Raw genomic sequence first — 144,179 nt, 5'->3', positions numbered from 1 at the left:
GGCTTACAAACTCACCCACCATCAACTGACCTAGCCCTCCGCCACTAATTTGCATCTTTGTCCGATGCTGCCAATGCCCGCTTCCTTGCCCGCTCATCATATTGTGATATATTGTACATTTTTATATAAAAAATAATAATAATTTGTGTTTGGGACTGGGAAGGGAGTGGGAGGAGGACATGAATGCAATTTTGTTGTCCATGGCTTCCATTAGCTTAATGGAGAATTTCTGAATGGATTAAAAAAAAAAAGTGTGTGAGGTCCCACCTCCTAAGTATAACCAGCCTCGGGCTCTTTGAGCCGGTCCTGGTTGTTTAAATACTGGGAAAAAAATTGGACAGGGGTTCCCCGTATTTAGACAACCAGCACCGGGCTCTTAGTCCGGTCCTGGTTCCAAAAATACGGGGGACAAAAGATTTAGGGGTCCCCTGTATTTTTAAAACCAGCACCGGGCTCCACTAGCCAGGGACATAATGCCACAGCCGGGGGACACATTTATGTAGGTCCCTGCGGCCGTGGCATTACCCCCCCCCCCAACTAGTCACCCCTGGCCGGGGTTCTTTGGAGGAGTGGGGACCCCTTAAATCAAGGCCCCCCCCCCCTCCAGGCACCCAAGGGCCAGGGGTGAAGCCCGAGGCTGTCCCCAGCACCCCTGGGCGGTGGGTGCCGGGCTGATAGCCATAAGTGTGTAAATAAAAAAGGAATATTGTTTTTTGTTGTGGAACTACAAGGCCCAGCAAGCCTCCCCCGCTTGCTGGTACTTGGAGAACCTCAAGTACCAGCATGCGGGGAAATAATGGGCCCGCTGGTACCTGTAGTTCTACAACAACAAAAAATACCCAAATAAAAACACAAACACACACACCGTGAAAGTACAAATTTATTAAAACACACTTACACACTCACACATACTTACCTACATCCCATGCCGGTCACGTCCACTTGTCCACGTAGAATCCAATAGGGGTACCTGTAAAAATGAAAATTATACTTACAAACAAAAAATCCACAGGAGGAGAGAGAGAGAGAGAGAGAGAGAGAAATTAATGAATATTATGCACTCACTGATGCGGGAGGACGTTAGCACATTCAGGGGGGAGTGTTTCTGCTGGCTGGGAGGACGGAGCAGGTGCCGGGGGAGGAACGAGAGGGAAGGGGGGATTCCTACCCAGCCACCGCACACATGTGCCCCCCCCCCCGGAGGCGAAATGAGGGGGTAGCAGTGCCCCGAGCAGTTGTGACCCCGGTCACTGTGCCCCTTGTAGCTTTGCCCCCAGTAGCTGTGCCCCTACACTGCACAAGATAACTGTGTACTTCAAGCCTCTGTGGAGGCTGGCCACACTCCTATGTATGGTCCCCTATCACTGCATTCCCCAGGTGGGCCCTTCATGCCCCAGTCCGACACTGGCAGTAGGTACACAAACATAATAGAACCAGTACAGTATTTTCTAAGCACACATTCTCCCACCTCATGGTAAGGCTCCTGCCTCTTCTTCCTGGTAGCTACTCTCTGGTCCAGTGCATTTATTGAGGACTCAGATCCACACACACAGCCAGTGGTGTAACTAGGGGCCCGCAGCCCCTGCGAGCAATTGGAGGCGCGCAGAGCTGTGGGGCGCCCTAGCCGCCACCACTGATTTCTGCTGGGAAGGAGGGACTTGGAGGGCACAGCGCGCGCCTCTCCTGTGTGTCCCTCCTGGGTCTCCAGCGGCAGTGGCGTGTCTGTTAAATGAAGTGACACGCAGCTGCCACCAGAGATGCAGGAGGGACACACAGGAGAGGCACGCGCTGTGCCCTCCGTGTCCCTCCTTCTCGAAACGCACAGCAGCGGGGGAGCCCGTGGGAGGGGGGGTGTACCTGGCACTGGGGGTGCATATTTAGCACTGGGGGGGCATATTTGGCACTGGGGATGGGCATATTTGGCACTGGCGGAGCATGTTTGGTACTGGGGGGTATATGTGCACCTGGCACGGGGGGGGATATTTAACACTGGGGGTATATGTGTACCTGGCACTGGGGGGCATATTTGGTACTGGGGGCATATGTGTACCTGGCACTGTGTGGGAATATCTGGCACTGGGGTCATATGTGGCCCTGGGAGCACAGCCCTAGCAACACGCATTACCCCCTGGTTACAAGCACAACACCCAGCTCATGAAATCCCTGGCAACAAGCATTACCCGCTAGCAACGAGCATGACACCCAGTGCATGAAACCCCTGGCAACGAATATTATCCCCTAGCAACAAGCTTGAAACCCTGCACATGATACCTCTGGCAACAAGCATAACACCTACTGCATGAAACCCCTGGCAACGAGCATGACACCCTGAGCATGAAAACCCCTGGTACCGTGCGTGGAACCAAGAGCATGAAACCCCTGGCAACGAGCAGGTAATTTAAAAGTAATTAGAATCCTTACTGTAGGACTTAATATGTAATGGGCATTGCGGTGTGTGGCATAATGTATCACGGACATTGCGGTGTGTGTCATAATGTATCACGGACATTGCAGTGTGTTTCATAATGTGTCACGGACATTGCGGTATGTGGCATAATGTATCACGGACATTGCGGTGTGTGTCATAATGTGTCACAGGCATTACGGTGTGTGGCATACTATATCACGGGCATTGTGGTATGTGGTATAATGTCTCAGGAGCATTGCAGTGTGTGGCATAATGTATAACGGGCATTGCAGTGTGTGGCATAGGGTATAATGGGCATTGCGGTATGTGTCACAGGCATTACGGTGTGTGGTATACTATATCACGGGCATTGTGGTATAATGTCTCAGGGGCATTGCAGTGTGTGGCATAATGTATAACGGGCATTGTGGTGTGTGGCATAGGGAATAACGGGCATTGCGGTATGTGTCACAGGCATTACGGTGTGTGGTATACTATATCACGCGCATTGTGGTATGTGGTATAATGTCTCAGGGTCATTGCAGTGTGTGGCATAATGTATCACGGACATTGCAGTGTGTGGCATAATGTATCACGGACATTGCAGTGTGCGTCATAATGTGTCACAGACATTGTATGTGCTATAATGTATCGGGCATTGCGGTGTGTAGCATAATGTATAACGGGCATTGCGATTCCTGCCATAATGTGTCACAGGTATCACGGACATTGCGATGTGTGTCTTAATGTATCACGGACATTGCGGTGTGTGTCATAATGTGTCACAGGCATTACGGTGTGTGGCATACTATATCACGGGCATTGTGGTATGTGGTATAATGTCTCAGGAGCATTGCAGTATGTGGCATAATGTATAGCGGGCATTGCAGTGTGTGCCATAGGGTATAATGGGCATTGCGGTATGTGTCACAGGCATTACGGTGTGTGGTATATCACGAGCATTGTGGTATAATGTCTCAGGGGCATTGCAGTGTGTGGCATAATGTAGAACGGGCATTGTGGTGTGTGGCATAGGGAATAACGGGCATTGCGGTATGTGTCACAGGCATTACGGTGTGTGGTATACTATATCACGCGCATTGTGGTATGTGGTATAATGTCTCAGGGTCATTGCAGTGTGTGGCATAATGTATCACGGACATTGCAGTGTGTGGCATAATGTATCACGGACATTGCAGTGTGTGGCATAATGTATCACGGACATTGCGGTGTGTGTCATAATGTGTCACAGACATTGTATGTGCTATAATGTATCAGGGGCATTGCAGTGTGTAGCATAATGTATAACGGGCATAGCGATTCCTGTCATAATGTGTCACAGGCATTACGGTGTGTGGCATAATGTGTCACAGGCATTACGGTGTGTGGCATAATGTGTCGGGGGCATTATGGTGTGTGGCATAATGTCTAAGGGCCATTGCAGTATATGGCATAATGTATACTGGGCATTACTATAAGGAGGAAAAATGACAAATAATGTAAGGGGCATGAATCAGGATTATTTTTTTCCCTATGGTGGGCAACGTCTGGGTGTGCAGGTTGCAAAACTGGGGTATAAGGTTGTCTTTTCCCGCAATGCCACGCCCCTTTATGTGAAGCCACACCCATTTCAGTAAGGTCACGCCCCTTTTGCGCCTAGCGCCTCTGGCGCGCACAGATTCATCGCTTTGCTAGTGCCAATTATGGGGGGGGGGGGGGGGGGGGGCGCCGGAGAATTTTTTGGCTTGGGGGAGAAAAATTCTAGTTACGCCACTGCACACAGCACACTTGGTAGAATAAGCTGCTACCACTGGCCATGTGCAGCATCTCTAGCTTGCCCCTTAAATTGCATGATGTGGCGTCAGCTCTAGTAATCGTATTATGGGGGTCATTCCGAGTTGTTCGCTCGCTAGCAGGTTTTAGCAGCATTGCACACGCTAGGCCGCCGCCCTCTGGGAGTGTATAGCAGAATTGCGAACGAAAGATTAGCAGAATTGTGAATAGAAAATTCTTAGCAGTTTCTGAGTAGCTCGAGACTTACTCCTACACTGCGATCAGCTCAGCCCGTTTCGTTCCTAGTTTGACGTCACAAACACGCCCTGCGTTCGGCCAGCCACTCCCCCGTTTCTCCAGACACTCCCGCGTTTTATCCTGGCACGCCTGCATTTTTACGCACACTCCCAGAAAACGGACAGTTTCCGCCCAGAAACACCCACTTCCTGTCAATCACACGCCGATCACTTCAACAATGGAAATTCTTCGGTCGAACGTGAGTAAATCTACTAAGTTTTGAGCTAAAATAAAAGTACCATGCGCATGCGCATTTTCGCCTTAATCGCTCCGTTGCGAAAATCGGCAACGAGCGAACAACTCGGAATGACCCCCTATATACCATTGCTATTGTTGTTAGAATTTGAGCAACTTGCCGGAAACCCCCCTGCATTTGCTTATGGGACCGATGCTTATTATGTTCCTTATTCCACCTTCTTACTTGGGAGAGGATCCAATTTGCAATAATTTGGTATCCTATTAGTGGTGATAAATTATTGCCGATAAGTCTCCATAGGGTTTATATTAGATTTCTCTTCACCATCTCTGAACTGGTAATAAGTAGTGCAAAATCCCTATTTTAAAAATGCCGGGATTTAGTTCTGAACCTCTGGGACACCCCTCTGAATGACTAATTAGGCACTTACAAATTTTAAATTATTTTTAATTAGGCAATAATTACATATCATTTTTGGAGACAAAAAAATGCAAACTGATGGAAATTGGGGTACAAGGTATGGGACAGGTATATTGGGGTGCTTTATGAGTGGGATAAATGTTTTCAGGCTTGCAGGTGGGAGTAATCCATCTGTTTCCACTGTCCCCTAAAATGACTAAGGGGTCTATTTATTAACATTATTTTTACTAAAATAATGTGAAAAAGGGTGTTTACACACCCGTTTCACATTATTTTTGTATCACCTGAATGTATTAAAGGACATTTAGAGCAGTTTTCATGAAAAACTGCTCCAAACCCTTTAATTAACTTTTTTTTAGTAACCCACATCGCATTCCCCATACTTATAATGGGAAATGTGATGTGGCCAATTTTACAAAAAAAAAAAAAAAAAGTGAAAAAATTTGAAAAAAATACAGCAGTGTGCCCTGTGATAATCTCGCCAGCTCAGGCTAACAAGTTCACAGGGCAGCACTGCGATGTGCACCCTTTCGCCCAGCTTTTGAAAGCTGAGCGGGGACCCGGCAGAGTGATCAGCTATGTGTGTCCGATGGACACACAAGCTGATCACAGTGTAAAAAAAACAACAAAACATACTCACCTGTCCAGGGAGCAGTGTGTCCGCTGCTCCAGTGAGCGCTGCCGGACGCAGGGTCCACTATATGCTGCACTGTGACCCCGGTGCAGTATAGTGATGCTGCAAAACAGCAGCGCAGTTTACAGCACCGGGGATCACAGGAGAAGGACCCGGTGCCCGGTAGCCTCCTGAAGCAGTGCGGACCGGCTCCCTGGACAGGTGAGTATATTAATCTTCTGGGATGGGGTCCGCAGCGCGCGGGGGTAGTCACGATAGGGGGGGGGCAACCGGGCGGCGGCGACGATGTCGGCCGGGGAGGCGCATGCGCAGCAGGACATCGTGGTACTTTTTAAGAAAAATACCCCAATGATGCTGCGAAGGGGCATCGCAGGGACAGAGCTTGACCGCAAGCGCTGTTCCTGCATGCGATAATTGATACATCCCTGCGATGTTATCAATTATCGCAGTGCAAGTTGGGGCGATTGTATCACCTGTCATACGCATCCTGGATGCGGATGGTGATAAATAGGCCCCTAAAATAGAAACTTATACCCATTTTTATGTATCCCAAATTTAATGAGAACACTTATTTTGCTGAAAAAATGTTCTCTATTATTTTTCCACATTTAAAAACAAACAAACCTGTATGTAACAACCATTTGACCCAATTTAATGACACCAAATAGCTGTATTATGGCCACAAATAGACTTCTATAATGCTTTCCTATGTTAGTTTGGCTATTTGGGGGGTACAGGGAGATTTCCCCACTTTCTTCTTTACTTATCTCTGCTTTTGCCAGCTAGCATTATCGCGCAAATCCCATTATCGTCGTTTTGGAATAGGATAGGTGCGATAAACCGGAGCACACAGGCTGCAATAACCTGATTTTTCCGGAGAAAGGTGCAACAACATTAGCTGCGATCACAGAACGTGTTAGTGCAGCTAATTGGATACTCCCCTCTTCCTTACTACAAATTATCAGTGCTCAACACAGTCAAAGCAGATATTTAATACATGACATTATGGAGAGGTCTTCTACTCATATTCAGGCATAGATTTATATTTTGTGATACCTTAGACCACAGGTTCTCAAACTCGGTCCTCAGGACCCCACACGGTGCATGTTTTGCAGGTCTCCTCACAGAATCGCAAGTGAAATAATTAGCTCCACCTGTGGACCTTTTAAAATGTGTCAGTGAATAATGAATACATCTGTGCACCTGCTGGGTAACCTGCAAAACATGCACTGTGTGGGGTCCTGAGGACCGAGTTTGAGAACCACTGCCTTAGACCATAGGTCTGCAAACTCAGTCCTCATTACCCCACACAGTGCATGTTTTGCAGGTAACCCAGCAGGTGCACATGTGTATTAATTACTCAAAGACCCATTTTAAAAGGTCCACAGGTGGAGTTAATTATTTCACTTGCGATTCTGTGAGGAGACCTACAAAACATGCACTGTGTGGGGTAATGAGGACATTTCAAATGTCAGTATTCTGACTTTGTCAGAATTTCGAACATGTTGGCATAATGGATGTCAGTATTTTGACTGTAGGTCAATGGCTGTCGGTATTGTGTCCGTCGGTAAATCATACTGAGCCCATTTTTATGGCACTGCATGGATTGTGGGTGTTGCAGAGAATCTTTAGTAGGAGATGAAGTTAAAATACCAGCTGTCAGTATCATGACATTGAGGGGACCGACACAGGAATCCTAACAGCCGGTGAAATACCGACGGACAGAATTCCGACCACCACAGGTTACTCCCACTCGGTTGGTGGGTCCATGCCACTAACCGAGTGACAATATAACTTGTGGTGAGCAAAATGAGCCACCAGGCCCGAAGCGTGGCATGCGCAGTGAGCCCTTCACAGGACTCGATGCCAGGATTCTGACAGACGAGATGCCGTTGTTGGTATACTGACAGCCGGCGTCCCATCTGCTGGTAAAACATGAAGATCCCTTTTAGTAGTATGTGTATGAAGAGAGAGAGAGGGAGGGAGAGAAATCTAATGCAAGGCACATCTCCATCACTGTCACTCATATTCTGACAATGACACAGTCTGCACCACTTTGTTGAACTATTGTCTCTGGTTGAAGTTGGTGTTTGCATTCACAAAAAAATTCTCCTGGAACCTGTACTTCATGAACTGCTGATCTCGGGTCTTTGACTGTTATTGGAAAGTTAAGTCAGGCCAGCTGCGTAGAGAGCCACACCAGGCCTTGGTAAAGGGGTGGGGGCGTGGCTTAATAAAGTAGACATGACTACGCCCCTTTGATATAAAAATATTTTAATAACAAAATAATTTTGGCTGCGGCAACCGCCGGCTTCACAAGGGGGCCATGTGGGAAAGAGCACTAGCTTCCTACCTTATTTGGTCTGGAAGTCAGTCCCCCCTTCCTGGCCAGCGCCATCTTCCCAGTGATATTTGGGAAGATGACGCTGGCAACTAGAGAGTAAAGACTCTGGCCGAAGACATCACTGTGAAGATGGAGTCTCCACCGCCGGCCACAGCAAAGGTATACTCAGTTTGGGGGGCGGGGGGGGTTTAGTGGGCCCCTTCAGCAGTCAAGGCCCTGGTAATTTGTACTGCCCCCCTCCTTCTTGGCGCCACTGAGTCAGGCCTCCAGGGTCTTTGAAAATGCCTAATTTTCCTTGCTAGCGCAATGGCGATATAAATAGATAGCTGCCTGCACAAGATAATACGTCCCCTTTTTAGGCGCAGGGAAAACATGCCTAGTGACCAAGTGAAAAATAACACATTAAGCAGACAATGAGTAGAATAGACAGATAGAGACTCTAAAGTGGGTAGTTTTATTGCTTGTTAATGATCTGTAATTATAATCGGCATCCAATCTTGTAATAACAAAGAATAAACTTTTATGATATCTGGAGCTTGAGTATATCTTCTGTTGTGTGCAATTACCTGATAACACAGATGGTACTGTATGACCCATAATATGGGTAGAAAGAAAAGAAAAAGGGGGGTCGCACAGACCTATATATGTATAAGGCAATGATTATTCAGTTAGTCACATACGGTCCTTTCCCATATATTAAATCTTTATTGATCACTTATATTCTGTGGGAGGTGCTCCTGGGAATAAGTTATACACATGTAGGAACCAGAAGAAGGAAGTATTCCCTATTATGGGCACACTCGGACTTTGTGACACTATACTTAAAGTCAACTATCTGAATGATATTTGACCACTAATGTTAAAATATAACTTTTATTTATTATCTTAAAACATCTGCGAAAATATTGTGCAAGTGAAAACAAGTGCAAAAATAATAAACAAAATGTGAAATGATGCTAAAAATTCAGTCACTGCTGCCTTTAATTTTTCACTCTCTCAAGTGTTTAGAATGTATCCATTTTTGTTACAAAAATCATTTCTTTACCATCCTATTGGAAACAAATGTATCCTTTGTAAGTGCAACTGTGAGAGCTGTAAAGGACTAGATTGCCATTCTTAGTTGACAATCTCTTATTCTTGGGAGTGTGCGCACCACTCTTTTCCAAGTTTTATAATCAGGCACTCATGTCCTGTGTAATACCTGTAATAAGCCCTTTATTATAGCTGTCTGTTTTACAGAATAATCCTTTATAGCCCCCTATTATTCAGTTTCTATTTCTTAATAATATATTCCACTGTATTAGACTTTACTTATAGTTCGATTAAACGTTTCAATACAGATGGAATATTAATGTGATGAAACTGAAGATAGTCGTACCATATGACACTACTAAGTTGACAGACTACACATGCTATTTTTGCCTGCCTATATTATTGATCTTAGATCATATTAAATAAATTCAAAGGACAATTGTGTTCCCTGCCAATTGTTCAGGAATATTGCCAGTTTATTTTCTATAACAATCACTATGCTAATAGATGATTGGTGCCCCCCGATTGTGGCTTATACTTCCACATCCAAATTAAGGTGTATAACCGTGTTGGCACCTAGATTTTATACCTCGCCCACTGGAAAGGTATGGTAATGGTATGTTATAAATGCACTATATCGTATAGTATTTGGACAGAGCTAATATATTGTCCTTCTCTTACATACCCCAGCTAATACCTGCTGGCCGTGGCGATGATATATTATAGGTAGTGTGTTATATCATATACTGTTTAAGGTAAAGCTACAATATTATCCTACTGTTACATGACCCAGCTTATACCTGCTGGTCGTAGCTTATACCTCCAGTTCCACACATATGGTCAGGGGTCCACATAGCATTCCCTATCAGGGTAATATCACTATGTCCCACACGATTATTAGTGTTTGTTAATCAGGTTAAGTTCCTAGTATAGACAGGTGTGTTAGATAATGCAGAGGTGTAGCGGCTACCTGTCAATAATACCTATCACATCTCCCATTTAAAAATCTTGTTAGACAGTGCTAATATGATAAAATGGGTGGATATATCTTTATATGGAGATGTACAAATGTGGAGGATGTAAAGCGTGTGATTATATGACAAAGACAACGGAATTTGAAGATAAATATCACAAAATACATAAGATCAGGGACTACATAAACTGTGTGACATCTGGAGTTGTATACTGTCTCGTCTGCACATGTGGGAAAAGATATATTGGTATGACAACTAGACCATTGAAACAGAGGGTTCTGGAGCACGTTGGTTCGATCAGAAATTGCCAAAAGGATTATAATAAATTCAAACCACTGACAACGGTTGCAAAACATTTCCATGAAAAACATGCCGGAAAAGCAACAGACCTTAAGGCATTTGGAATAGAACGAGTACACTTGGGAATAAGAGGAGGCAGCATAACACAAGAGCTGCTGAGAAAGGAAAGTCGATGGACTTTCCTACTAGATGGTGTACAACCGTGCACCAATAAAACAAAACGTGAGGGGCTTAGCTGCGTGTACATACACTCTATTTACCATGATGTGGTCAATTGCTCTGACCAATCCCATATTTTCAAACATGGATTCTTTAATTATTGCATTTTGAGGGAAAGTTCATCCAGTTAGAAATGGTGAAAAATTAATATGTTCATTCATACCGTTTGGTTGTAAGCCATCTAGTAGGAAAGTCCATCGACTTTCCTTTCTCAGCAGCTCTTGTGTTATGCTGCCTCCTCTTATTCCCAAGTGTACTCGTTCTATTCCAAATGCCTTAAGGTCTGTTGCTTTTCCGGCATGTTTTTCATGGAAATGTTTTGCAACCGTTGTCAGTGGTTTGAATTTATTATAATCCTTTTGGCAATTTCTGATCGAACCAACGTGCTCCAGAACCCTCTGTTTCAATGGTCTAGTTGTCATACCAATATATCTTTTCCCACATGTGCAGACGAGACAGTATACAACTCCAGATGTCACACAGTTTATGTAGTCCCTGATCTTATGTATTTTGTGATATTTATCTTCAAATTCCGTTGTCTTTGTCATATAATCACACGCTTTACATCCTCCACATTTGTACATCTCCATATAAAGATATATCCACCCATTTTATCATATTAGCACTGTCTAACAAGATTTTTAAATGGGAGATGTGATAGGTATTATTGACAGGTAGCCGCTACACCTCTGCATTATCTAACACACCTGTCTATACTAGGAACTTAACCTGATTAACAAACACTAATAATCGTGTGGGACATAGTGATATTACCCTGATAGGGAATGCTATGTGGACCCCTGACCATATGTGTGGAACTGGAGGTATAAGCTACGACCAGCAGGTATAAGCTGGGTCATGTAACAGTAGGATAATATTGTAGCTTTACCTTAAACAGTATATGATATAACACACTACCTATAATATATCATCGCCACGGCCAGCAGGTATTAGCTGGGGTATGTAAGAGAAGGACAATATATTAGGTCTGTCCAAATACTATACGATATAGTGCATTTATAACATACCATTACCATACCTTTCCAGTGGGCGAGGTATAAAATCTAGGTGCCAACACGGTTATACACCTTAATTTGGATGTGGAAGTATAAGCCACAATCGGGGGGCACCAATCATCTATTAGCATAGTGATTGTTATAGAAAATAAACTGGCAATATTCCTGAACAATTGGCAGGGAACACAATTGTCCTTTGAATTTATTTAAAATGATCTAAGATCAATAATATAGGCAGGCAAAAATAGCATGTGTAGTCTGTCAACTTAGTAGTGTCATATGGTACGACTATCTTCAGTTTCATCACATTAATATTCCATCTGTATTGAAACGTTTAATCGAACTATAAGTAAAGTCTAATACAGTGGAATATATTATTAAGAAATAGAAACTGAATAATAGGGGGCTATGAAGGATTATTCTGTAAAACAGACAGCTATAATAAAGGGCTTATTACAGGTATTACACAGGACATGAGTGCCTGATTATAAAACTTGGAAAAGAGTGGTGCGCACACTCCCAAGAATAAGAGATTGTCAACTAAGAATGGCAATCTAGTCCTTTACAGCTCTCACAGTTGCACTTACAAAGGATACATTTGTTTCCAATAGGATGGTAAAGAAATGATTTTTGTAACAAAAATGGATACATTCTAAACACTTGAGAGAGTGAAAAATTAAAGGCAGCAGTGACTGAATTTTTAGCATCATTTCACATTTTGTTTATTATTTTTGCACTTGTTTTCACTTGCACAATATTTTCGCAGATGTTTTAAGATAATAAATAAAAGTTATATTTTAACATTAGTGGTCAAATATCATTCAGATAGTTGACTTTAAGTATAGTGTCACAAAGTCCGAGTGTGCCCATAATAGGGAATACTTCCTTCTTCTGGTTGCTACATGACCCATAATATGGACAAGCTTATGAAGCAATCTGACTAATGTGTAAGCTAACAAACAATGCTTCTGATAAACAGTGATAATAAAACACAGAGTACTGCTGTCGGTATTTCAACTGCCGAAATCCTGACCGGATCCCTAAATTATATATGGGTTTAAAAATAATATGGTGTTGTACATATTATAAGCAATTAAACAAGGCTATAGTTGGTCCAAGAGTGACCGAAAATAGAAACATATCTGGTTCTAGCTCATTAAACTAAAGTGGTGGAAAATGTGATTATTCTGACGCAGGCTTGGGTTACCTGTGACTCTTTAGCAGCTGTGGAACAACAAGTCCCATTTTACCCTGGAAGCCAGAGACTGGGAATTGTAAGTCAGCACCAGCTGGATAGAAACAGGCTGCAACCCTCTGTTATAGCGGGTGGTCTTCAGTATGCCGAATGTCGGGATCCCGGCGCACAGTTTACCGGCGCCGGAATCCCGACACCCGGCATACCGACAGGTATTCTCCCTCGTGGGTGTCCACGACCCCCCTGGAGGGAGAATAAAATAGCGTGACGGTGCCCGCAGCACGGCGAGCCCGCAAGGGGCTCATTTGCGCTCGCCACACTGGCGGTATGCCGGCGGTCGGGCTCCCGTGCCGGTATGCTGGTCACCGGGAGCCCAGCCGCCGGCATACCATACTACACCCGTTATAGCACCATAAGGATCATCCCATTTATATAACATCCCAGCTGATGCAAATCACTATTCAAGAAGATGCACATACTGTATAAACACATCTGCTTACATTAGTGTCGGTATCACATGGTGTGCAGGGAGTGCGGTGGAGGGGACCCTATTATGCTGGGGATCCTGCCCCTGGGAGGCCCCCTCCCCCTGAGGCTCCTGCCCTGCTCGTCTGGGGCAAGGACTGCACCATTAAGCCCTTACACAAATTTTGCTTTTGGGCCTGATCTCAGACTGTTCCGACAATGTAAGATTTAGGAGTATAGTATAACTTAAAAATATATAATACAGGTTGAGTATCCCTTATCCAACATGCTTGGGACCAGAGGTATTTTGGATATGGGATTTTTCCGTATTTTGGAATAATTGCATACCATAATGAGATATCATGGTGATGGGACCTAAATCTAAGCACAGAATGCATTTATGTTACATATACACCTTATACACACAGCCTGAATGTAATTTTAGCCAATATTTTTTATAACTTTGTGCATTAAACAAAGTGTGTGTACATTCACACAATTCATTTTTGTTTCATATACACCTTATACACACAGCCTGAAGGTCATTTAATACAATATTTTTAATAACATTGTGTATTAAACAAAGTTTGTGTACAGTGAGCCATCAAAAAACAAAGGTTTCACTATCTCACTCTCACTCAAAAAAGTCAGTATTTCGGAATATTTGGATATGGGATACTCAACCTGTACTAAAATATAATACATAACACTGTCAAAAAGCGTATTTCAAAATAAAAGAAAATCTGAGAAATGCTTTGTAGTTAAAATACTAATTTGTTGGTAGAGCAGAGACATATTCTATTATTTTCCTTGAAATTTAGACATTGGCGCTGATTCAGCCCCAAAAGCAGTCCTGATCTGGTCGCAACTGACGATGTTTTCAGGACTGCACAGTGCCCTGTTAGTCGCAGCCTGATTGACAGACTGACGGAATTTTGTGGCATCGACTGGGAACGTTCTAGACAGTGGCTGTGTCCTCAGACAGTTACACTGGCCATGGCAGCAAAGTTTTGCCGGACATCCTGAGTAATCTGAGGGTTACTTAGTGATCCGTCTGCAGAAGCAGCGCAGTGGATTAGACAACCTCCTGCAGCTTTTGCACAGCGGTGACATCATTTGCATCCACCTCTGAATCAGGCCCATTGTTACGATAGAGTTGAAAGGGTATCCGGACTCCAGGTCGACAGCACAAAGGTCGACGCCAATTGGTCGACACACCTTAGGTCGACATGGACAAAAGGTCGACAGGAACAAGGTCGACATGGAAAAAGGTCGACATGAGTTTTTCACTATTTTTTTCTTTTTTTGAACCTTTTCATACTTAACGATCCACGTGGACTACGATTGGAACGGTAAAGTGTGCCGAGCAAAGCGGTAGCGAAGCGAGCCATGCGAGGGGACGCGGTGCACTAATTGGAGTTCCCGGTCACTCTACGAAGAAAACGACACCAAAAAAACCATAAAAAAACTAATGTCGACCTTTTTCCATGTCGACCTTGTTCCTGTCGACTTTTTGTCCATGTCGACATTTTGTCCATGGCGACCTAAGGTGTGTCGACCAATTGGCGTCGACCTAAGGTGTGTCGACCTTTGTGCTGTCGACCCTCAGTCCCAGACCCAGTTGAAAGTGAGAGGGATTATGTTCCCTCTGCACAGTAACTTACACCAATTCTGCATTACCGTATATTTGTAGGAAAAAAATTAATGGACATATTTGTGTAAGTGATTGTTCTTATATACAGTAGCTCAGCTGTGTCTGTGTTTAACATAGGGCAGAGAGGCCAGAGCAGGGCAGCATGGAGGATTGGATACGATTCACATAGTTCTACTTGTTGGGGGAGAGGGGCTGGAGAGCAACATTAATTTGTGTCTGTACAGCACATACATTTGGTTCATTTGCTCTTTAGTTGCTTGCATAACTATCTTTTTTTGGTCCTGTTATTAATGTGGAGCTTGCGGCAGTTCCCTTATATTGAGTACATCTGAATGGATAGATAGTTAGGATAAGTGCGCTTAAAAATAGCATCCAAGTATCTCAGTAGTATATGCATACCTCCCAACATGACCCTCTCCAGGAGGGACACAATGCTCTGCTTCTGGACTTTTCTCTTAATTTGTGATTGCCGGCACCTGTATTGAACAGGTTAATGGATAAGAAAGGTGTTTCAGCACAGGTGATGGCAACCATAAATTAAGAGGGAAGCCCAGGAGTAGAGCATTCTGTCCCTCCTGGAGAGGGTCATGTTGGGAGGTATGGTATATGTAATCCATAGCATGATAACATAAGCTTAACATGCCAAATGAGTGGGTTCATTGCAAGATTGCACTGTAAAGATGTTTATGATACAATTCATATGCAATAATCATTACAGCTACACTATCCAATAAAAACTATCTGATATTAATTCCATCTGAAGCCAATACACATTTTAAAGTTGTGAACCTTCCAACACTTTTCATTGATTTCTCACTCATTTGACAGCTGTTAAATGCCGGAGGGTTTTCTTTTAGAATTACAATCTTGCCATCTAGTGGCCAATAAGTAGTTCACAAACAGAGGAAGTACAGTACAAAACGTAGTTGTTTCCTCTCCACAGCCGCATTATTTTTGTAATGATTACCTTCTTTACTGATAAAGGCATATTTATTACGAAAGCGTTAACATTAAAAAACAGCGCAAACAGAACTAGCAGCCTATACATGTACAATCAAAAGCGTCACCTTGCGTTTCCAGTGCGTAACCACAGTTTTGTCAAATCTGGGCACTTTTTCATGTGTGTGTAGAATCAGTCCACCCATTCACTTGGGTGAAACAATTCTGCAGATATATTGCACTATGTTGAATTTTGGGGGTCATTCCGAGTTGATCATAGCCCTGCAAAATTTTGCAGGGCTACGATCATGTCCACAGACATGCGGGGGGACGCCCAGCACAGGGCTATCCCGCCCCGCATGTGAGTGCCGGCCCCCCAGAAGAAGTGCAAAAGCATCGCACAGCGGTGATGCTTTTGCACTTTAGGAGTAGCTCCCGGCCAGCGCAGCTTTAGCGTGCTGGCCGGGAGCTACTAGTCGCTCCCCATCACGCAGCGGCTGTGGCCCACCCCCCCGCTTGGTCCAGCCATGCCTGCGCTGGCCAGACCGTGCCCACGAAATGGTGGTCAAATGCCGCCGTTTCACCCCCCCCCGCCAAGCAGCCGCCTCTGTTTGTCAATCAGGCAGAGGCGATCGTACTGCAGCGACGCCTTCGGCTGTCTGGCATGCACCGGCGTAGTGGGGCGCCGGCGCATGCGCAGTTCTGACCCGATCGCACCGCTGTGATAAACTGCAGCGTGCGATTGGGTCAGAATGACCCCCTTTGTGCATTAATTACAGACACGTGTGTGCTGTCTCGTTCTCTGGAAGAATAGAATAGAATAGAACAGACAGAATAGATAGAATAGATACTCCACAGAGAGAACTCAGGAAATGATGGCCACACTTAAAAAACTTCAGAGATCTTTCAGTGCCCATGAAAAAGTACTCTGGTTACAAAGATGGATTTCTCAGGCTTAGGGCCAGATTCAGAAACTACTACTTGACGCTGCAGTAGTGTGAAAAAATATGTTAAGGCAGAAGAAAGCACCGGCATGCTGCCATTGCAGATCCGTGTGCTGTATCCTAAGACTGAGCATTGGATCATCTGTGAGACCTTCGGTCACCTGAGTAACCCTAAAGCCGGGTACACACTGGGCGATTTCAGCCTAAAAAAATAAATGATAACGACTTATATCTTCCAGTATGTATGGGATAATATTGGTGAGCTATGCGCACTCCCGCATGTCATTCAGCGTTCACCAATATTGAGCTGACATGCAGCACAACCTGTCAATGTCAGGCTGAGCTGCATGTCCAGGAAACCGGCGGTGACGTCACTGATAGTTATCGTTGAACGATAACGTTCAGTGTGTACTAGTTATATCGTTCTACGATACAGTCATTCATCGCCGGCATTTCATTATCGCCCAGTGTGTACCCAGCTTAAGGTTACTCAGATTGGGGCTCTCTACTCTTTAGCTGAGGTTAGGAGGTCGGAAGATGCAGACCCTGACTTTGGCACTCCTAGAAAATGGGGCATCAAACTTCCATTTTCAGTAGCGCTGCCCAGCTCGGCCCACTTCCCACCCCAAATGGCTGAAGCCTGTCAATGAGGCTGCGGCCCGGAAGGCACTCCGTGCAACAATGCAGGACCCATTCTGCACACGAGCAGGCCCCCAAAATGAAATCCAAGGAGAACTGACATGTTGCTAATTTATTTTGTTTTGTTTCATGATTATTATTATTTTTACATAAAGCATATATATCAAACTAATTATCATTACCTACATTCGCTGGGGGTTAGTATTGTTCTTTTAAGTGACATATCTAGTTATTTATAATATAATATTAACTAGTGCAGTTTCACCCATTGCCTGCAGGAGATCTCTTTTATGGAGTATTGCTGATCTTCAGAAAATCTGGGAACAATATTAACACACAAAATCACATTGCAGGATGTAATTACAAAGGCCAGATATACGAATGTGCACACACAGGGACAGGGGCTGTAAAAGGAGCCCATCCATGGGATGTGTTCACTACAGTGCAGGGACTCATGTGCATGCGTGGTCTGCTGACCCCACATTTGTGTCTGCCATTGCCAGGGAGGGTTCCAAGCCACAATCTCCTGGTGCTTTCTGCAAATTGTAGCTGTGTTAGCTGTGGGGACCTATCTTTGGACCTGGTAATTTTGACAGCATTGCATCCTCCATAGAAACCTAGGGGGGCTGTAGCTGCTGTCAGAAATGGAGGGATCACATCAGATATCGGAGCTATCTGTTGCAGTCCACCTCCTTCATACATGCGGGTGATACTAAATATTTGCAAATGTGCCACAAATATTTGATAAATATGCCCCAAAATTGTAAAAAAAAAAAAAAAAAAAAAAGAATTAGGCCATTTCTGCTGTCTATACATCTTATAAATGAAAGTCTGTCTGTTTGTTTATACGATTGTGATAAACTCCAAAACCACAAAATCAATTGTGATGGGGTTATCACCATTGCATAGGTAATTTTCCCAGGCAGGTTCCAGGCTAAGTATCATCACGATCAGGGTGCTGTGAGTAGGGACCATATATAAAGGTCTGTTAGAATGACAGAAATCCCACTAACATGATTGGACACACCAAATCGCATAAGCATGCATTTTTTCACACACCTGAACTACTTCCAACTGTCACCAAAACCCCATCACAAAGCCACAGCTGTATCACTCACAACTGTAAACAAAAACATAATTCACAGAGACACTATTCACAGAAAAGAAGCGCATCCATGCCTCACTGACAGAGGCACATCCCTGCAGCATGACAGCAGCATCTCTCCAACTCACTGACAGCAGCACATCCCCACCTCACTGAGAGCAGCACCTCCCCGCCTCACTGAGAGCAGCACCTCCCCGCCTCACTGACAGCAGCACACCCCTGCCTCACTGACAGCAGCAATTCCCGCCTCACTGACAGCAGCAATTCCCGCCTCACTGACAGCAGCACACCCCTGCCTCACTGACAGCAACACACCCCTGCCTCACTGACAGCAGCACACCCCTGCCTCACTGACAGCAGCACACCCCTGCCTCACTGACAGACATATACATTTCCGACAGAAAAATGATACGCATTTGGGTGGTTGAACACACTAGGCCTTCTGGCATCATATATGGTTGAGCATGAATAATACTCACACTTATTCAAAGAATTGGTGTTTGCACTATAAACACAATGGTTTATTGCATCTAATCTTAACACACGAATATTAAGGATAATGGATTGTGGGCCTAATTCAGACCTGAACGCTCCTCTGCGAATTTGCAAAGGTTTGCTATCAGATAGTTGCTGCCCAGACGGAGTGAATACCCACCACCGTGCAAGCTGCGTACGCCATGCGAAAAGCTTTGCAAACACTGGTCAGCTGCAAATCCGTTCGCAACTCACTCATCATCAAATCGTTTTTCCAGTCTGTGCATAGCCCAGGACCTACTCCTACAGTGCGATAGAAATAGGCAGTTTGGGACTGCAGCTGACGTCACACGCCCTCCCTGTAAACACTTGGGAACACCTGCGTTTTTACGGTCACTCCCAGAAAAGGGCCAGTTACAACCCCCACCAAACGTCCGCTTCCTGTCAATCATCTTGCATATGCCTAGGGATTAAAAAAAAAAAGACGCTGGATTCTTTCGCCGCTTGGCCTCGCGCGTGCACACTACAATCCGTATGCATGCCGTTGATCGATAATCGTCCGCCTTGAAAATTCACACAACAGCGATCAGGTCTGAATTAGGCCCTGTAGTAGATGGACTTAATGGTTTTTTTTTATTATTTAGTTATATTTTGAGTCACTGACTGGACACTTTCTATGTGGAGCAGAGAACTGCAACTAGTAATATATAAGGGATAATAGTCCCCTTTTTCTTTTTATGCTCTATGGGGGTAATTCCAAGTTGATTGCAGCAGGAATTTTGTTGGAAGTTGGGCAAAACCATGTGCACTGCAGGGGAGGCAGATATAACATTTGCAGAGAGAGTTAGATTTGGGTGGGTTATTTTGTTTCTGTGCAGGGTAAATACTGGCTGCTTTATTTTTACACTGCAAATTAGATTGCAGATTGAACACACCACACCCAAATCTAACTCTCTCTGAACATGTTAAATCTGCCTCCCTTGCAGTGCACATGGGCCCTCATTCCGAGTTGTTCGCTAAGTTTTTCGTTCGCACAGCCTATTAGTAAAGTTGCGTTAATGTAGTAAATTTGCGAACATCCGCCCCCAACGTATTTTAGCACATTCGCACGCATTATTACACAAAGTGGGCGTACGGCAAATGACATCGCAACAATGCGAAATCCTCGCAGCAATGCGAACCCATCGCATAAACACATACTTCTTCGTACAAATACTAAGTTGTAGTATATTTACACATTTTTCAGTTAAAGTGATCACTTTTGCTGAAAAACGCACCACAATTTGTTTTTATACTATTAAGTGGACTAACACCTTCCAAATCAAAGTCCACAAGCCCTCCTCAATAACAAATCCAATTAGTGAATTAATTGAAATGGTCATGATCAATTAAGTATTTGTTGAAATCCCAGAAAAACACTTTGTAGCCATAAAATAACCTCCTTTTATTTACATGTTTAATATAAATATAGATGTTTGCAATGTGCTTGGTCTAATGTGTTTTTAGAATTTATTAAAGTAGAGTTTTTGTATGTGAATGAAGGTGTATGCATGTTTAAAAAGCCAATAACATGTTTTAGTTGTTGATTTAAAATAACTTACGTTAGATGTTTGAAATGTTTAAGGTAAGAAATGTTTGTTCTGCAATCTGCTGTTCCTTTATTGCATGACTAAATAATAAAGAGCCGCTGAAGTTTTTAAATTTATTAGTTTATTTTTTTTTAAAAGTGGAATACTGATATTATCATTTTTTATAATATTTTTAATTATAATCATAAAATTAACAAAATTTTTGCATGGCGTCCAAAAGCCCCACCAAGGCCTGGAGATGGCGCCTCATACTGCAAACTATATCCTGCAAGGATGTTGGATCTCCAACGGCAACATCTGTAATTAAGAGATAACAAACATTACTAACTTACTCACATTGCTTATTAGCCTAGCAAGGCACAAAGCACACTTTAATGCATGCAGGTCCAAACTGCATTCCTCCTGCTTGTGTGAAACTACATATACCAGCAGTCGTTGACTCAGTTTTGGTGCCAGGGAATGAAAAACCTGTGTAAGGGCATGCTGGGATGTGTAGTTTTTCTACAGTTGCAGTTGCGCAGTTTGGACAGGCCTGCTTAATGGCAAAGTTGATACATCATGACTGTTTTAGGGTTCAATCATTAGCCTTAAAAAAAGCCAGCATGCTCAGTTTTTTTGTGCGACTTATTCCAATTGTAAAGAGCATGGCCTACATTTGCTCCTATGTGATTTCATTGTAAGATGTAGCGTTGGCCATAGCAAACAAGGCTAAATAAATTTAATAACTTGTAGAAGTTGTTCCCCAATAGTCAAGATTAATTGTATTGTTTGTTCTGGGCAACATCCCATGTTAAAGTTATGGTGGTAATTCCAAGTTGATTGCAGCTTTAAAAATTTAAGTAGTTGCTCCAAACCATTTGCACTGCAGGGGAGGCAGATATAACATGTGCAGAGAGAGTTAGATTTGGGTGGGATGTGTTCAATCTTCTATCTAATTAGCACATTAAAAATAAAGCAGCCAGTATTTACCCTGCACAGAATCAAAATTACCCAATCACATCTAACTCTCTCTGCACATGTTATATCTGCCTCCCCTGCAGTGCACATGGTTTGGCCCAACTGCTAAAATTTGTCCGGCATGCAAACATCTTGGATTTTAACCCCTATGTTCCATCTTCAACACTGTTACACCATGTTGCCATTCATTCACATCCTTTATTTGTGGCATTATTTAAAAGGGGTTTGGTCCTGCCTCCTCACACTGCATATCAATATCTTCCGAAGGCCACCATATCATAGCATTCCCACACTCCCTGAAAGCTGCCCTTACTAAATAAGTGCAAACAGGGTTTATTTGAATGTTTTTTCATTTTGTGAATGTAACTTTCCCACCACAAATCAGTGTGTCATTAGTCTACATAACAAAGTGAAGCATGTGTTTTGTAAGTTAAAATTTTCTGACTACACAGGCCCAAGTGTAAATCGACAACAACATACTAAACTCCACTCAGGTCTAACTGTTGGCCTTCAAAACTAACACATATAAACCCTGTTGTCCTGCCAACCCTGGCTACCTAATGAGTGTCAACCTAGAGTGGACACACAAAATATTGCACACATACACACTGTACATATAATGACACTCACAAATATGTAAAGGCAACATGTACACCATGATGAAAATATCCAAATTTTGTCCTGGGGACAAGAATTCAAACAGTACAACCCTGCATGTTTTGGCATTGTAAGTGTAAGTGGGTAATCATTTCGACACCAAAACAAAACTTACTTTCCACGGCAACATCCTGACTCCCGGAATGTTCGTCAGGGGCTTCCTGTGCCCATTCACTGGGTGGTGAGCTTGGCATGATCGGTGAAGCCGGCTGAGGGATGGTGAAAGGAGGAGGGATTGGGGAAGGAGGAGGGATTGGGGAAGGAGGATGGATTGGGGAAGGAGGAGGGATTGGGGAAGGAGGAGGGATTGGGGAAGGAGGCTGGATTGGAGCAACAATTTCAGAGGGGGGGTCTGATTGCGAGGGCGAGGGGGGTGGAGAGAAATGTAAGGCAATAGAGGGTGAGGGGGGTTCAGATGGGGATGACGAAGATGAAGGAGAAGGGGTATGGGAAGGAGGAGAAGGGGTCCCAGAAAGAGATGGAGAGGTGTGGTGAGAAGGGGAATGGAAAGTGGAGTGGGCCAGGGAAGATGAGGGGGCCTTGGAAGATGAGGTGGACTGGGAAGATGATGGGGACTGGGAAGCTGAGGGGGACTGTGAAGGGGAGGGGGAGTGAGAAGGGGAGGGGGACTGTGAAGGGGAGGGGGAGTGAGAAGGGGAGGGGGAATGAGAAGGGGAGGGGGAGTGAGAAGGGGAGGGTGAGTGGGAAGGGGAAGGGGGTGGGGAGTTGTGCCGTTGTTGTTGTCCTAGAATGTTAATATTGTAAACATTGTTAAATTATGCAAAATTACATAGTATTCATTTGTTCATATCAATGTTCTGTTACATATTTTTTTTTTAATATATTTTATTTTGAAACTCAAACATGTTAAGATCCTCTTCATGTTGGCCACAGCAAATAAAATGTTTCCAAACGTGAACTTTGAAGCTCATTCCTTAATCTAGTCCATTGAGTCATAGTGATTGGTCTAGGCACCATCACCAGATTAGTATTCAAGGCACCTTATTATATAGCCAGCACTGATCCAGTATTTTGGACCAGTTTCCAGGCTGCTTCTTATTTCTTGAAAACATGCACTTGTTTCGTGTCACTTTACTACAGTCAGTACTGTTTTCCCTAACCACACACACTGTCCTAATTTCCAAAAAAATACACTGAAGGATGCAATTAGCCTACCACTTACTGTAAAATCTTGGTAATTCCAAGGGGATTACAGCAGGAATTTATTTAGCATTTGGCCAAAAGCATGTGCTCTGCAGGGGTTGCATATATAACATGTGCAGAGAGAGTTAGATTTGGGTGTGTTTAGAAATTATGGGCATGGAAAATCCAGCCTGTTTTATTTTAACACTGCAAATTTAAAAAATGCTTTAACACACACCACCACAATCTTACACACTCTGCACATGTTACATATGCTTCCCCTGCAGTGCACATGGTTTTGCACAATGGTTTTCAACAATGCGTCGGAAACAAAGAAAAACAAGCAAACATTAGCACATTTTAAGCTAAAAATCGTATGTAATGTAACTTACTTCGTGTATGGAGAGCACGGATTTGCTGGCGGATCTCCGCCAACAGATCTGGAGTCCGCCTGCGGAGATCACTCCAGCGCCTCTCCAGCTGGATGATTGTCCGCCTGCTGCGGACGCGAGTCCGCAGCAGGCGGCGGACCTCCGCGTAGGCCTCGCGCTTCACCCGATTGGGGATGAAGCGCCCAACGCGGCCTACGCGGCGGTCCATCACCGCCACCAGCACGCGGAGCTCCCGCCTGGAGAACGGTGCTGCACGCATCATGGCAATGGCGTTTTCCTTATTTGGGCATATATTTATAGTGTCTGGTAGCATGTGATTGGCCAAAAATATGTCATTTCTAATAACTTTATTGATCTTTGCAATGCTGTGAAGAGCAGAGTGTTATTTTGCACGAGCGGAAATTCGCATTAGCAGAAGCGAAAATGTTTGTTAGAAACAATTAGATAAAACACACAGAGACAGACTTTACTGAAAATTACTAAACATATCTGTGTACTCACCACAGGTCGTGTGATCATTCAGCTGGACAGTCACAAAGTGTCAAACATTGAGTATCATTTGTTTGTGTGTTTGTTTACATAATCAGGATTTGAGGATATAAAATAAATAAGGACACTATTTATTAACATTACAGTATTTAAATTATTACATAAACATTGTCAGCTTAACGTGTTTTTGTTTTTTATGTTTAAAAAGAAAAAACCATTCAAACACAACAACAGCATTCCCCAATCACTTTACAAGAACATACTAAATGCAATCATGTTTAAAAATACATAAGCATACTGGGTTGTATTATTTGTGCAAATATAAATGGGAAAAACACTATACCTGAAATGTTCTGCTACGATTCTTGCCCTCACTTGGCTCCCCCTCCGTGTCACACTCCCCCCACCGAAGCGTGGCACAACCCCTGGCTCCTCATCAGGCAATTCCTCTGCCTGAGGAAGCTCAACACTACTCCTTACCGCGATATTATGGAGTATTGCGCACAGGACCACTATTTTACTTGCCATCTCCGGCGAATACATGATGTCGCCACCCGTGCGGTGGAGCACACGAAAGCGCCCTTTCAGGACACCAATTGTGCGCTCCACCAGCTGCCTAGTGGCAGTAAGCGCGGAGTTAAATGCCATCTGTGGTCCTGGCCTGGGATTACGGTAAGGAGTCATGAGCCAGGGGGTGCAAGGATATCCACGGTCTCCTGTTGGAATAAGAGCCACATTTTAGATCTCAAATTTCATATATTGTTGTTACTTTTTAACTAAAAAATTTGAGCAACAACTCACCCAATAACCACATGTCTGGTCGTTGACTTGATCTTAATCTCTGCCATATCCCTGATTGTCTAATGACATACGCATCATGGGAACTTCCTGTAAACTTTGCGTTCAGGGAAAGGATCTGGAGGGATGGCCCACAAACAACCATTACATTCAGAGAATGAAACAGTTTCCTGTTTCTATAAATTTCTTCATTATGTCTTGGTGGCTGAATAGCAACATGTGTGCCATCCACAACCCCAATAACATGTGGGAAGCGACTACCACCTTCCGCAAATTGCCGCTTCACCACATCTAGGGCACCAACATCCAAAGGCATAGCAATAAATTGCTTAACACGCTTGATGAAAGCCTGGCAGACACGTCGCAGGACCTTACTGAACTGGCCCTGCGACATGCCAACCAGGTCTCCAACAACATGCTGGAATGATCCTGTGGCCAAAAAATGTAACACTGCAAGGAATTGTGTCAATGGTGGTATTGCTGTAGGATACCGAATTTCAGACTCCAGATCACTCTCTATTATGGAGAGAGTGTCTAGGATTAGATGTGGTGGCAGCCGGTATCTACGCACCACCACATCATCTGGCATCCCAAAAAGTATGACACGGGTTCTGAAAATTGGTGGCCTAGCACGCCTCCGTTGCCTTGGTTGATGAGGAGCCGGCTGTGGTTGTGGGGCTGGCGGTTGGGGTGGGAGTGCTGGCGTGGGTTGGGGAGGTAGGGCTTCTGCCGCAATATGTATTGACATCACACACTTTTTGGAGAGAATGTTAAGAAATGTCAATTAAAAAAAAAACAAAGTTTTCCAAAATTTTACACAATAACTGTTTTTACAATTGTGGTGTCAACTTACTGCAGGAGCGTACATTTTTTCTGTGTTGAATTCATGTCAAAAATGCAAAAATAAAAAGCAAATAAAACTAAATTTAATATTTGGATATAAAAAACATATATTAATGCAAAAAATCTTTTGAAAAAAAAAAAAAAATAAGAAATTTAGTACCTAGTCCAGGAAAGACAAACACTACTTTGCAGATCAATCCTGGAAACCCCAAACACTTTGTTTAGCAAACTTTACACAAAAAATTATTAAAAATAAAAAAAAAAAACAAGCACCAACACAGGCCAACGACACTTACCTGCTCCTAAAGAAATAAAGTCTTGTTTTTGTGGACCACACCCAAAAATAAAGACAAAATTGGTTTTTCTCACCAAAAAAACAAAACCTACAAGAGAACACAAATGACAGTCAAAAACAGCATACAGACACTTCCAACAAACAAACTCCAACACAGGCCAACGACACTTACCTGCTCCTAAAGAAATAAAGTCTTGTTTTTGTGGACCACACCCAAAAATAAAGACAAAATTGGTTTTTCTCACCAAAAAGTAGATTCCTAGAAGAGAACACTAATGACAGTCAAAACAAAGAAGCACGGGAATATTTTCACAAATGGACTTGCAAAATATATATGTGTTATAAAAATTAAAACATTAAAATGTATTACAAAAACTTGCAAACACAAAAATTTTTTACAAAAAACAGAATACTCACAAACGAAAATACACACAAAAAATGACTGCCTATATTCAAAACGCAAAGAAAAGGACAAAGGTATGCTTGACAATTACTCACTCTGCCAATTCCACTATCACCTTCCCGCACAAGCCAACAACTCAAACGCCAAACTACCAACACTTACAGCATGCACAGTAGGCCCTTAAATAAGCAGTGCAATCATTCAACAGAATAACAGTGTACACCTGTGTGAATTAACGAGTCGCACGTAGGTATATAAGCGCACACACCTCGGCGTACACACGTCATCACAAACATGGCTTCTCGTGAGCAAATCGCAGCAGAGATAGACCGCATTGCAGAGCAGCAGATGGCATTGCAGAAACAACGGATAGAGTGTCAAAGGCGCTTGTTAGAATACGCCTCTGCGGAGGTTAATGCAGGACCTAGTACTCTGCAAATTTCTGCTTCTGAACCTCAAGAATTGAGTGTGGATACCCTGCCACACACACATAGTGAGCAAACTGAGGGAGAATTGACTTTAGCCACACAAACACAGCAGACAGAAGCTGCTAGTGAGGAGGAAGATGGAGATGACCAACCTGAAGAAACCTCACAGGCTACCTCCAGACGGAAAAAAAGACAGCCTGCATTCACTAAGAGGGAGTTGCGTGTCTTGGTCACGCAGGCCATGTCCAAAATACATAGGGGCCCCAAAAACATGGGGGCTGCTTCCAAAGAACGCATCTGGAGAGACATCACAAAATCTGTGAATGAAGTTGGCTCTGTCGTCAGAACATCACAGGAAGTGAGACGACGGTAAGTGCATCTTGACAATCCTTTTTCTGTGCTAAGTTGCCTAAAAAATGTAGTTACATGTCATGTTATGTCTAGCAAACACAAGCAGAACATGTGTGCTAGATATTTACTTTGAACAATAAGAAGACTCAACTTTTTCCCTCTTTCACAATATTTATGTAGGTGGGCCGACTTCAAATCCCGCCTGAAGGCAAAGAGGGCTGCGGAGTGGAATGCCTCAAGGGCAACAGGGGGGGGGACCACCTGTCGCTGTGGAGTATACTGACTTGGAGGAGATGGCGATGGCCTGTGTGAGTTCTGAGGAGGGCCAAGGGGTGTCTCATATGGACACGGACCTGCCTGAGATTGTGACGGGACATGACTTGGAAGGTAAGTTTACACATGTATTTGTCTGAAATTTGAACTGTATTAATAATCTTAAACTAATTTTGACTCCAACTTTTCCCCCACACATTCTTCTATTTGCTTGCCACAAAACACAGCACAGGGGGGTGAACAGTTTGAGTCACAGGCCGGTTATGTGGTTGAGGCTGAGGTGGAGGGACCTAGTGGGTCTGCCAGTGTGGGCCAACAAAACCCACCTATGCAGGTTCCTACTGGCCCCCCCACCCAACCCTCTGCTATCCCGGAGATCCTGCTTGAAATTGCTAGGTATGGTGAGAGCCTAAACACATTTCAAGACGGGGTCATCCGGGAGGTAAGCCAGATAACTGTCCGGCTCACTGAGATCCGAACCTGTGTTGAGCAAGGTGTTGCTCAACTCTGCCAAAGTCTGGCAGAGATCAGGCAGGCCCAAGAACAACTGGCCTCCTCAAACCAAAGCCTTGCAACTAACATCTTGCAAGGGCTCCAGGCCATCGCTGTCTCCCTTGCCCACAGTGGCAGAGAGCCAACCACATCGGCTCCCTCCCCTGCCCCTGCCCAGGAAGAACAGGACACTGGGCAGGCCCAACGAAGGTCACTCCGCAGACCAAGCAAAGAAGATCAGCCTCAGGCGGGGCCAAAAAGAAGAAAGTGATGTCTCTCCAGATGGGCAGCACCCATGTTTTTGTAGTTGCCTCTATGTTATTTTGGACTTGGCTTGTGTGGCCAGAATGGATCACTCCCTCTTAGTGAAATGTCTTTTTTTCTGTTTGGAGGAATTGTAGCCTGTGAGTTTCTTTTAAAAAACAACAGAGCCATCTTCCTCTCACTAGTGTGCTGTGTATTGTTGTGTTTGTGTGGTGGATACTAATTATTTCTCAGTTTGTGTCACATTTTTGTGTGGCAGGGTGTGAAATATGTTGAATTTATAAGATACTTTTGTCAGAAGCAGAAATTTGCAGAGTACTGAGTTCTGCAATATAATTTTTGTCAGTGCCATCTGCTTGGTGCTTGGTCTATCTCTGCCTGTGAGACTCATGTGGAGCCATGTTTAAATGTTGGATCATATTATTTCTGAAATAAAAAATATAATTTCAAAATGTGTGCAATTTCTTGAAGGTAATGCATTAGCAAAATCTTACTTACAAAAATATTATGTCAACATATAGACACTTGGTGACCAATCTGCTAATTCTCCTTCAAATTTTTAAAAAAAAAAAAAAAAAAGGTATGTTTTGCACCACACTTTAATGTCCATATTAATAAAACAGACACGACAACTTGATAAAATATCTTTGGACAACATGACATCATTGAAAACATTGACAGATGTTAAAAACCTATATTATTGTGACTTTGAAAAATAAATCAGTGTATGCGGCATTATGTGGGTGCTGGTTAATTGATCAGAATGTTGCAGAATTATCTAACTTTAAATAAAAATGTAACTTGTTTGTATTTAGTAGTCTAACACACATTCAAACATTTCTGCACAATGCTTACACACCAAGTTAAACACAAATAACAACCTTATTTAACAGTGTGTGAGATTAATATGTGAGTAGAATAAACATGTAATGTGTGTTCAGTCAATTGCTGGTTGGTAACTTTCATGGGCTCAGTAATTAACAAGTAATTGAACATCAGATGAATGTGCTCTCCAATTAACTGCTAATTACTGCATACACACTTGTACCAGTACTTCGCAAATGTAGAGTAACTGCAGACCTACTCTGCTGCTGCGTGAATGTTGCTACGGTTTCCTATGTTAGTTTTAACAGCGACAAAGTTTATGTGCGAAAAACACGCCCATTGCAAGTTGCATACTCCCACACAGTACGCCCACTTTCACGCCCATGTCGGAGCATTGCGAAGTCTCGCCTCCGCCACGCCCACGCCACTCCTTGTTTTCGTTTGGCAGTTACGGCTTTTTTTGTCCAAAGTAATTTTGCACAGTTGTCGTACGTATGTCTTCGCGCATGCGTAATCACGCATTTGCGCATGCGCAGATACTTACATTTCGGACATTTGCGATGCGATGACTCTTAGCGATCAACTCGGAATGAGGGCCCTGGTTTTGCCCAACTGCTAAAAAAATTCCTGCTGCGATCAACTTGGAATTACCCCCTATATGTGTTACAAAGCATACAGTATTATTTATTATGGTATAAAAAGTGTAATGACCAGCGTACCAAACAATCACAAACATCTTAGAAGTCCAGGCAGCTGCAAGTTAAAGTAAGCAGATTTAATATAAGCAATTAAAATGAATAGAAACATATTTGTTTCCAGCTCCACCTTACTTTCCTTTGGAAAGAGTAATGAGTACACATAAATATAGAGAACTGCATCTATGCACCTGATGCTCAATCCTTGACCTGACCTCAGCTATGACCTTCGATCTCAAAGTGTGATATTGATTGACTGTTGTGGTAAAGTAAGAGTCATATTATTTATCATTGTTTGTTTTATTCTCAATAATACATTTTAAAAGAAATACAAAAGAAAATGTTACTTAAGAATCAAACTATGGCCCTCATTCCGAGTCGTTCGCTCGGTATTTTTCATCGCATCGCAATGAAAATCTGCTTAGTACGCATGCGCAATATTCGCACTGCGACTGCGCCAAGTAATTTAACAATGAAGATAGTATTTTTACTCACGGCTTTTTCATCGCTCCGGCGATCGTAATGTGATTGACAGGAAATGGGTGTTACTGGGCGGAAACACAGCGTTTTATGGGCGTGTGGATGAAAACGCTACCGTTTCCGGAAAAAACGCAGGAGTGGCTGGAGAAACGGGGGAGTGTCTGAGCGAACGCTGGGTGTGTTTGTGACGTCAAACCAGGAACGACAAACACTGAACTGATCGCACAGGCAGAGTAAGGTTGAAGTTACTCAGAAACTGCAAAGTAGTTTGTAATCGCAATATTGCGAATACATCGGTCGCAATTTTAAGAAGCTAAGATACACTCCCAGTAGGCGTAGGCTTAGCGTGTGTAACTCTGCTAAATTCGCCTTGCGACCGATCAACTCGGAATGAGGGCCTATGTTCAATATGTTGTGTAAGAAACTATGAAAAAGTAATTTAATTACAAATAATTGATGTTTGTCCCCAATCCTTTATTTATACGAGTTAAATATAAACAGAAACACTAGAACCATTACTACAGAACATTGACAATTAGACATTAAAATAAAAGCAAAAAATTAGATTTTACTCACCGGTAAATCTATTTCTCGAACTCCGTAAGGACCATGGGGAATAGCGGCTCCGCAGGAGACTGGGCACAACTAAAGAAAGCTTTAGGTCACCTGGTGTGCACTGGCTCCTCCCACTATGACCCTCCTCCAAGCCTCAGTTAGGACACTGTGCCCGGACGAGCTGACATAATCAGGAAGGATTTTGAATCCCGGGTAAGACTCATACCAGCCACACCAATCACACCGTATAACTCGTGATACTATACCCAGTTAACAGTATGAATATAACTGAGCCTCTCAACAGATGGCTCAACAATAACCCTTTAGTTAGGCAATAACTATATACAAGTATTGCAGACAATCCGCACTTGGGATGGGCGCCCAGCATCCACTACGGACTACGAGAAATAGATTTACCGGTGAGTAAAATCTTATTTTCTCTGACGTCCTAGTGGATGCTGGGAACTCCGTAAGGACCATGGGGATTATACCAAAGCTCCCAAACGGGCGGGAGAGTGCGGATGACTCTGCAGCACCGAATGAGAACCCTCAGCCAGGGTATCAATTTTGTAGAATTTAGCAAACGTGTTTGCCCCTGATCAAGTTGCAGCTCGGCAAAGTTGGAAAGCCTAGACCCCTCGGGCAGCTGCCCAAGATGAGCCCACCTTCCTTGTGGAATGGGCTTTTACAGATTTTGGCTGCGGTAGTCCTGCCGCAGAATGCGCCAGCTGAATTGTGCTACAAATCCAGCGAGCAATAGTCTGCTTAGAAGCAGGAGCACCCAGTTTGTTGGGTGCATACAGGATAAACAGCGAGTCAGTTCTCCTGACTCTAGCCGTCCTGGAAACATAATTTTTTTAAGGCCCTGACTACGTCCAGTAACTTGGAATCCTCCAAGTCCCTAGTAGCCGCAGGCACTACAATAGGTTGGTTCAAGTGAAAAGCTGATACCACCTTAGGGAGAAACTGGGGACGAGTCCTCAATTCTGCCCTATCCATATGGAAAATCAGATAAGGACTTTTATATGACAAAGCCGCCAATTCTGATACACGCCTGGCCGAAGCCAAGGCCAATAACATGACCACTTTCCGCGTGAGATATTTTAGATCCACGGTTTTTAGTGGCTCACACCAATGTGATTTTAAGAAACTCAACACCACGTTGAGAACCCAAGGTGCCACTGGAGGCACAACCGGGGGCTGAATATGCAGCACTCCTTTTACAATGTCTGAACTTCAGGTACTGAAGCTAGTTCTTTCTGGAAGAAAATCGACAGAGCCGAGATCTGTATCTTAATGGAGCCTAATTTTAGGCCCATAGACACTCCTGCTTGTAGGAAATGCAGAAATCGACCTAGTTGAAATTCCTCTGTTGGGGCCTTTTTTGGCCTCACACCAAGCAACATATTTCCGCCATATGCGGTGATAATGTTTTGCAGTTACATCTTTCCTGGCTTGAATCAGCGTAGGAATGACTTCCTCCGGAATGCCCTTTTCCTTTAGGATCCGGCGTTCAACCGCCATGCCGTCAAAACGTAGCCGCGGTAAGTCTTGGAACAGACAGGGCCCCTGCTGCCGCAGGTCCTGTCTGAGCGGCAGAGGCCATGGGTCCTCTGATATAATTTCTTGAAGTTCTGGGTACCAAGCTCTTCTTGGCCAATCCGGAACCACGAGTATCGTTCTTACTCCTCGCCTTCCTATTATTCTCAGTACCTTTTGTATGAGAGGCAGAGGGGGGAACACATAAACCGACTGGTACACCCACGGTGTTACCAGAGCGTCCACAGCTATCGCCTGAGGGTCCCTTGACCTGGCGCAATATCTTTTATAGCTTTTTGTTGAGGCGGGACGCCATCATGTCCACCTGTGGCCTTTCCCAATGGTGTACAATCCTTTGGAAGACTTCTGGATGAAATCCCCACTCTCCCGGGTGGAGGTCGTGTCTGCTGAGAAGATCTGCTTCCCAGTCGTCCACTCCGGGAATGAACACTGCTGACAGTGCTAACACATGATTTTCCGCCCATCGGAGAATCCTTGTGGCTTCTGCCATCGCCATCCTGCTTCTTGTGCCGCCCCGTTGGTTTACATGGGCGACTGCCGTGATGTTGTCTGATTGGATCAGTACCGGCTGGTTTTGAAGCAGAGGCCTTGCCTGACTCAGGGCATTGTAAATGGCCCTCAGTTCCAGAATATTTATGTGTAGGGAAGTCACCTGACTTGACCAAAGTCCCTGGAAGTTTCTTCCCTGTGTGACTGCCCCCCAGCCTCAAAGGCTGGCATCCATGGTCACTAGGACCTAGTCCTGTATGCCGAACCTGCGGCCCTCTTGAAGATGGGCACTCTGCAGCCACCACAGTAGAGATACCCTGGTCCTTGAAGACAGGGTTATCAGCCGATGCATCTGAAGATGTGATCCGGACCACTTGTCCAACAGGTCCCACTGAAAAGTTCTTGCATGGAACCTGCCGAATGGGATTGCTTCGTAGGAAGCTACCATTTTTCCCAGGACTCGCGTGCAATGATGCACCGATACCTGTTTTGGCTTCAGGAGGTCTCTGACTAGAGATGACAGCTCCTTGGCTTTCTCCTCCGGGAGAAACACTTATTTCTGTTCTGTGTCCAGAACCATCCCCAGGAACAGTAGACGTGTCGTAGGAACCAGCTGTGACTTTGGACTGTTTAGAATCCAACCGTGCTGTTGTAGCACTTTCCAAAATAGTGCTACCCCAACTAGCAACTGCTCCTTGGACCTTGCCCTTATAAGGAGATTGTCCAAGTACGGGATAATTAAAACTCCCTTTTTTCGAAGGAGTATCATCATTTCGGCCATTACCTTGGTAAACACCCTCGTGCCATGTACAGTCCAAACGGCAGTGTCTGGACTTGGTAATGGTAATCCTGTACCACAAATCTGAGGTACTCCTGGCGAGGATGGTAAATGGGGACATGCAGGTAAGCATCCTTGATGTCCCGGGATCCCATGTAATCCCCCTCGTCCAGGCTTGCAATAACCGCCCTGAGCGATTCCATCTTGAACTTGAATTTTTTTATGTATGTGTTCAAGGATTTTAAATATAAAATGGGTCACACCGAACCATGCGGTTTTGGTACCCCAAACCGTGTGGAATAGTAACCCCGTCCTTGTTGAAGTAGGGGCACCTTGAGTATTACCTGCTGGGAATACAGCTTATTAATTGCCTCTAACGCAGCCTCCCTGCCTGAGGGAGTTGTCAGCAAGGCATATTTGAGAAAACGGCGGGGGGGGGGGGGGGGGAGACATCTCGAATTCCAGCTTGTACCCCTGAAATACTACTTGAATGAAACAGGGATCCACCTGTGAGCGAGCCCACTGATCGCTGAAATTTTTGAGACGGCCCCCCACCGTACCTGGCTACACCTGTGGAGCCCCCGCGTCATGCGGTGGACTCAGAGGAAGCGGGGGAAGAATTTTGATTCTGGGAACAGGCTGACTGGTGTAGCTTTTTCCCTCTTCCCATGTCTCTGTACAGAAAGGAAGCGCCTTTGACCCGCTTGCTTTTCTGAAGCCGAAAGGACTGTACCTGATAATACAGTGCTTTCTTAGTCTGTGAGGAAACCTGAGGTAAAAATATTTCTTCCCAGCTGTTGCTGTGGATACGAGGTCCCAGAGACCATCCCCAAATAATTCCTCACCCTTATAAGGCAGAATCTCTATGCGCCTTTTAAAGTCAGCATCACCTGTCCAGTGACAGGTCTCTAATACCCTCCTGACAGAATGGACATTACATTCATTTTGGATGCCAGCCGGCAAAATATCCCTCTGTGCATCCCTCATATATAAGACGACGTCTTTAATATGTTCTCATGTTTGACAGGGTCACCGACCACGCTGCAGCAGCACGATCTACAGGTCTCAGTCTAGTACCTGAGTGTGTAAATACAGACTTCAGGATAGCCTCCTGCTTTTTATCAACAGGTACCTTCAAAGTGGCCGTTCCTAAAACGGCAGTGCCACCTTTTTTGACAACCGTGTGAGCGCCTTATCCACCCTAGGGGATATCTCCCACCGTAACTTATCCTCAGGCGGGAAAGGGTACGCCATCAGTAACTTTTTAGAAATTACCAGTTTCTTATCGGGGGGAACCCACGCTTTTCACACACTTCATTCATTCATCTGATGGGGGAACAAAACACTGCCTGCTTTTTCTCCCCAACATAAAAACCCATTTTTAGAGGGTTAATGTCAGAATTGTGTAACACATTTTTTTTATTGCCGGGATCAAGTCACGGATGTTCCTAGTGGATTGTGTATATGTCTCAACCTTGTCGACACTGGAGTCAGACTCCGTGTCGACATCTGTGTCTGCCATCTGAGTGAGCGGGCGTTTTTGAGCCCCTGATGGCCTTTGAGACGCCTGGGCAGGCGCGGACTGAGAAGCCGGCTGTCCCACAGCTGTTACATCATCCACCCTTTTATGTAAGGAGTTGACACTGTCGGTTAATACCTTTCACCTAACCATCCACTTTGGTGTCGGCCCCACAGGGGGCGACATCACATTTATCGGCATCTGCTCCGTCACCATATAAGCCTCCTCATTAAACATGTCGACACAGCCGTACCGACACACCGCACACACACAGGGAATGCTCTGACTGAGGACAGGACCCCACAAAGCCCTTTGGGGAGACAGAGAGAGAGTATGCCAGCACACACCAGAGCGCTATATAATGTGGGGATTAACACTATAACTGAGTGAAATTTCCCCAATAGCTGCTTGTACATATAATATTGCGCCTAAATTTAGTGCCCCCCCTCTCTTTTTAACCCTTTGAGCCTGAAAACTACAGGGGAGAGCCTGGGGAGCTTTCTTCCAGCTGCACTGTGAAGAGAAAATGGCGCCAGTGTGTCTGAGGGAGATAGCTCCGCCCCTTTTTCGCGGACTTTTCTCTGGATTCTGGCAGGGGTATTTACCACATATATATAGCCTCTGGGGCTATATATTGTGGTATTTTTGCCAGCCAAGGTGTTTTTATTGCTGCTCAGGGCGCCCCCCCCCAAGCGCCCTGCACCCTCAGTGACCGGAGTGTGAAGTGTGTATGAGGAGCAATGGCGCACAGCTGCAGTGCTGTGCGCTACCTTGGTGAAGACTGATGTCTTCTGCCGCCGATTTTCCGGACCTCTTCTTGCTTCTGGCTCTGTAAGGGGGACGGCGGCGCGGCTCCGGGACCGAACACCAAGGCTGGGCCTGCGGTCGATCCCTCTGGAGCTAATGGTGTCCAGTAGCCTAAGAAGCCCAAGCTGGCTGCAAGCAGGCAGGTTCGCTTCTTCTCCCCTTAGTCCCTCGCTGCAGTGAGCCTGTTGCCAGCAGGTCTCACTGAAAATAAAAAACCTAATTCTATACTTTCTTTCTAGAAGCTCAGGAGAGCCCCCCTAGTGTGCATCCAACCTCGGCCGGGCACAAAATCTAACTGAGGCTTGGAGGAGGGTCATAGTGGGAGGAGCCAGTGCACACCAGGTGACCTAAAGCTTTCTTTAGTTGTGCCCAGTCTCCTGCGGAGCCGCTATTCCCCATGGTCCTTACGGAGTTCCCAGCATCCACTAGGACGTCAGAGAAACACATACATTTATCAAAATTATTTTTACGAAAATAATGAGAATAAGGGTCTTTTCACACCCTTTTTACATAATTCTAGTATCACCTGAATGTATTAAAAGGAATTTGGAGCAGTTTTCGTGAAAAACTGCTCCATGCTCTTTAATTTTAATGTTTTAAGTAAGCTGATCACGAACAAAAAAACAAAACAAAAAACACTTACCTGCCCCAGTGGTCTGGTGATTGGGGAGCGCTCTCCTCCGGTCAGTTGGTTGCCGGGCTCCTCCTGTGACCCTGGTCAGCTGTGTTGTAAACCAGCATCTTATATATTGTAAAGTGACAACACAGCTGACCAGGGTCACAGATCAGGAGCCGGGCAACCAGCTGACCGGGGAGAAGAGCTCATCAATCACCGGGTAAGTGTAAGTAGAGTGACAAGGAGGGGTGGGGCGGTAGCCTAGCCGGTTGCGGCACATGCACAATACAATTTCAGATGAAAAATACCCTGAGAATTCCGGTAAGCAGATTCGCGGGGACAGAGATTTCTTGCAAGCTCTGTCCCAGCATGAGATAATTGATACACCCCTGCAATGTACTCAATTGTTGCATTGCTTATTGGGGTGAATTTATCACATCACATCCGCATCTGAGATGCAGATTGTGAGAATTATGCCCCAATGAGAGGACTACAATCTGAGAACATATGACCAGGTCTCTAGGAGAAATAGGGGGGTATCCAATTAAAGGTGAAACAACATTGAGTTTTTCGCACTTTTTTCCGATGTTTCACGTTGGCAAATTGGATATCCCCCATCGTGAACAAGTTATAAGGTGGAGGAAAGTGACTTCAAACCACAAACAGGCAATTGTGGCTTTTTTGTTGTTGTTACCAATTAAAGAAAAATACAAAAAGGGGTATGGGGGCAGTAAGGGGGGGGGGGGTTGACGTGGACTTCATCTTCTGAACTGTATAGTAACAGAAATACAATACTTTTATAAATTGAAATGGCCAGGACTTGAGAATTAGATTGTAAATAACCTGCTATAATGACTTTGTTGAATGAATAGTAGGTGTCCCAAGTCTGGCCCTTGAGAAGGCGGTAACTGTATTTCATAGATACAATGTACCAAATTCTGTTAATAGCTACTGTACATTAACAGCTTGTTGCACTTTTTTTTTTTTTTAACAGACTTTGGCTATTTTCAACTTGGCTGCAAAGCAAATACGTCGAGTTAGTCGGTCCATAGGCAACGTCCAAAAGACTACCAAATCTTGGGTGGCTCTCCCAGATGTCTTGAATAGTGGGCAAGGGGACCAGAGGAACATCATTGTGGTCTCAACCCATGCTTCACAATACAGGTCATTGGGGCATTGTACACAGATGGGTGGGACGAGGATGCAGTGGTGCAATTACCGGCTCCAACAGCAATTATCAGTCTGCCAGGCATGAAAAGTCTTCCAGCATGCCCGACAGATGCGATCATTTGTGTTTGGATATCTCACCAACTGACAAACAGAACAGCTATCTGACCTCTGTATGGCAAGGATATTATATGTTTTCAGTGGGGCAGATTAAAGTAGCCGTGGGTTTTACTGTGCAGCTCTAGCACCCAGGTTAAGTTGGGGCAGTCACCTAGGGCCTCCCCACACACTGGGGGGGAGGCACATAAATAGCTATCTCCTCAGCATCAGGGCACTGTGTGAACTGGGGCCATTATGATGTGTTAATCATTTTGGGCGAACTTCAAATGTTATCACACTGATCGCCACTAGAGTGCACCCAAACAGAGATATTCAATTGTAGCTCCGTTTTGGCGCAAAAGGTGCCGGAGTTTGCATTTTAGCTCGCACCCCCTGGGGGTGGCGAGCTGAAATGCACAAAAAGTGACCCGTTTGGGCACCCAAATGGCACTTTTCACGATCGCACCCAGTACTTTGGTTGAGTTTAGCTGCTTTACACATTGAGAAACAAAAAAACAATTGAATTGCGCCACATGTTCTCCCGCCATTTTAGAGGGGAGAGCGAGCGCGCTAAACAATTGAATACTTCCCTTATAGTGCTGGTAGTATTTATTTTACACATTGTATTTTTTTATAATTTCACCAGCATATTTTACTGACAATTTTATTGGTAAGGGCCCCCACAAGTTAGTTGCTCTTTGCACCCCCCCCCCCTCAAAACCTTAATCCATTTCTGTGAGGGAACCATGTACCAACTGGCATAATTTCTGTATTATTTTCTATTATGGGCATGCAGCTTGAGGATTGTAGATTGTCATCTTCCTATATCCAAAAAGTCCTTGGACATTTTAAAAGTTTTTTTGTAGGATGGGTTTTAGCGGAAATAATCTTACTATATAAAAGGGATATGGCTCAAACACTTGCAGGGGTATTTAAGAACATTTCAAACTTTTAATAGTTTTCATTTTATTAGTACTTTAATATCAGGACTGGCGTAAGGTCTCTCTGTGCCCTAAACAATGGTGAACTGATTCCAGTAGCAGCTGAAAGGTTTCTGTGGGGTAGGAGAGAGAAGGGATGTTGGGGACAGTATCAAAAGGTCTGCATGGTTCACATTTGCATGAACATACTTTCACTGACCCAGTTCCACCTCTTTAGTTGTAAGAGTCAGCGAGTCCAAAATACATATAGTTCTGCTCAGCCACATTTTCATGCGATCATTTTTAAAACATGCGCACTGTAAATTCACGCTAGACAACAGGGACACCTTCAGCACAGCACCAGCCCCATTGTTCATACTGAACACTAGATGGACCATGAAGTTATATAGTCCATCCACTGTTCTATACACTGACTGTAGTTCTTGTAAATGTGGCTTGCCAGAAGTTGCAACATGCCAACCACCACAGGTCCAGGAAGTGTGCTGGTGGCCATCTTGTTTGGAGTGTTTTGTGAGTAAAAGACACATTCTGCAGCACTCCAACGTACTGTTGTGCATTCTGCACACTCAAATCTACAGTTCCATTAATCTACATGATGTGTATGTCTCCCCAGAATCCTTCACAGACATCCTTCTTTTTATGCTACCTAATGGTAGCACCTGCCCTGACTACAGTAATACTGTACTTCTCTTTGTTAAGTTGTTGTACGTGTAGAGCTTCAAAATCTTGTGTTATATGTAAAAGCACAACATGATATTGTGTCACCTTTTTTCTCTATACCATACACAGTAAGGGACTATAAAAAAAAAAGTGTAATTTATTCTTTAACTTATACAAAATCTGTAGTCCAAATACATATCTAAGAACAAGACTAGAGAAAGCCCTGTCACAAGCACCAAGTGCAGGCCTCCAAGCACGTGTGAAACTACAAGTTCCAGTATGCTCTGCCATCCATGTGACGCTCCACAGAATATTAAGCAGAGATACATTATTTGCTGACAATGTTTGAGACAAATATTTGCCAAATGCCAACAGAAAAGTCATTCTGTATACACCACCCAAAGTCTTTAAATCTGTAAGGCTAAATAAACGTATTTACAGAGCAATTTTAAAGGTCAATTAAGGTAATCCAAATGCTTATAATATAATCCAGTTACTGTACATAATCTTTAAACACTGTGCACTGATCACCTTTGCACATGACCAAATGGATAAATGAACTGAGAAGAAATGACAGACAGGAAGCACTGTAAAGGGGGGTACACACGGAGCGATAATCTAAGCAATCTGACTAGATTGCTTAGATTTTCAGCAAGATCGCACCGTGTGTAGCCCTGATAGCGATGCGCAGCCCCGCGCATCGCTATCGCTGGTGCTAGATTGGCCTGCCATGCAGGCCAATCTAGCAGGTCGCTCACTTCACACGCTGGGTGAAGTGAGCGGCCCCCCCGTCTCCCCCTGCACGCTCAGTACAGATCGCGCTGTGCTGAGCGGCGGGAGAGATGTGTGCTGAGCGGTTCGCTCAGCACACATCTCTCCTGCATCGGCCCGTCTATATGGGCCTTTACTGTTTGGGGAAAAACAAACCTAAAAAACTAGTATTATAAATTAGAACTTGCCATTGTCTAGAAGAAACATATTAATGTCCTAGGGGGGGAATTACATTGTAGCCCATTGTTTTTGTGCGAAAACACATTATTATTATTATCATCATCCTTTATTTATATGGCGACACATGGGATCCGCAGCGCCCAATTACAGAGTACACAAATAAGCAAAACATGAAGACAGTGACTTACAGCTCAATACAATATAGGACAAGTACAGGGTATATAAACATAGCTGCGTCAGTAAACAGCACTGAAATAAGTATCAGGGCGGCAGAAAACCAAAGCATTTGGTGCCATCAAAGGGAGTATTGAAAAGAAGATAAGTTAAGTACATGGATCCAGGATAAGTACCCAGATCCATATGTTTTCACAGCCATGAAAACAGGTCAGTTATTGTGGGGGGTTTTCACCTGCTTCTGGGCAGATATAAAAAAAAAAAAAAAAAAAAAAAAAAAAAAAAAAACCCTGACAGTGACGGCTTTCGGGGCTAATTGGATAGAACCCAGTGGATCAATTATCGAAGGTAATTTATCACGGCTAATTGAACTTCCTATTAAACTCACTGGTGTTTTATTTACACTAAAAACAAATAGAAGTTGAAACCCCCCCTAGAAAAGGAGAATTTACAGCAATCGTTTTGTTGCAATCCAGTGTTTTTATTTGCCTTCAGGAGGTCAGTGCAGTCACTCCACTGACCTCAATGTATTTAACATGCATCGAGTGCATTGCATGGAGCAATAAATGTTTGTAAAACTGCAATGCATTAGTGCGGCACACTAATTGGGGGTCCATGTGCTAAAAGTTATAAACAAACAGACACCCCAGAAACCTCATGTTGACCTTTTTCTGTGTCGACTATTTTTATGTTAACCTTTTACCTCATTTCATACAAATAATACAGCAGGGATTCCATTTTATATATACAGTATCTGTTCTAAATTAAAAACATCCTCTTGTTGAGGCAAATAACTGTTTTTTGTTTCCCCAGCCCAGTCAGCACCCCCCTAATGCTTATGTGGCTCCAATCTCATGCCCTTTCTTAAACGTTGCAAGTTCATTGCCTCTGCAGTGCCCAGTGATCTGATAAGAGTGTGGATCTAGGTTGACAGTCAGTCACTAGGTCGACCACTATTGGACAACATGCACTAGGTCAACACAGGAAAAAATGTCGACATGGACTGAAGTTCAACATGAAAAATGTCAACACAGGTAAACATCAACATGAGTTTTTTTGTTTTTTTTTTACTTTTTTTGGAGTCGTTTATCCATAAAATCAGTGGGAAATCCAATTAGTGCACCACATCGCTCGCCATGCTTCGGGCAAGGTGCCTCGCTGGTCTCGGCCCAGGTTACTATTGTTGTCCACAAGGATCGTAAAGTATTGGAAAAAAAAAAAAAGTACCCACAAATGGAACATTTGTTGAAAAATTCATGTTGACCTTTACCTGTGTCAACCTGCCATGTCAACCTATTGTCAATGTCAAAATGTGGTTGACCTAACAACCGCATACCTAATCTGTATCCTTGGAAATAATAATAATTTTATTTATTTAGTGCTGTTTCTCCAAACAGGACTCAAGGCACTTTACAGTACATCAAAAACAATGCACATAATACAGAAGAGTAATACAGCAATACACAAGCCACACAGACAGAAAAATTAAAACCTAGAATGCACATAGTAAGCATAATGCATGATTTGTGTAGACATTTTGGGTAATAATTTCAATGGGTTGTGTATTCAACCCTCACTAGGTACCAAGTGAGGCAGCCATCTTGGGCACACTGCATAGGATTACCCTGGGTGGAATAGTCTACCTGTAGAAGAGATTACACAAAATGGGTGTGGTTGCAGCATCCCAACACACAGTAGTGTCCCAACAAAACTATCAGGTCCATGTATTTTTATTTATTTATTTTTTTTCATCCCATCCACAAGATGAGGCAGCCATGCTGGGTACGTTAAGAAGGTTACACTGTGGGAGGTGAGCCATACAGCACCCAATGCATATATGGGAAAACTAACACTTGTGTAGTGGTATGATATAACCTGTATGGAAAGATCCATGTGAAGAACATCCTGCCCGCGGAAGAACCATCTGAGGCACCCATCTAGGATGCACTACGTAGGTTGCTGCTGGCAGGATGTGTAATCAGTGGAGGTACACATTACAGGAAAATCATATGATAGGGTGAAAGTATGCACTAAGAAAAAAAATAAAGAATTTACTTACCGATAATTCTATTTCTCATAGTCCGTAGTGGATGCTGGGAACTCCGTAAGGACCATGGGGAATAGCGGCTCCGCAGGAGACTGGGCACAAAAGTAAAAGCTTTATGACTAGCTGGTGTGCTCTGGCTCCTCCCCCTATGACCCTCCTCCAAGCCTCAGTTAGGATACTGTGCCTGGACGAGCGTACATAATAAGGAAGGATCTTGAATCCCGGGTAAGACTCATACCAGCCACACCAATCACACCGTACAACTTGTGATCTGAACCCAGTTAACAGTATGATAAACGTAGAAGCCTCTGAAAAGATGGCTCACAACAATAAACAACCCGATTTTTGTAACAATAACTATATACAAGTATTGCAGACAATCCGCACTTGGGATGGGCGCCCAGCATCCACTACGGACTATGAGAAATAGAATTATCGGTAAGTAAATTCTTATTTTCTCTGACGTCCTAGTGGATGCTGGGAACTCCGTAAGGACCATGGGGATTATACCAAAGCTCCCAAACGGGCGGGAGAGTGCGGATGACTCTGCAGCACCGAATGAGAGAACTCCAGGTCCTCCTCAGCCAGGGTATCGAAATTTAGCAAACGTGTTTGCCCCTGACCAAGTAGCTGCTCGGCAAAGTTGTAAAGCCGAGACCCCTCGGGCAGCCGCCCAAGATGAGCCCACCTTCCTTGTGGAATGGGCTTTTACAGATTTTGGCTGTGGCAGGCCTGCCACAGAATGTGCAAGCTGAATCGTGCTACAAATCCAACGAGCAATCGTCTGCTTAGAAGCAGGAGCACCCAGCTTGTTGGGTGCATACAGGATAAACAGCGAGTCAGATTTTCTGACTCCAGCCGTCCTGGAAACATATATTTTCAGGGCCCTGACTACGTCCAGCAACTTGGAGTCCTCCAAGTCCCTAGTAGCCGCAGGCACCACAATAGGCTGGTTCATGTGAAACGCTGAAACCACCTTAGGGAGAAATTGAGGGCGAGTCCTCAGTTCTGCCCTGTCTGAATGAAAAATTAGGTAAGGGCTTTTATATGATAAAGCCGCCAATTCTGAGACACGCCTGGCTGAAGCCAGTGCTAACAGCATGACCACTTTCCATGTGAGATATTTTAATTCCACAGTGGTGAGTGGTTCAAACCAATGTGACTTTAGGAGACTCAACACTACATTGAGATCCCAAGGTGCCACTGGAGGCACAAAAGGAGGCTGTATATGCAGTACCCCTTTGACAAACGTCTGAACTTCAGGCACTGAAGCCAGTTCTTTTTGGAAGAATATTGACAGGGCCGAAATTTGAACCTTAATGGACCCTAATTTTAGGCCCATAGATAGTCCTGTTTGCAGGAAATGCAGGAAACGACCCAGTTGAAATTCCTCTGTAGGGGCCTTCCTGGCCTCACACCACGCAACATATTTTCGCCAAATGCGGTGATAATGTTTCGCGGTTACATCCTTCCTGGCCTTGATCAGGGTAGGGATGACTTCATCTGGAATGCCTTTTTCCTTCAGGATCCGGCGTTCAACCTCCATGCCGTCAAACGCAGCCGCGGTAAGTCTTGGAACAGACAAGGTCCCTGCTGGAGCAGGTCCTTTCTTAGAGGTAGAGGCCACGGGTCCTCCGTGAGCATCTCTTGAAGTTCCGGGTACCAAGTCCCCCTTGGCCAATCCGGAGCCACGAGTATAGTTCTTACTCCTCTCCTTCTTATGATTCTCAATACTTTGGGTATGAGAGGCAGAGGAGGGAACACATACACTGACTGGTACACCCACGGTGTTACCAGAGCGTCCACCGCTATCGCCTGAGGGTCCCTTGACCTGGCGCAATATCTGTCTAGTTTCTTGTTGAGACGAGACGCCATCATGTCCACCTTTGGTTTTTCCCAACGGTTTACAATCACGTGGAAGACTTCTGGGTGAAGTCCCCACTCCCCCGGGTGGAGGTCGTGTCTGCTGAGGAAGTCTGCTTCCCAGTTGTCCACTCCCGGAATGAACACCGCTGACAGTGCTGTCACATAATTTTCCGCCCAGCGAAGAATTCTTGCAGCTTCTGCCATTGCCCTCCTGCTTCTTGTGCCGCCCTGTCTGTTTACGTGGGCGACTGCCGTGATGTTGTCCGATTGGATCAATACCGACTGACCCTGAAGCAGAGGCCTTGCTTGACTTAGGGCATTGTAAATTGCCCTTAGTTCCAGGATATTTATGTGAAGAGACGTTTCCATGCTTGACCACAAGCCCTGGAAATTTCTTCCCTGTGTGACTGCTCCCCAGCCTCTCAGGCTGGCATCCGTGGTCACCAGAATCCAGTCCTGAATGCCAAATCTGCGGCCCTCTAGAAGATGAGCACTCTGCAACCACCACAGGAGAGACACCCTTGTCCTTGGAGATAGGGTTATCCGCTGATGCATCTGAAGATGCGATCCGGACCATTTGTCCAGCAGATCCCACTGAAAAGTTCTTGCATGGAATCTTCCGAATGGAATCGCTACGTAAGAAGCCACCATCTTTCCCAGGACCCTTGTGCATTGATGCACTGACACTTGTCCTGGTTTCAGGAGGTTCCTGACTAGCTCGGATAACTCCCTGGCCTTCTCCTCCGGGAGAAACACCTTTTTCTGGACTGTGTCCAGAATCATCCCTAGGAACAGTAGACGTGTTGTTGGAATCAGCTGCGATTTTGGAATATTTAGAATCCACCCGTGCTGACGTAGCACTACCTGAGATAGTGTTACTCCGACCTCTAACTGTTCCCTGGACCTTGCCCTTATCAGGAGATCGTCCAAGTAAGGGATAATTAAGACGCCTTTTCTTCGAAGAAGAATCATCATTTCGGCCATTACCTTGGTAAAGACCCGTGGTGCCGTGGACAATCCAAACGGCAGCGTCTGAAACTGATAATGACAGTTTTGTACCACAAACCTGAGGTACCCTTGGTGAGAAGGGTAGATTGGGACATGGAGATAAGCATCTTTGATGTCCAGAGACACCATATAGTCCCCTTCTTCCAGGTTCGCTATCACTGCTCTGAGTGACTCCATCTTGAATTTGAACCTTTTTATGTAAGTGTTCAATGATTTCAGATTTAAAATCGGTCTCACCGAGCCGTCCGGCTTCGGTACCACAAACAGCGTGGAGTAATACCCCTTTCCCTGTTGTAGGAGGGGTACCTTGATTATCACCTGCTGGGAATACAGCTTGTGAATAGCTTCCAGTACTGCCTCCCTGTCGGAGGGAGACGTTGGTAGAGCAGACTTCAGGAACCGGCGAGGGGGAGACGTCTCGAATTCCAATTTGTACCCCTGTGATACTACCTGCAGGATCCAGGGGTCCACTTGCAAGTGAGCCCACTGCGCGTTGAAATTTTTGAGACGGGCCCCCACCGTGCCTGAGTCCGCTTGTAAAGCCCCAGCGTCATGCTGAAGACTTGGCAGAAGCGGGGGAGGGCTTCTGATCCTGGGAAGAGGCTGCCTGCTGCAGTCTTTTTCCCCTTCCTCTGCCCCGGGGCAGAAATGAGTGGCCTTTTGCCCGCTTGCCCTTATGGGGACGAAAGGACTGAGTTTGAAAAGACGGTGTCTTTTTCTGCTGAGAGGTGACCTGGGGTAAAAAGGTGGATTTCCCAGCCGTCGCCGTGGCCACCAGGTCCGATAGACCGACCCCAAATAACTCCTCCCCTTTATACGGCAAAACTTCCATATGCCGTTTGGAATCCGCAGCACCTGACCACTGTCGTGTCCATAAACTTCTTCTGGCAGAAATGGACAGCGCACTTACTCTTGATGCCAGGGTGCAAATATCCCTCTGTGCATCTCGCATATATAGTAATGCATCCTTTAAATGCTCTATAGTCAATAATATACTGTCCCTATCCAGGGTATCAATATTTTCAGTCAGGGAATCCGACCAAGCCACTCCAGCGCTGCACATCCAGGCTGAGGCGATTGCTGGTCGTAGTATAACACCAGTATGTGTGTATATACCCTTTAGGATATTTTCCAGCTTTCTATCAGCTGGTTCCTTGAGGGCGGCCGTATCAGGAGACGGCAACGCCACTTGTTTTGATAAGCGTGTGAGCGCCTTATCTACCCTAGGGGGTGTTTCCCAACGCGCCCTAACCTCTGGCGGGAAAGGGTATAATGCCAATAATTTATTAGAAATCAGCAGTTTTTTATCGGGGGAAACCCACGCTTCATCACACACCTCATTTAATTCATCTGATTCAGGAAAAACTATGGGTAGTTTTTTCACACCCCACATAATACCCCTTTTTGTGGTACTTGTAGTATCAGAAATGTTCAAAGCCTCCTTCATTGCCATGATCATGTAACGTGTGGCCCTACTGGACATTACGTTTGTCTCGTCACCGTCGACGCTGGAGTCAGTATCCGTGTCTGGGTCTGTGTCGACCATCTGAGGTAACGGGCGCTTTAGAGCCTCTGACGGTGTTTGAGACGCCTGGACAGGCACTAACTGATTTGCCGGCTGTCTCATGTCGTCAACAGTTTTTTGCAAAGTGCTGACACTGTCACGTAATTCCTTCCATACGACCATCCAGTCAGGTGTCGACTCCCTAGGGGGTGACATCACTATTACAGGCAATTGCTCCGCCTCCACATCATTTTCCTCCTCATACATGTCGACACAATCGTACCGACACACAGCACACACACAGGGAATGCTCTGATAGAGGACAGGACCCCACGAGCCCTTTGGGGAGACAGAGGGAGAGTTTGCCAGCACACACCAGAGCGCTATATATATACAGGGATAACCTTATATAAGTGTTTCTCCCTTCTATAGCTGCTGTATTTGTATTATCTGCCAATTAGTGCCCCCCCTCTCTTGTTTTACCCTGATTCTGTAGCAGGACTGCAGGGGAGAGTCAGGGAGCCGTCCTTCCAGCGGAGTTGTGAGGGAAAATGGCGCTTGTGTGCTGAGGAGATAGGCTCCGCCCCCTTTTCGGCGGCCTTTTCTCCCGCTTTTTTTTTAGGAAAACTGGCAGGGGTTAAATGCATCCATATAGCCCAGGAGCTATATGTGATGCATTTCTTTAGCCATATAAGGTTTAAAACGTGTTTTATTGCGTCTCAGGGCGCTCCCCCCCAGCGCCCTGCACCCTCAGTGACCGGAGTGTGAAGTGTGCTGAGAGCAATGGCGCACAGCTGCAGTGCTGTGCGCTACCTTATTGAAGACAGGAACGTCTTCTGCCGCCGATTTTTCCGGACCTCTTCGCTCTTCTGGCTCTGTAAGGGGGCAGGCGGCGCGGCTCCGGGACCCATCCAAGCTGAGCCTGTGATCGTCCCTCTGGAGCTAATGTCCAGTAGCCAAGAAGCCCAATCCACTCTGCATGCAGGTAAGTTCGCTTCTTCTCCCCTTAGTCCCACGATGCAGTGAGCCTGTTGCCAGCAGGTCTCACTGAAAATAAAAAACCTATTTAAACTTTTACTCTAAGCAGCTCAGGAGAGCTACCTAGCATGCACCCTTCTCGGCCGGGCACAAAAATCTAACTGAGGCTTGGAGGAGGGTCATAGGGGGAGGAGCCAGTGCACACCAGCTAGTCATAAAGCTTTTACTTTTGTGCCCAGTCTCCTGCGGCGCCGCTATTCCCCATGGTCCTTACGGAGTTCCCAGCATCCACTAGGACGTCAGAGAAATAATAAATTGTGTGTGTGTGTGTGTGTGTGTGTGTGTGTGTGTGTGTGTGTGTATATGTATATATATATATATATATATATATATATATATATATATATATATATATATATATATATATATATACACACACACACACACAAAAAATGGGAGCACTCACCAGTCTTCATTTAAGTGCGTCAGTGTGGGCGGACTGTGGAATCCAGTGTATTTCGCCGAAAGAGATTTAACAATGGTAAGTCTATCATAAATCTCCTTTTATGCAGTCCGGTACACTGGTATTGCACAGGGAATAACATCAGGGATGTCCTAAAGCAGTTGCTCATAAGAGGGGATGCACTGTAGTGGGCACAAAAACCCGGCGTCCAAAGGAAGCATTCTGGGAGGCGGAAGTATCAAAGGCATAGAACCTGATGAATGTGTTCACTGAGGGCCACGTAGCCGCCTTGCACAATTGTTCTGCGGACGTGCTACGGCGGGCAGTCCAAAAAAGTCCAACCGACTGAGTAGAATGGTCCTTGATAGCAGCAGAAGCTGGGAGCCCAGCCTGCGCATAAGCTTGTGCAATCACCATTCTAATCCATCTGCCCAAGGTTTGCTTATTCGCAGACCAGCCACATTTGTGAAAACCAAAAAAGTACAAAAAGGGAATCTGACCTCTTGATAGAGGCAGTCCTTTCCACATAAATACCCATACCACGTCCAAAGACCTTTCTTTGGAGGACAAACCAGAAGAGATGAAGGCCAGAACCACAATCTCCTGGTTAAGGTGAAAAGATATCACCTTAGGTAAATAACCAGGGCAAGTTCTAAGAACTGCCCGGTCACAGCGAAAATCAGAAAGTGTGGGCGACAGGACAAAGCGCTCAAGTCCAACACCCTCCTAGCAAAGGCAATAGCCAACAGAAACACAACCTTAAGCGTAAGGCATTTAAGGTCCACAGAGGTTCAAATGGAGACTCTTGCAGGGCATCTAAGACTACAGACAGATCCCATGGAGCTACAGGAGGGACATAGGGAGGCTGAATCCATAGAACACCCTGAGTGAAAGTGTGAAGGTCAGGAAGAGACGGAATTTTTCTCTGAAACCACACCGACAAGGCAGATATATGAACCTTAAAGGAGGCCAGATGAAGGCCCAAGTCTAGGCCTTGTTGTAGAAAAGCCAGAAGTCTGGACGTTTTGAAAGAATATGCATCATAATTTTTAGCAGCACACCAAGTGAAGTAAGAATTCCAGACCCTGTAATAAATACGAGCTGAAGCTGGTTTACGGGCTTTCAACACATTGCTCTCAGGAGTGATGCTTCAATAGCAACGCCGTCAAAGCCAGTATGGCCAGGTCTGGGTAGACACAAGGGCCATGAATGAGGAGGTCTGGGCATTGAGGAAGTAGAAGAGGACGCTCTATCGAGAGACCCTGCAGGTCTGAGAACCAATGCCGTCTGGGCAACGCTGCAGCGACTAGAAGTAGTATTCCTCCTTGCTTGAACTTCTGTATTACCCTGGGCAGGAGTGACACTGGAGGGAACACATGGCAGCCGAAGGTTCCATGGAATTGCCAGTGCAGCCACAAACGCTGCTTGAGGATCCCTTGTCCTTGCTCCGAAGACCGGAACCTAGGGATTGTGTCGAAAGGCTATCAGGTCTACATCTGATAGAAAATCTAAAAAGCAACAGAATTGCAGTGCACAGAAAAAGCCTCAACCAATGAATAAAAAGGTTTTTTATTTAATTAAAACAATTTATTATAACCTTGGGACAAGTGTATAAACTTTAAAACACATCACCATCTAATAAAATTGTCTGCATTAAATAATCCAGCAATTTTAATCTCTAGTTTAAAGCCAAACATATATGCAGGAAAAGCTCTGTTTACATATCCAGCGCTACCTTGTAGCTAATCTTCAACAATGTATCAGCAGTATTACACTGGCAGCAGCTCCATAAAAGTCTCGGATAGAACTTTATGCGTTTCTCCGCCTTCCCTACGAAGCCGCTGAGACCGTAGGGAGGGGGAGAAACGCGTAAAGTTCTATCCGAGATGCTCACCACCTAAACGAGACTGCATCTGCATGTTTGCACTGGGAAACCATTCCACGTTTGGATCTCTGTACCTCAGTCTCCAAGAAAAGACTGCCACGTAAGGATCAAGCACCTAGCAGTCCGGGACGAAGGGGGGTTTGAAACTTAACGTGTGGAAATTAGATCTCAGTCCCCCTGAAAAGACTGCCACAAAAAAGGTACGGCACCAGCAGCCGGGGAGGACGTGAGCATTGTTTATAGCTCATTACTGCATCAGTGATATTTAAAGTAGCTGGCCAGCTGATTACATACAATTGTGGACACTGGACTTACGAATATAGGAATCAAATGTCCGTAACTCTCTGGTTGTCAAGAATTACATCAGGGGAGTCCATTAACTAATTTATGTCCATCTGAATGTAGTTTAATTGACTTGGGTGATACACTGGCAGCAGCTCCATAAAAGTAATACTGCTGATACATTGTTGAAGATTAGCTACAAGGTAGCGCTGGGATATGTAAACAGAGCTTTTCCTGCATATATGTTTGGCTTTAAACTATAGGTTAAAATTGCTGGATTATTTAATGCAGACAATTTTATTAGATGGTGATGTGTTTTAAAGTTTATACACTTGTCCCAAAGTTAAAATAAGTTTTAATTAAATAAACCTTTTTATTCATTGGTTGAGGCTTTTTCTGTGCGCTGCAATTCTGTTGCTTTTTAGATTTTCTATATACAGGGTTGAGTAACCTCTGTTTTTCTGCTAGCTGCACAGAAAACTGTAATTGATTAGCGCTGGTCCACCATTTTTTTGTCTATTCTACATCTGATAGGCCCCACTTGTCCACTTGGAGTTGAAAGATTTTGGGATGAAGATTCCACTCTCCGGCGTGCACGGCCTGACGACTGAGGAAGTCCGCTTCCCAGTTGAGGACTCCTGGAATGAACACTGCCGATATGGCTGGCAAATGGCATTCTGCCCATTGGAGGATTTTTGACACTTCCATCATTGCCATGCGGCTTCGAGTGCCACCTCAATGATTTATGTATGCCACTGTGGTGGCGTTGTCGGATTGTACTTGAACAGGCCTGTACTGTACCAGAGGTAGGGCTAGTATCAATGCATTGAACACTGCCCGCAATTCCAGAATGTTTATCGGGAGGAGAGATTCCTCCCATGTCCACCGATCCTTGGGAGAGTGTTGCACCAACACTACGCCCCAACCCCGCAAACTGGTGTCCGTTGTCAGGAGGACCCAGTTGGAGATCCAGGAGGAATGGCCCCTGCTCAACTGTTGGTCCTGTAGCCACCAGCTCAGTGACCTATGAACCTCCGGAGTCAAGGAGATCATTAGCGACCTGATCCGATGAAGAAGGCCGTTCCATTTGGAAAGAAAAGGAATAACCTCTGCAGAGGGCAGGAGTGAAATTGAGCGTACGCTACCATGTCGAAAGCAGACACCATGAGGCCTAGTACTTGCATCGCCGAGTGTATTGACACTCTCTGGCACAAGAGGAAGCATCTGATCTTGTCCTGAAGTTTCAGGACTTCTCTGGAGACAGAAACAGTCTTTGGCTGTGTGTGTCAAGCAGCGCCCCCAGGTGCACCATGCTCCGAGCAGGAACCAGCGAGGACTTCTTCCAATCGATGAACCACCTGTGGGCTTGTAGGAATTGGACCAACATCTCCAGCTGACTGAGAAAGACATCTTGGGAGTTCACCAGAATCAGCAAGTCGTCCAGATACGGCAGGTGGAAAGCAGTAATCGCGGCCATGACCTTTGTGAAAATCCGGGGTGCCACGGCCAGTCCAAATGGCAGAGCTTGGAATTGAAAATGAAGGTTGCCAATAGCAAACCACAGATATTGCTGATGCGAAATGGCAATAGGTATGTGCAGGTAAGCATCCTGTATGTCCAAGGATACCATATAGTCCTCGGATTCCATGGCCAGCACAATAGAGCTCAGGGTTTCCATACAGAATTTGGACACTCTCACAAACTTGATTTGAGGTTGAGGATAGGCCGGAAAGACCCATTTGGTTTTGGAACTAGAAACAGGGTCGAATAGTATCCCCTGCCTCTCTGGGACAGAGGTACCGGCACTACCACTCCTGTTTCCAGGAGGGATTGTACAACCAAGTGTAGAGCTTGCGCTTTCAATGGATCCAAGGGGATAACCATTGAACAGAACTGGTGAGGTGGACGTCTCTTGAAAGATTGGGTACCCGTGAGAGACAACTTCCCGCACCCAGGCGTCTGAAGTGGCCTTTAACCAGGCCTGGGCAAACTGCAGAAGTCGGCCTCCCACCCTGGGGTCCCCCAGGGGGAGGCCCGCCCCATCATGCAGCAGGCTTGTCTTGTTTGGAAGCAGGCTGACGGGTGGCCCAGGATTGTTTAGATTTGGGCTTAGTGGTTTTGGAAGTACAAGCCTGTCTTGGGTATGCCTGACCTTTTGCTTTACTTGGAGGTCGAAAGGAACAAAAAGTTGTACTCTTAGCCTTCTGGGTAGAAGGATTAGTACTTGGGAGAAACGCAGTCTTGGCGGTTGCCAAGTCAGTCACAATCTTGTTCAGATCTTCCACAAATAGTATGTCTCCCTTGAAAGGAAGCACCCCCCAAGGTCTTTTTAGATTCCAGCTCCACTTTCCAGGACCTCAACCACAGAATCCGGTGAGCCAGGATAGATGTAGTAGATGCCTTGGCCGCCATGACCCCTGCATCAGAGGCCGCCTCCTGAATATAGTGAGAGGCTGTGGTAATATAAGACAGATATTGTCTGGCAGTGTCAGAAAAATTTAGAGGTAGCTCATCCTCAATTGCCTGAACCCATGCTTCAATAGCTTTTGCAGGCCAAGAGGCTGCCATAGTGGGTCTATGCACAGCACCGGTAAGTGTGTAACTTGACTTCAGGCATCCCTCCACACGCTTATCCGTCGGTTCCTTCAGTGAGGTGACAGTGGTGACAGGCAGAGTAGAAGATACCACTAGACGGGCGACATGAGAGAGTCCACAGGCGGTGGAGTTTCCCACTTGTTACTCAACTCCGCAGGGATAGAGTAACAAGCTAGCATCTTTTTGGACAAGGAAAATGTATTTCTTGGAGACGACCAGGATTCCTGACGTATGTCAATTAAAAGGTCAGGCTGTGGCAAAACTACTTTAGCAACCTTCTGACGTTTGAACATATCAGGTTTCTTAAACGTAACAGGAGGATCAATCTCATCATCAATCTGGAGAATCAGTTTGATAGCCTCCAATAAGTCAGGAACATCAACTTGAGCTGTAGATTCCTCATCAGAAGCAACTGTATCAGTGTCTGACGGATCAGTATAATCCCCATCCTCATCGGTAGAATCATCCAAAATATTAGCAGATTGTGAGAAAGAAATGGCCTACTTAGATGATCCCTTGGCCCCAGCAGGGCGAGGGGTAGGTTTTTGTCTAACCAAAGACTGATTTAATTGTTGTAACTGGGTAGACAGAGTATATGCCCAAGGCGGGTTAACTACAGGGACAATATGTGGCTGCAATGTAAACTGTGTTACAAGCGTAGTCAGCATATTTGAAAATGCAGCCCAAGGTGGGTCCTGATTTGCCACAGGTGCTGCAGACTGACTGGAAGGTGCAGGGCACCCCTTACTTGAACCCTCAGCTGAAGCCTTTTCCTCAGTCAGATCCATGGCGCCAGCATTGCATGATGCAGGAGCGTCTGCGGATTTCCCGCCCTGTGTAGCAGACATTATTGGGAATGTAGCCTTAGGGCACAGCAGTACAATATAGCCAAACGCAAAACCTGCAAAAAACAACAAAACCCTGTGTTATGTGACAGCAAATGCAGAGCACAGAGGAGTTAAGCGATGTGAGGTGACTGATACACAGTGAAAAATGCAAAACAGTATATCCTGTGGAACACTATATTTTATAGGAGACCCTGACGCACTTAGGCCCCCAGGGTACAGAATATAGCGATAGCAATACGTGTGATACACAGAATAGAATCCACACAGCAGCTATAGGCACACACAGTCACAGGTACAATGCAGAAATTATTACATATAAACAATAAGAATGCACTGGACTAGTAAATCTACATGTAGATATGTATGTATACAGATATAACAATGCACAGTAAACACTGGATGTATATCACAGAATACTTGTACTTAATACTCATATAGCAGTACACTTGTTCTTAACTAAAATGACACAGCACTGACAAGACAGGCGATTTTACAGAGGAGACAGTGCCTAGCAGTCCTGGAGATCAGCACAGCTAGTAGTGAAGATGGCGCCAAAATCTCAGCAGGGAGTGAGGGAGAGAGAAATGCAGCTCCAGGGCGGGAACACCAGCAGTAGATGGCACCCAGAGCTTGGGGAGGGGCTACAGGTCAGCACCTTATCCCCTCTGCTGGACTTCACTACCGGATACTATGAAGCCTATTACAAACGGATTTTTGGTAAATCCGACCTGTGCTCCCTGCCCTGGTGGATATAGTGGGGTCCTTGAACGGCCACAGTGTCCACGCCAGCGGCACAGTCCATCTCCTGGGACCGCGATTTACCGGCGGGTCCCACCTGGGGGACCCACTTACCTCCTCCCTGTCATGCAGCCACGCAATCCAGGAGAGCAGCAGTGGTGGTGTGCCTAGAAACTGGTGCGTTCCCGCTGCACGTACCCGGGAACCAGGCCATGGGAGTATGCAGCGCCGCTGAGGGAGGTGATGGAGCCGCAGCACAGCATGTCAGAATGACAAAGTGCTGCGGCCCTTGAAGTCTTCTTAAAAAGCTCTTTTCAGGGCTGCCTAGCGCAGCCCCCCATTAGTGACCTGCACTGCAGGCACCAACTTACAAACTGAGCTCCAGTGCCTGGAGGCGGGGCTATAGAGGAGGAGGTGCAGTGCATCCTGGGAACAGACAAAGCTTTAGCCCATAGGTTTGCAAACTGGGTCCTCATTACCCCACACAGTGCATGTTTGCAGGTCTCCTCACAGAATCACAAGTGACATAATTAGCTACACCTGTAGACCTTTTAAAATGTGTCTGAGTAATTAATACACCTGTGCACCTGCAAAACATGCACTGTGTGGGGTAATGAGGACTGAGTTGGCAGACCTATGCTTTAGCTTGTTGGTGCCTCAGATCAAGATCTGACTCTATACCCCCGATGTTATTCCCTGTGGAATACCAGTGTACCCTGCTGCAGAAATTCATTTTACCTTTGGGTGGACTAAAAAGGGGAAAATGAGCATGAAAAAAAAAAATAAGAATTTACTTACCGATAATTCTATTTCTCGTAGTCCGTAGTGGATGCTGGGAACTCCGTAAGGACCATGGGGAATAGCGGCTCCGCAGGAGACTGGGCACAAAAGTAAAAGCTTTAGGACTACCTGGTGTGCACTGGCTCCTCCCCCTATGACCCTCCTCCAAGCCTCAGTTAGGATACTGTGCCCGGACGAGCGTACACAATAAGGAAGGATATTGAATCCCGGGTAAGACTCATACCAGCCACACCAATCACACCGTACAACCTGTGATCTGAACCCAGTTAACAGCATGATAACAGAGGAGCCTCTGAAAAGATGGCTCACAACAATAATAACCCGATTTAGTTAACAATAACTATGTACAAGTATTGCAGACAATCCGCACTTGGGATGGGCGCCCAGCATCCACTACGGACTACGAGAAATAGAATTATCGTTAAGTAAATTCTTATTTTCTCTGACGTCCTAGTGGATGCTGGGAACTCCGTAAGGACCATGGGGATTATACCAAAGCTCCCAAACGGGCGGGAGAGTGCGGATGACTCTGTAGCACCGAATGAGAGAACTCCAGGTCCTCCTCAGCCAGGGTATCAAATTTGTAGAATTTTACAAACGTATTTGCTCCTGACCAAGTAGCTGCTCGGCAAAGTTGTAAAGCCGAGACCCCTCGTGCAGCCGCCCAAGATGAGCCCACCTCCCTTGTGGAGTGGGCATTTACAGATTTTTGGCTGTGGCAGGCCTGCCACATAATGTGCAAGCTGAATTGTACTACAAATCCAACGAGCAATAGTCTGCTTAGAAGCAGGAGCACCCAGCTTGTTGGGTGCATACAGGATAAACAGCGAGTCAGATTTTCTGACTCCAGCCGTCCTGGAAACATATTTTCAGGGCCCTGACAACGTCTAGCAACTTGGAGTCCTCCAAGTCCCTAGTAGCCGCAGGCACCACCATAGGTTGGTTCAGGTGAAACGCTGAAACCACCTTAGGGAGAAACGGAGGACGAGTCCTCAATTCCGCCCTGTCCGAATGGAAAATCAGATAAGGGCTTTTACAGGATAAAGCCGCCAATTCTGACACGCGCCTGGCCCAGGCCAGGGCCAACAGCATGACCACCTTCCATGTGAGATATTTTAACTCCACAGATTTAAGTGGTTCAAACCAATGTGACTTTTGGAACCCAAAAACTACATTGAGATCCCAAGGTGCCACTGGAGGCACAAAAGGAGGCTGTATATACAGTACCCCTTTTACAAACGTCTGAACTTCAGGGACTGAAGCTAGTTCTTTTTGGAAGAAAATTGACAGGGCCGAAATTTGAACCTTAATGGACCCCAATTTCAGGCCCATAGACACTCCTGTTTGCAGGAAATGTAGGAATCGACCCAGTTGAAATTCCTCCGTCGGCCTTACTGGCCTCGCACCACGCAACATATTTTCGCCAAATGCGGTGATAATGTTTTGCGGTTACATCCTTCCTGGCTTTGATCAGGATAGGGATGACTTCATCCGGAATGCCTTTTTCCTTCAGGATCCGGCGCTCAACCGCCATGCCGTCAAACGCAGCCGCGGTAAGTCTTGGAACAGACAGGGTCCTTGCTGGAGCAGGTCCCTTCTTAAAGGTAGAGGCCACGGATCCTCCGTGAGCATCTCTTGAAGTTCCGGTTACCAAGTCCTTCTTGGCCAATCCGGAGTCACAAATATAGTGCTTACTCCTCTCCATCTTATAATTCTCAGTACCTTGTGTATGAGAGGCAGAGGATGGAACACATACACTGACCGGTACACCCACGGTGTTACCAGAGCGTCTACAGCTATTGCCTGATCTGCTGAGGAAGTCTGCTTCCCAGTTGTCCATTCCCGGAATGAACACTGCTGACAGTGCTATCACATGATTTTCCGCCCAGCGAAGAATCCTTGCAGCTTCTGCCATTGCCCTCCTGCTTCTTGTGCCACCCTGTCTGTTTACGTGGGTGACTGCCGTGATGTTGTCCGACTGGATCAACACCGGCTGACCTTGAAGCAGAGGTCTTGCTAAGCTTAGAGCATTGTAAATGGCCCTTAGCTTTCAGGATATTTATGTGAAGTGATGTCTCCAGGCTTGACCATAAGCCCTGGAAATTCCTTCCCTGTGTGACTGCTCCCCAGCCTCGCAGGCTGGCATCCGTGGTCACCAGGACCCAGTCCTGAATGCCGAATCTGCGGCCCTCTAGAAGATGAGCACTCTGCAACCACCACAGGAGGGACACCCTTGTCCTTGGTGACAGGGTTATCCGCTGATGCATCTGAAGATGCGACCCGGACCATTTGTCCAGCAGGTCCCACTGGAAAGTTCTTGCGTGGAATCTGCCGAATGGGATTGCTTCGTAGGAAGCCACCATTTTTCCCAGAACCCTTGTGCATTGATGCACTGAGACTTGGCTCGGTTTTAGGAGGTTCCTGACTAGCTCGGATAACTCCCTGGCTTTCTCCTCCGGGAGAAACATCTTTTTCTGGACTGTGTCCAGGATCATCCCTAGGAACAGAAGACGAGTCGTCGGAACCAGCTGCGATTTTGGAATATTGAGAATCCAACCGTGCTGCCGCAACACTACCTGAGATAGTGCTACACCGACCTCCAACTGTTCTCTGGATCTTACCCTTATCAGGAGATCGTCCAAGTAAGGGATAACTAAAACTCCCTTCCTTCGAAGGAGTATCATCATTTCGGCCGTTACCTTGGTAAAGACCCGGGGTGCCGTGGACCATCTAAACGGCAGCGTCTGAAACTGATAGTGACAGTTCTGTACCACAAACCTGAGGTACCCTTGGTGAGAAGGGTAAATTGGGACATGAAGGTAAGCATCCTTGATGTCCCGAGACATCATGTAGTCCCCTTCTTCCAGGTTCGCAATCACTGCTCTGAGTGACTCCATCTTGAATTTGAACCTCCGTATGTAAGTGTTCAAAGATTTTAGATTTAGAATCGGTCTCACCGAGCCGTCCGGCTTCGGTACCACAACAGTGTGGAATAATACCCCGTTCCCTGTTGCAGGAGGGGTACCTTGATTATCACCTGCTGGGAATACAGCTTGTGAATGGCTTCCAAAACTGCCTCCCTGTCAGAGGGAGACGTCGGTAAAGCCGACTTTAGGAAAACGGCGAGGGGGAGACGTCTCGAATTCCAATTTGTACCCCTGAGATATCACCTGAAGGATCCAGGGGTCTACTTGCGAGTGAGCCCACTGCGCGCTGAAATTCATTGAGACGGGCCCCCACCGTGCCTGATTCCCCGCTTGCCCACGAAAGGACTGCGCCTGATAATACGGCGTCTTCTTATGTTGAGAGGCGACCTGGGGTACAAACGTGGATTTCCCAGCTGTTGCCGTGGCCACCAGGTCTGAAAGACCGACCCCAAATAACTCCTCCCCTTAATAAGGTAATACTTCCAAATGCCGTTTGGAATCCGCATCACCTGACCACTGTCGTGTCCATAACCCTCTACTGGCAGAAATGGACAACGCACTTAGACTTGATGCCAGTCGGCAAATATTCCGCTGTGCATCCCGCATATATAGAAATGCATCTTTTAAATGCTCTATAGGCAATAATATACTGTCCCTATCTAGGGTATCAATATTTTCAGTCAGGGAATCCGACCACGCCAACCCAGCACTGCACATCCAGGCTGAGGCGATTGCTGGTCGCAGTATAACACCAGTATGTGTGTTAATACCTTTTAGGATACCCTCCTGCTTTCTATCAGCAGGATCCTTAAGGGCGGCCATCTCAGGCGAAGGTAGAGCCCTTACAAGCGTGTGAGCGCTTTATCCACCCTAGGGGGTGTTTCCCAACGCACCCTAACCTCTGGCGGGAAAGGATATAATGCCAATAACATTTTAGAAATTATCAGTTGTTATCGGGGGAAACCCACGCATCATCACACACCTCATTTAATTTCTCAGATTCAGGAAAACTACAGGTAGTTTTTCCTCACCGAACATAATACCCCTTTTTTGGTGGTACTCGTATTATCAGAAATGTGTAAAACATTTTTCATTGCCTCAATCATGTAACGTGGGGCCCTACTGGAAGTCACATTCGTCTCTTCACCGTCGACACTGGAGTCAGTATCCGTGTCGGCGTCTATATCTGCCATCTGAGGTAACGGGCGCTTTAGAGCCCCTGACGGCCTATGAGACGTCTGGACAGGCACAAGCTGAGTAGCCGGCTGTCTCATGTCAACCACTGTCTTTTATACAGAGCTGACACTGTCACGTAATTCCTTCCAACAGTTCATCCACTCAGGTGTCGACCCCCTAGGGGGTGACATCACTATTACAGGCAATCTGCTCCGTCTCCACATCATTTTTCTCCTCATACATGTCGACACAAACGTACAGACACACAGCACACACACAGGGAATGCTCTGATAGAGGACAGGACCCCACTAGCCCTTTGGGGAGACAGAGGGAGAGTTTGCCAGCACACACCAGAGCGCTATATATATATATATATATATATATATATATATATATATATATATACACACACACACACACACACACACACACACACACACACAGGGATAACCTTATATAAGTGTTTTTCCCCTTATAGCTGCTGTATTTTTAATACTGCGCGTAATTAGTGCCCCCCTCTCTTTTTTAACCCTTTCTGTAGTGTAGTGACTGCAGGGGAGAGCCAGGGAGCTTCCCTCCAACGGAGCTGTGAGGGAAAATGGCGCCAGTGTGCCGAGGAGATAGGCTCCGCCCCCTTCTCGGCGGCCTGATCTCCCGTTTTTCTGTGTATTCTGGCAGGGGTTAAATTCATCCATATAGCCCAGGAGCTATATGTGATGCATTTTTTTGCCATCCAAGGTGTTTTTATTGCGTCTCAGGGCGCCCCCCCCCCCCCAGCGCCCTGCACCCTCAGTGACCGGAGTGTGAAGTGTGCTGAGAGCAATGGCGCACACCTGCAGTGCTGTGCGCTACCTTGCTGAAGACAGGACGTCTTCTGCCGCCGATTTTCCGGACCTCTTCTGTCTTCTGGCTCTGTAAGGGGGCCGGCGGCGCGGCTCTGGGACCCATCCATGGCTGGGCCTGTGATCGGTCCCTCTGGAGCTAATGTCCAGTAGCCTAAGAAGCCCAATCCACTCTGCACGCAGGTGAGTTCGCTTCTTCTCCCCTTAGTCCCTCAATGCAGTGAGCCTGTTGCCAGCAGGACTCACTGAAAATAAAAAACCTAACTTAAAACTTTTTTCACTAAGCAGCTCAGGAGAGCCACCTAGTGTGCACCCTTCTCGTTCGGGCACAAAAATCTAACTGAGGCTTGGAGGAGGGTCATAGGGGGAGGAGCCAGTGCACACCAGGTAGTCCTAAAGCTTTTACTTTTGTGCCCAGTCTCCTGCGGAGCCGCTATTCCCCATGGTCCTTACGGAGTTCCCAGCATCCACTAGGACGTCAGAGAAAAAGAATTCTAACATACGAGTACATTTTTTGATGAGAGCTGTGAAACAAACATTTTGAAGCCATGTAGACCGTTATCCTAAAATGGAGCATCATAACTACAAGGGGCAGGCACATTTGAGTTGGTAGTTGGAGGTCTAGTGCTTTAAATTTGACAGCACACTAAGAGGGCTATCCAGAGCTGTATGCAGCAGGCGCTTCCATAGGGTCTGTGCACCAGCCATAGGGCTGTATTCAATAAGAGTCGGAAACTGTCGTCTTGTCGGAAAGACGGCAGTTTCCGACTGGAATAGGTCGGAAGGGGTTCCAACCTATTCAATAGGGGCACATTTTTTCCGACAAGGAAAACAGATTTGTCGGAATGCTATTGGAAAGCAGGTGGATCGGCAGAATACCCACCGATCCACCTGCTGCTGCCGGAAACGGGGCCAAATCAGACAGGTTTTGGCCCCCTTTCCGACAAACTCAATCCGACTTGAAAACAAGTCGGACTGAGGTGAGGAGACGGGGGAGCGGTGCGGCGGGCTACGGGGATGAGACTAGTACCTGTAGTGCCTCCCACGCCGAAGACATCACTCCCGCTGCCAGCTCCGGCCGCCGCTGGAAGCTCCCCCGCCGGCCGCCGCTCGATGCTCCCCCCGCCGCTGCTGTCAGCGCACCCGGCAGCCGCTGACAGCAGTGGCAGGACAGGACACAGGGAACGGCCAAATCTGACATTTGAATAGGGGTTGTCGGGTCCATTCCGACAACTGCATGTCGGAATGGACCCGACCCTTATTGAATATACCCCATAGTGTGCATGCCCGATTCTCCAGCAGGCGATAGCATCCCGGAAGGACGCGAATGTATAGTGATTGACAGTGATCATCAAGGGGGGCGGGGAAGTTGTCGGTGCAGCGTTTGATGGGCGTTGTCCGGACAACGCAGGCGTTTCTGGATTGTGTTTGGGGGCAGCTGCATGACGTCACAAAGCCGCAAGACAGAAGATGGCACGGGACTGCCTGACAGGTCACCCAGGCTGTGCAGGCAGGGGTCATCCTCTAATCAATGAGTTCGCAATTAAATTGTGAACACATCGCTGGGAGGTGCCACACACGATGGCCAGCCCCCAGCATGTGAGTATATGGACGCAGATCTTGCTACGGAAGCAAGATCTGCATCCATCTCTGAATAACCCCCTAAGTAAGTTTTTCACTTGTAGTAAAGTCATGACTATTTCTGTATATTTTATATTTGGTCAAAAACATCAGCGTTGTACCCAGTTATATAAAATGCATACACTCACATCAGAGTTTATTGTATGATTATTATAGGATTCTACTAAACTCCTGTCTTACACACGTGCTGCGAGAGCTCCATTCCCTTTCAGCTCTCACTGACCAACTGACTCTCAGACATACAGTACAAGACTCATTTCTCCCCAGTGCGGTTTGGATGCACAGGGCTGGTCCATGAACCCTTCGCTAGCTTCAAGTCCACCATATAAAATGTCCTATACACCAGGGCTCGACAAATCCCAGGGGCCAGGTCGCCATGGCCCCCAGATTTTGCGGCCTGGCTACCAGATTATGCAGGGTAGGAGGGAGGATGCAGATCCTCAGCCCAGCAAATATTTGTGGGTGTACCTGTATTGCGACGACCATTTCATGCACAGGAGAGCTCTGATAGGATCTTGAAAGTGATGAAATACAGGAGAGATATTCGATGATTGCTGGATTTCTATAGTGTGCTGTATCAGAAGGGATGTCGCCAACATAATGTTAACAGTTACATTATTAAAATATTGACCAGCAACATGTTGACTGTCAAATATCGACACTGTCCAAGTGCTGACTTTAGGGATAGGCACTAGAAGGAGCATCAATGTTAGGGCAGGTAAACTCAACAGATCTCCTTTCCATCAGATGACCCTGCAGGAGGTGACAATCACATGACCATCAGGACCCGGAAGAGGCCGCTGGAGCAGGTATATCACCTCTGTCCCACTAGAGACAATGTAGACATTTCATCAGTGTCTACATGATGAATGCCAACATTATGACCATGTCAACATGATACCACACCCGTATCAGAATGACATGTACTGTATAAGAGATGTATAGGTCGTCAAATATCAAGGTCAACCCTGTTAAAATATGCTACCTGCCATTTGTACCTTTTTTTTTTTTTAAACAAAAAGGGCTACATAACATTCATGACTTTGCATATGGGGCATTTTATGCTCTCCCAAGCGTAACATTTCTGTGAAGCAATGTGGATGCTCTCACTGCTAATACTAAAAGTTCATAATAGAATTAGCATGGCACTTACACAGATTGCTAGCAGTGAAAACAATGCGTCTTTTATAGGGATGCATTGTTGTGGCAAAACAGCATTTGTACATGTTTGCAAACATCTACTTTTATTACAGATATTTATTTTACAGTTTAGTAAAGGGTACCCAATTCTGTTTTCTATTACTTTATGAAAAGACTTTGCCCATCCTCATTTGGGCAGCTTGCCCTTTTCAGTTCAGGGTTAGCAAACCAAGTGGATCCAAATGTTGATGTGAGGTGTAAAGAGAAGAAAATAGTTCTAAAAAAAGAAAAAGAAAAAAAAAAAAAAAAAAGAAATGGAAGCTTAATATTGCACATTTATTATGAGGTAACAAAACCTGCTATAAAGAGGAAAACCATCAAAATTAATATAATTTTATAAAACTAATGTTAAGTTATGTATTTACAGATTTAAAATTTGCATGGAATGTGTGTTATACATAGTACTCCACTTTGTCAAATTAAGAAGCTGTTTTACAAACATTGGCTAGCATTAATGCCTAATAGTACAGTCACATGACAAAGATTACTACAGTAACTGCAAAGGGATGTTCTCCATGAACCAGTCATCTCAAGAGTATGACACAAGAGAATTAAATATTTCCTGTCATAATGTGCCTTGTAAATAACTGCTGCATCTTGCCAGTCAGACAGAAAAATAAGCACCGTCAACCATATCCTATCCTACAGTTATGTACAGAGCATGGGGGAGATGTACTAAGCAGTGATACAAGTGGAGATGTGAGCCAGTGGTGAAGTTGCCCATGGCAACCAATCAGCATTTACGTAACATTTATAATTTACATACTATATAAATATACAGAGCAGCTGATTGGTTGCCATGGACAACGTCTCTACTGGCTCACTTCTCCATTTTTATCACTGCTTAGTACATGTCCCCCTAAATAGTTTAAAACGTGTATTCAGGTAACACATCAAAATACATAGTATTTTATAATATAAGCTGACTGTACACAAAATGTTACAAAAATATAAAGGTAAACTTAAAGTAGTATTAACACCTGAGCTGTTAGCAATTTAAGTAATCCTACAACAGAAATGGCTCTCAACTAAACATTGTGCTTTAAATATTGTGGAGGTATCTAAAATTGGCCCTATAAATTGTAGCCATTTTACCCTTTTTCCTTTAGGATGTGAGTTTGTGACCAAATTTCCTTCATCTTTCCAAATTTTATTACCCAGTCTAATTTTAGAAATGTTTTATTCCCAATTATAAAAGTACAATGGAACATGCTGACTCCATATAAATAAATGTTAATAAATATACATGTTTATATAAAATAATATAGCAATACTATATTACATGTATAGACATTTAACACCAGTTTATAACCAATTGCTACTTACAGTTTAAGAATCCTTTACCTACATTTCTTCTAACTGTATAGCATTCTCCCCTTAGAGTGTAATTTTGGCAGCAACATGTTGATTAGCTTATGTATTTGTACATAAACATGTAAAGAAGCACAAAATAAATAGACATGATATTAAATGTGTACATTTAGGTTTATCCCACTAACACCAAAACAGGCAGGATGCGACCACAAAAGGCTTAGAAAGTCCACCATCCCTACAAATCTCCATAGCCTTATGTGCAAAATATCCATCACTCAATGAAAAACTTCTTAAAAGGGATAGTCAACCTTTGTGGACATGTTCCCTTTATAACTACAATTACCAGGAACTATTTTACAAATACAACTGACTAGCTCCCAAAGGGATTTAGTTATGTGACCACCAATCACAATACCGGTACCTACATCCTGCCCCCTCACAATCCCTACAGTCGGCATGACTACTAACCGGAACTATTCCCACTCATGGGTGTCCATAACACCGTCGAGTGGGAATACAACCTGTGGCGGTCCCAGCCCGCAAAGGGCTTCGTTGAAACACCCCCCCCCCCCTTCCAGGCATCTCAATGCCAGGATCCCGCCATCGGTACTCTGACCAGCAGTCCCTCGACCGCCGGTCATACGATACTCTCAAACTATGTGTCAGACACTCTACTCCATCAACAGTATCTGAATATGTTGCCAAAGAAAAGCCATTATCTCTTCGATGGTGGACAGACAGGACCGACACTAGCATAAGTGATCATCTAGAATGCTAATAATTAGGGGGCACCTAAAATACTGTAGGAGTCTAATACATGGAGGGCCAGCCGCTGAATTAAAGGAGAAGCAGCCAGCAGTCGTGAAGCTGTCGGGTGCTGCTCCTCAGTGTTAGGATTATGTTGGAAAGCTTGGCTGTGATATCACAAACAAGGATAACACTCACTCTGAGGATGTGGCTCCCACCTAAGTGAAGTAGCAGTAAGGCCGCAACACCCAAGGGCTGCAGCATCCATAGCACACTGCACAATTCAGCATACTATGACAGTCTCGTGGGCAGAGGCGGTCTCTGGTCTTTAACAGATGCATGTAATGTTAGGTTCTCTCTAGCAAATTATGTATCTACCCAGTGATTTAAACTTGTTACATTTGCAAACTAGTACGCGTAGGACTAAAAATGTGGCTCTATTTTGGGTATTTAAGAGTCAACAAAAGGTGGCTCATACTGAAAAGTTTCAAAGGTTTTGCCAACTCTTTTTCAGTTTTATGCAGGGAGGCCAATCCTGGGGCTTTTTTTTCCAATCCCAGGTATCGGGATTGAAAAATTACAATCCCAGGATTCCCGGGATACCCGAGATTAGGTTGAAGATTTTAAAATTAAAATCTTCAGTGAACCCCCCCCCACCACCACCACCACCACTTCGCCTTCTCAGACTCGCTCAGGCCAGCCCACAGATCTACACATCATCCTCTGGGAGTGCGGGCAGGCAGTGAAGTGCAATTCGGGTAGCGCGGGCGGCTGGCGTCAGACTGCGCAGCATGACCCCTCACTTCACGTCACACTGCGCACAGCTGGAAGCAGGGGGAGCTGGAAGGAGTGACCTGGACAGCGACTGAGCCCCCCTGAGGACGCTCAATGCTGCCTGGCATTGAAAAAACAAGGTGGCTTTCTAACCCCGAAATCCTCGGGATTGGAAGCTCCAATCCCGGGATTGAATCCCAGCCAATTTTAGGCCTAAATCCCAGGATCACGCCAATCCTGATCCCGGGATTGTCCACCCTAGTTTTATGTATTCGCCCACATCCATAGCAGGAGGAAGCAACTGCTATGCAAGACTGATATAAATATAGCGTCTCACACATAGGGCTCCTATGGAGCACAGGTAACAGTGCATGCTATAGCTTATGTTGCTTCACTCCAAGTAAAAGGTGAGGTTTGGATGGAATCAGTCTTGAAGACTAAACTTCCAAATCCCTTAAGGAGCTATTAAACAGCAAGTCGTTTAACAAAATCAATAAAAAAGTTTTACAAATATTCTATTTTCACACAATTGGTATCATTTGTACATTTCCCTTAAAAATTGCCATGTTCAAAAACAGTTTCATCATTATAAGAGCTTGTTTTCTTTCCACAGGTATTTAAATCATGAGATCATAAAAAAAGCACAAATCCCCCACACAACACAAAAACAAATGCATCACACACATCCTGAATCTGGTGGACATAAGAGGAAGAAAGACTAATTTCTAAGAAATATTAAAACCAGCTGAATAAATTCTTAGGTGTAGAATCTTGAACTAGAAAGGCATGCTTTTATTATGGGGACAGAAACGGCTATGCTTGAATAGAACCTAACAAGGAAGTTCTTAAAACTCTGAAGCCCAAAATAGGAAAGTACAGCAAAAGCTACATTTAAAGATCATTAAAACAGGAGTAAGGGGGTTGGGGCGACTTATAAAAAGTAGATATCTCTTATAGGAGCAATCTATGGCTATGAGACGACTGATACGTACTGCTGGCCACAGATGCAATTAATGCAATCATGAGATTTTCATAGTGAACTGTTAAAGACAATACACAGGGTGACATTCAGTGTAAAAGTACATAGGCCACTTCTGTTTAGTGGATGAATTTCATTAGAAAGATTAGATAAAATAAAATCTGTGACAAACTTGTCACTGCGGGATTAGCCTATACAGCCGTCATATATTATACATACACATCTCTATAAATGGTCAGATCGGAACTGTAATGCACAAAAGAGTCATCTGTCTTTTGTTTGGGATACGGTCCCTATACCGACGCCGGGATCCCGAACAGTTAACAGCCCTTCAGCCTGCATGCCAACCAGCAGGGACTATTCCCACTCACGGGTGCCACGTTATAAAATGTCTGCAGATACAGGATCAGCTAATATTTTATGGTTAGTTGCCCTATGCAATTTTTGGCATCTCATTGTTTTACGCCATTTATTAACCTATTATTTTGGCAACAAATCTAATGTAGAAGATCACATTACAAAGCTTACACTGGTCTACAGACAAGCCACAGAGTAATTCAGTGATATTTGTCCATAAAGCAAATAATCGCCTTAGTTTTTCAAAGTCTACACACTACACTTAAAGACCTACGACCTGCCTGGTCTATCCTGTACAACAACAAAACCAGCAGCTAATGAACTTCAGGTATAACGGTACAATAACACCAGTGATTCTTCCCCTTTCACGCAGAACTAAGGTTCTCTCTGCAATCCATAGTTTAGTGTTTACTTAATGACGCATTTGCCTCGGATGGCTGGAAAGAAAATACACAAGTATTATTAAACATACAAAATTGTCACCAGTCACAATTGTTGAAAAACAAAAAAGGCGATGTTCGTGGAAACCCATATTTGGGATCCAGACAGGTTAACAGCACCTTTACTCTCAAAGCAAAAGCCTATTTAAATAAAAGAAAGTTTGGTCCCTTAAAACTATATAGGTTTCAAAAACTTCTGATAGCAAAGTAACGAGAACAAGTGGGTCTAGAGCTTTAGGCATCCTCTTCATCCACAAGCAACGGCTCCACCTCCAGTGCCAGCGAGTTGGAGACTGTGGTCTTGTGCTTTCGATAAACAAGGAACTGTGCAGTCATCTGGTATTTTTTTTGATGTTGAGGAAATTACTATTAATATACATCAACAGAAATACTTAAACAAAAGGTTCAATAATGTCCCACACCAATTAACTCTGAACAATTCCCAATAACTGTACCCCACACGTATATGTAACACACCCCCTGGGGAAGTGGCAAGAACGAAGAGAGAGAGAGAGAGAGAGAGAGAGAGAGAGAGAGAGAGAGAGAGAGAGAGAGAGAGAGAGAGAGAGAGAGAGAGAGAGAGAGAGAGAGAGACCTCTATTTATTTATTTTTACCAAAGTAGTGAAAACCGGTACTCCCAGTATCCAACAATGTACTCCGGTGCCCTCCTTAGGTTTTTGTACCCATATGCAGATGATGATAGAGAGGTGACACTCAGGAGACTTTCTTAGCAGTGAGACGAGTGTCTGTGTAATCCGACATGTTTTGGGCCAGACGCCAGTCCTCAGGAATTCCCGAGGATGGGCATCTGAAACATGTTGGATTACACAGACAATTTCACTGCTATAAAAATTTTTTTTTAAAAATTCTCCCGAGTACCCCCTATCATATATACTGTATTTTATATATACATACACACACATACATAATATATTTTTGACTAGCTGTTCTATCCATTCTTCGCGCGAGAGTTTCTGATTTTTACAGTTGTACATAAAAATAAAATTAAAAAAAAAAAGAGTGTTCAAAATTTAGTAAATCTATAGGATATTAATTTGAGACGTTTTAATGTAAGTAAATATTAATCCATGGTTCTTGGCATTACCAGAGGTGCACTTGTAGCAGATACGGTAAAAAGTGACAGGACCATTTTTGTAGTTTATGGGTAGAACTATGGGTGGAATTCAATGGTTATATCGCGCCCAAGCTCCCATCTAAAGTTGAAATTAAATTTTTTTTAGCACAGCTATCATGCCCAAAGAAGTTGGATTTAGCAGCGTAAAGCAGGCCAAAGTGCCACGGGGGCTGCAAACTGAAATGCACATGCTGCCAGCCATTTACGCCCGAACTGAGCTACAATTTAATAGCTCCATTTGGGCGCCATCTAGTGGCTGTCGGCGGAAAAGAATTGAATTCCGCCCTTTATGTTCCAAGCGGTTTAGTTCCTTGGACAGCAGCATGCTCAAGAATTCTGTTTCTGCATGGCCTTGCAGTTTCACAATGGCATTTAATCCTGCTGTTCACTAACGGTTACGCTGGGACCAGTGTCGCCGAGAGGGAGGGGTACTAATTACCCGGGCCCAGGACTGTTAGAGGGGCCCGGGGCCCTGGACCCCCCTTCACATGCTGCTGTGTGGTCAAGGAGACACTTAAAATAAAATAAAAAATTCTAAGGGTGCATGGCCATGCCTACTGTGTTTAGGCCATACACCCTGAAAAGTACCTGGGCTGAGGCTCTTTACCGCCCTGCCTGGTTCCCACTGTACTCATGTTGCCAGGCACAGCACCAGTGCAATGGAGCACTGGGATGTTTATGTGGGCTCAAAAATTGCAGCAATACTAATTTAGGCCCTGAAAAGGAAAAATATACTTTATTAAGACAACAACTTACACAAGTATTACTTGAACATAAAAAGGATACAAAGAAGTCAAGCACAAGAACACCAAAGCTTCCAATAAGCCATGGCAAATGGTGCAAGATGTATTGGTTCTTATTATGTGCAATAGCAGGTAACTTGAGAACAAGGCTTAACCCATATGTAAAGTTTCCAAGCATTGCCAATGCAAACAACATGTAGGAAGTACCTTCTGTAGATTTTCTTTGGAACTACAGAAAGGGGAAAAATAAATAAATAAAAACACTAAACCACCAGTATTGTAACCATTGTACAAAACAAGTCTGTATAAAACTACAAGACTACCATAATCCATCGCTAACACAATGCCTAGAGCAGAAGTTCACAAACGCAGTCCTCAAGGCACCCCAATAGTCCAGGATTTAGGTATACCCATGGCTCAGCACAGATGGTTAAATCAAATTGACTGAGGTGCTAATTAAGTCACCTGTGGCCAAGCATGGATACATTTAAAACCTGGACCGTTGGGGTGCCTTGAGGACTGCGTTTGGGAACCTCTGGCCTTGAGGCATGTAACAGCAGGCTAAAGTTCCTAAACATTTGGTAACAATTAATGTCCGAGCTCTAAGCTATGATCTGGTAGCTCAGCTGGAAGCAGCATGGGCTGACAATCAGGGAGTAAGGGCAGCGGGGAGCATCAAAAATGACTGCAGGAGGAGTGCCATGAGCCTTTGTGGCGACACTGTCTTCATACAGCCACAGCGCTGCCCAGCCTCCCACCCCAAAAAAAACGCAGTAAAAGATATATGGGTCTGAAGGGGTGAACACAGTGCACATTGCCTGCCAGCAAGCAAAAGTGAGTTTAATTTAAAAAAAATAAAATAAAAAAAAGCTACTAGCGTTAATAATGTGGGGCATTATGTGGATGAGGGCATTACTAATGTAGAGCATATGTGTAAGGGGCATTAATGTGTGGCATTGTGTGTATAAGGGGTACCATTACGGTGAGGCGTTATGTGTATAAAGGGCACTACCAAGTAGTGTAATGTGAATAAGTAGTGATATGGTCTGGTGTAACGTCAACAAGGAGTGATATGGTGTAGTTGTAAGATGAATGAGGGGAAATACTGTGAGGCGGTAACATGAATAAGAGAACTATTGCGTAACATAATGTGAATATGTGGGATATGTGAATATCGTTGCAGTAGTGTGTGGTGTAATTTGAATTGGGGGTACTATGGTGTGGCCACGCCCCCTGAAGAAGATTACACCGCTTTTTGGACTGCACTCAGTGTACCCATTACAAATATGGTAGGTGGTGGCACCAATGCTCTTGCTGGCATTTGGCACAAAATGAGGAATGCTATGAGTGTGGGGTGATGGGTGTTGCTAGCTGCTGCCCTGATCTGTGCTGTGAGATGGATGCCGGGTAAAAGGCAGAACTAGCGGTGGTGCTAGGGGGCACTATCCAAAATCTTGCCTAGGGCATCAAATTGGTTAGGGTCGTCTCTGGTTGCAATGACCAAACCATTACTGCTTTTCCGTTTTGACATCTTAGATACAGTAACTATCGCAAATAAATCACAACATATGCTTAAAGGACACTGAGAAAAATGTATTAACAGCCATTGAAGGCTATTCATAGTTGTTACACTAGGAATTTTCCACTAGCGATTTACAATCAACCAATCATGTACTGCTCAAAGATCAACATTCCTAGAATCGATGATTTTTAAGTAATTACTAAGCATTCAAAATATTTTCAGGGACACCTGAAACATGAAATTCAGCAGCCTCAATTAGCTGTGGTAATTAACCACAGGCTAATTGGTCTGCCGGGGCTATTCAATTACAGCACACGATAACTTTCAGGCAGCACTTAACGATGATATCTATACCAGCCTGATGGAGGCTGAAACAGAAATACACGGTAAGTATACTTTTCCCGGAATCTAAGCGTTTACGCGCATTAGCTGCAAACTTTCAGTTTGAGGGAAAAAAAGGTAAATTACCAGGTCAGGTGAAAATATAAACTTAGTTTACTACTATTGTAGACCCCAGGGAATAGGACACTGGAGGAGAATCACTAAGCCTGCAATACTTCCACACCTCTGTACTTATGTCTACGGGGGTAATTCAGAGTTGATTGCAGCAGCAAATTTGTTAGCAGTTGGGCAAAACCATGTACACTGCAGGTGTGGCAGATAAAACATTTGCAGAGAGAGTTAGATTGGGTAGGTTATTTTGTTTTTGTGAAGGGTAAATACTGGCTGCTTTATTTTAACACTGCAATTTAGCTTTCAGTTTGAACACACCCCACCCAAATCTAACTCTCTCTGCACGTTATATCTGCCCGCCCTGCAGTGCACATGATTTTGCTCAACTGCTAACAAATTTGCTGCTGCGATCAACTCTGAATTAGGCCCTAAGTTCTATCTATTCACTACAGTAAGACACACTAGTCTGAATGGACCCTTAAAAGAAAACTACTTACTGAAACATACTTACATTTTTATGGAGTTGAGGGAAGCGAGAGCCCAAATAAAACACAGAAGAAACGTAACCACAAATGAACCCAGACATTTCTGTAATGCCCATAGTGTTCTAAAAAATAAAATAATTTATGTTTTAAGACATGGAGATATGATTGCTTGCTTAAACACTAACATTAATGTTATACACAGCTGTTAATAAGGACCAATTCAAAGGGGCCAATTCAATTGTTTTAATCATGGCCACCACTAGATTGTGCCCGACGGCAGCAATTCAATTGTTGTGCGCCCGGCAGACAAGGAGGTCACATTTTTCTCAAAGCATTCTGAGGTGCGATAAAAAATAAATAAAAAAAAAAGCCTGCAAATTCCGCACTTTGGGCGCTCAAACGTTGACGCCCAAAGCTGGACTTTAGATGGGTCTAGCCGTTTTATGTACCTAAACCTGGTCTGTTCAGGCGCGACATGCGCAGTATGCATGTTCTCCAAAACAAACTGAATTGTGACAATTATTTGGGCGTCTAAACAGTCCTAGACAGGAAAATTGGATTCCAAAAACAACCGAATTCCCCCCCATTCTGTTCATAGATCCTAAGTAGAAGTTAGATCCATATTTAAAACACAAATGTTAGAAGAGTATAGGTATTATGTACTGTATGGATAACATTGTGCACAGAAGTTTTACTTTTCTTGTTCAGTATCAGTGGCCGGTCACTTTTCTGACATACCAAACATGCAAAATGACCGTTCCATGACAAAATGGCTTTGCATATCATAAATCCTTTTCATCTACTGTTATTTCACAAATACTAGCTGTTGTGTGTCCTGGAAACTGGTGTGGATTATTAGATCTACACTAAAAAAAGGTCTACAGTCAATTAGGTCGACCCCAAATGGTCGACAATTTTTTTTTCTTTGAGTGTTTTGTCACTTTTCTGCCACACACACAAACACACAGCAGAAGCTGTGTGTTAGAAGTGTTACATTGGTGAGAAGTAATAATTAGAATATTAAAAGGTGTAATGTAGGTAGAAAAATAATTAAGTGCTAAATACAATGTGATACCCCAAAGCAGCTTTCTTTTGTCATAGGTTTATGTAGTGCTAACTCGTGGGCACACCACCTGTCCTGGGTACATAGTGGGAGATGAAGTTACGCTTGTATGTAACCTTTAATGGTGTACTATAACCTTCTTTCTATGCAATTACTAACTGAAGATCCAGTGCAAGGTTCCTTGCTTTAAAAGTAATTCTGAAGGTGGAAAGGCCATTTGATTTGCACATACAGTACTAATGTGAAATGCAGAATGTTTAATATAGGTGGTTAAATAATTACAGAGTTTATTTCTAGACCAGCATTCCACTCCAGGTCCTTGAGAAGCAGCTGACTTGGGACTAGCACAGACAATGTAATGCAGCAAATCACCCAGCCTATACAGAGACCTTTCAGGCTTTCACTCCCTGCAACAATAAAAAGATTAGTGAATGAGAGGCATGTACATCACACTTGTTTCCACCCTAGATGATCTCTCTCAACAAATCATAGTAATAATGATAGTCAATTGTATATTTTACAACAGGGTTGTTTTCTTTTACCCACTGACATTGTGGAATACAAACTCTCAGTTCACAGCCAAATTCTCTTCCAAATCAGATATGGAAAAATTGGACATAACTATAATGAAAATAATAACATAACCAGTGAGACTATGGAGTCATCAGATCAGGTGACTTAGGGAAGATCTAGAAGAGTTCAGATGTGCTCACTAGTATTCACAAAAACTGCAACATTTCCGCAGAGGCTGCTAAAGTTTGCAGCCAGTGGGTGGGGGTTGCCGCTGGGTTGACTGCTCAGCAGTGATCGGCAACACGGCAGGTACTGGGGAGGTAGGGTACCTGGAAGCAGAGGTCCCTCCGAGAGCAGCAACTGCAGGACGATAGTCTTCCTACAGCCGCAGAGTGGTCTTTCTGATGGTTGCATCTGATGCAACCATGTCAGGGAAAGCCCAGGCTGGTGTGGTTGCATCTGATGCAACCATGCCAGGCAAATGGTTAAAGAAGCTTCTAATCAGAACTGAATATATATTAAAACAGACATGCACAATACGCACCTAAAAATATACTAGAAGCATACATTTGGATGTTCATCCAAAGAGGAAAAAATAATAAAATACATAGGATTAAGTATAAACAAAGAAAAAAAAACAAAAAACGACAATACGTAAAAAACCTTACCTTTCATTTTTTTGTTCTTTAATTTGTAATAGGCAAATTGTGATATCATAATTATATCCATATTAACATAGAAAATAGCAGTAACAGTCTGAAATTAAAAACAAAAAAAATGCATGTAAACATCAGCATTAAAGCAGTATTTAAATTTTTATTAAATGAATAGTTACTTATATAGCATCAGCATATTTCACTGCACTTCACAATTGGGAACAACACAGTAACATAATAGTAATAACTAGAGATGTGCACCGGAAATTTTTCGGGTTTTGTGTTTTGGATTCGGATGCGTTTCGGCAAAACATTCCTTAAATTTTTTTGTGGATTAGGTTTTTTTTTTTACCAAAAACCCCTCAAAAACAGCTTAAATCATAGAATTTGGAGGTAATTTTGATCCCATAGCATTATTAACCTCAATAACCATAATTTCCACTCATTTCCAGTCTATTCTGAACACCTCACAATATTATTTTTAGTCCTAAAATTTGCACCGAGGTCGCTGGATGACTAAGCTAAGCGACACAAACACCTCAATATCACAGGAATTATTCGGTCTAATCAATGGTATTATTGGTCCAAATCACTAGAAGAAAAATGACAAAATCACTAGAATTATTTGGCAAGATCACTGTAATTAATAATTATTAATCACCGATATTAATTGGTAAAATCTCGCTATCGCCTGCCTAGTGAAGTGGAATCTAGATGGGATTTTGTAGCGGGGACACAATAACTTCATCAATTGTCTAAATCCCACTGCACTAATGGCGGAAAACAGGCACACGTTTAACAGCGCACTGATTATACTGAGAACTGATTATACTGATCACTGATACTACGGAGAACGGACACTGAGCAGCGAGAACAGCACTGGACTATTGTACTGTAGTATACTGGTCACCACAATGCAGCACTGACACGGAGCACAGATCAGGATACTAGAAGTGACATAGAGCTGCAAGATACAGCAATGGCCTACTGTACTGTACTACTATATACTGGTGGTCACCACAATGCTGCACTGCATTACTATATACTGGTCACAACAATGCAGCAGATATTGAGCACTGATCAGGATACTAAAACTGAGTCTGACACGGAGCTGCAAGATACAGTAATGGCCTACTGTACTGTACTACTATAATATACTGGTGGTCACCACAATGCAGCACACTGAGCACAGATATTACCAGGTGTATCTCTCAGTACAGATTACAGGATGTATAATCCCCAGGTGTATCTCACATCGCTCAGTACAGTATATAGGGTGTATAATCACCAGGTGTCTATCACACATCGCTCAGTACAGATTACAGGATGTATAATCACCAGGTGTATAACACACGTCGCACAGTACAGTATACAGGGTGTATAATTAATTACCAGGTGTATCACACATCGCTCAGTACAGTATATAGGGTGTATATTCCCCAGGTGTATCTCACACATCGCTCAGTACAGTATATAGGGTGTATAATCACTAGGTGTATCACATGCCGCACAGTACAGTATACAGGGTGTATAATCCCAAGGTGTATCTCGCACATCGCTCAGTACAGATTACAGGATGTATAAAATCACGTCGCACAGTACAGTATACATGGATAGTATACTTGACACAGCTGCAAGACACAGCAATGGCCTACTGTACTGTACTACTATATATGTATACTGCTGGTCACCAAAATGCTGCACTGTCCTACTATATACTGCTCACAATAATGCAGCACAGATATGGATAGTATACTTGACACAGAGCTGCAAGATACAGCAATGGCCTACTGTACTACAGGTTGAGTATCCCATATCCAAATATTCCGAAATACGGAATATTCCGAAATACGGAATATTCCGAAATACGGAATATTCCGAAATACGGACTTTGAGTGAGTGTGAGATAGTGAAACCTTTGTTTTTTCATGGCTCAATGTACACAAACTTTGTTTAATACACAAAGTTATTAAAAATATTGTATTAAATGACCTTCAGGCTGTGTATATAAGACATAAATGAATTGTGTGAATGTAGACACACTTTGTTTAATGCACAAAGCTATAAAAAATATTGTCTAAAATGACCTTCAGGCTGTGTGTATAAGGTGTATATGTAACATAAATGCATTCTGTGCTTAAATTTAGGTCCCATCACCATGATCTCATTATGGTATGCAATTATTCCAAAATACGGAAAAATCCGATATCCAAAATACCTCTGGTCCCAAGCATTTTGGATAAGGGAGACTCAACCTGTACTATAATTATATACTGGTGGTCCCCACAATGCAGCACACCGAGCACAGATATTTGCAGCACACCGAGCACAGATATGGGGCGTTTTCAGGCAGAGAACGTAGATATTTACAGCACACCGAGCACAGATATTTACAGCACACTGAGCACAGATATTTACAGCACACCGAGCACAGATATTTACAGCACACCGAGCACAGATATTTACAGCACACCGAGCACAGATATTTACAGCACACCGAGCACAGATATTTACAGCACACCGAGCACAGATAGAGCTTTTCAGGGAGAGAACGCAGCCACGACCTCTCCGTTCAATCTCCAATGCACGAGTGAAAATGGCAGCGACGCGCGGCTCTTTATATAGAATATGAATCTCGCGAGAATCCGACAGCGGGATGATGACGTTCAGGCGCGTTCAGGTTAACCGAGCAAGGCGGGCAGATCCGAGGCTGCCTCAGACCCATGTAAAATAGGTGAAGTTTGGGGGGGTTCGGATCTCAACGAACCGAACCCGCTCATCTCTAGTAATAATACAAGGACTGGGAATTAACAGTCAGAAGTTTAGCGGACCTTGTTGCTAGCTTACTTCTGACAAGCTCTGCATTTAATACTGTTACAACGTATGTAAAAGTTCCAGGGCTCATGAACTAACAATTTGCTTAACACACAAACTTAAAAGGAAATCTAAGCACAAAGACCACAATGTACCATGTTAATAAAAAGTACAGGAATTGCTTACCTTCTGCAAAATGTTAGTCTGCTGAGAATTTCCATATTTAGTTTTGAGCACATACCCCTAAAATCATATCATTGACTTATTTCCCACATAGGCCGGTATCCAGTTAGATATTCAAATTTACACCGGAACTAATGGATTCGGGCGGGGTTAGCCCCGATATGCTGCACTTATCGGGGGATTATGCTTCAGGGGCCTCCAGCATAAGCAGCCGTTGGAACCGCGGTAACACATAGGATCGGAAACTTATCCTGGATACCATGCAGATTCTTTTTCGGCCGATGAAACAGCCTATAACTGGATACCGCAATAATAACAATCGTCTGAAAAAGTATTGCCCCAAATTGGATACCCCAATAGTCATTGGGGCTGATCCAATTGCAGCGCGCATCACCAGCTGGCCGTTGGTATGGCCCACTCAGATAGACGTTCATTAGCCTCAGCAGACATTTTTCTCTCAAACCCCTCCCCCAGAAGTGCAAAGGGGAAAAAATAAATAAATAAGATTTTAAACCTACCGGTAAATCTTTTTCTCCTAGTCCGTAGAGGATGCTGGGGACTCCGTAAGGACCATGGGGTTTAGACGGGCTCCGCAGGAGACATGGGCACTACAAAGAACTTTTAGTATGGGTGTGCACTGGCTCCTCCCTCTATGCCCCTCCTCCGGACCTCAGTTAGAGAACTGTGCCCAGAGGCGATGGACAATACGAGGAAAGGATTTTGTTAATCCAAGGGCAAGATTCATACCAGCCCACACCAAGCATACCATATAACCTGGAAACATGCAACCAGTTAACAGTATGAACAAACAACAGCATCAGTCAAAGACCGATTCCCACTTTAACATAACCCTTATGTAAGCAACAACTATATACAAGTCTTGCAGAGTAAGTCCGCACTGGGACGGGCGCCGAGCATCCTCTACGGACTAGGAGAAAAAGATTTACCGACAGGTTTAAAATCTTATTTTCTCTTACGTCCTAGAGGATGCTGGGGACTCCGTAAGGACCATGGGGTTTATACCAAAGCTCCAAACCGGGCGGGAGAGTGCGGACAACTCTGTAGCACCGATTGAGCAAACGCGAGGTCCTCATCAGCCAGGGTATCAAACTTGTAGAATTTTGCAAAAAAGTGTTTGAACCCGACCAAGTAGCTGCTCGGCATAACTGCAAAGCCGAGACGCCTCGGGCAGCCACCCAAGAAGAGCCCACCTTCCTAGTGGAATGGGCCTTTACCGAATTTGGTAACGGCAATCCAGCTGTAGAATAAGCCTGCTGAATCGTGTTACAGATCCAGCGAGCAATAGTCTGCTTCGACGCAGGCGCGCCAATCTTGTTGGCTGCATACAGGACAAACAGAACCTCTGTTTTCCTAACCCTAGCCGTCCTGGCTACATAAATCTTTAAAGGCCTGACTACATCCAGGGACTTGGAGTCCTCCAAGTCACTCGTAGCTACAGGCACCACGATAGGTTGGTTCATATGAAATGAAGACACCACCTTAGGTAAAAATTGAGGACGAGTCCTCAATTCTGCTCTATCCACATGAAAAATCAAGTAGGGGCTCTTGTGAGACAAGGCTACCAATTCTGACACCTTCCAGGTGAGAAAATAAGAATTTACTTACCGATAATTCTATTTCTCGGAGTCCGTAGTGGATGCTGGGGTTCCTGAAAGGACCATGGGGAATAGCGGCTCCGCAGGAGACAGGGCACAAAAAAGTAAAGCTTTACTAGGTCAGGTGGTGTGCACTGGCTCCTCCCCCTATGACCCTCCTCCAGACTCCAGTTAGGTACTGTGCCCGGACGAGCATACACAATAAGGGAGGCATTTTGAATCCCGGGTAAGACTCATACCAGCCACACCAATCACACCGTACAACTTGTGATCTAAACCCAGTTAACAGTATGACAACAGAAAGGGCCTCTTAAAGATGGCTCCTTAACAATAACCCGAATTAGTTAACAATAACTATGTACAAGTATTGCAGATAATCCGCACTTGGGATGGGCGCCCAGCATCCACTACGGACTCCGAGAAATAGAATTATCGGTAAGTAAATTCTTATTTTCTCTATCGTCCTAAGTGGATGCTGGGGTTCCTGAAAGGACCATGGGGATTATACCAAAGCTCCCAAACGGGCGGGAGAGTGCGGATGACTCTGCAGCACCGAATGAGAGAACTCCAGGTCCTCCTTTGCCAGGGTATCAAATTTGTAAAATTTTACAAACGTGTTCTCCCCCGACCACGTAGCTGCTCGGCAGAGTTGTAATGCCGAGACCCCTCGGGCAGCCGCCCAAGATGAGCCCACCTTCCTTGTGGAGTGGGCTTTTACAGTTTTAGGCTGTGGCAGGCCTGCCACAGAATGTGCAAGTTGAATTGTGTTACAAATCCAACGAGCAATCGACTGCTTAGAAGCAGGTGCGCCCAACTTGTTGGGTGCATACAATATAAACAGCGAGTCAGATTTTCTGACTCCAGCCGTCCTTGCAATGTATATTTTTAAGGCTCTGACAACGTCCAACAACTTGGAGTCCTCCAAGTCGCTAGTGGCCGCAGGCACCACAATAGGTTGGTTCAGATGAAATGCTGATACCACTTTAGGGAGAAAATGCGGACGAGTCCGCAGTTCTGCCCTATCCGAATGGAAGATTAGATAAGGACTTTTATAAGATAAAGCCGCCAATTCAGATACTCTCCTGGCAGAGGCCAGGGCTAGTAACATAGTCACTTTCAATGTGAGATATTTCAAATCCACCTTTTTCAATGGTTCAAACCAATGGGATTTGAGGAAATCTAAAACTACATTTAGATCCCACGGTGCCACCGGAGGCACCACAGGAGGCTGTATATGCAGTACTCCCTTGACAAAAGTCTGGACCTCAGGGACAGAGGCCAATTCTTTTTGGAAGAATATTGACAGGGCCGAAATTTGAACCTTAATGGATCCCAATTTGAGACCCATAGATAATCCTGATTGCAGGAAATGTAGGAAACGACCCAGTTGGAATTCCTCCGTCGGAACCCTCCGATCCTCGCACCACGCTACATATTTTCGCCAAATGCGGTGATAATGTTTCACGGTGACTTCCTTCCGTGCCTTAATCAAGGTAGGAATGACTTCTTCTGGAATGCCTTTCCCTTTTAGGATCTGGCGTTCAACCGCCATGCCGTCAAACGCAGCCGCGGTAAGTCTTGAAAAAGACAGGGACCCTGCTGTAGCAGGTCCCTTCTCAGAGGTAGAGGCCACGGTTCGTCCGTGAGCATCTCTTGAAGTTCCGGATACCAAGTCCTTCTCGGCCAATCCGGAACCACTAGTATTGTTCTTACTCTTCTTTGCCGTATGATCTTCAATACCTTTGGTATGAGCGGCAGAGGAGGAAACACATACACTGACTGGTACACCCAAGGAGTTACCAGTGCGTCCACAGCTATTGCCTGTGGATCTCTTGACCTGGCGCAATATTTGTCCAGTTTCTTGTTGAGGCGAGACGCCATCATGTCTACAATTGGTCTTTCCCAACGGTCTATTAACATGTTGAAGACTTCTGGATGTAGACCCCACTCTCCCGGATGAAGATCGTGTCTGCTGAGGAAGTCTGCTTCCCAGTTGTCCACGCCCGGGATGAACACTGCTGACAGTGCTATCACGTGATTCTCCGCCCAGCGAAGAATCTTGGCAGCTTCTGCCATTGCACTCCTGCTTCTTGTGCCGCCCTGCCTGTTTACATGGGCGACCGCCGTGATGTTGTCCGACTGAATCAACACCGGCTTTCCTTGCAGGAGAAGTTCCGCCTGGCTTAGAGCATTGTAGATTGCTCTTAGTTCCAGAATGTTTATGTGAAGAGACTTTTCCAGACTCGTCCATACTCCCTGGAAGTTTCTTCCTTGTGTGACTGCTCCCCAGCCTCTCAGGCTGGCGTCCGTGGTCACCAGGATCCAATCCTGAATGCCGAATCTGCGGCCTTCTAATAGGTGAGCCTTCTGCAACCACCACAGAAGTGACACCCTTGTCTTTGGTGACAGGGTTATTCGCAGGTGCATCTGCAGATGCGACCCTGACCATTTGTCCAACAGATCCCTTTGGAATATTCTTGCATGGAATCTGCCGAATGGAATTGCTTCGTAAGAAGCCACCATTTTTCCCAGGACTCTTGTGCATTGATGTACTGACACTTTTCCTGGTTTTAGGAGGTTCCTGACCAGATCGGATAACTCCTTGGCTTTTTCCTCTGGAAGGAAAACCTTTTTCTGAACCGTGTCCAGAATCATTCCTAGGAACAGCAGACGAGTTGTCGGGATTAAATGGGATTTTGGAATATTCAGAATCCACCCGTGTTGTCTTAGCACCTCTTGAGATAGTGCTAAAGCTGTCTCCAGCTGTTCTCTGGACCTTGCCCTTATTAGGAGATCGTCCAAGTATGGGATAACTAATACGCCTTTTCTTCGAAGAAGAATCATCATCTCGGCCATTACCTTGGTAAAGACCCGAGGCGCCGTGGACAATCCGAACGGCAGCGTCTGAAACTGATAGTGACAGTTTTGAACAATGAACCTGAGGTACCCCTGGTGTGCGGGGTAAATCGGAACGTGTAGATACGCATCCTTGATGTCCAAGGATACCATAAAGTCCCCTTCTTCCAGGTTCGCTATCACTGCTCTGAGTGACTCCATCTTGAACTTGAACTTTTTTATGTAGAGGTTCAAGGACTTCAGACTTAGAATAGGCCTTACCGAGCCATCCGGCTTCGGTACCACAAATAGAGTGGAATAATACCCCTTTCCTTGTTGTAATAGGGGTACTTTGACTATCACCTGCTGAGCGTACAGCTTGTGAATGGCTTCCAACACCCTCTCCCTTTCGGAAGAGACGGTTGGTAAGGCAGACTTCAGGAAACGATGAGGAGGATCCGTCTCTAATTCCAACCTGTACCCCTGAGATATTATCTGCAGGATCCAGGGGTCTACCTGCGAGTGAGCCCACTGCGCGCTGTAATTTTTGAGACGGCCCCCCACTGTCCCCGAGTCCGCTTGAGAGGCCCCAGCGTCATGCTGAGGTTTTTGCAGGAGCCGGGGAGGGCTTCTGTTCCTGGGAAGGAGCTGCCTGTTGGTGTCTCTTCCCTCTTCCTCTGCCTCGTGGCAGGTACGACAAGCCCTTTGCTCTCTTATTTTTGTAGGAGCGAAAAGGCTGCGGTTGAAAGGTCGGTGCCTTTCTCTGTTGGGGAGTGACTTGAGGTAAAAAAGTGGATTTCCCGGCAGTAGCCGTGGCCACCAAGTCTGATAGACCAACTCCAAATAACTCCTCCCCTTTATACGGCAAAACCTCCATGTGACGTTTTGAATCCGCATCGCCTGTCCACTGTCGTGTCCATAAGGCTCTTCTGGCTGAAATGGACATAGCACTCATCCGAGATGCCAGTGTGCAAATATCCCTCTGTGCATCACGCATATAGATAAATGCATCCTTTATTTGTTCTAACGACAGTAAAACATTGTCCCTATCTAGGGTATCAATATTTTCAATCAGGGATTCTGACCAAACTACTCCAGCACTGCACATCCAGGCAGTTGCTATAGCTGGTCGTAGTATAACACCTGCATGTGTGTATATATTCTTTTGAATAACTTCCATCTTTCTATCTGATGGATCCTTAAGTGCGGCCGTCTCAGGAGAGGGTAACGCCACTTGTTTGGATAAGCGTGTGAGCGCCTTGTCCACCTTAGGGGGTGTTTCCCAGCGCGCCCTAACCTCTGGCGGGAAAGGGTATAATGCCAATAACTTTTTTGAAATTATCAACTTTTTATCAGGAGCAACCCACGCTTCATCACACACGTCATTTAATTCTTCTGATTCAGGAAAAACTGTTTGTAGTTTTTTCACACCATACATAATACCCTGTTTTACGGTATCTGTAGTATCAGCTAAATGTAACGTCTCCTTCATTGCCAAAATCATATAACGTGTGGCCCTACTGGAAAATACGTTTGAATTTCTACCGTCGTCACTGGAATCAGTGCCCGTGTCTGGGTCTGTGTCGACCGACTGAGGCAAAGGGCGTTTTACAGCCCCTGACGGTGTTTGAGGCGCCTGGACAGGCATTAATTGATTGTCCGGCCGCCTCATGTCCTCAACTGACTGTTTAAGGGAAGATAAACCATCACGTAATTCCACAAATAAAGGCATCCATTCTGGTGTCGACCCCCTGGGGGGTGACATCTGCATATTTGGCAATTGCTCCGCCTCCACACCAATATCGTCCTCATACATGTCGACACCACGTACCGACACACACCGCAAACTCACAGGGAATGCTCTAATGAAGACAGGACCCACTAGCCCTTTTGGGGAGACAGAGGGAGAGTCTGCCAGCACACACCACAAAGCGCTATATATACAAGGGATATCCTTATATTAAGTGCTCCCTTATAGCTGCTTTAATATATATATATATATAGCCATTAATGTGCCCCCCCTCTCTGTTTTACCCTGTTTCTGTAGTGCAGTGCAGGGGAGAGACCTGGGAGCCGTTCTGACCAGCGGAGCTGTGACAGAAAATGGCGCCGTGTGCTGAGGAGATAGGCCCCGCCCCTTTTTCGGCGGGTTCTTCTCCCGCTATTTTTCCAGTCAGGCAGGGGTTAAATATCTCCATATAGCCCCTATGGGCTATATGTGAGGTATTTTTAGCCTTGTATAAGGTTTATATTTGCCTCTCAGAGCGCCCCCCCCCAGCGCTCTGCACCCTCAGTGACTGCCCAGTGAAGTGTGCTGAGAGGAAAATGGCGCACAGCTGCAGTGCTGTGCGCTACCTTATGAAGACTGAGGAGTCTTCAGCCGCCGGTTTCCGGACCTCTTCACGCTTCAGCATCTGCAAGGGGGTCGGCGGCGCGGCTCCGGGACCGGACTCCACGGCTGGGCCTGTGTTCGATCCCTCTGGAGCTAATGGTGTCCAGTAGCCAAGCAGCAAATCCACTCTGCATGCAGGTGAGTTTACTACTTTCCCCCTAAGTCCCACGTTGCAGTGATCCTGTTGCCAGCAGGACTCACTGTAAAGAAAAAAACCTAAACTAAACTTTCTCTAAGCAGCTCCTTAGGAGAGCCACCTAGATTGCACCCTTCTCGTTCGGGCACAAAATCTAACTGGAGTCTGGAGGAGGGTCATAGGGGGAGGAGCCAGTGCACACCACCTGACCTAGTAAAGCTTTACTTTTTTGTGCCCTGTCTCCTGCGGAGCCGCTATTCCCCATGGTCCTTTCAGGAACCCCAGCATCCACTTAGGACGATAGAGAAATTTCAATTCATCTGTTTGAAGGGGTTCAAACCAGGGTGATTTAAGGAACTGTAACACCACGTTCAGGTCCCATGGTGCCACTGGGGGCACAAAAGGAGGTTGGATGTGCATCACTCCCTTCACAAAAGTTTGGACTTCTGGGAGAGAAGCCAATTCCTTCTGAAAGAATATAGATAGGCTCCATTAAGGTACAGATTTCGGCCCTAACTTCAGGCCCATATCCACTCCTGTCTGCAAGAAGTGGAGAAAACGGCCCAGATGAAAATCTTCCGCAGAAGCATTCTTGGTTTCACACCAAGAGACATACTTCCTCCAAATACGGTGCTAATGTTTCGCCGTCACCTCTTTCCTAGCCTTTATTAGAGTAGGTATGACCTCCTCCGGAATACCCTTCCCAGCTAGGATCCGGCGTTCAACCGCCATGCCGTCAAACGTAACCGCGGGAAGTCTTGGAACACGCAGGGCCCCTGCTGCAACAGGTCCTCCCTGAGAGGAAGAGGCCAAGGATCTTCTGTGAGCATTTCCTGAAGATCTGAGTACCAGGCCCTTCGAGGCCAATCTGTAACAATGAGTATTGTCTGTACTCTTTTTCGTCTTATGATCCTCAAAATTTTTGCGATGAGAGGAAGAGGAGGAAACACATAGACCGACTGACACACCCATGGTGTTACCAGGGCATCTACTGCTATTGCCTGAGGGTCCCGGGACCTGGCACAATACCTCCGAAGCTTCTTGTTGAGGAGTGACGCCATCATGTCTATTTGAGGAATTCCCCAGAGAGCCGTTATCTCTGCAAAGACTTCTTGATGAAGTCCCCACTCTCCTGGATGGAGATCGTGCCTGCTGAGGAAGTCCGCCTCCCAGTTGTCCACTCCCGGAATAAAGACAGCTGACAGAGCGCTTACGTGATTTTACGCCCAGTGAAGAATCCTGGTGGCTTCCACCATCGCGACTCTGCTCCTTGTCCCGCCTTGGCGGTTCACATGAGCCACGGCTGTGACATTGTCTGATTGAATCAGAACCGGTAGGTTGCGAAGAAGACTCTCCGCTTGTCGAAGGCCGTTGTATATGGCCCTTAATTCCAGCACGTTGATGTGCAGACAAGACTCCTGGCTTGACCATAGTCCCTGAAAATTTCTTCCTTGGGCGACTGCTCCCCATCCTCGGAGGCTCGCGTCCGTGGTTACCAGAACCCAGTCCTGAATACCGAACCTGCGACCCTCGAGAAGGTGAGCACTTTGCAGCCACCATAGGAGAGACACCCTGGCCCTGGGGGACAGTGTAATTTTCTGATGTATTTGTAGATGGGACCCGGACCATTTGTCCAGAAGGTCCCAATGAAACGTCCTCGCATGAAACCTGCCGAAGGGAATGGCCTCGTAGGAGGCCACCATTTTTCCCAGAACTCGAGTGCATTGATGAACTGACACTCTTTTTGGCTTTAGCAGGTCTCTGACCATGTTCTGGAGGTCCTGGGCTTTTTCCAACGGGAGAAAAACCTTCTTTCGTTCAGTGTCCAGTATCATGCCTAGGAACGATAGTCGAGTTGTTAGAACAAATTGCGACTTTGGCAGATTGAGAATCCAACCGTGCTGTTGGAGAACTCTCAGGGAGAGCGACACGTTCAACAATTGATCTCACCTTTATCAGGAGATCGTCCAAGTATGGGATAATTGTGACTCCCTGCCTGCGCAGGATCACCATAATTTCCGCCATTACCTTGGTGAAAATCCTCGGGCCGTGGAAAGCCCAAACGGCAACGTCTGAAACTGGTAATGTCAATCCTGTACAGCGAATCTCAGGTACTCCTGATGAGAGGGATATATGGGGACATGAAGGTAAGCATCCTTTATGTCTAGCGACACCATAAAATCCCCCCCTTCCAGGCTGAATATTACAGCTCGGAGCGATTCCATCTTGAATTTGAATCTTTTCAAGTACTGGTTTAGGGATTTTAGATTTAAAATGGGTCTGACCGAACCATCCGGCTTCGGGACCACAAACAGGGTCGAATAATATCCTTTTCCCTGTTGGACCAGGGGAACCCTGACAATCACTTGCTGTTGACACAGCGTTTGAATTGCAGTTAACACTACTTCCCTCTCTGGGGAAGAAGCTGGTAAGGCAGATTTGAAAAACCGGCGCGGGGGCACCTCCTCGAATTCCAGCTTGTAGCCCTGGGAAACAATATCCATCGCCCAAGGATCCACGTCTGACCGAATCCAGACGTGGCTGAAGAGTCGGAGGCGTGCCCCCACCGGTGCGGACTCCCGTAAGGGAGCCCCAGAGTCATGCGGTGGACTTAGTAAAAGCAGGGGAGGGCTCCTGGGAACCATCCGAAGCAGGTGTTCTTTTTCCTCTACCCTTACCTCTGGCAAGGAAGGGGGAGCCCCGAGCTCTTCTGGACTTTTGCGACCGAAAGGACTGCATCTGATACTGTGGAGTTTTCTTTTGCTGTTGGGGAACAAAAGGTAAAAAGGTAGATTTACCCGCTGTAGCTGTGGAAACCAGGTCCGCGAGACCGTCCCCAAACAACACGTCACCCTTGTATGGTAAAACCTCCATATGCTTTTTTGAGTCCGCATCACCTGTCCATTGGCAGGTCCATAAGGATCGCCTCGCAGAAATAGCCATGGCATTAGCCCTGGAACCCAGCAATCCAATGTCTCTTTGAGCGTCTCTCATATATAAGACTGCGTCCTTAATATGAGCTAAAGTTAACAAAATGGTATCCCTATCTAGGGTATCAAGGTCAACGGACAGGGTATCTGTCCAAGCTGCAACTACGCTACATACCCATGCCGACGCAATTGCCGGTCTGAGCAAGGTACCAGTATGTGTATAAATAGACTTTAACGTAGTCTCCTCCCTGCGGTCTGCAGGATCCTTGAGGGCCGCCGTGTCAGGAGACGGCAGCTCCACCTTCTTGGACAGGCGTGTTAAGGCCTTGTCCACGCTGGGAGAGGATTCCCAACGTACCCTGTCCTGCGAAGGGAAATGGTATGCCATAACAACCCTCTTGGGAATCTGCAGTTTCTTATCTGGAGTTTCCCAAGCTTTTTCAAATAACTCGTTAAGTTCATGTGTACCCTCGTGTCGGGAACAGAGGGTTCATCAGTGATATGCAAAACATCCTTTATTGCAATAATCATACACTGAATACTTTGTCACCCTAGGGTGCAATCTTGCTTCATCATAGTCGACACTGGAGTCAGAGTCCATGTCGGTATCCGGGTCTACTATTTGTGACAAGGGACGTTTCTGAGACCCTGAAGAGCCCTGTGAGTCGGTCCAATCCGTGGATTGACCCCCTGTTGTCTCCCTGGACTCTGCTTTGTCCAGTCTCTTATGTAAGGAGGCTACACTTGCATTTATCCATTCCTGTGTCGGCACCGACGGGGACTCACCACTCATCTGCTCCACCTCCTCCTTGGACGAGCCTTCCGCTTCAAACATGCCGACATGCACGTACCGACACCCCACACACACCGGGATATAACTATAAAGGGACAAATCCCCAACCAGGCCCGAGAGAGAGAGAGAGAGAGAGAGAGAGAGAGAGAGAGAGAGAGAGAGAGAGAGAGAGAGAGAGAGAGAGAGAGAGAGAGAATGGCAGCACACACCCAGCGCCAAACGGACACTGGAATAAACCCAGATAGCGCTTTTATGTTATAATAATGATCTCCCCACTCACTGCGCCAATAATTGTGCCCCCCTCCTCTTTTTTAGCCCTCTGATTCGAGTTCAGCAGGGGAGAGTCCGGGGAGCCAGCGTCTCTGCAGCTTCTGTGGAGAAATGGCGCTGGTTAGTGCTGAGGGATCAAGCTCCGCTCCCTCCAGCGGCGGGGTTTCGGTCCCGCTCCGATTTACAAAAAATGGCGGGGGTTTATCTATTTTACTGCCTCCGCAGCCTAATATTCTCTAATATGCCAGCCTTGAGGTTTATTGCTGCCCAGAGCGCCCCCCCTGCGCCCTGCACCCATCTGTGCCTGCTCTGTGTGTGTTTGGTAGCAATGGCGCGCAGTGTTACCGCTGCGCGCTTACCTCAGTGAAGATCTGAAGTCTTCTGCCACCTTGAAGTCTTCTTTTCTTCTCATACTCACCCGGCTTCTATCTTCCGGCTCTGCGAGGACGACGGCGGCGCGGATCCAGGACGAACTGCAGGGTGAGACCTGCGTTCCAACTCCCTCTGGAGCTAATGGTGTCCAGTAGCCTAAGAAGCAGAGCCTATCATTTAAGTAGGTCTGCTTCTCTCTCCTCAGTCCCACGATGCAGGGAGCCTGTTGCCAGCAGTGCTCCCTGAAAATAAAAAACCTAACAAAAAATTCTTTAAACAGAGAAACTCAGGAGAGCTCCTCTGTAATGCACCCTATCTCCCCTGGGCACAAGAACCAACTGAGGTCTGGAGGAGGGGCATAGAGGGAGGTGCCAGTGCACACCCATACTAAAAGTTCTTTGTAGTGCCCATGTCTCCGGCGGAGCCCGTCTATACCCCATGGTCCTTACGGAGTCCCCAGCATCCTCTAGAACGTAGGAGAAAAGGTTTTTAGTGCTTTGGGCACCCAAACTACAGAGTTTTTAACCCAGACTTTGGATACCCTTCAGGCTTTTAGACGGAGCTGACTGGCACCTTAACTAGCAATTGGCATCTGATCGGAGCAACAATTCAATAGCTCCAATAGACAGTGAATCAGCCCCATTGAGAGCAGTAAAGTAGCAGTACATTAAACTTGTTTCTGGCATTGTCACTGAGATCTTTGTGCTCATACCTCCGAGGCATCTCTATTACAGATAATAGACTATGGTGGAGATGTATCAAAGCATCTAAAGCATGGACAAGTGTAGAAGTTGCCCATAGCAACCAATAAATGTCTACGTATCACTTTACAGAATCATACTTGATAAATGCTACCAACTTCAATCTCCACTCTTTAGAAGGTTTGACGCATTTCCCCACTAAGTCCCCACCACAGTTTTCTGAACAGGAAGAGGCAGCATTACATGGAATGAAGGAGAGGTCCCATTCCAGTGACACAATGGCAGTACCCTGTTAAACCTAGCCCTGCTACTGATAAAATCATAGTCGTAGCACTGACCGATCAGCTATAAGTGAGGATAAATCTTTTACACTGCTGTACTACAATTGATTCTCATGTGCATCTGCAAAAAAAAATTTAATTATGATTTTAAACCTACCGGTAAATCTTTTTCTCCTAGTCCGTAGAGGATGCTGGGGACTCCGTAAGGACCATGGGGTATAGACTGGCTCCGCAGGAGACATGGGCACTCTAAAGACTTTAGATGGGTGTGCACTGGCTCCTCCCTCTATGCCCCTCCTCCAGACCTCAGTTAAAGAACTGTGCCCAGAGGAGACGGACAGTACGAGGAAAGGATTTTTGTTAATCTAAGGGCAAGATACATACCAGCCCACACCGTACAACATGGAATATACGAAACCAGTTAACAGTATGAACAAAACAGCATCAGCCAAAGACTGATCTAAACTGTAACATAACCCTTATGTAAGCAACAACTATATACAAGCCTTGCAGAAATATGTCCGCACTGGGACGGGCGCCCAGCATCCTCTACGGACTAGGAGAAAAAGATTTACCGGTAGGTTTAAAATCTTATTTTCTCTTACGTCCTAGAGGATGCTGGGGACTCCGTAAGGACCATGGGGATTATACCAAAGCTCCAGACCGGGCGGGAGAGTGCGGATGACTCTGCAGCACCGATTGAGCAAACATGAGGTCCTCCTCAGCCAGGGTATCAAACTTGTAGAATTATGCCAAAGTGTTTGAACCCGACCAAGTAGCTGCTCGGCAAAGCTGTAAAGCAGAGACGCCTCGGGAAGCCGCCCAAGAAGAGCCCACCTTCCTAGTGGAATGGGCTTTTACCGAATTAGGTAACGGCAATCCAGCCGTAGAATGAGCCTGCTGAATCGTGTTACAGATCCAGCGAGCAATAGTCTGCTTAGAAGCAGGAGCGCCAACTTTGTTGGCCGCATACAGGACAAACAGTGCCTCTGATTTCCGAACTCGAGCCGTCCTGGCTACATAAATTTTTAAGGCCCCGACTACATCAAGGGACTTGGAATCCTCCAAGTCACTCGTAGCCACAGGCACCACAATAGGTTGGTTCATATGAAACGACGAAACCACCTTAAGTAGAAATTGAGGACGAGTTCTCAACTCTGCTCGATCCACATGGAAAATCAGATAGGGGCTCTTGTGAGACAAAGCCGCCAATTCGGACACCCGCCTTGCAGATGCCAAGGCCAGCAACATGACCACTTTCCAAATGAGAAATTTTAAGTCAACCGTTTGAAGAGGTTCAAACCAGTGTGATTTAAGGAAATATAAAACTACGTTAAGGTCCCATGGTGCCACAAAAGAAGGCTGGATGTGCAGCACTCCCTTGACAAAAGTCTGGACTTCTGGGAGAGAAGCCTATTCCTTCTGAAAGAAAATGGATAGGGCCGAAATCTGCACCTTAATGGAGCCTAACTTTAGGCCCATATCCACTCCTGTCTGTAGAAAGTGGAGAAAACGGCCTAGGTGAAAAACTTCCGTAGGAGCATTCTTGGCTTCACACCAAGATACATATTTCCTCCAGATACGGTGATAATGTTTCACCGTCACCTCCTCCCTAGCTTTTAGGAGAGATGACTTCCCCCGGAATACTTTTCCTAGCTAGGATTTAGTGTTCAACCGCCATGCCGTCAAACGTAACCGCTGTAAGTCTTGGAACACGCAGGGCCCCTGCTGCAAAAGGGCCTCCCTGGGAGGAAGAGGCCACGGATCTTCTGTGAGCATTTCCTGAAGATCTGAATACCAGGCCCTTCGAGGCCAATCCGGAACAATGAGTATTGTCTGTACTCTTTTTCGTCTTACGATTCTCAATATTTTTGAGATGAGCGGCAAAGGAGGGAACAGAGACCGACTGAAACACCCATGGTGTCACCAGGGCGTCCACCGCTACTGCCCGAGGGTCCCATGACCTGGAACAATACATCTGAAGCTTCTTGTTGAGGCGTGATGCCATCATGTCTATTTGAAGAAGTCCCCAACGACTTATCTCTGCAAAAACTTCTTGATGAAGACCCCACTCTCCTGGATGGAGATCATGTCCGCTGAGGAAGTCTGCTTCCCAGTTGTCCACTCCCGGAATGAAGACAGCTGACAGAGCGCTTACGTGATTTTCCGCCCAGCAAAGAATCCTAGTGGCTTCCGCCATTGCCACTCTGCTCCTTGTCACGCCCTGGCGGTTTACATGAGCCACGGCTGTGACGTTGTCCGATTGAATCAGAACGGGTAGGTCGCAAAGAAGATTCTCCGCTTGTCGTAGGCCGTTGTATATGGCCCTTAATTCCAGCACGTTGATGTGTAGACAAGCCTCCTGGCTTGACCATAGTCCCTGAAAATTTCTTCCTTGTGTGACTGCTACCCATCCTCGGAGGCTCGCGTCCGTGGTCACTAGAACCCAGTCTTGAATGCCGCACCTGCGACCCTCTAGAAGGTGAGCACTCTGGAGCCACCACAGGAGAGAGAGACACCCTAGCCCTGGGGGACAGGCTTATTTTCTGATATATTTGTAGATGGGACCCCGACCACTTGTCCAGAAGGTCCCACTGAATCGTCCTCGCGTGGAACCTGCCGAAGCGGATGGCCTCGTAGGCCGCCACCATTTTTCCCAGTACTCGAGTGCATTGATGAACTGACACTCTTTGGTTTTTGCAGGTCTCTGACCATGTCCTGAGTTCCTGGGCTTTTTCCGTTGAGAGAAAAACCCTCTTTTTTTCCCGTGTCCAGAAATATGCCTAAAAATGATAGCCAAGTCGTTGGAATCAACTGCGACTTTGGTAGATTTAGGATCAAGCCGTGTTTCTGCAGCACTCTCAGGGAGAGCGACATGCTTTTCAGCAATTGATCTCTCGATCTCGCTTTTATCAGGAGATTGTCCAAGTACGGGATAACTGACTCCTTGCCTGCGCAAGAGCACCATCCGAAACTGGTAATGACCGTTCTGTACAGCGAATCTTAGGTACGCCTGATGAGGGGGATAAATGGGGACATGAAGGTATGCATCCTTTATGTCTAGTGATACCATAAAATCCCCCCCTTCCAGGCTGGAGATCATTGCCCGGAGAGATTCCATCTTGAATTTGAACATTTTTAAATACAGGTTCAGGGATTTTAGATTCAGAATGGGTCTGACCGAGCCACCCGGCTTCGGGACCACAAATAGGGTTGAATAGTACCCTTTCCCCGGGTGCATTAGGGGAACTTTGATAATCACTTGCTGTTGACACAGCTTTTGTATGGCAGCTGAAACTATTTCCCTCTCTGGGGGAGAAGAAGGCAAAGCCGATTTGAAAAATCGGCGAGGAGGCACTTCTTCGAATTCCAGTTTGTATCCTTGGGATACAATTTCGATCGCCCAAGGATCCAAATCCGACTGAATCCAGACCTGGTTGAAGAACCGAAGACATGCCCCCAGCGTCATGCGGTGGATTTTGTAGAAGCCGGGGAGGACTTTTGTTCCTGGGAACCAGCCGTAGCAGGCGTTCTTTTCCCTCTACCCTTACCTCTGGCGAGGAAGGAAGAGCCCCGAACCCTTCTGGACTTATGCGACCGAAAGGACTGCATCTGATATTGAGGCGTTTTCTTTTGCTGTGGGGGAACATAAGGCAAAACAGACTTACCCGCGGTAGCTGTGGAAACCAGGTCCGCGAGGCCCTCCTCAAATAAAACCTCACCCTTGTAAGGTAAAGTTTCCATATGTCTCTTTGAATCGGCATAACCCGTCCATTGGCGGGTCCACAGGGACCGTCTAGCAGAAATTGCCATGGCATTGGCTCTTGAACCCAACAGCCCAATGTCTCTCGCAGCCTCTCTCATATACAACGCTGCGTCTTTAATGTGACCCAAGGTCTATAAAATGCTATCCTTATCTAGGGTGTCAATGTCAGATGACAAGTTATCTGCCCATGCTGCAATTGCGCTACCCACCCATGCCGACGCTACTGCCGGTCTGAGCATGGCACCCGTATGTGTATAGATCGATTTTAAGGTAGTTTCCTGTCTGCGATCAGCAGGATCCTTGAGGGCTGCCGTGTCCGGAGACGTTAGCGCCACCTTTTTGGACAAGCGCGTCAAAGCCTTGTCCACCATGGGCGAGGATTCCCACCGTAACCAGTCCTGTGAGGGGAAAGGATACGCCATAATAATTCTCTTGGGAATTTGCAGTTTGTCTGGAGTTTCCCAAGCTTTTTCAAATAAGGCGTTCAGCTCATGAGATGGGGGAAACGTTACCTCAGGTTTCTTTTCCTTAAACATGCAGACCCTCGTGTCAGGGACAGAGGGGTCGTCTGTGATATGTAAAACATCCTTTATTGCAATAATCATATAATGGATACTCTTGGCCACCCATGGGTGTAACCTCGCATCATCATAGTCGACACTGGAGTCAGAATCAGTGTCTGCTACCTGGGAAAGGGGACGTTTATGAGACCCCGAAGGGCCTTGTGCCACAGTCAAAGCCATGGATCGACTCCCTGCTATTTCCCTGAACTCTGTTTTGTCCAATCTTTTATGTAATAAAGTCACATTTGCATTTAAAACATTCCACATATCCAACCAACCAATCAGGTGTCGGCGGTGCCGACGGACACACCACAATCATCTGCTCTGCCTCCTCCCTCGACGAGCCTTCCGCTTCAGACATGCCGACACACACGTACTGACACCCCCACACACACACACCAGGATATACAAATATGGGGACAGCCCCCCAATAAGGCCCTTTGGAGAGACAGAGAGAGAGTATGCCAGCACACACCCAGCGCCACTGGAACAAAATCCCAGTCTGTACAGCGCTTTTATGGATAAATAATACACTTACTGCGCCAATTAAATGTGCCCCCCCCCCTCGTTTTTGCCCTCTGTACTTGCTCAGCAGGGGAGAATCCGGGGAGCAGCTTCTCTGCAGCGTGCTGTGGAGAAAATGGCGCTGGTTAGTGCTGGAGGATCAAGCTCCCCCTTCTCGACGGCGGGCTTCGGTCCCGCTCAAATTCATTATACTGGCGGGGGTTTTCTAATATACTGCCTCCGCAGTGTCTAACATGCTAGCCAGTGTCCCTTGAGGTTATTATTGCTGCCCAGGGCGCCCCCCCTGCGCCCTGCACCCTTACAGTGCCTTCTGTGTGTGCGAGTGTGGGAGCAATGGCGCGCAGCGTTACCTCAGTGAAGATCTAATGTCTTCTGCCGCCTGTGAAGTCTTCTTTCTTCTTATACTCACCCGGCTTTTATCTTCCGGCTCTGTGAGGACGGCGGCGCGGCTCCGGGACGAACAGAGAGGACGACACCTGTGTTCCGACCCTCTGGAGCTAATGGTGTCCAGTAGCCTAAGAAGCAGAGCCTATCAGTTAAGTAGGTCTGCTTCTCTCAGTCCCACGATGCAGGGAGCCTGTTGCCAGCAGTGCTTCCTGAAAATAAAAAAACCTAACAAAAGTATTTTCAGAGAAACTCAGTAGAGCTCCCCTGCAGTGCATCCAGTCTCCTCTGGGCACAGGATCTAACTGAGGTCTGGAGGAGGGGCATAGAGGGAGGAGCCAGTGCACACACACATCTAAAGTCTTTAGAGTGCCCAGGTCTCCTGCGGAGCCCGTCTATACCCCATGGTCCTTACAGAGTCCCCAGCATCCTCTAGGACGTAAGAGAAAAAATAAGATTTAAAACCTACCGATAAATCTATTTCTCGTAGTCCGTAGAGGATGCATGGGGATAGACTGGCTCCGTAGGAGACATGGGCACTTTAAGAAAGACTTTAGGTATGGGTGTGCACTTGCTCCTCCCTCTATGCCCTCCTCCAGACCTCAGTTAGAGAAACTGTGCCCAGAGGAGGAGGACAGTACGAGGAAAGGATTTTTGTTAATCCAAGGGCAAGATTCATACCAGGCACACCAATCACACCGTATAACTTGTGTATCCATTAAACAGTTAACAGTATTAAAAAACAACTTCGCATCAGTCCAAAACTGATCAAACTATAACATAACCCTTATGTAAGCAAAACAATATACAAGTCTCGCAGAAGTAGTCCGCACTTGGGACGGGCGCCCAGCATCCTCTACGGACTACGAGAAAAAGATTTACCGGTAGGTTTAAAATCTTATTTTCTCTTACGTCCTAGAGGATGCTGGGGACTCCGTAAGGACCATGGGGATTATACCAAAGCTCCCAAACGGGCGGGAGAGTGCAGATGACTCTGCAGCACCGATTGAGCAAACAGGAGGTCCTCCTCAGCCAGGGTATCAAACTTATAGAACTTTGCAAAGGTGTTTGAACACGACCAAGTAGCAGCTCGGCACAGTTGTAGTGCCGAGACCCCTCGGGCAGCCGCCCAAGACGAGCCCACCTTCCTAGTGGAATGGGCCTTTACAGATTTTGGTAACGGCAATCCAGCCGTAGAATGCGCCTGCTGAATCGTGTTACAGATCCAGCGAGCAATAGTCTGCTTTGAAGCAGGGGCGCCAACCTTGTTGGCTGCATATAGAACAAACAATGCTTCTGTTTTTCTGACTCTAGCCGTTCTGGCCACGTAAATTTTCAAAGCCCTGACTACATCAAGGAACTCGGAATCATCCAAGTCTCGTGTAGCCACAGGCACCACAATATGTTGGTTCATATGAAAAGATGACACCACCTTAGGCAAGAACTGAGGACGGGTCCGCAATTCCGCCCTATCCATATGGAAAACCAGATAGGGGCTTTTATGAGACAAAGCCGCCAATTCCGACACTCGCCTAGCCGAAGCCAAGGCTAATAACATGACCACCTTCCAAGTGAGATATTTTAACTCCACCTTTTGAAGTGGTGCAAACCAGTGCGACTGAAGGAAACTCAACACCACGTTAAGGTCCCAAGGCACCACCGGAGGTATAAAAGGAGGCTGAATATGCAGCACTCCCTTCACAAAAGTCTGTACTTCTGGGAGAGAAGCCAATTCTTTTTGAAAGAAAATGGATAAAGCCAAAATCTGAACCTTAATGGATCCTAATTTTAGGCCCAAATTCACTCCAGTCTGTAGGAAGTGAAGGAAACGGCCCAGATGGAATTCTTCCGTAGGAGCATTCCTGGCCTCACACCAAGAAACATATTTTCGCCATATTCGGTGATAATGTTTCGCTGTCACGTCTTTCCTAGCCTTTATCAGAGTAGGAATGACCTCATCCGGAATGCCCTTTTCCGCTAGGATCCGGCGTTCAACCGCCATGCCGTCAAACGCAGCCGCGGTAAGTCTTGGAACAGACAGGGCCCTTGTTGCAACAGGTCCTGTCGCAGAAGAAGAGGCCACGGATCTCCCGTGAGCATTTCCAGCAGATCCGGATACCAGGCACTTCGTGGCCAATCTGGAACAATGAGAATTGTTCTCACTCTTCTTTTTCTTATTATTCTCAACACCTTGGGTATGAGAGGAAGAGGAGGAAACACATAGACCGACTGGAACACCCACGGTGTCACTAGGGCATCTACTGCTACCGCCTGAGGGTCTATTGATCTGGCGCAATACCTCTGTAGCTTTTTGTTGAGGCGGGACGCCATTATGTCTATCTGGGGCAGTCCCCACTGACTTGCAATCTGTGCGAAGACTTCCTGATGAAGTCCCCACTCTCCTGGATGCAGGTCGTGTCTGCTGAGGAAGTGTGCTTCCCAGTTGTCCACTCCCGAAATGAACACTGCTGACAGTGCGCTTACATGATTTTCCGCCCAGCGAAGAATCCTGGTGGCTTCCGCCATTGCCACTCTGGTCCTTGTGCCGCCTTGGCGGTTTACATGAGCCACTGCGGTGATGTCGTCTGACTGGATCAGAACTGGTTGGTCGCGAAGTAAGTTCACCGCTTGACGTAGGGCGTTGTATATGGCCCTCAGTTCCAGGCTGTTGATGTGAAGACAAGTCTCTTGACTTGTCCAAAGTCCTTGTAAGTTTCTTCCCCGTGTGACTGCTCCCCACCCTCTGAGGCTCGCGTCCGTGGTCACCAGGATCCAGTCCTGAATGCCGAACCTGCGGCCTTCTAAAAGGTGAGCACTCTGCAGCCACCACAGGAGAGATAACCTGGCTCTGCGGGGACAGGGTGATCAGCTGATGAATTTGTAGATGTGACCCGGACCACTTGTCCAATATGTCCCATTGGGAAGTCCTTGCATGGAACCTACCGAAGGGAATGGCTTCGTATGTTGCCACCATCTTTCCCAGTACTTGAGTGCAATGATGTACTGACACTTGTTTTGGCTTCAATAGGTTCTTGACTAGAGTCATGAGTTCCTGAGTTTTTTCTATCGGATGAAAAACCCTTTTCTAATCTGTGTCCAGAACCATGCCCAAGGTCAGACGAGTCGTAGGAACCAGCTGCGACTTCGGGATACTGAGAATCCAGCCGTGTTGCTGTAACACCTTCAGTGAAAGTGACACGCTGTTCAGGAACTTCTCTCGTGATCTCGCTTTTTTGAGGAGATCGTCCAAGTATGGGATAATTGTGACACCCTGCTTGCGCAGGAGCACCATCATTTCCGCCATTACCTTGGTGAAAATCCTCAGGGCCGTGGAAAGCCCAAACGGCAACGTCTGAAATTGGTAATGACAATCCTGTACCGCAAATCTCAGGTACGCCTGGTGAGGTGGATAAATGGGAACATGAAGGGTTGCATCCTTTATGTCCAGAGATACCATAAAATCCCCCCCTTCCAGGCTGGCGATGACCGCTCTGAGCGATACCATCTTGAACTTGAACCGTTTTAAGTATAGGTTCAGGGATTTTAAATTCAAAATGGGTCTGACCGAACCGTCCGGTTTTGGAACTACAAACAGAGTTGAGTAGTATCCCTTCCCTCTTTGAAGCAGGGGAACCTCGACCACCACTTGTTGAAGACACAATTTGTGAATAGCATTTAACACTATCTCCCTTTCTAGGGGAGAAGTCGTTAGAGCAGATTTGAAAAACCGGCGAGGAGGCACCTCTTCGAATTCCAGCTTGTATCCCTGAGAAACAATTTCCATTGCCCAGGGATCCACCTGTGAGTGAAACCAGATGTGGCTTTAAAGTCGAAGACGTGCCCCCACTGGGGCGGACTCCCTCAGTGGAGCCCCAGCGTCATGCGGTAGATTTTGCAGAGGCCGGGGAGGACTTCTGCTCCTGGGAACTAGCCGTGTTGTGTAGCTTTTTTCCTCTCCCCTTACCTCTGGCAAGAAAGGACGATCCACATACTCTTGCTTTTATTTGACCGAAAGGACTGCATTTGATAATGTGGCGCTTTCTTAGGCTGTGAGGGAACATAAGGCAAAAAATTCGATTTACCTGCCGTAGCTGTGGAGACGAGGTCCGAGAGACATCCCCAAACAATTCCTCACCCTTGTAAGGCAAAACCTCCATATGCCTCTTTGAGTCGGCATCACCTGTCCACTGCGGGGTCCATAAGACTTGCCTAGCAGAAATAGACATAGCGTTTATTCTGGAACCCAGTAGACGAATGTCTCTTTGAGCATCTCTCATATATAAGACAGCATCTTTTATATGCCCTAGGGTCAATAAAATGGTATCCTTATCTAGGGTCTCAATTTCCGCTGATAAGGAATCTGTCCATGCTGCTACAGCGCTACAAACCCAGGCCGACGCAATTGCCGGTCTGAGTAACGTACCAGAATGTGTGTAAATGGACTTCAAGGTAACCTCCTGCTTGCGGTCAGCAGGATCCTTGAGGGTAGCCGTTTCTTGGGATGGCAGCGCTATCTTTTTTTTATAAGCGTGTCAATGCTTTGTCTACCCTAGGGGAGGATTCCCACCGTATCCTGTCCGTTGGCGGGAAAGGATATGCCATAAGAATCCTTTTGGGAATCTGCAGTTTTTTTGTCTGGAGATTCCCAAGCTTTTTTTCACATAATTCGTTCAACTCATGTGAGGAGGGAAAAGTTACCACAGGTTTCTTTCCCTTATACATGTGTACCCTCGTGTCAGGGACAGGGGGTTCCTCTGTGATATGCAAAACCTCTTTTATTGCAATAATCATATAACGAATACATTTAGCCATTTTTGGCTGTAACTTTGCATCATCGTAGTCGACACTGGAGTCAGAATCCGTGTCAGTATCTGTGTCTCCTATTTGGGATAGTGGGTGCTTTTGAGACACCAAAGGTCCCGGCGACATAGGGACAGACATGGGTTGACTCCCTGACTGTTCCCTAGCTTCAGCTTTGTCTAATCTTTTGTGTAATAAATTTACATTAGCACATAAAACATTTCACATATCCATCCAGTCAGGTGTCGGCGCTGCCGACGGAGACCTCACATTTAAACTCTCCCCCTCCTCCCTAGGCGAGCCTTCTACCTCAGACATGTCGACACACGCGTACAGACACACCACACACACAGGGAAACTCTTATCTGAAGACAGTTTCCCCACCAGGCCCTTTGGAGAGACAGAGAGAGAGTATGCCAGCACACACCCCAGCGCTATTGACCCAGGAAGAAACACAAAATGTTTACCCAGTAGCGCCTTTTATATGTATATGCGCCAATTATGTGCCCCCCCCCCCCCCCCCCCTCTTGAAGACCCTCTGTCACCGTGAGTAAGCAGGGGAGAGTCCGAAGAGCTTCCTCTCAGCGCTGTGCTGTGGGGAAAATGGCACTGGCGAGTGCTGAGGTAGAAGCCCCGCCCCCTCGGCGGCGGGCTTCTGTCCCGCTCAAAAATCTTAAAAAACTGGCGGGGGCTCTTTATATACATGTACAGTGCCCAGCTGTACATGTATATATGTATTTTTGCCAAAGGAGAGGTTTATATGATGCCCAGGGCGCCCCCCCTGCGCCCTGCACCCTTACAGTGACTGTTGTGTTTGAGGTGTATGGGAGAAATTGCGCACAGCTTTACTGCTGTGCGTTACCTCTGTGAAGATCAAGAAGTCTTCTGCCGCCTCTGAAGTTTTCTTTTCTTCTCATACTCACCCGGCTTCTATCTTCCGGCTCTGCGAGGAGGACGGCGGCGCGGCTCTGGGACGGACGGCGAGGGCGAGACCTGCGTACCAATCCCTCTGGAGCTAATGGTGTCCAGTAGCCTAACAGAGCCTTGAAACTCACAGAAGTAGGTCTGTTTCTCTCTCCTCAGTCCCTCGATGCAGGGAGTCTGTTGCCAGCAGGCTCCCTGAAAATAAAAAACCTAACTAAAATACTTTGACAGGAAACTCAGGAGAGCTCCCTGTAATGCACCCAGTCTCCTCTGGGCACAGTATCAAACTGAGGTCTGGAGGAGGGGCATAGAGGGAGGAGCCAGTGCACACCCATACCTAAAGTCTTTCTTTAAGTGCCCATGTCTCCTGCGGAGCCCGTCTATCCCCATGGTCCTTACGGAGTCCCCAGCATCCTCTAGGACGTAAGAGAAAAAAAGTGAGTATACAGATGTGTTCTCGTACATCCTTGCTGCAATCACACTAAACATCCCTTCAAGTCGCACCATAACGTGGCTGGACCTAGTAACGCTGTCTTTTTCTATGCCCCCCCCCCCCCCCCAAAAAAAAAAAAAATTAGTCTTAGACACAATGTAATGCAATAGGATGAACGAGCAGCTTCTGCTGATTACAATTATATGCGGTGTGCCTATATTCTGTGTGTAATTGCGGCTGTATCTGCATCCGAAATGCCACATTTAGGAAAACACTGAAACATAGCATTTTGTATGCAAATACAGTCCCACACAGAAAATAGGCATGCCGCATATTATTTTAATCAGAAGCTGCTTGTGCGTTTTATTACATTTTGTCTAAGATGCATTTTCATGAAAAAACAAAACAAAAAAACGCTCGGCGCTAGAGTCACACTACCTCACGCGTTGTGTAACGCAACTTATAGCGTACAGAGCACAAGTGTAAGAGGACACATCTGTACATGTGTAATAATTCCAGTAAAACGATATACTGTAGCTCAACTTGTAACTACAGTATTAAGGAGTGATCCAAATGGAAAAGTAACAAGCAGAATACTCTGAAAATCATAGGCAAAAGGATCCACTGTGCATCAGTTTGATATGCTGCCAAATCATATTTTTCTGGCGCTTTGACTTGATTTACACTACTGTGCATTATATGGGCCAGCAGGCACTGGGATATATATATCCGTTCTTAAAAATGTGAATGTCTATGTTTAGTTATTTATTACCGTTAAATTGAGGGCGTTTTGAACCAGCCAACTATATAAATTAAAATAAAATGTGTGGGGGTCCCACCCAAATTATAATCAGCACTGGGTGTGGGGCAATACAGGTTGAGTATCCCATATCCAAATATTCAGAAATACGGACTTTTTTGAGCGAGATAGTGAAACCTTTGTTTTTTTGATGACTCAATGTACACAAACTTTGTTTAATACACAAAGTTATTAAAAATATTGTATTAAATGACCTTCAGGCTGTGTGTATAAGGTGTATAAGAAACATAAATGAAGTGTGTATGTACACACACTTTGTTTAATGTACAAAGTTATAAAAAATATTGGCTAAAATGACCTTCAGGCTGTGTGTATAAGGTGTATATGAAGCATTATGTGCTTAGATTTAGGTCCCATCACCATGATATCTCATTATGGTATGCAATTATTCCAAAATATGGAAAAATCCGATATCCAAAATACCTCTGGTCCCAAGCATTTTGGATAAGGGATACTCAACCTGTATATACGGCCAATTTGCGGCTGACACCACACTAATTGGTCTCATTACAGATGGGGAGGGGTCTGCTTACAGGAATTAAGTTGAGAGGCTAGTCACCTGGTACGGCACAAACAATCTACAGTTAAAGTAATCAAAAATGGTTGATGATTTCAGGTATCACCCCCCCTACACTACCCCCACTAACAATTGCGGACAATACGGTAATAGTGGCAGAATCCTTCAGATTTCTAGGCTCCATGATTGCCAAGGATCTGAGGTGGAAGTCTAACATCGATAACATTGTGGGAAAAGCCCAGCAGAGGTTGTACTTCTTACAACAACTCAGGAAGTTCAAACTGCCGCAGGAACTTCTGATCCTCTTTTACTCTGCAATTATTCAGTCTGTTCTCTGCACCTCGATAATAGTGTGGTTTGGCTCGACCCCAACCCATGACAGGCACAGACTGCAGCGAATCGTAAAGGTACCGGAAAAAAAATCATAGGAACCAACCTCCCAGCTACTGAGGATTTCTATCGGGCAAGGGTCACGAAGCGGGCGGGAAGGATCATCGACGACCACTCCCACCCCACTCACATCCTGTTCCGTCGGCTGCCATCTGGCAGATGGTACAGCTTGAGGCTGGCGAGAACTGCTAGACACAGGAACAGTTTCTTCCCCCAAGCAACTATATTGGTTAACTCGACAATTGCCTAACCCATTTCACGTCATACAAGCAACATGTACTCAAGTATCCGTCATGCTTCTCTTCCCTATGTTATGTCATGTGGGAAGTATGTGGCAGTATTTGGAAGGCATACTGTTCCTTGTAGTGCCAATGGGAGATCCTGGGGGTGGCTCCTGGGTAAGTTAGCTCTCTGTCTGGATGTGTTTTAGTAATAGCCTTTATCATGAGGCCTACTGTGACAAATTACATGGCCCTATGTGGGCACTGCTATCATGTAGTGTTAGGACAGCTGACATCGGAGAAGCCTTGAAAGTGGCTCAGCAGCTTAAACATGTGTATGCAAACATGTGTAAACTAATTCTCTGAAATTCTATTACCAGATAGGTTCAGGAATGGTCACAGGTAATTTTTAGTGTGCTGAAGTGAAATGTAGGGGTGGGATTTGCAACCCCCCCCCCCCTTCTCTGTCTGTTTGTCTGTGACCCCTCCCCCTTTCCAGCACCTGATACATAATTATCTCCAGGAATGATCGAGCAATTACTATTGTTTGCATGTGTTGTATCTTGTCTGAGAGCTGTGGTCATCGGAAATAAAATTCCTTGTGTATTATGTACCGATATACTTGGCAATAAACTGATTCTGAATCAGATACAGGACGTCCACCAATATATATGTGCTATCAGAATGTAAGGTGCAGTATGGATGCAAAGGGTGACAGTAGAGCGGTTGTCATGTGTGCCTAGGTGACGCAAAGTGGTATCAGATACGATAGGGATGCCCAGGGTGTCAAGTACTATATAGGTGCACAAAGGGACAGGTGGGAGGATGTCGGGCATTAGACGGGCACAGTGAAAGAAAAAAAAAAAAAAAGAAAAAAACACACAGCAGGGATGACCAACTGCACCTGAGGGATCACAGAAGGCCAATGGTGCCAGTATATATACTAAAAAAAAGTTTTTTATTAAACCCACATTAAAACATCCATATGTAGCTTGAAAAGTTTTGTGAACCAGTCAGTGATGCAATGTGACAATAACAGAAGAAACCACAGAAATATTGCTAAATTTTGTTGCTACACTGAGATGTTTCAAATTGTGTCTGATTGTATTGTGTCTGATTGTATCAAAACACTGAGCGCTGGTAAACTCAACAACTTAACCGTCTGTTATATATATGAAAATGGAAAATAAAGGTTCGATATGTTACGGTCATAAAATTACATCTGGGATATGCACCTGTACACAAGATAGTGACTCGAGAATCTGTGTCTACGTAATTTAGCTCCGTGATATGGTATTACCTCAGTCTCAGGTTCTAGACCTTGTGGAGCTCAAGATAAGTTTCCTTTTGTGCCCCCACCCATATTCAAAATAGGGACAGTGCGCAGCAAAAATGTAGAGGCATGGTTTCTTGGGGAAGGGTAGTCACCACAGTATACGACCAATTCACATTACACCAAACAGTAGTGGCCGTAATTCACGTTACACCACACGGTGGGTGGGAGGGTGTGTGTGTGTGTATGTGTATGTGTATGTGTGTGTGTGTGTTAAATTTGGGTGGGTTATATTGTTTCTGTGCAGGGTACATACTGGCTGCTTTGTTTTTACACTGCAATTTGGATTTCAGATTGAACACATCCCACAACTCTTTTTGCACATGTTATATCTGCCCCCACCCCCCCGTGCAGTGCACATGGTTTTGCCCAACTGCTGACAAATTTGTTGCTGCGATCAACTCTGAATTAGGCCCTTTGAGTGTCCACTTTATCACTTTTTAAGGCCTAATACATTAGGGCCATATAGCAAAAGCAGCTTCTGCAAACACATTGGATCAAGTCCTTAGCAGTCCCAAGTGGATTAACAGAGCAGTGGTTCTCAAACTCTGTCCTCAAGGAGCACAAACAGTTCAGGTTTTAAGTTTAGCCATGCTTGGCCACAGGTGACATGGGAAGCCAGGCAGGAGGGAAGGTCACTCAAACAGGTTTCCAGCGGAGACGGCCGGTGTGACAGCACAGCAGCCAACAGGGGGTGATTGCATGGCTCAACCGATCCTAGAAATGGCTCTGGTGCCAAGTCATGGATATATTTAAGGCAGTTAGTGCCCCTTGAGGACCATGTTTGGGAACAACTGACAGACGATGAAGTGAAACCCTTATAAAAGTTCTAATGACGTAGTTATGGCTGAGACTTTGAAAGAGAAGACTGACAGAATTTCAGAGACATCTATATGGTGACCATCACGAAAAGAGCACATGTAACAATATAACCACTCGAAATGTCAGAAAAGTAACAGCAAGACACTTTATATGCACAGATCATTTTCAATGAACATGTCTCACACATATAGAAATTGGGATGGGGATTGCCCCCTTTTATCAGCAGCCAAGAACCAGCTCACTCACAACTGTGCTAACTGCAGGCTAAATAACTGCAGAGAACCCTATAACGATAGGTACACACTTGACAGATATAATAAACAATCCATGCTTGGTTTTGTTTTCCTCAATCATTCGTCCAATCTGAAGGATAAATGTCCCTATGGATAGCAGGTGTGTTTTTAAATGTCAAGCACTGTAACTGGTCAGACTATGCGGCTGCTCTCCACGCGATAATCCGACCTGGGTCTCCCTTGGCAGCTGAGAATTGACTGTACAGCACGATTACTGCACAGGGCGTATACAGCTTTACTCTAAAAAGCCTCTTAAAATGTAGTCTTTCATAGCCAAGAGCTGTGACACAGACAAGCAATGTGGTGTCTCCTCATTTCCTGCACATGAGGCATATATAAAACTAGCAGAAGTTCCACTAAAGGTGGGGTTACACTTTACAATACCTTTGTGCTAATGTTTTGCCAGTTTCCTAAATAAGGAACATTTTCACTAAGCTGTGCACATTACATTTAACAATTCAATTATTAATTTAGAGCAGGGCTGGCCAAACCAGTCCTCGAGATCTACCAACAGTTCACATTTTCCAGGCCACCTAGCTGGTGCACAGGTGTAGTCATTACTAATTAAGATGTGCTGCATTCATTCCTAACTGACAATTCTACAGATCTCCAGGAGGCCTGGAAAACATGAACTGTTGGTAGATCTCGTGGACCGGTTTGGCCAGCCCTGATTTAGAAGTTATTTTAATAATCCTCACTGTATGTTATCATCAAAACAGGAAGAAACACATTAAACGAATGAGCAGATAGACTTACCTGAATTGGTAGCTGTTTGGCCAAATAACAGCCTACAAAATTGGTGAAGTCCCCCCCCAACCAACATAACAAAAACCCAAGTGAAAGGGCCTGGTCGACTTTTCCATTCTTGTAGGCAACGTACAGTTGGCTAAAGAAAATAAAAGCAAAATATAAAAATATATATATTATGTAAGTATTCTATAATAAATAGAGTGTCACAAAGCACATGCCATTATTATTAAACTTATTTCTGCTTAACCAAACTATGTTAACTGAACGTAAAGGAAAAAGGGAAAGAATTCTACATATAAAGTGTAAACAATTCAAATACGTCTACAGAGGGAGGGCGTGTATACACAACACTTCTACTGTGACAGACATAATCCACCCTTCCAGTCACCACCTGAGAATTAACAGAAATTCGAGTAATTATATATACACTGTGTGACTGGTGACGTGGGAAGAAGTGGGGGGGGGCCACTGGCAAACATTGTGCCTTATTTACAGTGGGGATGACTACAGTATTCCATGTGATTATACACAGCATGAAGGCAACAGCAACTCCAAGGTTTTACACGCAAGGTTTGCTAACTCTATACCCGTCACCCTCCCATACACATAGAAGAGAATTCAATTAGATGCGAAAATTTGTTAAAAAGGGCGGTAGTCTCGGTCCTTAACGCCTGGGACTATTCAATTAGAGACCCTTTATCGTGCCAGGTAAATTACCGTGATAATGGTCGTTAACCCATAGAAACTGGGATAAAGCCCTGGACCTATTGGTTAACATGGACACAGTACTTTACTTGAAAATACACTATTTAGTGGGGATAACATTTCAAGCCTACTCCGTTATCTGCAGCCTGCGGGCTGCCTTTGGGGATAACTAAATAGTCCCGCTATTAATTATAAATTACCATGGCAATATGAATTCCCCCAATAGTGAACATGCAGGGTGCAGGCTTCCAGGGCATGGCAAGGTGTATTACAACAGACAGAGAACCATGTTTCCTGCACACTAGAGTACAGGTTGAGTATCCCTTATCCAAAATGCTTGGGACCAGAGGTATTTTGGATATCGGATTTTTCCGTATTTTGGAATAATTGCATACCATAATGAGATATCATGGTGATGGGACCTAAATATAAGCACGGAATGCATTTATGTTACATATACACCTTATACACACAGCTTGAAGGTCATTTTAGACAATATTTTTTATAACTTTGTGCATTAAACAAAGTGTGTCTACATTCACACAATTCATTTATGTTTCATATACACCTTATACACACAACCTAAAGGTCATTTAATACATTATTTTTAATAACTTTGTGCATTAAACAAGTTTGTGTACATTGAGCCATCAGAAAACATAGGTTTCACTATCTCGCTCAAAAAATAAGAATTTACTTACCGATAATTCTATTTCTCGGAGTCCGTAGTGGATGCTGGGGTTCCTGAAAGGACCATGGGGAATAGCGGCTCCGCAGGAGACAGGGCACAAAAAGTAAAGCTTTCCGATCAGGTGGTGTGCACTGGCTCCTCCCCCTATGACCCTCCTCCAGACTCCAGTTAGGTACTGTGCCCGGACGAGCGTACACAATAAGGGAGGAATTTTGAATCCCGGGTAAGACTCATACCAGCCACACCAATCACACTGTACAACCTGTGATCTGAACCCAGTTAACAGTATGATAACAGCGGAGCCTCTGAAAAGATGGCTCACAACAACAATAACCCGATTTAGTTAGCAATAACTATGTACAAGTATTGCAGATAATCCGCACTTGGGATGGGCGCCCAGCATCCACTACGGACTCCGAGAAATAGAATTATCGGTAAGTAAATTCTTATTTTCTCTATCGTCCTTGTGGATGCTGGGGTTCCTGAAAGGACCATGGGGATTATACCAAAGCTCCCAAACGGGCGGGAGAGTGCGGATGACTCTGCAGCACCGAATGAGAGAACTCCAGGTCCTCTTTTGCCAGGGTATCAAATTTGTAGAATTTTACAAACGTTTTCTTCCCCGACCACGTAGCTGCTCGGCAAAGTTGTAATGCCGAGACCCCTCGGGCAGCCGCCCAAGATGAGCCCACCTTCCTTGTGGAATGGGCCTTAACAGATTTAGACTGTGGCAGGCCTGCCACAGAATGTGCAAGTTGAACTGTGCTACCAATCCCACGAGCAATCGACTGCTTAGAAGCAGAAGCACCCAGCATTGTTGGGTGCATACAGGATAAACAGCAAGTCAGATTTCCTGACTCCAGCCAACCTGGAAACTATATTTTCAGGGCCCTGATAACATCCAGCAACTTGGAGTCCTCCAAGTCCCTAGTAGCCGCAGGTACCACAATAAGCTGGTTCAGGTGAAACGCTGACACCACCTTAAGGAGAAACTGGGGACGAGTCCGCAGCTTTGCTCTGTCCGAATGGACAATCAGATATGGCTTTGTGAGATAAAGCCGCCAATTCTGACACTCGCCTGGCCGAGGCCAGGACCAACAGCATGGTCATTTTCCATGTGAGATATATCAAATCCACAGATTTGAGTTGTTTAAACCAATGTGATTTTTTAGGAATCCCAAAACTACGTTGAGATCGCCCAGTGCCACTGGAGACATCAAAGGGGCTGTATATGCAGTACTCCCTTAACAACTTCTGGACTTCAGGAACTGAAGCCAATTTCTTTCTGGAAGAAAATCAACAGGCCGAAATTTGAACCTTAATGGACCCAATTTGAGACCCATAGACACTCCTGTTTGCAGGAAATGTAGAAATTAACCTAGTTGAAATTCTTCCGTGGAGCCTTCCTGGACTCACACCCTGGCACATATTTTCACCTAAGTGGTGATAATGTTGTGCGGTCACCTCCTTCCTGGCTCTGACCAGGGTAGGGATGACCTCTTCCGGAATGCCTCTTTCCCTTAGGATCCGGCGTTCACCCGCCTTGGCGTCAACGCAGCTGCGGTAAGTCCCGGAACAGACACGGTTCTTGCCGAATCAAGACCCTTCTTAGTATCTCTTGAAGTTCCGGGAACCAAGTCCTTCTTGGCCAAACCGGAGCCACGAGTATAGTTCTTACTCCTCTCCTTCCTATCATTTTCAATACATTGGGTATGAAAAGCAGAGGATGGAACACATACACCGACTGGTACACCGACGGTGTTACCAGAGCGTCCCAGCTATTGCCTGAGTGTCTCTTGACCTGGCGCTTCAGGTGGGACGCCATCATAACCACCTTTGGTCTTTCCCAACGGTTTACAATCATGTGGAAACTTCCAGATTAAGTTTCCACTTTTCCGGGTGGAATTCATTTATGCTGAGGAAATCTTCCCAGTTGCCCACTCCCGGAATGAACACTGCTGACAGTGTTATCACATGATTTTCCGCCCAGCGAAGAATCCTTGCTGTCATTGCCCTCCTGCTTCTTGTGTCGCCCCGTCTGATAACGTGGGCGACCGCCATGATGATGTCCTACTGGATCAGCACCGGTTGACTTTGAAGCAGGAGTCTTCCTAGGCTCAGAGCATTGTAAATTGCCCTTAGCTCCAGTATATTCATGTGGAGAGAAGTCTCCAGACTTGACCACACTTCCTTGGAAATTTTTTCCCTGTGTGACTACTCCCCAGCCTCTCAGGCTGGTATCCGTGGTCCCCAGAACACAGTCCTGAATGCTGAGTGTGCTGCCCTCTAAAAGATGAGCACTCTGCAGCCCCCACAGAAGAGACACCCTTGTCCTTGGAGACAGGATTATCCGCTGATGCATCTGAAAATGCGATCCGGACCATTCGTCCAGCAAATCCCCTGAGATCTGCCGAATGGAATCGCTTCGTAAGAAGCCACCATTTTTCCCAGGACTCCTGTGCATTGATGCACTGATACTTGGCCTGGTTTTAGGAGGTTTCTGACTAGGTCGAATAACTCCTTGGCTTTTTCCTCCCGGAGGAACACCTTTTTCTGGACTATGCCCAGAATCATTCCTAGGAACAGCAGACGTATCGTCGGAAAACAGCTGCGATTCTTGGAATATTTAGAATCCAGTCGTGCTGTCGTAGAACTACTTTAGATAGTGCTCTTCCGACCTCCAACTGTTCTCTGGAACTTGCCCTTTTCAGGATATCGTCCAAGTAAGGGATAATTTAGATGCCTTTTTTCTTTGAAGAAACATCTTTTCGGCCATTACCTTGGTAAAAGGCCCGGGGTGCCGTGGATAATTCAAACGGCATCGTCTGAAACTGATATTGACAGTTCTGTACCACGAACCAGAGGTACCCTTGTTGAGAAGGGCAAATTTGAAACTGGAGGTAATCCTTGATGTCCAGGGACACCATATAGTCCCCTTTTTTCCGGTTCGCTATCACTGCTCTGAGTGACTCCATCTCGATTTGAACCTTTTATGTAAGTGTTCAAAGATTTCAGTTTAGACTATGTCTCACCAAGCCGTCTGGCTTCAGTACCACAATATAGTGTGGAAAAATAATACCCTTTTCCTTGTTGTAGGAGGGGTACTTTGATTATCACCTGCTGGATATACAGCTTGTGAATTGTTTCCAATGCTGCCTCCCTGTCGGAGGGAGCCGTTGGTAAAGCAGACTTCAGAAACCTGCGAGGAGAAGATGTCTCGACTCTCCAATCTGTACCCCTGGGATAATACTTGTACTATCTAGGGGTCAACCTGCGAGTGATCCCACTGCGCGCTGAGACTCTTGAGACTACCCCCCCACCTTGAGTCCGCTTGCATGGCCCCAGCGTCATGCTGAGGACTTGGCAGACGCGGTGGAGGGCTTCTTTTCCTGGGAAGGGGCTGCCTGCTGCAGTCTACTTCCCTTACCTCTATGTCTGGGCAGATATGACTGGCCTTTTGCCTGCATGCCCTCATGGGAAAGGAAGGATTGAGGCTGAAAAGACGGTGTCTTTTTCAGCTGAGATGTAACTTGGGGTAAAAAGGTTGGATTTCCCAGCTGTTGCCGTGGTCCCCAGGTCCGATGGACCGACCCCAACTAACTCCTTCCCTTTATACGGCAATACTTCCATGTGCCGTATGGGATCTGTATCACCTGACCACTGTCGTGTCCATGACATCTTCTGGGTGATATGGACAACGTACTTATCTTGATGCCAGAGAGCAAATATCCCTCTGTGCATCTCACGTACATATATATAGAATGCATCCTATTAAATGCTCTATATGAATAAAATATTTTCAGTCAGGGAATCCGACCAAGCCAACCCAGCACTGCATCTCCAGGCTGATGGCGATCGCTGGTCGCAGTATAACCACCGTATGTGTGTATATACTTTTTAGGATATCTTTCCAGCTTCCTATCAGCTGGCTCCTTGAGGGCGGCCGTATCTGGAGACGGTAACGCCACTTGATAAGTGTGTGAGCGCCTTATCACCCTAAGGGGTGTTTCCCAACGCGCCCTAATTTCTGGCGGGAAAGGGTATAACGCCAATATTTGCTATCGGGGTAACCCCACGCATCATCACACACTTCATTTTATTTTATCTGATTCAGGAAAAACTACAGGTAGTTTTTTCACTCCCACATAATACCCTTTTTTGTGGTACTTGTAGTATCAGAAATATGCAACACCTCCTTCATTGCCCTTAACGTGTGGCCCTAATGAGAAATACGTTTGTTTATTCACCGTCGACACTGGATTCAGTGTCCGTGTCTGTGTCTGTGTCGACCGACTGAGGTAAATGGGCGTTTTTAACGCCCCTGACGGTGTTTCTGAGACGCCTGGACCGGTACTAATAGTTTGTCGGCCGTCTCACGTCGTCAACCGACCTTGCAGCGTGTTGACATTCTCACGTAATTCCCTAAATAAGCAATCCATTCCGGTGTCGACTCCCTAGAGAGTGACATCACCATTACAGGCAATTTCTCCGCCTCCTCACCAACATCGTCCTCATACATGTCGACACACACGTACCGACACACAGCACACACACCGGTGTCAAAGTCAGAAAAATGTCTCAATGCACGTTGCCATATTTGCACCGCACACTGGTCCGTGCTGCGCATGCGTACGCTCTCCCGTGGAAGCGCATACCCGCAATAGCGTGCACTCGCACGCGCAGTATGCGCATTTACGGTAGAGTTTATGTGATCGTAGCGTGCGACTCATTCGTTACAAAAGTTCACAATTAATGTAGTTTATAGATCATGTTCCCCTCAATAGTTTCTGTAAGTTTGGTTTAGATAGAATGTCCCTGAGCGGAGGAATCCCTCTTTGTATTGCACGAAGGGTCTAACAGGAGTCATACAGCAGTGTTCGATACCCATCGGAAGAGTATTTAATTAGCAATATTCCGGTGTTGGTTTGGAGCGTATTAATCGCTCGTGCGAATAGTTATGGACATAAGAAGTTTATGTCCATTTCTATGATTTGCACATACTCAGGTATGCGGCGGGAAACCCAGTTTCCCACCCACCTGAGCTGTTGGAAATCGTCACAGCCCACCTGTATGAATCACCCTATGACCTTTTGTTATGATGCAGGGCCGAATTCCTTCGGCCAATGGACAATGGGATTGTAGGACCAGGAGATTGCATTGTGTGTGGAGCATAAATAGGCAGGCCGACCACATCCAGCTCTCACTCTCTCATCAACGGTTATCTGCTGATAATCGGGAGCTGGATATCGAGGCGCTGGCGATCATACCCTTGTGCGTAAGTTCTCTCCGTAATCATTGTCTTTCTGTGAGCCAATCTCTCTCTCTCTCTCTGTGTCTATTTCTCTCTCTCTATTCTCTCTTTTCTCTCAAATCTCCCCTAGACTAAACTTTATAGTATTGTATTGTATTGTGTTAGACCAGGATAGCATTGTAGTTTATCCCTTAGTTAGGTGTTTGGTTAGGAAGTCTTTGTTATATTGTAGTGTATCATTTGTACTGTGTTACTCTTTTACAAGTATACTAGATATAATACAGATAATAGGCTTTGGAACCCTAAACAAGTATCTGTGTATTTTCTATAGTGTTAAGTGTTCACTTGAGCGTCGGTGACGCTCAATCAGCTTTGTAGTTAGTCAGGTTACACAAGGTTGCACTTACACCCTGTATTCACATTAAGATATATAGCGCATTACATTGTTAAAAGGTTTAAATATAAAGGTATAGTGTTGTGAGCGTCTGCACCGCTGGTGACCTCCTCGTGGTCTCTAGCGTATGCTACGTTACAGCGAATCTTTCCCCTAGACATAACCAATAACGTGTCCTGTGATCACTGGGCCGTGAGCGAACGTGACGCTTGAGCGTCTCGCCTACGGCTGAGCGATCGTTACGCAAATAGCGTATCATTACGGTATTTCTTAAGTAAGCAGCGTACAGTGTTCTTAGCTTCATAAGGGTTGTTTATACGACAAAGGAATTTAGCATTGTCAATTGCGGGCTCGTCCGGTCCTTTTCACATCTGCACTAGGTAGATCAGCAGACGTTATCCCCCAGCAAAAGGGTGGGAGGTTGTCTCGCAGTTGCTGACGGGATAAGCGTCTGCTTCGCTTAGGTAAAGAGTGCTGAAGGAATCCGGTAACCGGAAGTAAGAACAAAACGCTTGTGTCTTTTAAAACTGTTTATTTTTCTTTTGTCTTGCGTACGCACGCATATATCTGCATTTCTATTTCATTTTTTCGTATATCACTATTCCTGTTTGCCAAAATTTTATAGTTGATAGAAAGTGCTAAGAAGAGATTTGCTGTTATTTCATAGTAAAGGTAATAGTTAAAGTATAGAACAAACACACGGTTTGTCTGAGATACAAGGCAGTCAGTGTGGATTGCGGTAGATGATCAGGGATCACCTACATTGATAAATAAATACATTGTGTTACGGTGGATCCTTTGCATTGCGTACACGTGTCGCTAACAAAGACTAGCGTACGCAATCCAAAAGGCAGACGCACGCAGCGTTCATTACGCAACGTAGCGTCTGGTTACGCCCACGTAGCCCAAGTCACGAAAAGTTGAATTAGCGCAAAGCGATAATTAGCGCAAAAGCGATAAGTAACGCACAGCGGTAGATAACGCGAAGCGGTAAATAACGCAAATCTATTTTTGGAAAATCTAAAATTTAGTTTAACAGATCCTGCTCCTAATTGGTAACACTCTTGGCCTGAAGACAATTTCTGCGCAGAAATAGATATAGAAACAAAGTGTACATGTGTTGAGTGAGTGTGTTTTGTATACAAAAGTTTATATAACTTTAAGGTGGAACCAAAAGGAAAGTCGGGTACTCGTCGAGGAACATACGTGTAAGTGACATATACGGTGGCTAGGGAGGCATCCCTGGTTAAAATAATATTTGAGCATTAGAGTATAGCGGACCATAAGGTATCAAGACCAGGAGGTCATAAGGTAACAAGACCAGGAGGTCATAAGGTAAACAGACCAGGAGGTCGTAAGGTAACAGGTAAATAGACAAAGAGGTCCGCTATAAAAGTCCAGTGGCACAACGCCTGGGGTGTTGGTGCAGAACCCATATAGGCCATAAGCTCTGGTTGAAGGAATCGCAGCCGAAAACATCGATTCCATTGATCTTTCAGTACATGACAAGTAGTGCTCGTATACTGAACGATTGGACCGCACGTTATTGTGTGCAGTAGTTAGTAATCTGACCTAATACCATTAGAGTAAAGTGGTCACAAACGCTATTTGTACATTCTGACGTGATTTGTGTAATTTTTTATTTTTGGAAGGGAAGTTCGCTGGTCACTCAGGAACTATCCAACAACCGATACTTGCTGGGGACTGGTAGGTCCAGCACGCCCCAGTAAGTAAAGGTTTACAGGGGCCCTGGGTTGGGTACCACAGCTCTGGTTTACAGTGATTGCGGCATAGGCCAACGTGGGCGAGAAGTAAGTGGGGTACTTGATAAACCACCACCGCCGGCCTGCCCAAGGACATCTTGGTTTGTTTGTAAGGGTTCGCTGAAAACCTTGAGATAAAAGATCCAAGGAGGAATAAGCAACGCCTACAGATTATGGGGGCCATTTGTTCCGGTAGGGGGCGATCAACCCAGGTTCAGGTTGATTCGGAGGACCGACCAATTGGGTCGGCAAGATACATTATGTGTGAAAAATACGGTAGTCACACAGAGGTTTTATGTGATGAATGGCAAAGAATGACTGTACAAGACAGGGACAAGTTCCCAAGAATAGGTAGCTTCAGTCCAGAGGTGTTACAAAATTTAAGGAGGAGGATAAGTCTCGTTGAACTAACGAAGAGACAAAATAAACATTATGAATATTTACAGTTATGGCAACAGGAAAGTGAATTACAAAGAGAGTCTATTGACTTTTCTGACTCTTATCTTGAGAGGAGAGACATGGCATCGGGAGAGGAGTTGATTGCGGAGAGAAAAGCACAAGGGTGGAACAATAAAAACGCTCTTAGCAACTGTAATATAGATTATAAGAATAAGTGTAATAAATGTAACAATGATTATTGTAATACTGTTGAATGTACAACTATTAACCTGTGCCAGTTGCACCCCATGTCAAACCTCCCTCAGGAATACAAACAAGACAGTGAGCCCAGAACGATGTCAGCACCTCTTCCAACAATCATCACAGAAGCCATCCAGGTGGACACGACCAAATGGGTAAAGGCAATAATCGAACCCCCTAACGGAGGGTCAGGTGAGGTCGTGTCCACAGGTACGTACAATGTTTCATATCACGCACAAACAGATGTACCCCATATTGTAAGGCCAACACAAGATGATGGAACTGAGCTCAATCTGGCCAGGGTGATCTCAGTCCCCAATGGGAAGACTGACGATCAGGGAATCATTCCCGTCAAGGACAGTGCAATGCGCTGTCTCTTGTCCCGGACCGAATTGAGATCAATTGTGTCTGAATTTCCTGATCCTAGGAAAAATCTAGCCAAATGTCAAAGGTTTATAAAAGAACTAGGAAACGCCACAGAACCCACCAACAAAGAGTGGCGGACAGTGCTGAGGGCATGTTTGCCCTCCAGGGTTGACCCTGAAAAGTTCATTGCTGATTGTAAATTAAACACAGAGGTACCTTGTACGGAGGAACACAATCAGGAATGTATTAGGCAGATTAACCGACAGTTAGGAATATATTTCCCAGCTGCTGTCAAGTGGAATGAAATTTTCTCCATAAGACAAAACGAAAGGGAAAATGTTTCTAATTATTTCAATCGAGCACTGCAAATAATGGCTGGAAACACTGGGATCACGGACATCAAGACAAATGCACAACATAGAAGAATAGCGGTTATGGTATTAATGAATGGTTTAAAAGATGAATTAAAAACAAGGGTACAGACCACCAACCCAAACTGGAGAGATATCTCGGTGACTGCACTAAGAGAGGCCGTCATCAATCAGGATCAGAATATCACCAGATACAGAGAGTCACAAAGAGATAAGTTAATGGCAGCAAAAATACAGGCCCAAACCACAAGACCACCCCAACAAAAGCCCCACACCCCTGCGAGAAATCCAGATATGGTAGTCTGTTACCATTGTCATAGAAAGGGACACATTGCAAGAGATTGTAGATCACGAGAAAGACCACACCATAATCATAAAAACCAAGGAACCAGGGAAGCACAGGGGAAACGATTGATGATGATGAGCATCCGAGCGTTTGAGGAGGCATCAAATCAGCCAAGACCCCATTTCACTGACACTTGGAGGAAGCCCAGGATTTGTTACCATTGTAGGAGAGAAGGGCATTATGCCCACAACTGCAACAGCCCACATAAAGTTAGACCCCCTAGACCAAGAAATGAGCAAAATTACAACACACACCATTATAATCAAGAATCACATAGGCAGGAAAGGTGATTGTTAGGAATGGAGGCAAGCCTGAGGTAACGGTTAATGAAGTGGGAGGTCATTCACTGAAGACACGGGAATGACCAGGTTAAACGTTGTAAATGTATTTGTGAAAAATGTTTTTCTCTTTTCTCACTCTCTATCCCCATCTCTGACGATCATTGGTAAGAATTCAAACATTGCATATTCGCTTGGTCCTTGCAGAAGTCTACCAAACCCCAGCATGACCTATCCACCACAATGTATTCTGGCCAGATACAGACAGTGGAATAATGCAAGTGCTGGTGGGGAGGGACTGCTCAAGGAAACCATTAGACACGTAGATACGACAGCCAAATAGTCTGACAATGTTTTCTTAATGTTGACAATGTTTAAAAATGCTTTGTTTCTCTTCTCTTATTGGTGGTTATTGTCGGGTTATGTAATGTATATATGCACATGAATTGTTCTCTATCTCTTTTGTTTTTTTTTTATTTTCTCTCTCTCTCCTCACTCATGTTTCCATGATTTAAAGATGGTATGTCACCCCTAAGTGTTAACCAATGGTAATGCCAGATTTTTGCTCCTTACAGAAAGATCGTCGGTTAGGAATATTGCATCACCAGAATGATCGTTTTTGAAGACTGAGAGACAACACCTTTGAGAGGACAGCAGAACAAGAAGAACAACAAGACGAGAGAACTTATTATCGTAACGAGTTCTCTCCCCCTCAAACTGATTTTCTTATACCCCATTTACAAATTTCTTCTTTTCTCCTCCTGTAAGATGGACTTGCCCCAAGAGACTGTGATATGGATTTTTCCCGTTAACCATGATGTTGACCAGAGCAGTCTGTTTCGGTGAGAGTACCAGTGAGGTCGAGAAAGGATCCAGAAAGGTCCTGATGACTGAGACGGAGGTGTAAATTTCCAATAGCAACCCAATCACCAAGCAAAGGCGAGTACCGGGCACGATCTAACAACCATGTTATTTGTAAACAACTGTGAAGGAATGTTAGTTCAAAAAGAAAGTTGTATCTGTAGGCTCTGTAACAAAGTAATGCCAATCCAGTTTTAATATCCATATAGACCGGCATCCATTGAGTGACTATCACTCCTTAGTGGGTAACGTGTTAAACCAAACAGATTGTTGGGTATGCTCTCAAGTACCTCAGGGTCACAGTAAATCAGGGCTAGTACCATTTCCTTTAACGTTAGGGGAGGTACTTGAGCTAAGTGGTGGGAGACCGGTGGACCGGAGGTTTAATATCTCCAGCCCTCCTAGTTTGAAGCTCCACCAATACCATGTGGATAGGTCCCTCTTATGTTTTAACATCTCCAATCCTAGAAAACCGGGAAATTGGGAAGTGTCATGGAGCAACCTTACCATGACCTTTTCACACAGAGCAGATAGAATGCCTACAGATACAGAGCTCGTACGCCACATAGCCAGTAGAGGAAAATCTTTCCGGTATCGATATACCTTAGGAAACAGGATTACTAAAGTTGGAGAGGTATCATCAGGATACTGTGCACATATCGTACAAACCGATACGTGCATTAGGCAGATGGAAGAATTAGGGTCAGGAGATTTCACCTGGAAGGTTTGTAACATGGTCATGTCCTTCTCCGTCCCATATGTTCTCCCCGATGATGCATATTTCATATGCGGGAGAAAGGCGTACAAGTGGCTTGCCCCAAACTCTGAAGGATTGTGTTATATTGGAAAAGTATTGCCTGAAGTAATGACTGTTACACATGACAAAATGAAGGACATACACCGTGGTGCCCAAGCTCCTTATACTCACACTCATTACGAGCACCGAGTTAAAAGACAACTGTCAGAAAGGTTAGAGCATCCGGCCTCTGATCTTATCCATGAATCCACCGGGATTCAGGTTCTGGTAGCGTTAGATTTCACTCGTACCGCTCGAGGAGTGATGAATTATAAATACATTTCCGCACTCGCCAATTTGTTAGATAATATCACTGAAATGTATGATGACACGTTTAGATACACTGGAAGAGAACTTCAAGCTTACAAAACAGAACTAGTTCAGCATAGGATGGTTCTTAATTATCTTACAGCAGTAACAGGCGGATATTGTGTTACATTGGCAACACAGTACGGCATAAAGTGTTGCACGTATATCACAAATAGTACCGAGGATCCGGTAGAGGTCATAGACCAAAAGATGGACGATATTCTCCAATTGAAGCGGGAATTTCGTCGAAAACACAATCTCACCCTTGCTGCTGTAGGTAATGAGCTGACTGGTTGGGTGTCATGGTTGAACCCGCGAAATTGGTTCTCCGGTTTGGGAGACTGGGCTCAAGGAGTCATAATGGATGTTGGAAAGTTTCTCCTGTGTATCTTAGGTGTTGTTATATCTATTGGATTGATATTTAGATGCGGGCAGGCTTTGATGAGGTGCAAACAAAGTACAAAAGTGATGAGCTTGAGGAGTGAGGAAACTGTAATTAACCTGGATTTGATTTATGACCCAATGATAGAAACCAGGATGTGATGATGTAATGAGTATACGGTCCGTCTTTCACCCATTTCTATGTTTTCCTCCGAGGTACAAAGACCCACGTAGACGAAGGATTTGATGAGCCAAGGGGCCGACAACGGAAAGATGGAAAGAAGAAGAGCAGACGACCTGATATACAAGATTTTGATGGACAATGCCATGGGTACCCCAGTTTCCCTAGGAACTTTAAAATCACGCTAGCCCAACATTTTTTGTAAATCCATGGACGTTGTTTGCTTTACTCACGATTTATGAGCAAAAGCACAAAGAAGAAGACTCCGATCAACCGACACCAATCAAGACCTCAATCGACGAACGTACATTAACCTGACATAGAATATCATTGCATTTTCCATAAGTGTTCTTTATCTTCATCTCTGCAACCCTCAGGTAATAACACACATAGTCGATAGGGAATACAGGCACAGATAGCAGCAACCACATACCCCCCCCTATTCATGTATCATCAACTAAAATGTGCATCCCCATTGTGTTACAACCACAGCCGAAATGAGCTCGGTAGAGTTTGACAGCCCATCCACAGACCTGTACCACAGGATAAGAAGGAATTCAAATGTATACTTCGCAATACCTCGAAGCTTGATTTACCACACGTACGGCACGATGATACATGACCCTCCAAACATGGACTCATACACACATGCTTCTACTTTCTCACTAGGTCATACCCTCTTCACACCTACTCCATTCTTCTTCCTTTCCCCACCATGGAAATCAATTAACCCCTGACTTACATTTTTCTCCTTAAATGTTTTGTGGCAGTTATTATTGACTGCCAAAGGGTGGACTGTCAAAGTCAGAAAAATGTCTCAATGCACGTTGCCATATTTGCACCGCACACTGGTCCGTGCTGCGCATGCGTACGCTCTCCCGTGGAAGCGCATACCCGCAATAGCGTGCACTCGCACGCGCAGTATGCGCATTTACGGTAGAGTTTATGTGATCGTAGCGTGCGACTCATTCGTTACAAAAGTTCACAATTAATGTAGTTTATAGATCATGTTCCCCTCAATAGTTTCTGTAAGTTTGGTTTAGATAGAATGTCCCTGAGCGGAGGAATCCCTCTTTGTATTGCACGAAGGGTCTAACAGGAGTCATACAGCAGTGTTTGATACCCATCGGAAGAGTATTTAATTAGCAATATTCCGGTGTTGGTTTGGAGCGTATTAATCGCTCGTGCGAATAGTTATGGACATAAGAAGTTTATGTCCATTTCTATGATTTGCACATACTCAGGTATGCGGCGGGAAACCCAGTTTCCCACCCACCTGAGCTGTTGGAAATCGTCACAGCCCACCTGTATGAATCACCCTATGACCTTTTGTTATGATGCAGGGCCGAATTCCTTCGGCCAATGGACAATGGGATTGTAGGACCAGGAGATTGCATTGTGTGTGTGGAGCATAAATAGGCAGGCCGACCACATCCAGCTCTCACTCTCTCATCAACGGTTATCTGCTGATAATCGGGAGCTGGATATCGAGGCGCTGGCGATCATACCCTTGTGCGTAAGTTCTCTCCGTAATCATTGTCTTTCTGTGAGCCAATCTCTCTCTCTCTCTCTGTGTCTATTTCTCTCTCTCTATTCTCTCTTTTCTCTCAAATCTCCCCTAGACTAAACTTTATAGTATTGTATTGTATTGTGTTAGACCAGGATAGCATTGTAGTTTATCCCTTAGTTAGGTGTTTGGTTAGGAAGTCTTTGTTATATTGTAGTGTATCATTTGTACTGTGTTACTCTTTTACAAGTATACTAGATATAATACAGATAATAGGCTTTGGAACCCTAAACAAGTATCTGTGTATTTTCTATAGTGTTAAGTGTTCACTTGAGCGTCGGTGACGCTCAATCAGCTTTGTAGTTAGTCAGGTTACACAAGGTTGCACTTACACCCTGTATTCACATTAAGATATATAGCGCATTACATTGTTAAAAGGTTTAAATATAAAGGTATAGTGTTGTGAGCGTCTGCACCGCTGGTGACCTCCTCGTGGTCTCTAGCGTATGCTACGTTACAGCGAATCTTTCCCCTAGACATAACCAATAACGTGTCCTGTGATCACTGGGCCGTGAGCGAACGTGACGCTTGAGCGTCTCGCCTACGGCTGAGCGATCGTTACGCAAATAGCGTATCATTACGGTATTTCTTAAGTAAGCAGCGTACAGTGTTCTTAGCTTCATAAGGGTTGTTTATACGACAAAGGAATTTAGCATTGTCACCGGGAATGCTCTGACAGAGGACAGGACCCACACTAGCCCTTTGGGGAGACAGAGGGAGAGTTTGCCAGCACACACCAAAACGCTATAATTATATAGGGACAACCTTATATAAGTGTTTTCCCTTATAGCATCTTTATATATATCTCAATATCGCCAAAATCAGTGCCCCCCCTCTCTGTTTTAACCCTGTTTCTGTAGTGCAGTGCAGGGGAGAGCCTGGGAGCCTTCTCTCCAGGCTTTCTGTGAGAGAAAATGGCGCTGTGTGCTGAGGAGATAGGCCCCGCCCCTTTTTCGGCGGGCTCGTCTCCCGCTATTTAGTGAATCTTGGCAGGGGTTAAATATCTCCATATAGCCTCTGGGGGCTATATGTGAGGTATTTTTCGCCAAAAAAGGTTTTCATTTGCCTCCCAGGGCGCCCCCCTCCCAGCGCCCTGCACCCTCAGTGACTGCCGTGTGAAGTGTGCTGAGAGGAAAATGGCGCACAGCTGCAGTGCTGTGCGCTACCTTTAGAAGACTGCAGGAGTCTTCAGCCGCCGATTCTGGACCTCTTCTTACTTCAGCATCTGCAAGGGGGCCGGCGGCGCGGCTCCGGTGACCATCCAGGCTGTACCTGTGATCGTCCCTCTGGAGCTGATGTCCAGTAGCCAAGAAGCCAATCCATCCTGCACGCAGGTGAGTTCACTCCTTCTCCCCTAAGTCCCTCGTTGCAGTGATCCTGTTGCCAGCAGGACTCACTGTAAAATAAAAAACCTAAGCTAAACTTTCTCTAAGCAGCTCTTTAGGAGAGCCACCTAGATTGCACCCTTCTCGTCCGGGCACAAAAATCTAACTGGAGTCTGGAGGAGGGTCATAGGGGGAGGAGCCAGTGCACACCACCTGATCGGAAAGCTTTACTTTTTGTGCCCTGTCTCCTGCGGAGCCGCTATTCCCCATGGTCCTTTCAGGAACCCCAGCATCCACAAGGACGATAGAGAAAAGTCAGTATTTCGGAATATATGGATATGGGATACTCAACCTGTATTAGTATTTTTTTCACGGCACCCCCTGGCCAAAAGCTCTTACAAATGTTCCCACATATTTTGAATGGGGCGCGTGCGCGTCTACAACGCACATGCATCCCAATCGTTCCCGGAAGATGCGCCTTGAACAGCGCGACTAGGCACATATGGAGCCACAATCCATCTGTATTAAAAAAAAAATTCAGAAAAAATAAAAATGAAATGCAGTATATTGTGCTTATCTCATCTTCAGGATCAGTTGTGTGGTGGTGGACACGATTGTGCTTCCGTTTGCCACATTTTATTATTGCCATCCACCAGCTCTGGTTTTGCCTGGACGCAATGGGCGATATTCAATTCTTATATCGCGCCTGATCTCTTGTCTTAAGTGATGGGAGATCACAGGGTGATATTCAATTGATCTTTTAGACCACCCTGATCGCAGCCATAGATATTGGGTTTAGCCGTGTAAAGCAGCTAAACTTAACCAAAGTGCTGGGCGCGATCACGAAGAGTGCCATTTGGGTGCCCAAATGGGTCACTTTTCGTGCATTTCAGCTTGCAACCACCAGGGGGTGCGAGCTGAAATGCAGACGCTGGCAGCCATCACACCCGAATGGAAATACAATTGACTAGTGCAAAAACAATTGAATCTCGCCCAATGACCATAAATAATAAGAATTTACTCACCGGTAATTCTATTTCTCGTAGTCCGTAGTGGATGCTGGGAACTCCGTAAGGACCATGGGGAATAGCGGGCTCCGAAGGAGGCTGGGCACTCTAGAAAGATCTTAGACTACCTGGTGTGCACTGGCTCCTCCCACTATGACCCTCCTCCAAGCCTCAGTTAGGTACTGTGCCCGGACGAGCGTACACAATAAGGAAGGATTTTGAATCCCGGGTAAGACTCATACCAGCCACACCAATCACACCGTACAACTCGTGATATGAAACACAGTTAACAGTATGAAACAATAGAGCCTCTCAACAGATGGCTCAACAGTAACCCGATTTAGTTAACAACAACTATGTACAAGTAATGCAGATAAACCGCACTTGGGATGGGCGCCCAGCATCCACTACGGACTACGAGAAATAGAATTACCGGTGAGTAAATTCTTATTTTCTCTAACGTCCTAGTGGATGCTGGGAACTCCGTAAGGACCATGGGGATTATACCAAAGCTCCCAAACGGGCGGGAGAGTGCGGATGACTCTGCAGCACCGAATGAGAGAACTCCAGGTCCTCCTCAGCCAGGGTATCCAATTTGTAGAATTTTGCAAACGTGTTTGCCCCTGACCAAGTAGCTGCTCGGCAAAGTTGTAAAGCCGAGACCCCTCGGGCAGCCGCCCAAGATGAGCCCACCTTCCTTGTGGAATGGGCATTGACAGATTTTGGCTGTGGCAGGCCTGCCACAGTATGTGCAAGCTGAATTGTACTACAAATCCAACGAGCAATAGTCTGCTTAGGAGCAGGAGCACCCAGCTTGTTGGGTGCATATAGGATAAACAGCGAGTCAGATTTTCTGACTCCAGCCGTCCTGGAAACATATATTTTCAGGGCCCTGACAACGTCTAGCAACTTGGAGTCCTCCAAATCCTTAGTAGCCGCAGGCACCAAATAGGCTGGTTCAGGTGAAACGCTGACACCACCTTAGGGAGAAACTGGGGACGAGTCCTCAATTCTGCCCTATCCATATGGAAAATCAAATAAGGGCTTTTACAAGACAAAGCCGCCAATTCTGATACTCGCCTGGCAGAAGCCAAGGCCAATAACATAACCACCTTCCATGTGAGATATTTCAGATCCACGGTTTTTAGTGGTTCAAACCAATGTGATTTTAAGAAAACTCAACACCACGTTGAGATCCCAAGGTGCCACAGGAGGCACAAACGGGGGCTGACTATGCAGCACTCCTTTTATAAATGTCTGAACTTCAGGTACTGAAGCGAGTTCTTTTTTGAAAGAAAATCGACAGAGCCGAGATCTGTACCTTAATGGAACCCAATTTAAGGCCCATAGTCACTCCTGCTTGCAGGAAATGCAGAAATCGACCTAGTTGAAATTCCTCTGTTGGGGCCCTTTCGGCCTCACACCATGCAACATATTTTCGCCATATGCGGTGATAATGAGTTGCTGTAACCTCTTTCCTGGCTTTAGTAAGCGTAGGAATTACTTCCTCCGGAATGCCCTTTTCCTTCAGGATCCGGCGTTCAACCGCCATGCCGTCAAACGCAGCCGCGGTAAGTCTTGGAACAGACAGGGCCCCTGCTGCCGCAGGTCCTGACTGAGTGGCAGAGGCCATGGGTCCTCTGATATAAATTCTTGAAGTTCTGGGTACCAAGCTCTTCTTGGCCATCCACGAGTATCGTTCTTACTCCTCGCCTTCTTATTATTCTCAGTACCTTTGGTATGAGAGGCAGAGGGGAGAACACCTAAACCGACTGGTACACCCACGGTGTTACCAGAGCGTCCATAGCTATCGCCTGAGGGTCCCTTGACCTGGAGCAATATCTTTTATAGCTTTTTGTTAAGGCGGACGCCATCATGTCCACCTGTGGCCTTTCCCAATGGTGTACAATCCTATTGGAAGACTTCTGGAGGAAGTCCCCATTCTCCCGGGTGGAGGTCGTGTCTGTTGAGAAGATCTGCTTCCCAGTTGTCCACTCCGGGAATGAACACTGCTGACAGTGCTAACACATGATTTTCCGCCTATCGGAGAATCCTTGTGGCTTCTGCCATCGCCATCCTGCTTTTTGTGCCGCCCTGTTGATTACATGGGCGACTGCCGTGATGTTGTCTGATTGGATCAGTACCGGCTGGTTTTGAAGCAGAGGCCTTGCTGGCCTCAGGGCATTTTAAATGGCCCTCAGATCCAGAATATTTATGTGTAGGGAAATAACCTGACTTGACCAAAGTCCCTGGAAGTTTCTTCCCTATGTGACTGCCCCCCAGCCTCAAAGGCTGGAATCCATGGTCACTAGGACCTAGTCCTGTATGCCGAACCTGCGGCCCTCTTGAAGATGGGCACTCTGCAGCCACCACAGTAGAGATACCCTGGTCCTTGAAGACAGGGTTATCAGCCTATGCATCGGAAGATGCGATCCGGACCACTTGTCCAACAGGTCCCTCTGAAAAGTTCTTGTATGGAACCTGCCTAATGGGATTGCTTCGTAAGAAGCTACCATTTTTCCCAGGACTCGCGTGCAATGATGCACCGCTACCTATTTTGGTTTCAGGAGGTCTCTGACTAGAGATGACAACTCCTTGGCTTTCTCCTCCGGGAGAAACACTATTTCTGGTTTATGTCCAGAACCATCCCCAGGAACAGTAGACGTGTCATAGGAACCAGCTGTGACTTTGGACTGTTTAGAATCCACCTATGCTGTTGTAGCACTTTCCAAAATAGTGCTACCCCGACTACCAACTGCTCCTTGGACCTCGCCCTTATAACGAGATTGTCCAAATACGGGATAATTACAACTCCCTTTTTTTTTGAAGGAGTATCATCATTTCGGCCATTACCTTGATAAAACACCCTCGGTGCCATGTACAGTCCAAACGGCAGTGTCTGGACTTGGTAATGGTAATCCTGTACCACAAATCTGAGGTACTCCTGGCGAGGATGGTAAATGGGGACATGCAGGTAAGCATCCTTGATGTCCCGGGATACCATGTAATCCCCCTCGTCCAGGCTTGCAATAACCGCCCTGAGCGATTCCATCTTGAACTTGAATTTTTTTTTTTTTTTTTTTTTTATGTTCAAGGATTTTAATATAAAATGGGTCACACCGAACCATGCGGTTTCGGTACCCCAACCCGTATGGAATAGTAACCCCGTCCTTGTTGAAGTAGGGGCACCTTGAGTATTACCTGCTGGGAATACCGCTTATTAATTGCCTCTAGCACAGCCTCCCTGCCTGAGGGAGTTGTCAGCAAGGCATATTTTAGGAAACGGCTGGGGGGAGACATCTCTAATTCCAGCTTGTACCCCTGAAATACTACTTGGAAGAAACAGGGATCCACCTGTGAGCGAGCCCACTAATTGCTGAAATTTTTGAGGCGGCCCCCCACCGTACCTGGCTACACCTGTGGAGCACCCGCGTCATGGTGTGTACTCACAGGAGGCGGGGGAAGAATCTTGATTCTGGGAACAGGCTGACTGGTGCAGCTTTTTCCCTCTACCCTTGTCTCTGTACAGAAAGGAAGCGCCATTTGACCCGCTTGCTTTTCTGAAGCCGAAAGGACTGTACCTTTTTCTGTGAGGAAACCTGAGGTAAAATTATTTCTTCCCAGCAGTTGCTGTGGATACGAGGTCCCAGAGACCATCCCCAAATAATTCCTCACCCTTATAAGGCTCTCTATGCGCTTTTTAAGTCAGCATCACCTGTCCAGTGACAGGTCTCTAATACCCTCCTGACAGAATGGACATTACATTTATTTTGGATGCCAGCCGGCAAAATATCCCTCTGTGCATCCCCCATATATAAGACAACGTCTTTAATATGTTTTTATGTTTGCCAACTATTATCCCTGTTTGACAGGGTCACCAACCACGCTGCAGCAGCACTATCTGCAGGTCTCAGTCTAGTACATGAGTGTGTAAATACAGACTTCAGGATAGCCTCCTGTTTTTTATCAACAGGTACCTATTAAAGTGGCCGTATCCTAAGACGGCAGTGCCACCTTTTTTGACAAACGTGTGAGCGCCTTATCCACCCTAGGGGATATCTCCCAGCGTAACTTATCCTCCTGGCGGGAAAGGGTACGCCATCAGTAACTTTTTATAAATTACCAGTTTCTTAACGGGGGAACCCACGGTTTTCACACACTTCATTTATTCATCTGATGGGGGAACAAAACACTGCCTGTTTTTTCTCCCCAAACCTAAAACCCATTTATAGAGGTTAAAGTCAGAAATGTATAACACATTTTTTATTGCCGGGATCAAGTCACGGATTGGATTGTGTATATGTCTCCACCTTGTTGACACTGGAGTCAGACTCCGTGTCGACATCTGTGTCTGCCATCTGAGAGAGCGGGCGTTTTTGAGCCCCTGATGGCCTTTGAGACGCCTGGGCAGGCGCGGGCTGCGAAGCCGGCTGTCCCACAGCTGTTACGTCATCCACCCTTTTATGTAAGGAGTTGACACTGTCGGTTAATACCTTTTACCTCTCTATCCACTCTGGTGTCGGCCCCACAGGGGGCGACATCACATATATCGGCCTCTGTTCCGTCACCATATAAGCCTCCTCATTCAACATGTCGACACAGCCGTACCGACACACCGCAGACACACAGGGAATGCTCTAAACGAGGACAGGACCCACAAAAGCCCTTTGGGGGGACAGAGTGAGAGTATGCCAGCACACACCAGAGCGCTATATACTGCAGGGACTAACTGAGTTATGTCCCCTATAGCTTTATATCTATATATATAATGTATACTGCGCCTAAATTTAGTGCCCCCTCTCTCTTTTTTTAACCCTTGTAGACTGCAGGGGAGAGCCAGGGAGCTTCCCTCCAACGGAGCTGTGAGGGAAAATGGCGCCAGTGTGCTGAGGAGATAGGCTCCGCCCCTTTTTCGCGGCCTATTCTCCCGTTTTTTATGGACTTCTGGCAGGGGTATTTACCTCATATATAGCCCCTGGGGCTATATATTGAAGTATTTTTGCCAGCCAAGGTGTTTTTATTGCTGCCTCAGAGCGCCCCCCCCCAGCGCTCTGCACCCTCAGTGACCGGAGTGTGAAGTGTGTATGAGGAGCAATGGCGCACAGCTGCAGTGCTGTGCGCTACCTTGGTGAAGACTGAGCCTTCATGCCGCCGATTTTCCGGACCATCTTCTTGCTTCTGGCTCTGTAAGGGGGACGGCGGCGCGGCTCCGGGACCGAACATCAAGGCTGGGCCTGCGGTCGATCCCTCTGGAGCTAATGGTGTCCAGTAGCCTAAGAAGCCCAATCCGGCTGCAAGCAGGCGAGTTCGCTTCTTCTCCCCTTAGTCCCTCGCTGCAGTGAGCCTGTTGCCAGCAGGTCTCACTGAAAAGAACAAATTCTAAGACTATAACTTTCTAAGAGCTCAGGAGAGCCCCTAGTGTGCATCCAACCTCGGCCGGGCACGAAATCTAACTGAGGCTTGGAGGAGGGTCATAGTGGGAGGAGCCAGTGCACACCAGGTAGTCTAAGATCTTTCTAGAGTGCCCAGCCTCCTTCGGAGCCCGCTATTCCCCATGGTCCTTACGGAGTTCCCAGCATCCACTAGGACGTTAGAGAAAATTTGATTTGGTCATGTACCCCCAACCTGTAGTACCCCTGCAATTGTCCTGTGGCACCCTGGCACTCAGAGGCAGATTTATTAAGCCTGGTGAAGTCATAAAGTGGAAGGTGATAAAGCACCAGCCAACCAGCTCCTAACTTCCATGTCACAGGCTGGGTTTGAAAAATAACAATTAGGAGCTGACTGGCTGTTGCTTTATCACTTCACCAGGCTTAATAAATCTGCCCCTCAATTTTGCAACCACTGCACAAGGGAAGATGCTTAAACAGGTTAAAGCCCAACTTTCATTTTTTTTATTAGATTTTTTCTTGCACTCCAGTTTAGCTTGTTTATTACAACTTGTGTCAGGTGATTTCCCAGGTGTACATTATAGTGGTGACCACTAATGGGGTTGTCTAAAACCAGAGCTTCCCAAACTTCACCTTTACAGTCCAGGATTAAGAATATCCCTGTTTGAACACAGGTGACTTAACTACTACCTCAGTCAATTTAATTAACTATCAAGACTTTAGCATGGATATACTTAAAACCTGGCCTGCAATTGCAGAGTTTGGGATTGGGAAGCACTCTGTTTAACAATTGCACAAAACCATTGATGGTTTGTGTTTTACACACGGGCCTGTGCAAAACGTATGCATTTCACCACTGTGCTTACCCAGAAATAATAAACCATTGGCCTCTGTCCTTTGATAGCCAACCCTACAGTATCTATAATAAGTGCAGAGTACTTGGTGCACACAGGCCCCTGGGATATATATATACCATATTCCCATGTGGCAGGTGTATACTTTGCAACTGCACTGGAGAGAGGAGGGGGCCTGTTCCTCTTAAATCACCCTTGTTGTGGTCTTACTTTTAAAAGCCTGCAAACCAGGGAGCATATCTTATGGCTAACATTAACGTGGCAGCAATTGCAGTGTTCACAATTCTGATAGAGAAGGACTGACTAGATGGGGATAATGCTGGCAGTTGCTCAGCTTGGAAGATATTTGGAACATTCTCTATTGTTATAGTACATAAGGTGAGTGGAGTTACGGTACATATAGATACACATATAAAGAACTTACGGTAATGCAGCAAAGAGGAAGCAGCCAATGGAGAGGAGTCCTATGATCACACTCCAATATTCCCATACATTCTCCACACACTGCTCCAGCAGATGCCAGATCCACGGGCTTCCGTTAGGACACAGCATCCTTCTGGCCTCTATCCTAGATACATTCATAGCACCGAGCAGAGGATACCGGGGGCCATTGTCCGCCATTTTACTGCTTCCCCTTTCGGACAACGGAGCCCACCGGTCCCCGGCTCAGGCCTGAGATCAGAGACCCTCTGCCCGACCACGACCAGCAGCCAGAGTTGCTAACTCTAAAATAAAAAAACAATCCCGGCACCAGCGTACTCACTCCTGCTTGTCTCACCACACACACATGCTGATTCCCGACCCCTCCTTTCCCTGTCTCTACACTGTCCAATCCACGTCCTCCACTATGAGCTCAGGCAGAGCCCCTCTCACTTCCTGATTGCATTAACTCCTTCAGGCCCTAAGGCCTTGCTAGTGCACTGGGTAGACTTCCATAGTAAAGCAGGAGAATGCAATGTATTACAACAAGACTAGGCATTTTCCATAGTAAAGCAGGAGAATGCAATGTATTACAACAAGACTAGGCATTTTCTCTAAAACATACATACATATAAATATATATATATATATATATATATACTAGGTGATTCATCGCGAACCTACGGGCGCTCATCGCTACGCCCCCTTAACCCTTGCAGGCTCTTGTGGTGTGCAATATTTTTATTATATGGAGTATTACCTCCAATCATAATTGTGTGAGTGATTAAATATTGCATGTACAAAGGGCTTGCGATGGTTAAAGGGTCAAAACCCCTTGCAACGGCGTGAACAGCGCACACAGGGCCTAATGAATCACCTAGTAGGTGCTGTGGTTGGGGGAGTGGCGGGTGCGGGGGAGACGCGGATGGGGTCCGAGGGTGCCGCGGGTGGGGAGGGGCGGTTGCGGGGGTGCCGTAGGTGGGGGAGGGTGCTGTGGTGCCGCGGGTGGGGGAGGGTGCGTGGGTGCCGCAGGTAGGGTCCGGAGCCACAGCGGGTGGGGGAGGAGCTGTTGCGGGGGTGCCGCGGGTGGGAGAGGGGTGGGTATGGTGGTGCTGCGGGTGAGGGAGGGGGTCCGGAGCCACCGCGGGTGTTGGAGGAGGGTTGTGGGGGTGCCGCGGGTGAGGCCCGGAGGTACTGGGAGTGGCGGGTAATGCTTCTCCTCCTGGAAGCAGCTAAGCTGCTGTCCTCCCTTTGACAGTGGCTCTCCCGGAGACTCGCACGGTAGCTAAGCAGCCAGTCACTATTGTTAGCGCTGGTGTCCCAATGCGCCGCATTACAGGTAAGAAGATGCACTCAATAAACTGCAGCTCCCAGCAGCCCTTAGCGCCGGAATGCTTTGGCGCTAAGGGCTGCTGGGAGCTGTAGTTTATTTAGTGTGTCTACTTCCCTGTAATGCGGCGCGTTGGGACACCGGCGCTAACAATAGTGACTGGCTGGTAGCACTGACTGACTCGCTGAATCAATGTTAAAGGTGAGAGTGCTGTGCAGTGTCAGTGACACTGCACACCCACTGCACTGCACAGCACTGTCGCCTTTTACATTGATTCAGCGTCCAGACATTACCCTCCGCGATATCACCCACTCTAGCCGTTACATTAGCCATCTTGGGGCTTCCAGGCCGGCAGCCCAGGTGCTGTGTTGCGGAGTCAGGACCTCTGGGGATCTGGGCGCTGCTGTGGCGGGAGGCACTTCTGTGACATCACGCACAGAGGAGGCTCCGGGGCTCAGAGAGTATGAGGCGCAGGGAGGGCTATGAAAGCCTTCTGCTGCGCTGCTTTCATACACATCTATGCGGGTGGCCGCAGCAGCTTTTGTTCCACCTGCACAGCAGCTAGTGAGTGGGGATTGTTGATGCCGGTGGGGGCAGGCGGACTGGCAGCAGGACATAGAGGGTCATTCTGAGTTGATCGCTCGCTAGCTACTATTGCAGCCGTGTGAATGTATAGTCGCCGCCCACTGGGGAGTGTATAATTGCTGTGCAAGGGTACGATGGCATGTGCAGCCGAGCACTACAAAAATAGTTTGTACAGTTTCTGAGTAGCTCAGAACTTAGCCCTTGCGATCACTTCAGCCTGTCCGGTCCCGGAATTGACGTCAGACACCCGCCATGCAAAAGCTTGGATACACCTGCGTTTTTCCAAACACTCCCAGAAAACGGTCAGTTGACACCCATAAATGCCTTCTTCCTGTCAATCTCCTTGCGATCGGCTGTGCGAATGGATTCCTCATTAAATCCATCGCACAGCAACGATCAGCTTTGTACCCATACAGTGCACCTGCACATTGCGGTGCATACGCATGCGCAGTAGTGACCTGATCGCAGCGCAAAACGGCAGTGTGCAATTAGGTCACTGCAGTAAAAGGATTTTTTCCCCCCTATCTACAATGCAGAGACTTGCTACAGATGCAGTGGCATACCCTCCAGCTGTACCTTTTTGCCAGGTACAGTACCTTTTTTTTTTATGGTCTGTGGTGATTTTTGGCTCTACAAACTTCCATTGAAAGTATAGGGAAAGGGGCATGGCCACGCCACTTTACCCGTGGCCACGCCCCTTTTTCGAATTTGTAGCGACTTTTATGTATAAATTGTTGGAGGGTATATTGCTGCAGATGCAGTGAGGTGTGGACCTGGAGCTGCAGCTCCATCAGTCCCATTGTTAATCCTGCTCTGGGAACACACAGCAGCCAAAGGGCAGAGCCTCCCATTGGATGTAACCTGTGCGGGAGGGCGTTTCCCGCCCAATCAGCTGTGGACTGGGTGTGATAAACCTGCTGCTAACCCAATGAGAGCTCCTAGCCACGCCCAGCGTTATACACACAGACACAGTCACAGATCTGGGCTATTATAAAGGAAATAAATATATATATATATATATATATATATATATATGTAAATGGTATATATATATATATATATATATATATATATATATATATAATAATTTATTTATTTATTATATGTAAATTGACAATGTGGGTGCAAGGTCACAAGTCAAATAACAGTCACTCCGTTAATCAGAGACGTGTGGTGAGCTAAATAGCTCTGGAGGCACTGACTAGCACCAGAGCCAGATTTACATGCAATATATGAGCCAAAACGTACATCTGGGCATTATACACAGGTGCAGCAGTATAAACTCAGTGCCGTTTCTTGCGGCAGCACTTTGCTTGTCCCTGTTCCCCCCTCCTCCGTCTTCCCGAGTACTCCTGCTCGGGGGGCGGAGTTTTGCGGAATGACCGTCATAATGCAATCGCGTCATTCCGCGAAACTCCGCCCCCCCGAGCAGGAGCACTCGGGAGGAGGAGGGGAAGCCAAGCTGGAAGGAGGAGGCTGCGGCGCGAGGAAGAAGAGGCGGCCCGGCCCGAGGAGCGGGAAGATCCTCTTCATATGTAAGTTGTCCCCCCCCCCTCCCTTCCTTCCCCCCCACTGGACACTTGCCTGCCAGACTGTATAAAATGGGGACACTTGCCTGCCACACTGTATAAATGGGGACACTTGCCTGCCACACTGTGTAAATTGGGGACACTTGCCTGCATACAGTGTAAATAGGGGACACTTGCCTGCGTACTGTGTAAATTGGGGACACTTGCCTGCGTACTGTGTAAAATGGGGACACTTGTCTGCCGTACTGTGTAAATTTGGGACATTTGCCTGCGTACTGTGTAAAATGGGGACACTTGCCTGCGTACTAGTGATGAGCGGGTTCGGATCCTCGGGATCCGAACCCGCCCGAACTTCACCTTTTTTTGCACGGGTCCGAGCAACTCGGATCCTCCCGCCTTGCTCGGTTAACCCGAGCGCGCCCGAACGTCATCATCCCGCGGTCGGATTCTCGTGAGATTCGTATTCTATATAAGGAGCCGCGCGGCGCCACCATTTTTCACTCGTGCATTGGAGGTGATCGTGAGAGGACGTGGCTGGCGTCCTCTCAGTTTCTATGTTCAGTGGGCTGCAAATATCTGTGCTCAGTGTGCTGCAAATATCTGTGCTCAGTGTGCTGCAAATATCTGTGCTCAGTGTGCTGCAAGTGCAAATATCTACGTTCTCTGCCTGAAAAACGCTCCATATCTGTGCTCAGTGTGCTGCAAATATCTGTGCTCAGTGTGCTAATTGCTTTATTGTGGGGACTGGGGACCAGCAGTATTATATAGTAGGAGGACAGTGCAGAGTTTTGCTGACCAGTGACCACCAGTATTATACGTTCTCTACCTGAAAAACGCTCCATATCTGTGCTGCATTGTAGTATATAGTAGGAGGACAGTGCAGAATTTTGCTGACCACCAGTATAACTATATATATAGCAGTACGGTACAGTAGTCCACTGCTCTACCTCTGTGTCGTCAAGTACACTATCCCATCCATACCTGTGGTGCATTTCAGTTTTGCACAGTTTGCTGACCACTAGTATATAATATATAGCAGTACGGTACAGTAGGCCACTGCTCTACCTAACTCTGTGTCGTCAAGTATACTATCCATCCATACCTGTGGTGCATTTCAGTTTTGCACAGTTTGCTGACCACCAGTAATATATAGCAGTACGGTACAGAAGGCCACTGCTCTACCTACCTCTGTGTCGTCAAGTATACTATCCATCCATACCTGTGGTGCATATCAGTTTTGCACAGTTTGCTGACCACCAGTATATAATATATAGCAGTACGGTACAGTAAGCCACTGCTCTACCTACCTCTGTGTCGTCAAGTATACTATCCATCCATACCTGTGGTGCATTTCAGTTTTGCACAGTTTGCTGACCACCAGTATATATAATATATAGCAGTACTATACAGTAGGCCACTGCTCTACCTACCTCTGTGTCGTCAAGTATACTATCTAGAGATGTGCGGCTGGCACTTTTCGTGTTTTGTGTTTTGGTTTTGGTTCTAATTCCATTTTCGTGTTTTGGTTTTGGCTTGGTTTTGCCAAAACCACCCTTTCATGTTTTGGTTTTGGTTCTGGATGATTTTTGGAAAAAAACATAAAAACAGCTAAAATCACAGAATTTGGGGGTAATTTTGCTCCTACGGTATTATTAACCTCAATAACATTCATTTCCACTCATTTCCAGTCTATTCTGAACACCTCACACCTCACAATATTGTTTTTAGGCCTAAAAGTTGCACCTAGGTGTCTATATGACTAAGCTAAGCGACACAAGTGTGCGGCACAAACACCTGGCCCATCTAGGAGTGGCACTGCAGTTGCAGACAAGATGGCACTATTCAAAAACTAGTCCCCAAACAGCACATGATGCAAAGAAGAAAAAGCAACGCAATGAGGTAGCTGTATGACTGTTCTAAGCGACACAAGTGTGCGGCACAAACACTTGGGCCATCTAGGAGTGGCACTGCAGTGGCAGACAGGATGGTAGATTTAAAAAATAGGCACCAAACAGCACATGATGCAAAGAAGAAAAAGAGGTGCAATGAGGTAGCTGGATGGCCAAGCTAAGCGACACAAGTGGCCGACACAAACACCTGGCCCATCTAGGAGTGGCACTGCAGTTACAGACAGAATGGCACTTAAAATAACTAGTCCCCAAACAGCACATGATGCAAAGAAGAAAAAGAGGTGCAAGATAGACTTGTCCTTGGGCCCTCCCACCCGCCCTTATATTGTATAAACAGGACATACACACTTTAACAAACCCATAATTTCAGTTACATTGTCTGCCATACAACTGTGACTGAAATGACTGGTTTGTTTGGGACCCCACCAAAAAAGAAGCAATCAATCTCTCCTTGCACAAACTGGCTCTACAGATGCAAGATGTCCACCTCATCATCATCCTCCGATTCCTCACCCCTTTCACAGTGTAAATCCTCCTCACTGAGTATTAATTTGTCCCCACTTGCAGGGGTTGTGCAAATGGTGGAAGGAGCCACCTCTTACCGTCCGGTGTTGGGAAGGTCAGGCATCGCAACCTCTGACACACTTGGACGCTCCTTGGGGATTTGTGATACCATCTCAGAGCACACAGTTCGTTTCTGTGCTCTTTCCAGCTTAACTATTTTCATTTTTCTAGCGGGAGGATGAGGGCTTCCATAGTCATGTGAAGTTGAACCACTAGCCATGAACATAGGCCAGGGCCTCAGCCGTTCCTTGCCACTCCGTGTGGTAAATGGCATATTGGCAAGTTTACGCTTCTCCTCCGACGACTTTAATTTTGATTTTTGAGTCATTTTTTTACTGATCTTTTGTGTTTTGGATTTTACATGCTCTGTACTATGACATTGGGCATCGGCCTTGGCAGACGACGTTGATGGCATTTCATCGTCTCGGCCATGACTAGTGGCAGCAGATTCAGCACGAGGTGGAAGTGGTTCTTGATCTTTCCCTATTTTTTGAACCTCAACATTTTTGTTCTCCATATTTTAATGCGCACAACTAAAAGGCACCTCAGGTATACAATGGAGATGGATGGATAGTATACTTATGGATGACGAGTGACTGACGACACAGAGGTAGCTACAGCCGTGGACTACCGTACTGCGTCTGCTAGTATAGAGATGATAATTAATGATATAAAAAAATATATATATAACTACTGTAGGTATATATAATATAATGACGGACCTGGTGGACACTGTCAGCAGACTGCTAAACTACTAGTATGAAGAAGATAGAAAAAAAAAACCCACCACAGGTAAGTATACAATTATGGACGAGCACTGACGACACAGAGGTAGCTACAGCTGTGGACTACCGTACTGCGTCTGCTAGTATAGAGATGATAATTAATGATATAAAAAAAAATATATATAACTACTGTAGGTATATATAATATAATGACGGACCTGGTGGACACTGTCAGCAGACTCCTAAACTACTAGTATGAAGAAGATAGAAAAAAAAAACCCACCACAGGTAGGTAGGTATACAATTATGGACGAGCACTGACGACACAGAGATAGCCACAGCCGTGGCCTACCGTACTGCGTCTGCTAGTATAGAGATGATAATGATATAAAAAATATATATATATCACTACTGCAGGTATATATAATATAATGACTGACCTGCTGGACACTGTCAGCAGACTGCTGAACTACTAGTATGAAGAAGATAGAAAAAAAAAAAAACCCACCACAGGTTGGTATACAATTATGGACGAGCACTGACGACACAGAGGTAGCCACAGCCGTGGACTACCGTACTGCGTCTGCTAATATAGAGATGATAATGATATAAAAAAATATATATATATCACTACTGCAGGTATATATAATATATAATGATGGACCTGCTGGACGCTGTCAGCAGACTGCTGAACTACTAGTATGAAGAAGATAGAGAAAAAAAACCCCACCACAGGTAGGTATACAATTATGGACGAGCACTGACGACACAGAGGTAGCCACAGCCATGGACTACCGTACTGCATCTGCTAATATAGAGATGATAATGATATAAAAAATATATATATATCACTACTGCAGGTATATATAATATATAATGATGGACCTGCTGGACGCTGTCAGCAGACTGCTGAACTACTAGTATGAAGAAGATAGAGAAAAAAAACCCCACCACAGGTAGGTATACAATTATGGACGAGCACTGACGACACAGAGGTAGCCACAGCCATGGACTACCGTACTGCATCTGCTAATATAGAGATGATAATGATATAAAAAATATATATATATCACTACTGCAGGTATATATAATATATAATGACGGACCTGCTGGACGCTGTCAGCAGACTGCTGAACTACTAGTATGAAGAAGATAGAAAAAAAAACCCCCACCACAGGTAGGTATACAATTATGGACGTGCACTGACGACACAGAGGTAGCCACAGCCGTGGACTACCGTACTGCGTCTGCTAATATAGAGATGATAATGATATAAAAAATATATATATATATCACTACTGCAGGTATATAAAGTCCAGAAATGAAGCGCACACACTTAAACAAAAAATAGAAGGGTGCCGTGTCGTTTCTTAATAATACAGTTGTTCCCAATGTTTACCCAAGGGGGTTAGACAAAAGGAGACCAGCACACCACCAAATGAAAAAATATGAAAACATTTAATGAGTAAATGGCATTATCAGGCCTTAGGAAAAAGATTCTTAGTACTCATCATAAGTCACTGGGCAGTATTCATGGAACAGAACAGCCATCCCAACGGCCCGTTTCGGTTGTCACACCTTCATCATGGGGTCAGCTACAACATAATGTTCAAACAGAGGTCCTTATAAAGCTATACCATTAGAGTGAATCAAGTACACCTGCTTCTCCCAATCACCAACAATACAAAACACCTCCCAAAAGTATGTAAGCGGGCCAGAGTGGAACCACAGAAGCAGGACAAAGTCACCAAAACCACTAACGTTGGTTCCGTCGTGCCGGAAGTGACAACACACGACCGCGTTTGTCAACATCCGCCAAAAAGCGGAACCCGAGCGCCGGGATATGTTTCCGGGGCACTAACAAAGGTGCCGCTGTGCCGGAAGTGATGTCGCGTCATCGCGAAAATCAACATCCGCCAGGCCGTGAACCAGCCTCAGATCTCGGGCAATGTCACTGCCTATGGGTTCAAACACACAGCTCGTCACATACAGTAATAAACACAGAAAAAACAAACAAAAATAAGTCATACAACACAGAAAAATATCAGTAATAATAAAAAAGAAAAATTAATCTTAATAGGGCAGCCTGGATGTCGACACTATTCAAACACAGAACAAAGGGTCTCATTAGATGGTATAGACCAAACCTAGGTCAAAAAAATATCATAAACAAACATGCAAAACCGTTTATGTTGGAGAATGCCGACATAGAGGCATGTCAACAGTACAAAACACTTTATAAATAAAGAAAAAACAATAGTGACACTGTCATGGACAGTCCTAAATAAAGAAAATTAGACATAAAGTATGCTAACTTAGTCAATCTACTGACAAACAGTAATAACAGTAGAGGAGCTCAAATAAATGGAGTCAGAATAAGTTCTTCATTCAAACCACTAGGGGCAGTTGAATTTAGCTTATAGATCCATTCACATTCGCGTTGTAGAAGTATGCGATGTCTATCACCGCCCCTACATAGTGGGGGGATATGGTCTATTGGCATACATCTAAAGTCCGCCATAGTGTGGCCACTAGTAACGAAATGCCTGGCTACTGGTGGTGTGCTGGAATCTAAAGCATTAAAGGCCTTCTTGATTGAACTCCTGTGCATGGATACACGTTCTTTTAACATACGGATGGTTTTACCCACATAAAGTTTGTTGCAAGGACAAAGGATAATATATACCACATAGCGTGAATCACACGTCAATCGATGTCTTAAAGTATAGCTACTGTTGGTAATTGGATGCGTAAAGGCTTTTCCTAGTATGAGGAATCTGCAATTGGCACAGCCCGCACACTTATAGGCTCCTTTTTGCAGGGAAAGCCAATGCGAATTAGTGTGTATTCCTGGACTAATATCTGAGAATGTAATACGTTCCTTTAAGTTGCGACTTCTCTTATAGCTGAAGAGAGGTAAATTCTTGCAACTTGGTCCAAGGATCGGGTCTGCTTGCAGTATGTGCCAGTGCTTGGTAATAATCTTCCTAATTAACCCAGAGGAAGTGCAATATGTAGTAGGAAAAACCAATCTAGCAGAGGTTGCATCGACACGTTGTGTGGATAGAAGGTCTTCCTGTTTCAATAGCAAACATCGATCAATTGCTTCTTCAACTTCATCTTTATTATATCCCCGCTGGATAAAGTTATCACCCATTTTTTGTAGGGCTATTGGGAGTTTGGAAGGATCTGATGTTGTTCTGACAACTCTAACAAGTTGTGAGTATGGAAGTCCTTTTTTCAAGGGCCGTGGGTGGAAGCTGTCTGCCAAAAGTAATGTGTTTTTGTCCGTGGGTTTCTTAAAAAGTTCCGTATGGAAGGTATTGTTATCAATAGATACCAAAACGTCCAGAAATTCAATACTGGCGGCACTACTCCTACACGTAAAGGTGATGTTATCCACTTTATGGTTTAATTGCTCCACAAACAGTTCTAAATCTACTGATGTCCCTGACCAAACAAAAAACAAATCATCAATATATCGATAATAACAGCTGATAAATCTGGAGAAGAGTGGATCTGATATAATGTACGCAGTTTCAAAATCATACATAAAGATGTTAGCATATGACGGTGCCATGTTTGAACCCATGGCGGTTCCTTGAAGCTGTAAAAAAAATGCATTATTAAACAAAAAATAGTTTTTGTGTAAGATAATCTCCATAAGCAAAATTAAATAATCAACAGGTGGACCTTTATAACTAGAATTGGACATCACTACGCGGCGTACCGCATTGATGCCTGCAGTATGTGTAATATTCGTATATAAGCTCGTTACATCTAAAGAGACCAAAAGACAGTTATCTGGTGGAGCCCCAAACTGTTTCAATTTCAACAAGAAATCAGTAGTATCCTTTTTCTTTTTTATTATTACTGATATTTTTCTGTGTTGTATGACTTATTTTTGTTTGTTTTTTCTGTGTTTATTACTGTATGTGACGAGCTGTGTGTTTGAACCCATAGGCAGTGACATTGCCCGAGATCTGAGGCTGGTTCACGGCCTGGCGGATGTTGATTTTCGCGATGACGCGACATCACTTCCGGCACAGCGGCACCTTTGTTAGTGCCCCGGAAACATATCCCGGCGCTCGGGTTCCGCTTTTTGGCGGATGTTGACAAACGCGGTCGTGTGTTGTCACTTCCGGCACGACGGAACCAACGTTAGTGGTTTTGGTGACTTTGTCCTGCTTCTGTGGTTCCACTCTGGCCCGCTTACATACTTTTGGGAGGTGTTTTGTATTGTTGGTGATTGGGAGAAGCAGGTGTACTTGATTCACTCTAATGGTATAGCTTTATAAGGACCTCTGTTTGAACATTATGTTGTAGCTGACCCCATGATGAAGGTGTGACAACCGAAACGGGCCGTTGGGATGGCTGTTCTGTTCCATGAATACTGCTCAGTGACTTATGATGAGTACTAAGAATCTTTTTCCAAAGGCCTGATAATGCCATTTACTCATTAAATGTTTTCATATTTTTTCATTTGGTGGTGTGCTGGTCTCCTTTTGTCTAACCCCCTTGGGTAAACATTGGGAACAACTGTACTACTGCAGGTATATATATATAATATATAATGACGGACCTGCTGGACGCTGTCAGCAGACTGCTGAACTACTAGTATGAAGAAGATAGAAAAAAAAAAACCCCACCACAGGTAGGTATACAATTATGGACGAGCACTGACGACACAGAGGTAGCCACAGCCGTGGACTACCGTACTGCGTCTGCTAATATAGAGATGATAATGATATAAAAAATATATATATATCACTACTGCAGGTATATATATATAATATATAATGACGGACCTGCTGGACGCTGTCAGCAGACTACTGAACTACTAGTATGAAGAAGATAGAAAAAAAAACCCACCACAGGTAGGTATACAATTATGGACGAGCACTGATGACACAGAGGTAGCTACAGCCATGGACTACCGTACTGCGTCTGCTAGTATAGAGATGATAATGATATAAAAAAAATATATATATCACTACTGCAGGTATATATAATATAATGACGGACCTGCTGGACACTGTCAGCAGACTCCTAAACTACTAGTATGAAGAAGATAGAAAAAAAAACCCAACCACAGGTAGGTATACAATTATGGACGAGCACTGACGACACTGAGGTAGCTACAGCCGTGGACTACCGTACTGCGTCTGCTAGTATAGAGATGATAATGATATAAAAAATATATATATATCACTACTGCAGGTATATATAATATAATGACGGACCTGCTGGACACTGTCAGCAGACTCCTAAACTACTAGTATGAAGAAGATAGAAAAAAAAACCCCACCACAGGTAGGTATACAATTATGGACGAGCACTGACGACACAGAGGTAGCTACAGCCGTGGACTACCGTACTGCGTCTGCTAGTATAGAGATGATAATGATATAAAAAATATATATATATCACTACTGCAGGTATATATAATATAATGACGGACCTGCTGGTCACTGTCAGCAGACTCCTAAACTACTAGTATGAAGAAGATAGAAAAAAAAAACCCACCACAGGTAGGTATACAATTATGGACGAGCACTGACGACACAGAGGTAGCCACAGCCGTGGACTACCATACTGCGTCTGCTAATATAGAGATGATAAAGATGATAGAGATGAACAAAAAAAATATAACACTACTGCAGGTAAATATTTATATAATATAATGAATGACGGACCTGCTGGACACTGTCAGCAGAATGCGTTTATAGAATAAAAAAAAAAACACCACAGGAGTATTTAACTTTTTCAGGCAGACAATATACTGGTGGTCACTGGTCAGTCACACTGGCAGCAAAAGTGTGCACTGTACTCCTGCTATAACTGCACCCCAGTCTCCCCCACAATTCAGCTGTGTGAGCAGTGAGCACTCAGCACAGTCAGATATACATATAGATGATATTATCATGCAGCACACTGAGGCTGAGCACAGCTATGGTATGTGACTGTGTATCGTTTTTTTTCAGGCAGAGAACGGATTATATTAAATAATAAATAAAACTGGTGGTGGTCACTAGTAACTATCAGCAAAACTCTGCACTCTGAGTACTCCCTAATGCTCCCCAAAATTACTAAGTAATCAACTCAAGTGTCTCTATCTATTCTAACGGAGAGGACGCCAGCCACGTCCTCTCCCTGTCAATCTCAATGCACGTGTGAAAATGGCGGCGACGCGCGGCTCCTTATATAGAATCCGAGTCTCGCGATAGAATACGAGCCTCGCGAGAATCCGACAGCGGGATGATGACGTTCGGGCGCGCTCGGGTTAGCCGAGCATGGCGGGAAGATCCGAGTCTGCCTCGGACCCGTGTAAAAAGGCTGAAGTTCGGGGGGGTTCGGATTTCGAGGAACCGAACCCGCTCATCACTAATACTATCCATCCATACCTGTGGTGCATTTCAGTTTTGCACAGTTTGCTGACCACCAGTATATAATATATAGCAGTACGGTACAGAAGGCCACTGCTCTACCTACCTCTGTGTCGTCAAGTATACTATCCATCCATACCTGTGGTGCATTTCAGTTTTGCACAGTTTGCTGACCACCAGTATATATAATATATAGCAGTACGGTACAGTAGGCCACTGCTCTACCTACCTCTGTGTCGTCAAGTATACTATCCATCCATACATGTGGTGCATTTCAGTTTTGCACAGTTTGTTGACCACCAGCATATAATATATAGCAGTACGGTACAGAAGGCCACTGCTCTACCTACCTCTGTGTCGTCAAGTATACTATCCATCCATACCTGTGGTGCATTTCAGTTTTGCACAGTTTGCTGACCACCAGTATATAATATATAGCAGTACGGTACAGAAGGCCACTGCTCTACCTACCTCTGTGTCGTCAAGTATACTATCCATCCATACCTGTGGTGCATTTCAGTTTTGCACAGTTTGCTGACAACCAGTATATAATATATAGCAGTACGGTACAGTATGCCACTGCTCTACCTACCTCTGTGTCGTCAAGTATACTATCCATCCATACCTGTGGTGCATTTCAGTTTTGCACAGTTTGCTGACCACCAGTATATATAATGTATAGCAGTACGG

General features: G+C 45.5%; 2 protein-coding genes across 2 annotated transcripts; both read right to left on the bottom strand.

Annotated features, from left to right (window-relative positions):
* Positions 1-20,729: 20,729 nt before the first annotated feature.
* On the bottom strand, positions 20,730-25,068 carry LOC134910893 (uncharacterized). Its single transcript, XM_063919281.1, has 5 exons — positions 25,056-25,068; positions 24,598-24,686; positions 24,267-24,288; positions 22,346-22,975; positions 20,730-20,913 (listed from the first exon to the last, which is right to left on the bottom strand). Exons 1-5 carry the CDS (start codon positions 25,066-25,068, stop codon positions 20,807-20,809), a joined length of 861 nt encoding a protein of 286 aa, XP_063775351.1. The 3' UTR covers positions 20,730-20,806.
* Positions 25,069-63,776: 38,708 nt separating this feature from the next.
* On the bottom strand, positions 63,777-130,886 carry LOC134909351 (lysosomal amino acid transporter 1 homolog). Its single transcript, XM_063916130.1, has 7 exons — positions 130,465-130,886; positions 106,572-106,701; positions 74,714-74,801; positions 73,815-73,939; positions 72,496-72,591; positions 70,053-70,238; positions 63,777-68,466 (listed from the first exon to the last, which is right to left on the bottom strand). Exons 1-7 carry the CDS (start codon positions 130,659-130,661, stop codon positions 68,365-68,367), a joined length of 924 nt encoding a protein of 307 aa, XP_063772200.1. The 5' UTR covers positions 130,662-130,886; the 3' UTR covers positions 63,777-68,364.
* Between the last annotated feature and the right edge of the window lie 13,293 nt (positions 130,887-144,179).

The sequence above is a fragment of the Pseudophryne corroboree genome, chromosome 4, assembly GCF_028390025.1.
Source record: "Pseudophryne corroboree isolate aPseCor3 chromosome 4, aPseCor3.hap2, whole genome shotgun sequence".
NCBI classification, from domain to species: Eukaryota; Metazoa; Chordata; class Amphibia; order Anura; family Myobatrachidae; genus Pseudophryne; species Pseudophryne corroboree.
Note: the sequence above shows the minus strand (reverse complement) of the source record. Positions and strands in the feature narration are given on the sequence as shown.

What these genes read in the sequence shown, in the direction of transcription:
- LOC134910893 (XM_063919281.1), bottom strand. An exon ending in GAATGATCACACGACCTGTG is followed by an intron (nt 22,976 to 24,266) that starts GTGAGTACACAG and finishes TTAACATTCTAG; the next exon opens with GACAACAACAACGGCACAAC. An exon ending in TCAGGATGTTGCCGTGGAAA is followed by an intron (nt 20,914 to 22,345) that starts GTAAGTTTTGTT and finishes TCTTAATTACAG; the next exon opens with ATGTTGCCGTTGGAGATCCA.
- LOC134909351 (XM_063916130.1), bottom strand. Translation starts at nt 130,661, where the DNA reads ATGGCGGACAATGGCCCCCGGTATCCTCTGCTCGGTGCTATGAATGTA. An exon ending in CTGGTCTAGAAATAAACTCT is followed by an intron (nt 72,592 to 73,814) that starts GTAATTATTTAA and finishes TTTATTTTTTAG; the next exon opens with AACACTATGGGCATTACAGA. An exon ending in TTCTTGTGCTTGACTTCTTT is followed by an intron (nt 68,467 to 70,052) that starts GTATCCTTTTTA and finishes AAAAAATACCAG; the next exon opens with ATGACTGCACAGTTCCTTGT.